Source organism: Delphinapterus leucas, chromosome 3 (genome assembly GCF_059928025.1).
Source record: "Delphinapterus leucas isolate spDelLeu-1000000601 "Yukka" chromosome 3, BTC_Dleu_Yukka2, whole genome shotgun sequence".
Taxonomy (NCBI): Eukaryota; Metazoa; Chordata; class Mammalia; order Artiodactyla; family Monodontidae; genus Delphinapterus; species Delphinapterus leucas.
The window spans coordinates 81,281,358-81,425,536 of record NC_143131.1 but is presented as its reverse complement, the minus strand read 5'-3'; the positions used below and the strand labels follow the sequence as shown (position 1 = coordinate 81,425,536).

General features: G+C 36.2%; 1 protein-coding gene across 11 annotated transcripts; it reads left to right on the top strand.

Annotated features, from left to right (window-relative positions):
* Positions 1–41,330: 41,330 nt before the first annotated feature.
* On the top strand, positions 41,331–129,944 carry CHD1 (chromodomain helicase DNA binding protein 1). 11 transcript variants are annotated; one of them, XR_002647177.2, is made up of 37 exons: positions 41,331–41,443; positions 43,507–43,704; positions 66,755–66,956; positions 67,995–68,102; positions 69,373–69,437; positions 71,371–71,520; positions 71,659–71,933; positions 73,296–73,521; positions 73,707–73,807; positions 74,234–74,412; positions 75,633–75,760; positions 76,443–76,659; positions 77,328–77,417; positions 78,296–78,486; positions 79,205–79,393; positions 80,702–80,864; positions 81,726–81,878; positions 83,573–83,644; positions 84,100–84,249; positions 86,803–86,951; positions 87,319–87,415; positions 87,535–87,630; positions 89,341–89,517; positions 92,021–92,181; positions 93,469–93,510; positions 94,204–94,334; positions 95,247–95,385; positions 95,609–95,759; positions 97,083–97,205; positions 98,201–98,329; positions 98,793–99,056; positions 99,398–99,538; positions 103,617–103,795; positions 111,131–111,227; positions 111,349–111,572; positions 112,194–112,245; positions 112,759–112,776. XR_002647177.2 is itself a non-coding variant. In XM_089909147.1 (37 exons), exons 2-37 carry the CDS (start codon positions 43,652–43,654, stop codon positions 126,108–126,110), a joined length of 5,118 nt encoding a protein of 1,705 aa, XP_089765273.1. In that variant the 5' UTR covers positions 41,331–41,443; positions 43,507–43,651; the 3' UTR covers positions 126,111–129,944. The 11 variants fall into 11 exon arrangements, 10 of the variants coding, with proteins under 10 accessions (XP_089765273.1, XP_089765272.1, XP_089765269.1 ...); XM_089909147.1 differs by lacking the exons at positions 111,349–111,572; positions 112,759–112,776 and adding exons at positions 116,509–116,588; positions 125,913–129,944; XM_089909146.1 differs by lacking the exons at positions 111,349–111,572; positions 112,759–112,776 and adding exons at positions 116,509–116,597; positions 125,913–129,944.
* Positions 129,945–144,179: the final 14,235 nt, after the last annotated feature.

Genomic DNA, 144,179 nt, shown 5'->3' with positions numbered 1-144,179 from the left:
AAACAAAATGAAAAGACAACCCACAGAATATTTACAAACAGAGCAAACAACAAGGGATTCATCTCCAAAATATGCAAACAGCTCATACAATTCAATATCAAAAAAACAAACAACCCAATCAAAAATGGGTAGAAGATCTAAATAGACATTTCTCCAAAGAAGACATACAAATGGCCAAAATGCACATGAAAAGATGCTCAACATCTCTAATTATTAGAGAAATGCAAATCAAAACTACAATGAGGTATCATCTCACACCAATCAGAATGGCCATCATCAAAAAGTCTACAAACAATAAATGCTGGAGAGGGTGTGGAGAAAAGGGAATCCTCCTACACTGTTGGTGCAAATGTAAATTGGTACAGCTACTATGGAGGACAGTATGGAAGTTCATTAGGAAACTAAAAATAGAGCTACCATATGACCCAGCAATCCCACTCCTGGGCATATGCCCTGAGAAAACTGTAATTCAAAAAGACATGTGCACCCCAATGTTCATTGCAGCACTATTTACAATAGCCAGGACATGGAAGCAATCTAAATGTCCACTGAGAGATGAAGGGATAAAGAAAATGTGGTACATATATACAATGGAATATTACTCAGCCATTAGAAAAGAATGAAATAATGCCATTTGCAGCAAAATGGATGGATCTAGAGATTATGATACTAAGTGAAGTCGGAGAAACACAAATATCATATGATGTCACTTATATGTGGAATCTAAACAATATGATACCAATGAACTTATTTATAAAACAGAAACAGACTCACAGACATAGAAAACAAACTTATGGTTACCAAAGGGGAAAGGTAGGGGGGAGGGATAAATTAAGAGTTTAGGATTAACATATACACACTACTATATATAAAATAGATAATGAACAAGGACCTACTGTATAGCACAGGGAACTCTACTCAATATTCTGCAATAACCTATATGGAAAAAGAATCTGAAAAAGATGGATATATATATATATATATGCATAAGTGAATCACTTCTGTACACCAGAAACTAGCACAACACTGTAAATCAACTATACTCCAAAATAAAATTAAAATTAAATAAAAACAAAAAGACGGTCATAGTGATTGGAAAATAGCTCTCATGTCCCAAACTAACTCCAACAACACAACTGCAGCCCTAAGAAGGCTTAGGAGAAGTGGCTTCTACCAACTCAAATTTAGGCCTCTGAAAGAAATGTCTTTTGCTTCTTTGATTCATGTTTCCTTATATTCATATTTTCTTGCCATTCACTTCATTCAATTAGTGAGATTTTTAATTTTTTTTTATTTTTATTTTTTCGGTACGCGGGCCCCTCACTGCTGTGGCCTCTCCCATTGCGGAGCACAGGCTCTGGACGCACAGGCTCAGCAGCCATGGCTCACGGGCCCAGCCGCTCCGCGGCATGTGGGATCCTCCCAGACCGGGGCACGAACCCATGTCCCCTGTATCGGCAGGCGGACTCTCAACCACTGTGCCACCAGGGAAGCCCAATTAGTGAGATTTTTGAGGTATAACTTTAGGGTATAGTTCGTAAAGAATGGTCTCTCAGCCTGCCTCTGATCCAGGCAAGAGAAATCCTTGGAGTCTTACAGGGTCCTGGCTGAATCATGAGCAGACTACATTGGGGTTGAAAGCCAAAGGACAACCCAATAACATGATTCAGAATTTGGAATTTGATCACCAACGTCTGGTGGAGTTAAGCTGACCAAAGTGAGTATATAACTAAGGTTTGGGAGGTAAGATCATTTGAGTATCTCAAACTTGAAGGACGGTTGCACTATTGATGGGTAAATCCCCACAAGAAGAGCAAAGCTACTGCAGCAGGAAAGAGCTAGTAAGTGGACCATGGTCATGGTGAAAATAAAGATTCATTTCTTAGGTAACAGGCTGATCTGAAGGGTGAGTTTCAATAGGTAAATTTCTGATTTAGCAATGCTAGTTACCTTGCTGGACTGCTCTGTGTTCTCCACTTTATTATCTGTTTTCCTCTTCATCCTATTCCACCCAGGGCAGAAGGAACAATATGTAACACCAGAGAAAATAGAGCAAATTCCCGCTGCAGCAGGAAAATAGGTGACAGAAAAGAATGTTTGCATCACTATGAGAAGGATAAGTTTAGCCAAAGCTATGTGATTTCAACACTGACAAAGGTGAGATTTGGGGAATGAGACATGGCTGAGATAAAACACTTCTTAATGAGCCCCTGCGTGTAGAGTGGTAGGATGTGCTTAGAGCAGCAGCACAAGCAAAAAAGTTGGGGTTCTGCTGGGATGAAAGCCGCTCACACAGGCCACCCTCAATTCAGGCCAAAATCGTGAGGCCAAAACAATGGAACCTTAGGGGACAATAAAAATAATTCAGAAAAAGGCAGAACATGAGGATCTCAGGAAAGGCCTGTCATGTGGTACATATATACAATGAAATACTACTCAGCAATAAAATGAACAAAATAATGCCATTTGCAGCAACATGGATGCAACTAGAGATTATCATACTAAGTGAAGTAAGTCAGAAAGAGAAAGACAAATACCATATGATATCACTTATAAGTGGAATCTAAAATATGGCACAAATGAACCTATCTACAAAATAGAAACAGACTTGCAGATATAGAGAACAGACTTGTGGTTGCCAAGGGGGAGGTGGGGAGGGAGAGGGATGGACTGGGAGCTTGAGGTTAGTAGATGCAAACTATTACATTTAGAATGGATAAACAATAAGGTCCTACTGCATAGCACAGGGAACTATATCCAATCTCCTGGGATAAACCATAATGGAAAAGAATATGAAAAAAGAATGTGTACATGTGTATAAATGGGTCACTTTGTTGTACAGCAGAAATTACCACAACATTGTAAATCAACTATACTTCAATTAAGAGAAAAAAAAAGAAGTTTGGAAAAGAGATGTGGCATGGTCTGACTTACACTTTCAAAGGATCTCTAGCTGCCTCGTTGAGCGCAGACTGGAGAGGAAAAGGGGTTTGGAGGGCAAATAGGGAGAATGCAGAGGATGAGTTCAGAGGCTATTGTAGTAATCCAGATAAAAGATCAAAAAGTTTTTAAAATAGTGAAAAGTTTTTGGAATTGGGATATCTTTTGAAGGTGAATTCTAAAAGAATTAATATTGGATTGAATGTGAGTATAGAAAAAAACAAGAATTAATGACTATTCCCAATTATAAATTCCTTATTGTAAAACAGCACTCCAAAAAATTAAATTCAGCAGTTAAATAAGAGCATCTTTAAAAATAACAATAACAACAATAGTAGCTGTATTAGTCAGGAGAATCTAGGTTATGTTACTATAAGAAAAAAAGAAAAATCTCAGATAAAAGTCAGTTTCTTCCTTTATGCAAAGTTTGTTGCAGGTTTAGGAACTGTTTTAGGGCAGCTGTGTTCCATAGACTTTCCAGTGATCTAGATTGCTTCAATGTGTTGGCTCTTTCATCTCAACTTGAGGCCTCCTCCATGACCAGCAGGAAAAGAAAGATAAAGAAATGTGAAAAAAAAAAAAAGGGGGGACTTCCCTGGCGGTCCAGTGGTTAAGATTCCATGCTTCCAGTGCAGGGGGCATGGGTTCAACCCCTGGTTGGGGAACTAAGATCTCACATGTCCTGCAGCCAAAAAAAAAGTGTGAATGGGCTTTTCCCTACCTCTGCCTAAAAGTGATATGCATCACTTCTGCTCACATTTCACTCACATATCTAGTGCCACAGCTCTACTCAACAGCAATGGAGCTGAGGAGTGGTCTTCCATGTATCAGGAAGGGGAAAAGAATGTATATTACTAAAAGCTAGCTTTGTCAACTACATTAGCTAACATTATATAGCATTTTCAATGTGACAGGCTATGTGTACTATGACCCACAAATAAAGACTCCCAGTGATATGTTCTCAATAGTTTCTACATCGATTGGAATAGCACAGCCTGGGCTCATTGTCCTAGACCCTAACAGAAATTATTTCTAATGCTTGGGAATCCACCATGACCAGGATTTAGAAATGCTCTGGGAAAATCCAATTATTCCCAGATATGTACATGCAATAAGGAAACAGGGATTATGTCTGCCAGTTTCCACCTTTATTTGTGAGTTACAGCATACTCTGGGGATAGGATTATGATACCTACTAAAGACAAGTCCACATAAACAAGCCATGGCTCTCAGCAGAGTCCATGCTTAGGCATAAACATTCATGAACTCTGTTCTTCCAGTGTTTGGATACCAAATTTCATGTCTTGGGAAATTGATGCTATGTCTGAAAAGATTAATTACCAAGGTGTCTGGAAGATAGCCCTACCCTGCGGCACCCTTCAACTTCATCACTGCTACTCCCTGCCGATAGCAGTTAACTTTTATACCTAGCAGGATTGAAAGAAGTCCAGGGCACCCAGCATGGCACCATATGCAATAAGGATTCCTATACCCAGGACTGAATTTAGGCCAAGAGTCTGTATTATGTTGCCTCTTATTTCCATCACATCACTCATTGCGGGCCAAAACACAAGTGTTCATCCAAAATACAAACCTAGAAGTCCAAAGGGCAGTTAAAACCACTTTTGACCCCCTAATATCTTTGAAGGGCATCCCTCTATATTAATTGTACCAGAGTCATGTTGCAACACTAAGTGGTAGTGGATAGGTTAATTCTGATCAACAATTTATCTTTTCTTCAAGGATGAGCTCAGCCTCAGACATTACAATCCTTTGGTTCTCCATGGTACACAAAAACATACTCAGTTCAAGTTCAGTTTCTGGAAAATATAAACTCACTGTAAAGATGGAGAGTTTTTATTATCTTAGGAACAAATGTGAGAATTATTTTTATAGAGAAAGAGCTATTTTTATTGGGAAAATACTTCTAAGCTGAGAGTTGGAGCTGAGGTCCTGAAGTCTGGGTATTAGCTGGCAGAAAACTTAAGAGGAAGGGAAAAGTAACTCTTGAAAAAGAAGCAGAGGAATTTGAGCTTCTAGGGAATATATCAGAGGGAGGAAGAAAAGTAAGCAAAGTTGATGTATAAAAGAGGGACGGGCCAGAAAGAGAAAATCCCTGTGGCATGTTATCTGAGAAAGAACTTAGGAAATCAATGATGTCATAAGCTTATGAACCATAGCATACAAACTATTCCTCCTTGTCCCCTGCAATAGCTCAAATGAAATCTATATTTCTCACTAACACTTCAGTGTGAGTTAATTTTTATGTGAAGGATCTGAGTCCTATATCTTGGATGAGACAAAATAACACAGGATTTTGTTTTCAGAATAAATACTATTCCTAGCTGTGTAGCTTCAAACTAACTTCCCATTATATTATTCTTTATGTACAATATCCATTAGGGAAAAAAAATGCTTCTAATGCTTCTTCCTTCTTAATGTCTCATGTATTATTCTTCTTTTCCTCTTTCTATTGACACATCCTAGTGGGCTAGGTACTGATACCTTTAGATCAGTATGACTAAAGTAGATTCTGAATTATTCTCTCTCTCTCTCTCTCTCTCTCTCTCTCTCTCTTTCTCTCTCTCTCAAAAACTCTATTATCTTCTGTGCATACTCGCCTTACTATTTTTCCTAAAATTATTCCATTAGATCATTCTTTTATTCAATAACCTGCTATTGTTGGCCAAAATATTGATAGTAATTTCTTCAATTATATCTTCCTCATTTTTGTAACCCCTACTCCTATACTAAATCATTTTTTTAAATTAATGGCTTCAGGGACTTCCCTGGCGGTCTAGTGGTTAAGACTTAGTGCTTCCACTGCAGGGGACACGGGTTCAATCCCTGGCCTGGGAACTAAGATCCTGCATGCCATGCAGTGGGGAAAAATAATAAAATGAAATGAAATGAAATGAAATAAAATAAAATAGAATAAAGGCTTCAAAATTATTCCAAGTGGGTGCTACAGGAGTACATAACAGAAAACAAGTAATACTACAAGGAAAAAGGAAAGCAAAGAAAAATAATATGTGATGAACTCTTACCATATCATCTTATGTATTCCCCCAACAGCCTGTGAGTTCGATATCATTTTTCTCATTTCACAGATGAGAAACTAAGGCTAAAAAGTTAAGTGATGACCAAGCATACACAGCTCGAAAGTGGCAAGTCAAGAGTTAATGACAAGTCTGACCTTTTTGCCTCTTTCTCTGGCCTCAGGTGGGTGCCATCTATGTTTTGAATCACGAGTACTGGTTTCACAGCTGGGAGAGAAGGGGGAATTCTATCATAGGCAGAGGAAACAGTATGAACAAATAGATACTCATATACATGGGACATTCAGGAAAATTAGAGTTGTCAACAATTGTTGTAGCACAGTTTCACCACCACTTCCATTGCCAGGTTGGGTAGGCAGAATGGAGAACCTGCCAGTGGTCTGGAGCAAGACTTGGGGTAGAAGGTAGAATCACTCACTAAACAGTTAGCCATGAGAGTATGTGTGTTACTAGAGGTATTCTAGATCAAGATGGAGCTATCTGCTGTCCCATCCTCAAAACTAACCACTATTCTAACTTCTAAAATTTAGTTTCTGAAGTTTATACTAATAGAATCATGCAGTTTTATTATTTGATGTCTGGTTTCTTTCAGTCAGCATATTTGTGAGATACATCCACACTGTTGTATATAGCTATAGAATCTGTTCACTTTCACTGCTGAATGGCATTCTATTTTATGACTATGCCACACACTATTTATTCATTTTTATTATTATTTTATTGGTAAGAACATTTAACAAGAGATCCACTCTCTTAACCAATTTTAAGTGGACAGTGTAGTATTGTTGACTATAAGTACAATGTTGTACAGCAGATCTCTAGAGCTTATTCATCTTACTTAACTGAAACTTTATGCCTGTTGATTAATAACTCCCATTTCCCCATTGGTAACTACCATTCCAACCTTTGACTTTATGAATTCTACTACTTAAGAAGCTTCATATAGGTGGAATCACTTCTATACCTGATTTATGTCATTTAGCATAATGTCCTCAAAATCCATCCATGTTGTCACATACTGCAGAATCTCCTTCTCTTTTTAAGGTTGAATAGTATTCATATATATATATATACCCACACACCATATTTTCTTTCTTTGGAATGACCTAAGGAAAAGCTGGCATGCATTCAGGGGCAGACTTGGTATGGGAGGCTGGGTTTGCAGCATACAAGGTCACCAGGGCACTGCTTCCACTGTGTACTCTGATTCCCTACCTGAAGCTGCAGGCCCTAGATGTGGAGCAGTGTGTATGTCAGACAGGCTTGGCATGAAGGAATTAAATATAGCATAGATGAGCAGGGATAAATATAGGAGGAAATACTAAAGGGTTGGTTAATTCAATGAATTATCTTAAAGAACCTTATCAGTTGTCCTCCAACAGGTGTAAGTGTAAATGTCTATAAGGTAGGGAGAACCGTCCAGTGTTTCCCATATGGCCTGACTGCCGTGATGTTTAGTATAGGCTTCTATGTACTTTATATTGCTCCTTGCATATTGGGAGAGTATATTACTCAGTTTTCCCATTTTTAAGAGTCAAACTGGCTTCTGAAAAAAGGAAGTGGAGAGAAATTTCTTTGTTTAATTGAAAAAATATCCTGAAGTTCATGATTTCAGGCATGACTACATCCAGGGACTCAAAAACAAAGTGGATCTCAGTCCTTCTCTCTCAATCTCTCTCTCTCTCTTAAGTTTGTGTATTTATTCCCAACAGCATATATTGAGGTAGTGTAACATACTGGTAGTAAACACAGGTTCTACACCCAGACTGCGTAGGTTGAAATTCAGCTTTACCATTGTCTGTAAAACTTAGGGCAAGACAGTTAGCTTCATTTACCTCATCTCTAGAGTGGGGATGAAAAATGTCAACCCTGTCTCTAAGAGCTATTGTAGGACTAAATGATTAAATGCATGGTTAATTAATACATAGTAATTGCTCAACAATTCTTGATTCTAACCATACCTTGATTCTCTTTTTCTTTGCATTAACTTCAATCTCAGATAAGCTCTCCTCAGACAGGCTCTCCACAAATGGTAACAAAATTGCTATCATCAGCTCAAGATTTTTATTATTAGGTTTAAATCTGTTGTAAAGGAAGTTTTGTACCCCAATTGCAACATATAGCTCAGAAATTATCTTCCTGTCTTCTATTGTGTAGTTATCCATGACCCAAGCACTGTGGCTAGGCTAATATGATTCTCTGACTGGATCACATAATCACTCCTGGATCAAATTGGTGGCACCAGTCCCAACCTAACAATGTGGATTGACAATAGAAGACAGGCAATGCCCTAAAAAAAAAAAAAGCTGATGCCTTTATTATAAGACAGGAGAATGTGCTGTTCTGGCTAAGCTAAAACAACAAATGTCCAAGAGCAGAGGGAATGCTGTAGGTTTCCTTGAGCCGCTCATCCAGGTATTAATCAGAGGCTTGTTAATGGAGGGGCAAAAAATGGGGAAGTAGGGATGGAAGCTGTGATGAAAATGAATGTTGTGATTAGCTGAATGGGTACAGCAATATACTCTCTGAAATTTCCACTGTAGTGGATTATTCCTTGGGCCTGTATGGTATGTATGTGGAAGTGATCTTCTATAAATGATCTTTTAGAACATGTTTGGTGAGTTAATTGTTCTAAGATGGTAGGTGTTGGACAAGTGGATATGAGGATTTAAAACTGTGAGCAGTGACAGCTGGAAGCATGAGGAGAAAAGGGCTCAATGGTAAGATATCAGTGCTAGGCAATTTTTCTTAAGTCATATGACAATGACAGGGGATTAGAGTTCAGTAAAGAGAATGAAGTCTGGAATTTTGGTGAGCGCATCTACCAAGACTGTGATGTGATCTTTGGAAAGATGCAAGTATTTTATGAAATCCATGGTGATGGTTTTTCATAGGGGCTAGGGACTTGGAGTGAATGAAGAAAGTCTTCCAGGATTTCCTGATCCCAAAGAAGTACATGACTGGGTGGTGCAATAGTGTAGGGCATTGTGTTGGAAGAGGGAGCATGTGAAATTTCTACGAGCAACATTGCAGGAGGACACAATTAAGATTCATGTTTATGTTTCCTCATTTGAAACATGGGGCAAGGTGTTTTTGTCTAGTTTAGGACCTGATCGGGGCTGTGTCTGGCTCACTACCAGACACTTAAAGGTATCATCTCCACTTGTTGTTTCTGCCTAATTATCTCAGTTATTGCCAATTGTGGCCAACTAGTGGTCTCATGGTTTGGGCCAGCTTCTCAGTCAGTGCTCTCTTGTGGTCCTCCTGATCTAAGCCATAAGCATGGGTCAGTTTCAGATCACCTGCTGCTGGAAGAACCTTAATTCTATATCCATACTGTCCAAAAGAGATGTGCTAACCTGTTCTATTAGGGTAGGTTGGATACTTCAAACACAGACTAGGAGATGGCCAGAAACCCCCCCATAATTCCCCAAAGGAGAACTGCCAGGTTATCTAAATAAAATTAACCATTCATCTATGCCTCATTAGCAAGAGAATAAAAATGTTGCTTTTGTAGATTCCATATTTATTTATTAAAAAATATTTATTGAGCACTTACTATGTGTCAGGAAACTTTTTAATAGCTGGGAATGTTTCTGTAAATGTAGCAGATAAAAATCACCGCCCTCATCTAGTGTACATGCTAGTAAGATAAGACAGACAGTAAACAAAATAAGCAAAACACAGGAAGAAAATGCCAAAATATCTGAGATTTGCTTTAAAATACAGTAGAAAAAAAGTAGTTGGAGTATAGGTTAAATAAAATTGGTAAAATATTGATAATTATTGAAGCTTGGTATTGGGAACATGGCATTCATTATACCATTCACACATGTGCGCATGCACACACACAATTGTTCATTTGTGATAAATGCTATATAAAAAAGTAAAGCAGAATAGGAGAATAAGTATTCGGGGTACAATTATAAACAGAGTGGTCAGGGAAGGCCTGCTGAAAGGTGATATTTGAACAAAGATCGTAAGGATAGGGTTACACATTTACTCACTACACTCAGATGTATGACAATGAGGCCTTTGCATTTTCTATAGCTTATCTGATCCTTCTTGTGAGACCCTACCATTTGGGGAAGCAAGGAAGAAAAAAATTTTAATTTAATGCAACCCAGGAAAATCTCACCCTAATCTACTTGTTGCCTCAAATGTGTAGGATGAGGCACACTGATAAGGCAATGTAGAGACACAAACTTCTACCATCTATAGTGAATGCAACCTTGTCACTTAATTATAACAGGTCTAAGGCACCCAAGTATATTCTAAGTATGCAAGTCTGTACATTTTTATGTCTAACCCAAGTTTATAATTTTTACTTTCTCATCTTTCTTGGACAACTTCCCTCCCCCTTACCCTCTCAAATGCTCCCTAGTTTTTCCTTAAGGAGACACTAACTAGACCACAGGTTTAACAATTCATTCATTTTCTTATTTTATTTTCTTATTAAAATGTTAGTATCAAGAAGAGGGGTTTGATTGCCCAGGCCATCAGGAGTAGGGTCTATACAGTGTAACATCAGTTACAGTCTGTCCTTCTTTTGGTCAAACTCCTGTGCTTATCATCATAAGAATGGAAACATTCTGCAGCTGCATCATCCTTATCTGTTTTTCTCAGTGTCTTGATGACCTCACAATTCTCTCTGAATTCAGGGACTCCATACATTCTGCTTTTTATAACCTACATTACTACAATTCCATTCTCCAATATAAGGTGTTTTCCCTCTGATCAATTCTACTCAACACCAGGAATTTGAACAATCCAGATCATCAGATTCTCTCCCTCAGCGCTGGCCCCCAACCCCATCATCCCCTCCAGAAGCCGACTTAACCTCTCTCCTTTTCTTGATTCTTTGAATCCTCCCTTTCGAAAAACCCTAGGCAAGTTCTTTTTTTTTTTAATGTATCATGAATAGTGGATTAAAAAGAAATGAAATTGTAATTTGTAATGGACATAGACTATATCAAAATGCACTGCAAGTAATAAAAGTAAGTTTTTTATGCAAAACCGTTGTTTCTGTAACATATATATATATACTAAATATTATACATATATGTGAACTGTGTCATAACACAATGTTTCCTATTATGGTTAGTGGTGCTTTGAAAGTCTGGTAGCTATCAGGCCTAGCTTTTGATATGTTAAATGTGAGTAAAAAAAAAGATTGGGAAAACCTTTTCACCCTCCAGGTTTGCAAGACAATTATCTTCCTAAAGAGGTCAGGAAAGTCAGCTTTTGAGTCTAAAGCTCATCTGTGTCTTTTTTGGTATAGCATCCTTTGTGTAATAGCCTTGGGCTCCTTTTGTGTAATAAGCCTCAAACCCAGGGGGAGGAAGGCTGCAAAGAAGCACTAAGTTGTATCAGTATAATATTATAAAATAAAATATCACCCTATTAAACATGCCAATTATAAGTCTTGGGTTTCCATATGGATTTGCAATTGCTTAAGTAAGAAAGGCAGTTTTGGGAATTCCAAGGCGGTCCATTGGTTAGGACTCCATGCTGGTCGGGGAACTAAGATCCCACAAGCTGCTCAGCATGGCCAAAAAAGAAAAAAGGCAGTTTTTCTTAGTGACCCCAAGACATATTTGTGGAGATGAAGCAGTGACGGCTTGCAGATCCCTTAGACAGCTGTGGGAGGAGCTGCTGATACCTGCAGGACAAGTAGTTTCTCTTTTTTTGTTTTGTTTTGTTTTGTTTTGTTTTTTGCAGTATGTGGGCCTCTCACTGTTGTGGCCTCTCCCGTTGCAGAGCACAGGCTCCGCAGGCTCAGCGGCCATGGCTCACGGGCCCAGCCGCTCCGCGGCATGTGGGATCCTCCCGGACTGGGGCACAAACCCGTGTCCCCTGCATCGGCAGGCGGACTCTCAACCACTGCGCTACCAGGGAAGCCCCAGTTTCTCTTTTTAAGCCAAGTGGGTATGTATAACTATTGTGGTCAGCATTCCCCTCCCTCATATCTGAGCTTCAACAGATGCACTTATCCCATTAGAATGTAAGGATTTTTGTTGACTGCTCTATCATTAGTAATCAGAATAGCATTTAGCATACAGTATGGGCTCAAAAAATATTTGTTGAAAAAATTGCTGATTTAAAGTGTATTTTTTGCATATATCTTTTAAAAGACTATGTTCCTAGAATCAACAGTTAGCAGCAAAATATCCATTGTCTCCACACAGGGACTGGGAATTAGGCTTGCCTGGGCTGCAGACCACTGGGCATGAGCATGACTATGGTGACTAAATTACCTGCAAAGGTCCAGAATAGAGAAAGCCAACTCACAGTCCCAAATTCAAGATTTAAGGGCCAGAACTTACACATAAATGCCAAGGTTAGGAAGTAGAAGAGATGGAGTGAGGGATCACAATATGTATAAGAAATGGACCAGAACCAAGGAAGTAGAGGCCAGAATGGTTTCTGCAAACACCAATGGGTAGTTTCTTTTATAGCCTACAGGTAAGTGGCATGGTGAGTAACACTGCTTAAGAGATGCAAGGTTGAAAGAGAAAATGGAGAATGATTAAAGAAATAAGATTAAAGAAATAAGATATGTAGGTATGGTTTGGGGCAATAAAAGAAAAAATAGTGAGGGCCTGAATAAAGCAGAGGGAAAAATAGATTTTAGATACTCTTCTGATTAGAATTTTCAAGACTCGGTGACCTGTACAATACAGGCAATATAGCCAAAATTTTATAATAACTACAAATGGAGTAAAACCTTTAAAAATTGTGAATCACTATATTTGTACATCTGTAACTTACATAATATCGTACAACTGTACTTCAATTAAAAAAAAAACTTGGTGACCAATTGTTAGTATGATATAAAGGAAGAATAACAATGATTAAGGTAATTTACTTGGGAAACTGGGAAGGTAGTGACTGTATAAAAAGAGATGGAGACTCTGTGAGGGAGCAGTTTTGTTCCTCCATAAACTCAGTACCTTTATGAGTTTAATTTTGAACATGATGAATTTGAAGTGCCTGTAGAAAATTCAAGTTGAGAGGTCAAAAAGACCTTTGGAAATTTTCATCTAGATCTCTGAAAAACGGTTAGAGTTGGCCAAAATAATCTTGAGAAAGAAGAACAGAGCTGAAGGTATCAGGCTCCCTGACTTTAGACTATACTACAAAGCTATAGTAATCAAGACAATATGATACTGGCACAAAAACAGAAATATAGATCAATGGAACAGGATAGAAAGCCCAGAGATAAAGCCACTCACATATGGTCAACTAATCTATGACAAAGGAGGCAAGGATATTCAATGCAGGAAAGACAGTCTCTTCAATAAGTGGTGCTGGGAAAACTGGACAGCTACGTGTAAAAGAATGAAATTAGAACACACCCTAACACCATATACAAAAATAAGCTCAAAATGGATTAAAGACCTAAATGTAAGACTGGAAACCATAAAAATCCTAGAAGAGAACATAGGCAGACACACTTTGACATATATCATAGCAATATTTTTTTTGACCTGTCTCCTAAGGCAAAGGAAACAAAAGCAAAAATAAATAAATGGGACCTAATTAAACCTAAAAGCTCCTGCTCAGCAAAGGAAACCACTGACAAAATGAAAATTCAACCTACTGAATGGCAGAAAATACTTGCAAATGAACTGAGTGATAAGGGGTTAACATCCAAAATATATAAACAGCTCATACAACTCAATAACAAAAAAAAAAACCCAATTAAAAAATGGGCAGAAGACTTGATAGGCATTTTTCTGAAGAAGATACATAGATGGCCAACAGGTACATGAAAAGGCCAACAGGTACATCAACATCACTAATGATCAGAGAAATGCAAATCAAAACCACAATGAGGTATCACCTCACACAAGTCAGAATTGCCATCATCAAAAAGTCTACAAATAGGGGCTTCCCTGGTGGCGCAGTGGTTGAGAGTCTGCCTGCCAATGCAGGGGGCACGGGTTTGATCCCTGGTTGGGGAACTAAGATCCTGCATGCTACGTGGCACAGCCAAAAAAAGTCTACAAATAATAAATGCTGGAGAGGGTGTGGAGAAAAGGGAACCCTCCTACACTGTTGGTGGGAATGTAAATTGGTGCAGCCACTATGGAGAACAGTATGGAGGTTCCTTAAAAAGATAAAAATAGAACTATCATATGACCCAGCAATCCCACTACTAGACATATATACAGAAAAGACAAAATCTCTCATTTGAAAAGATACATGCGCCTCAGTGTTCATAGCAGCACTATTTACAATAGCCAAGACATGGAAGCAACCTAAGTGTCCATCAACAGATGAATGGACAAAGAAGACGTGGTATGTATTTATACATATATAATGGAATATTACTCAGCCATAAAAAATGAAATTTTGCCATTTGCAGCAACATGGACAGACCTAGAGACTATCACACTGAGTGAAGTAAGTCAGACGGAGAAAGATAAATCTTATATGATACCACTTACATGTAGAATTTAAGAAAGAATACAAATGAATTTATTTACAGAACAGAAGCAGACTCACAGACATGGAAAATAAATTTGTGTTTACCAAATGGGATAGTGGTGGGGGGTGGGATAGGCAGGGGGGGAGGGATAACTTAGAAGTATGGGATTAATACATGCATACCACTATATATAAAATAGATAACCAACAAGAATTTACTGTAGAGCACAGGGAACTACATTCAATTTCTTGTAATAGACTATAATGAAAAAGAATCTGAAAAAAATATATATATGTGTGTGTGTGTGTGAGTGTATAACTGAATTGTTTTGCTGTATACCTGAAACTGATACAATATTGTAAATCACCTATACTTCAATTTAAAAAAATGAGAGAGTTAGTTAGACAATTACTAAGGACCCCTCATGTCTAAGAAAGGCAACCAATGTATAAACAATTCATCAGCAATGAGTTTAGATAGCATGAAGCACCTGTTACTGAAGCAAGTGTTTTTAAAGCAGAATTACAGGATTTTGCCTCTGAAATATATATAAGCTATAGAATTCTTGAAAGCAGTCTATGACTGCCCTCTTCTGTTAATTATATGGTGAAGATAACAAACCAAATACACAGTGCTTTATTTTTAACTAATTTATAAGATTCCTACCACCCCTCCTGACAAATACTCAGAAATGAGGAAATATGTTAAAATACTACATTCATGTGGGTTTGATTGTAAAATTTTACAGCGAATGAGAAAGCCCATGGCTATCATTGCATTAAGAAATTTACCCAAGAAAATAATATGCAACATGTTAGGCATCATGAATTCATGTCATTAAATATGTGTAATACTTACAAAGCATAAAAACGTTTTTATGCCAAAAAAGGAGCAGAGTTGATCTAGTCACAATTTTGCCTCTGAAAAGGCAGCAAAGAAATTTCTATTTTATATATGCTTGCCAAATCTCAAAGTTCAAGGATGTATCCCATGTATCTTTAATGTCTCCTGACAACTAATTGTGCTGTTTAGATATTTGATTTAAATTTCCTTCGTTTTTATCTTGTGTTATTTATTTGTTTTTTTGTTTTGGTTGTTGCTATTGTTTTATTCCAAGCATCAGAAATCAGCATTTTAAAACTGCAATGAATTATCTTACTTCTACATTCAAAATACAACTATTTTATTCATTCAACAACTTTAAAAAAAATTGAGGTATAACTCACATATCATAAAATTCACTCTTTAAAAGTGTACAATTCAGTGGTTTTTAGCCACAAGAGACAGCGACTATTTATTGAAGGCCTACTATGTACTAGGTTTCTGTTCAATTTGATATTCATGTACTAGAAGTCAGAATTTTCTAATTACAATATGAACATTTCATAGCTATGCCAGATAAACCAGGCAATGTTGGAATAATCATTGGTTCCTGACCAGAGATGAATTTAGCCAATGTGAAAAATAGAATAAGCTTCCGAAGTTAAAAACAATACAATGTGCAGAGTCAAGAACTGTTTCCCCTTTGCATAGCCTGGCCTGCTCGTGAGCATAGACTAAATCTCTGGTATTAGCTGAACAGATGAGGAATGATTTGTCACCAGGTAGAACAGGAGATCATAGAATTTTAGAACAGGGTGATGCCTTAGAGATAATTTATATCCTATATCTCCACTGTACAGATCAGGAAAGCAAAGACCATAAGAGAGTTAGTGTTCAGCTCAATTCTTACCTAATGCTTTCAGATTCTTACCTAATGCTTGTTCCTCTAGAATAGTTTGCAAACTATATTTCTCAGGGACCCAGGATTCTTGGAGAAACCTACAGGGCTTCTAGGATGATGGAGGGGTGGCTAAGTAGAAGAGCCTCTGCATCAATCCCTAACTTACTCTAACAGCTTTGACTTCATAAGATTCTAAGCAAGCTTTTGTTTTAAAATAGCTTCACTGCTAAAAAAAAAACACATTTAAAATTTTTGGCATTTGCTAAACTACTCCACAGTGTCCAGAGAAGGTACATACCTAGTACTGCACACACAGTTTAAATATCCTGCCTAGAAAATTGCTCAACACCACCTAAACACTAAACTGGTTTCTTAGTACATGGTATATGTTTTAGGAATTGCTCTTTTTTCATGCAAGAAGATTTTTTAAAATATATTGTCCATGTTTGAAAGCCCCCTGAAGAAAGCATTTTTCATTTACTGACCTCAAGTCCAGGTTCTGAAATTACAGAGAAAAAAACAACAACAAAAAACCCACACACGGGTAGATGACTATATTTATTAACTGAATGCAAATCTATCCACATTCAAAAATGTATTTCTGACTATAGTTTCTGTAAATTAATCTGAATTTAAAATAGAATAGCATCTTCCCTAGAGTACTTCATTTTTAAAAACAAAGTATTTTTAAAGTGTTTGAAGTCAAATTATGCCTAAAGACGTAATAAAGATGCTTTGCTAAAAAGTCTATTCAAATACATATTCTAGTACTAGCATAGTTCTACTACTAGGATAGCAAGTATTTGTTTATTTCCTAAGGCAACTGGCCTTCAAGGAGTATGAAAGGCTGACTTGGCACCTGGAGTACCCAACATGTGTACTAAGTGTCACCAAAATGTGTTGGAGTAAAAAGAGTGGGGTGTAGACACTCATTAGATCAAAGCTCTTTGAAAGTCATCTCAATAAATTTACTTCTGTAGAAACTTTAATGCTTTCTTGGGTCACTCACTATATTCTAGGGTTGCCACAGACTGGGTGGCTTAGACAAAAGAAATTTATTTTCTCAGCGTCCTGTGATGCTAGAAGCCTGAGATCAGGGTGTCAGCAGGGTAGACTTCTGAAGCCTCTCTCCTAGGCTTGCTGATGGCCGTCTTCTCCCCAACTCTTCACGTGGTCTTGCCTCTGTACCTGTTTCCAAATTTCTTCTTATAAGGACACCAGTTATATTGGAGTAGGGCCTACCCTAATGATCTCATTTTAACTGAATTACCTCTTTAAAGACCTTATCTCCAAATGCAGTCACATTCTGAGGTCCTGGGGGTTATGACTTCAATAAATGAATTTTGAGAAGACACAATTCAGTCCACAGTGCTCACCATGCAGCAATAAATGCTGCTGGTAAATGTTTAATAAGTGGCTCTCCAAAAAGAAAATGCCCTGAATTTTAGCATTTACTTATTTCTTTGGCAATAAGTCTCCTATTTCAGCCAATGTCAGGCTACCAATGTGATTCCTCTGAGTGCAGAGTTGGGAAGAGATAGGCGGCAGCACAGCATTTTATAGTATTTCTACCACAGAAATAATGCAGATGTAAAAAACTTAACAGAGGTCAGGAGTCAGCAAACTTTTCTGTATATGGCCAGGTACTAAGTGTTTTCGATTTGCTCAACTCTGTGTCGTAGCAAGAAAGCAGCCATAAACAATATGTAAATAGAAGGGCATGGCTATGTTCCAATGAAACTTCAGTTTGCAGTTGGCCTTTGCCCAATGATAAGAAGTTGGGGACATCTAGCATTCTCATTGTTTCTTCAGCAGCTTTCAACCAGCCTTCATGAAGGTCCATTTCCCCGATCAAGTTCTCCTGCTCCAGTTGCTGGTTCCCTCTGAACCTTCTCGGGCTAGATCAATAGGGCAGCCATGAAAGTGCACTTCGTCGATCTCCCTTCAAGATATAACTTTGCCATTCAGCTGCCATGAATGCTAATAACTGCCTCCATCTGCAGCAATTTTAAGATATGCTACAGACTTCCAGTTGAGGCCATCTCTTCCCTAGCAGCACTCAGCCAGTGACTGAGCATGTGATGGTACTAGGGTCGAGCCATTTCTGCCCACTGTAGGATTTCCATGACAGGCAATATTTGCTCCAGAGCTCCACATTGTGTTAACTGAGCTTTTGTCTTATCTGTAGCACAATCTGAAGATGTTTCCCATTCCTGCCTTCTCCCTCTTTTTCTTTTTTACAGTAGACTTCTTGCACTCCTAACTTCATGTAATCTTCTATTTCTTGGAACACCCAGAGTGACACAGTGGGTAAAAGGAGTAGTCCAGGAAAGCAGGCAGTAAGATAGGGGTTGGGCTAGATCAGAACTGTCCCACTATCAATGAACCTAATTCCATATGGTGTTTGGGGCACAGATAGTCCCTGGCAGAATGTGGTGGGCTGATTACTAAAACTCTTCACCAGTTATGACTTGGAAGATCATTCTGATATGGAGGAATGCCCTGGCTGGGGAAAAATGCAGGCAGTTCAAAACTTTGTGTATGTGTATGGAACAATGGATACAGGCTATTATTGGCTAGCCATTATTAACTTGCATTGAGGCCTACAGGAAGTTAATAAAAAACCTGAAAGCAGTTAACAAACAAGTGAAAACTCATTGCCAGATGGCTTCTTTAGTAGCTTCCAAAGAAGGCCTTATCTCTGGAAAAACAGAAAATTGAACACCAAACTTAGAACTTAATCGTCAAGATGCTTTAAAGGTCATTAAAGCCAAGGAGAGATAACTTGTTGGAAAACTTGGTACCCTGACACACAGAATGGGGACAGCTGGGTGGATGCCCCCAAAGATTCTGGGTCCTGAGACTCCTCTGAACACTCGGAGCCTGCAGAGGTCACCCACCTTCCTTATTAAAAGCTAGCACTCCCCCTAAGCAGAAAAGCCACTGCAGAGAGTGCTTCTGAGCAAGACAACAGAAGCCCTCTCAAAAAACTACCCCGCCTCCTCTCAGGGCTGCCACACCAACAACTAGTGGCAAATCACAGCATAACCCACATGGGAATGTGCTAGGTCTGATCTATACCCCAAAGAAACGGCAAGAATTAGTCAGCATACACTGGCAGGAAACAGGGGAGTATTTGGGACTGGATTTTGAGGGTGCTTGATCAAGAGAGCTAGAAGGTGAGACTGCATAAGGGTGAACTTATTGAGCTGGAGGCATTTTTGGAATATGGGATTTAATACCTTGACACTAGGGGATGGTGCCAACTTCCTGTTAGGATGTTTCCTAAAAGTCTGCACAAAGTAATAGTCTGTGCTGAGATGCTGAAATGCTCGAATCGCAGACAATGGAAAGTGGGATTAAAAAGCTGAGAGAAATGGGCAGGCTGGACTGAATATATTATGGGAGGCCAGAAGCCCACAGGGAAGATTATGTTCCATGGGAGGGGCCAGAGGGTACACACTTCACCAAGGTCATCAGGAGCGCCCTGCTAAGAGAGATAACTACCCTAAGAAGCTCAGTGACAGCTCACCTCTGAGGGTCAAGGTTCACAGTAGGAGATGCTATCACAGGCTTGGTGTATTAAATTGAAATGGAAATGATGGGGCCTAGAAGCATAGTAGATCCAGGAGGCAGAACTTAATGCCAAAAATCAGGACAGTCACAATTATAATAATGACTAGCAAAACTGGACTGACAGTTAAGGGAGCTTGACCTGGAACTAGTTGAGATGTTTTATAGAACCCAGTGTTACAAGGAGAAAAACTGATGGGCAGGCAACAAGAGTACTGCCTATCATTCATAACCAAAGAAAGCAAGACTGGATGAGGAGACTGAGGGTAGTTACTACAATAAGAGAATGTCATGATCTCTTGCCCAGTTCCCAGATCTGAGCCAACCCAGAACGTGCTGACTGTAGAAGTGGCCAGGTCCTGGAGGAAAGTACCCCACAACACTACAGCAAGTGTATATTGTAATAATTCTTCTAGTCCTTCCCTAAAGGCATCTAGGCCATTTTCTCAGATGACTGCATACCATACTGAGAAACAGGGAATATCCAGACAGTTCATGGAAAATCAGACACAGGGTCTGAGTTGACATTGATACTTAGAGATCTGGAGTATCATCATCTTGGCCTCCCCATTAAGGGTAGAAACATTCAGAGGCCAGGTAATAAATGTAGTCCTGGCTAAATCCTGGCTCACAGTGGGTACTGGGTCCATCAAAACAGCTAGTGGTCATTTCCTCAGTCCCTGAAGGTTACAATTGTGGTTGACACACTTGGCAGTTGGAGTAATCCCCACACTGGGTTTTAGCTCCTGAAGTAAGAGCTATCATAGTGGGGAAGGCCAAGCAGAAGTCTGGGAAACTTATACCCAGCCCACTTCAGACAAAATAAACCAAAAGCAACATATATTTTAGGTGAGGATGGTGGAGATCAGTGCCACTCAAAACTCACAAGGGTCGTCTGTGATGGTTAATTTTATGTGTCAACTTGAGTGGGTCACAGGGTGCCAAATATTTGGTTAAACATTCTGGGTGTGTTTATGAGGGTGTTTCTGAATGAGATTAACATTTGAATTGTTTGACTGAGCAAAATGCCCTCCCCAGTGTGGGTGAGCCTCATGCAATCTGTTGAAGGCCTGAATAGAGCAAAAAGGCTGAGTAAGGGAGAATTTGCTCTCTCTGCCAGACTGTCTTTGAACTGGGACATCAGTTTTCTCCTGCCTTCAGACCCAGACTCTAACTAGAACTTACACCACCAGCGCTCCTGGTTCTCAGGTCTTGGGACTTGGACTGGAACTATACCACGGGCTCTTCTGGGTCTCCAGCTTGCCAACTGCAGATCTTGGGACACCTCAGGCTATACAATTGCGTGAGCCAATTCCTTACAATAAATCTCTATTTATAGATATCCTATTGTTTCTGTTTCTCTGGAGATTCCTGACTAATATGGTCCCTATCATAGCTCTATTTGTTTTTAATAAATTTATTTATTTTTGGCTACGTTGGGTCTTTGTTGCTGTGTGCGGGCTTTCTCTAGTTGCGGCGAGTGGGGCTACTCTTCGTTGCGGTGCGCGGGCTTCTCATTGCGGTGGCTTCTCTTGTTGCAGAGCACGGGCTCTAGGCGCATGGGCTTCAGTAGGTGTGGCTCGCGGGCTCTAGAGCGCAGGCTCAGTAGTTGTGGTGCACGGGCTTTGTTGCTCCGCGGCATGTGGAATCTTCCCGGACCAGGGCTCTCAAACCCGTGTACCCTGCATTGGCAGCTGGATTCTTAACCACTGTGCCAGCAGGGAAGTCCCTATCATCTATTTAATTCACCTGTCTGTCTCCTACAAAAACTGGATGAATCTTGGAGAATGACCACAGACAACAGCAAGCCCAACCAAGTAGCAGCCCTAATTGTAGGTGGCAGCCTTGAATTGTCTTTACTCAAGCATATTAACATGGCTTCAGGTATACAGCATGTGAAAAAGCAAACTGAGCACAGAACGTTCTGAATGTTTATGCTATTTTCCTGTTTTTGTTTTTGTTGTTGTTTTTACAGTTGTTTCATCCACACCTCACTTATCTGAATATTTTTAGTCAGTTGCCTTTGGTTTTTAAAAAGCATTCCACAAAAATTTCATGGAAAGAACCGTTTGCCTTCTTAGTTCATCAGTTTACATAATTTTTTCAATTACATAATTGCAATAACAAGTATAAGTAGCAAAAATAGGCTTAAGAACAAAAACATAATCTCTTAAAATACACAACTCAACTTATAGGAGCAGAAATGTATGTGGTACTAGAGTAGTTTACCACCTGTAAGCATTTAGAAATTCAGCATTCCAGTGACAGCAGTGTGTTTTACAGATAGAAAGGAGAGGATCTGTTATTCATTCCAAGGAGTTAGAGTAGATTTAAAGATTAAGTGGAGCTCAGTTATGAGTGTGTTTACATTCAGAAAGGACAGGATTCTCATCTCTTTTTCCCTCCCCCCATGTGTGTGGGAGGAGCATGGAGGATAGTGGTAGGGGAATGTACTTTTGCTCTTTTTCAAGGCTAAAAAGATCTGATCTTATCATTTGCCTGCTTCCAAACCACCATCAGTCCCCAATGCCTTCCAGAAAAATAAACTCCTTAAAAGTAGTGTATCAGGCCCATCACCGGCTCAGACTCCCTATCATTTCAGGCATATTTCTACCTCATGCCATTTCCCCCCACCAACCTCCCTGTCATGCCAAACCAGAGAAGATCACGCTTTTTCACTTACTCATGACTTTGCTGCTCAGTCTAGAATGACTTTTTTCCTTCTTTTTAGGGTGACTTACATAATTTACTGTCCAAACTGGTACACATTTGAGAGTGAAAGGGGACATTAATCAGATGGGACATTGAGAAAACAGGTATGAACTGGGGTAGCCCTATGCAGACAGGTCTATGGTTCCCCTACTCATTATGGACCCACCAATTGCTTCATTCATGTGATCTCAGTGCCTAACGCTCAGCTTGTGCTCCAAAAAGCTTAGGTGAAATTGATTATATATTCTGTGACCTTCTCCTATTGCTGTTTTTATTTCCCTCTCCAACCTTGTTCACCACTAATACATACAGAAACTTGGTGTGAATGACAAAATGTGCCCTTTCTTCCTGGAAGCAAAATCCAGACTACACAGTGTGTGGACACAGGCTGGATTTCAGCCACCGCTTTCCCCTCATGTGGACACTTCTGTGTGTACTGAAAAAAATTACTCAATGTGTCTCCAACTATTTAGACTGTATAAAAATTAAGTGGTTGTGGAAGATACTGAAACACTCCACTAAAATATATGTCAGATGACACTTGAAATCTGGATGAGAAAAGACACAAAGTGAATTTGTAGTAGGAGTAGGAAAGTATCAAACATCTGAAATTTTATGTAGAGTGAACACGAGAGCACTGTGACCATCTACTGGGGAGTAATAAATTTGCTTTACATAGAAAAAGTTTTTTACAAGAGGAACATGGGCCATAATATTATGTAGGGAAAGTGTATTAACAATATCACCCTAAGAAAAAGAAAAGCTGATATTCTTACCAGTCAGAAACAGGCTATGATAACCATATATATAAAATGTCCATTTCATTTTAAGAAATCCTTCTTAATAAACAAGCATTCAGTACTTTTTCGGTTGTTCAACACTTTCGCAGCATAGTGCATACATTTAAAGATATTGGCCATTAGGCACTTAAACAAAGACATCTTCAAACTTCTTTATCCTTTTTAGATCTAGAACACCAAATATTTTAATCTTTAAACTGCCTTATTAAAGGAAATTCTCTGGTGGTCCAGTGGTTAGGACTCCACACTTTCACTGCCGAGGGCCTGGGTTCAGTCCCTAGTTCCCTGACAAGATCCCACAAGCCACACGGCAGGACCAAAAAAAAAAAAAAAAGTAATTAAATAATTTTTTAAATGGACTCAATTTAAAATTCTAAACTTCATCAGGTTCTTTTTGAAAAATCTAAATAATTAAGGTACATGCTTAAGAAATCAAATAGTTTTGTAAGGCGAACAATGAAAAAGAATAGCCTGGGGCTCATCTCCCTTCCTTCCATCTCTCGGCCCTGTTTCCAAAAAGAAAACACTTCAACTATTTAAAGTTATTTCTTCTGTTAGCAAGCTCCACTTTTCTAAATAATGCATATTAACATATATACATATAATTTACATATTTTAAATATCTCTTGACTTGTTAAGAGAGAGTTGGATTTTGTCAGTTAGGATGCCTCAATTTCTAGTAATCCCAATCCCACCTGGTTTAAGAAATTAAGAAATGCACTGATTTCCACAATTAGAAGCCCAGAGTTTGCAATGAACCTGAGTCAGCTTCATACAGTGGCTCTAGCTCCAGTTCTCTGTCATTTCCTCAGTTCTATTCTCCTCTGGGTGACATCCCATCCTTAGACTGCTTCTCCTGTGAGGGCAAAGACCTATAACACCTCCTGGTTTCACACTGACACACCCAAAATCCAGAGGAAGAAAGAGGTTCATTCTCTGATCTTTCACATTGGAATAAGGAAATCTCATTTTTTCTGAATTCCTAGACAGCTTTATACTACAAACTGGGTCACAGCTCATTCCTGAATTATCCCCTATGGCCTAAGGAATGTCATGAATTTTTTGGCTTACACCTGCCCGCCTATAAATTTATTAGAGTGGCATGGGGTATTGGATTACATGAGTCAATTAGGATTAATCAGGCCCACTTCTAAAGCTAAAGTACATGGCCACTATGCAGGGGGGAAAGGTGGAAGGGATGCTGAATGGCAATGCTGACTTCCACTGTGGGCATCTAGCACTCACACACCCCTCCCACCCCAACCACACTGAGAGAATTACATCATCATATTTATCTAAAACAGTAACAGTGTTAACTTTATCATGATCATGGAAAAGATGGCCATAGGGTACTAGGATTTTATTTCCTTTCTGTAGAACTTTTACACTTTACCTGTGACTTTTTAATTGCTTTTTAAAAAAAAAATCCTACAAAATTTACTTTCCACATATCCTTTACTTTTCCAAATGTTTCACTGTAGCAGTCTATCAAGGAGCTCACCTTCTTGGTAAGAAGGGGAGAAAGCAATGGGCAAGTAAGACAAGTAAAATGAAGTCATTGTAAATCATGATCATTACTATGAAGAAAACAAAGTAACTAGAGAAGTCACTGAGGAAGCCCCCTTTAGAGTATGTTGTTTAGAAGACCTCTGTAAGGAAGTGACATCTGGCCTGCGACCCAAAGGATAACGAATAGCCTGCATGAGAAGAGCTGAAAGAAGCATTCCACACCTAGAAACAACCAAAGCGAAAGCCAGTGAGTGGAAAACAATTTGTAAGGCATGAGGATAGAAAGGAGGCCAAGTAGCTGGAACATAATGAGTAGGGGGGAGAATGATGCGGGTAAGACTTTGGAGAGCTAGACTGAAGTGAGATCATGCAGGCTCTTGGAAGACCACGGAAAGGAGTTCGGCTTTTTCTGAAAGGGTGTTAAACAGTAGAGTGATATGATTTGCTTTATGTTTTTAAAAGACCCCTCTGGTTTCTATGTTGAGAGTGGATGGAAGGTAGGAGGCAAGGTAAGGCAGAAATGGAAGTATGAAAATCAAGCAGGGTACTACCACCACTCTCTTCCTCATAGCAATTCTACTGGACTGTACTTTTTGTCCTATAAATGCAGTTTTTAAAAAAGAGGGTTTTTTTTAACGTCTTTATTGGAGTATAATTGCTTTACAATGGTGTGTTAGTTTCTGCTTTATAACAAAGTGAATCAGCTATAAATATACATATATCCCCATATCTCCTCCTTCTTGCATCTCCCTCCCACCCTCCCTCTCCCACCCTCCCTCTCCCACCCCTCTAGGTGGTCACAAAGCACCGAGCTGATCTACCTGTGCTATGTGGCTGCTTCCCACTATTTTATGTTTGGTAGTGTATATAAGTCCATGCCACTCTCTCACTTTGTCCCAGCTTACCCTTCCCCCTCCCCGTGTCCTCAAGTCCATTCTCTACATCTGCACCTTTATTCCCGTCCTGCCCCCAGGTTCTTCAGAACTTTTTTTTTTTTTAGATTCCATATATATGTGTTAGCATACAGTATTTATTTTTCTCTTTCTGACTTACTTCACTCTGTATGACAGCCTCTGGGTCCATCCACCTCACTACAAATAACTCAATTTCGTTTCTTTTTAAGGCTGAGTAATATTCCATTGTATATATGTGCCACATCTTCTTTATCTATTCATCTGTCGATGGACACTTAGGTTGCTTCCATGTCCTGGCTATTGTAAACAGAGCTGCAATGAACATTGTGGTACATGACTCTTTTTGAATTATGGTTTTGAACAGTTTTGAAAATGTCTAATCAGCTTTATTTAATAATGTATTGTCACTTTAAATTAAATGTTAATTTTAACTATGAAGACCCATAGGACATCAAACTTAAACAAGGTACTCACATTTATTTTTCCTTCCGTTCAAATATGTCTATTTGTCTTGGCTAATTATTTCAGATGAATCACGCAGGCTCACTTCCTCTGAAAGTTTTGCTAGTGATACATATGAATTGATAGTTTCATGTAATTTTTACTTACATTTCTCTAATTAAAGTGATATTAACTGAACAGAGGAAAAAATAGGTGATCCATAGTTACAAATAATACTAATAACCCATAGAATCAAATTGATTTCTATTTTTTAAAAAAATAAAGCATTTATGCTTTATTATAATTGTTATACCAAGTCTCCAAATACTTCAAATTTCAGGTTGAAAAATTAAAATCTATGGAGAAGCTTCTAGCTAAATAAGCATTCTTACTTCCTGAAATTTGTCTTAACACAAAAATTAGTATAAATGCAAACAATTTTTAAAAATTAGTATGTGAGTGCTCATGCTACTGAAATCACATTAGATTCCTTGCTGTTCCATAAACATAATAAGCCCACTCTAGTCTATGGCTTTCTCTCACTATTCTACATGGTGGAATGCCCCTGCCCTTGCCCCTGAAATATATCTGCAAGTCTCTCTTCTTTACTTTATTCAGGTGTTGGCTCACATATCTATTACCTTTTCAGGGAAGCTCTCTGTGATTCTGTTTAAAATACCATCCCTATCTCTCTCTCTATATATATATATGTGTGTGTGTGTGTATATGTATATATATATATTTCATTTCTTTTCTTCATAGCACTTACCACTATTAGGTATAACATATGTTTATTTTCTGGCTCCCCTCACAGGAATATAAGCCCCAAACAATGCAGGGACTACTTTTGGTTGTTGTTGATTGCTGTATCTCAAACACTTAAAAAGTACAATACACAGATGTTCAACACATACTTGTTGAATAATAGTGTGTCCTTTTCAAATTAAGACCTATATTCTTAACATTAACTGAGTCTAGGCTGTCTTAAACTCATGATTCAACTATATCCTTTTCAAATGAAGACTTTCTTTGCTCCTGTATTATGAATCTCAGGGTTAGGATCTGGGGCCACTATTCTCCTTTCTCCAAGAATATATGCTCCCTTGAAGCTAATGTTATCAGCTCTACCACAGATCAGTCCTCTGTAGCTGTCCATTCTGGTTACTCTCTTATTTATTATCAACTTTAGTTCTTGGTTTACTATCATATTTTCCCTTTTCAAGACTATATACAGAGCTTCCCTGGTGGCGCAGTGGTTGAGAATCTACCTGCTAATGCAGGGGACACGGGTTCGAGCCTTGGTCTGGGAGGATCCCACATGGCGCGGAGCAACTAGGCCTGTGAGCCACAACTACTGAGCCTGCGCGTCTGGAGCCTGTGCTCCGCAACAAGAGAGGCCACCATAGTGAGAGGCCCGCGCACCACGATGAACAGTGGCCCCCGCTTGCCACAACTAGAGAAAGCTCTCGCACAGAAACGAAGACGCAACACAGCAAAAATAAATTAATAAACTCCTACCCCCAACATCTTCTTAAAAAAAAAAAAAAGACTATATACAGTCATTCCCAGTGACTTTCAAAAATATATGTAGATGGCCCATCCAACAGCACAGTCTCTTAATTCTTTTCTTTTTTAAAAAATTTATTATTTTTGGCTGCACTGGGTCTTCATTGCTGTGCGCGGGCTTTCTCTAGTTGCGGTGAGCAGGCTTCTCATTGCGGTGGCTTCTCTTGTTGCGGAGCACGGGCTCTAGGCGCACGGGCTTCAGTAGTTGTGGCTCATGGGCTTCAGCAGTTGTGGCACACGGGCTTAGTTGCTCTGCGGTATGTGGGATCTTCCCGGACCAGGGCTTGAACCAGTGTCCCCTGCATTGGCAGGCGGATTCTTAACCACTGCACCACCAGGGAAGCCCTTAATTCTTTTCTGTTTCACTGTTTGTTTTTTTGGTTTGGCTGTTTATCCCTAGCACTTCTTTTTGGTTTTCTTATGTTTTCCATCTCTCTGCTTACATTATCTTCCATGATGTCTACTTTATCCATTAGAGCCTTTAGGATACTAATAATAATTGTTTTAAATTCCCAGTCTGATAATTCCAATATTCTTGCCATGTCTGGGTCTGATGCTTTCTCTTTCTCTTCAAATTATGTTTTTTGCCTCTTGATATAACTGGTAATTTTCTTTATTGATAGCTAGATATGTTGTATCGGGTAAAAGAAACTGCTGGAAATGGTCTTCAGCAACGCAGCAGTGATGTGTGGGGACAGAGGAAGCATTCTCTAGTCCTATGATTAGGTCTCAGTCTTTTAGTGAGCCTATGCCTATGGACTGTGTACTTCACAAGTGTTCCTCAGTTTTCTTTCTGCCCTCTTGGGTGGGACAGGATGGCTAGAGTGGGCTGGAGTTGGGTATTTCCCTTCCCCTAGGTCAGTTAGGCTCTGATAATATCCCAGCAGATTGGGCTCTGGTTAACTAGTTCCCCCCCGAGAGCAGGCTTCCTTTAGAACAGAGTGCTCTTAGATATTTCAAAATGGGTCCTTTTCCCTTCCTCCTGCTGGAAGCCCAAGAAGATTTTTTTGTCAGATATTTACTGTGGGAACCTAGTCGAACTCCTAGAGGTAAACCTTATGATTTTGTCCTCCCTACCCGCCCATGACTGAGTCCCCTGAAGTTTTTAACTCTTAAGAGTTGTCTGCACTGGGCTTCCAGCAATTCATAATTATAGTTCAGATTTTCTTACCCTGGACTGGTTCCCACAGTAGTTTATGCTCACCTCTGCTTAGGTAAACTGTGACTCCCAATATTCTCCTGTCTCTCCAATCTCGGGGACAGAGGTTTGTCCTGTGTCCTCCCCCATCTTACGGATCCAAAAAGAGTTGTTGATTTTTCACTCAGTTAGGATGGAGCAGAAACTTGTAAGCTCCTTACACGCCGAACCAGAAACAACTTAATTCTCTAACTTTATCACCTCCAAAGACTATTACACAACCTAAACTCATATCTTAGACTAACCCCAGACCACGTAAGCCCTAATAACTGCACTACCTGTGAAATGTCAATTCTGGGCATCTTATTCAGTCCACCATGACTTTAGGTTGGCAATAAGTGTTTGGCCTCTTAGAGATGTCCAGTCCATTGACCCCCACCTCCCACCCTCACCCCACTACTTTTTAATTATCTGTATTTACTCCCACATTTACCCAGCTTGAATTTCATGGTTCATCATTATATTCATTCCTTTTTAAGCACAATCACCAACTCTCTCTGTTGAACTCACTTAACAAAATCCCAGACCTGCTTGAACTCAGTTTGGTTCCTTGTGCAGAGAACCAAGCAACTTAATAAAGAAACAATACAATTAGCTGACTGATTTTTTTTTGAAATTCATGACCACACACTGCAAATGAACACTCAAGACAACCTGGCAGTCCTACTATGCTTCCCTAGGAAGTTCATGTTCACATTCCCTGAGGTAAAAATGTCTTATTTTTTTCCTGCTTTGTCAAACTCCTTCACTCTACCCATTTTCAGCTGGTGATCCTACTCCATAATTCATTGTGAATACAGAAACCATCAGAGAGGATTTACTTCATTTTCATTCCGACAAATATTCACACCTCTCTGCATCTGTACTCACCTTCTCAGCCTCTTTTCTGTAAAAAATTGAGAGTGTCATTTTTCCTATCATGGGCAATTCTAACTCTTAACACCTATAGTTTCTTTTCTTCTCAGTATTTTGCTTCTTCAGTTACTCCATTTGTCTACTGCACTTCATCAAATTTTCATTCTCTGCTTATTATTCATGCAACATACATTAGTTATTATTCTGCCCACATACATTAGTATTTCCTACTTAAAAATCCTCCGACTTCCTCCATCTATCACTACACCTCTCTGAACTTTTCACAGCAAAGGTTACACATAAACACATTTACACATATATATATATACAATTTTTATAAGAAAATGATATTGAATATTTATAACAAAAAATAGCATTCTCTCCCCCACCCCTCTCCACTCCCAACTATCTTCAGCATTTTTAGCTCTTTGATGTCTCCACATTTCCAAATAATATGTTTGTATTGCTTTTTATCAGTTAACGTATTTAGATACTAATGAACGGCAAATGAGGACCTCAACTCAAATGTTGTTACTTTAACATCCCCAATTTATCTTGATTCCATCTTGTCTACATCTCTAAAGCTACTCCTCTAATCCTAACAGGCCATTATACACTAAAGTAGGTCCCTAAGTGGAGAGCTAGGGAGTGGAGAGCCACTCTTGCTACTACTATTATCCATTTTCTACACAGCAGCTAGAACAATCTTATGGAAGGCAAATCAGATTATGCAATTTTCTGGTGTAAAAACTTCCAGTGGCATCCTGCTGTGTTTGGAATTAAACCCCAAATGCTTTCCATAGCCCTCAAGGCTCTAGATCAAAGGAGGTTCCTTGGCCATCTCTTCAATCTCATGTCAACCCAGCTTCCCCCTTGCTATGCTTCAACTATATTTGTCACCTTCAGTTCTTCACACTTCACAAGCCCTTTCATACCTTAGGGTCTTTGCACTTGTTCTCCTTACTACTCTTCTTGTGGTTCTTGCCACAGTAGGCTCTACCTCACTCTTCCAGTTACAGCTCAAAGAGGCCTCCTCTGACCACCCCACTGCTCTTCCCATCTGAGTATGTCTCTCTCTACTCTCTCTGACATTACACTATCTATCTCTCCTTTATAGAGCCCATCCCAGCTTGTAAGCTTATTTCCTCATTAACCTCTCTTCTCCTCCTTCCCCAAACTAGAATGTCAATTCCAAGTAAGAAAAACCCTTGTCCATCTTAACACTATTTTGAATGTAACTAGCCCTAGGATAGGTATATAAAGCCCATACAAGAAATACTTGGATTAATTCTGCAATCTGTGGACTAAATATAAATTTAACTAGCTCGCTAAAGTATACATTGTACCCAGCAGGAGTGGGATAGTAAATAATGGCCCTTGAAATCTCATAAGGCATAAGTTAACTGACCACATTCCTAGTCAGTTATTAGAAAATCTGTCTATATCCAGTTTGGATTCTCTTGTACAGGGTCCTCCAGGGCCACTCTTGACAAGGGACACTAAGGTTCTTCATTTCGGGAAAGGGTACCCACTTCTAACTGGTGCAGATTCTTTTGTACTGGAAAACAGGAGGTGCTTGAGGGGTTGAGATAGTCTGTGGTCTGAGTCTACTTTGGGATTTTATGGCATGCAACTGCTGTACTGTGGAGGAGAGCCTGCTAATTTTCTTTTAGGCAGATTCCTTTTCCATTTAGCTAATGCTGAAGACTTTAGTGGGTCTGGTTTCTCCTTAAGTTGTCAATCTGGACTTGTTTCTTAGCAACAGTTGAGACTCTGTCCATCCCCGTTGTTCTCTGCTTTAGCCTCAAAGCAAACAAGAGAAAAAGTAGGCAAGGCAGTTTGCAGTTTGCCATTTAGTAATATTCCCAGACACATAACTACATTCCAATCCTAGTGGCTATTGATAAACAATGTGAAGGATCATCACACTTTTGTGAAGCATGAGAGGGGATGGGAAGTGGAAAATGTTTTGGAAGGAGCTGAGGAATTAGAGTCCTTAATATCATTTGTTCTTCCTTGAGAGTCCTATTCCTATTACTAAAATTTCACTTTCTGGTATTCAATGTCAAAACTTTAGTGTTAGAAACAGGTGGCAAAAAAAAAAATTATGTTGCCATTCAATGAGCCCCTTGAGTAATCTCTTGATCTAGTTGTACATTCTCAGCCCAAAGGCAAATTGGCTTCCAATAATTGCTAAATCGAATTTGCTAAATTTCGCACAACCCGTTCCAATCTACTTTCACCTAGGAACTCTTCAGAATTCCTCTCTTTTCCAACATACTTTTCAAAACTCCACACATACAAACCAATGCACTCAATATTTTTTATATTTGGCTACCAAGATCTCTGGGCCCTACCTCAGTGACTACATTAGTCTGAGTTCTGAGACAATATTGGAGAAAGCCTGGGTAAAAGATTCACTATTGCACAACAGAAGCTAACAGGTTCCCATCTTAAGGTAGGAAGGTCTTTATTACCCGCAGCCCCACCTCGATTCAGTCAGTTTTAGTTTCTCTGAGCTTTGTTATTTGTGTTCCCATTCATAGTCAAACTAGAGCAGGACACTTTCAGTTGCAATTGGCTGATCCACTTAGGCAAAGACATGAAATTTTATTATAAGAATAAATTATGATAAATAATTCAAAGATAGGGAGCAGACTACCCTTCTCAAGGGACTGAGCTCAGGAACTGGAAAGCTATCAGGAACCAAGGCAGCTATTATACATGTGTCTGATATGTCAGCACTTCATGAAAACACAGACTGGATTCAAACTGCCCAGGTTTTATTTTAGCTTCCAAAAAGAAAGAGAGAAAGAAAAGAAAAATATTTTAGCTTCAGCGCTTCAGCACGTATTTTTAGTCAAGCTTCTCAGTTTCCTTACCTGTAGATAACAGTACCAATCTCATAGTTATAACATAACACCAAGTGATACAGTAAATAATCTGATATTATTCTTGTTTTTGCAACACAACTCTGACTTTCCATGTGCTGCTTCCAAACAAAGTACCCTGGCCTAACTTTACGTTTCTCAGGAAAAGATCAGCTGTCTGATGAACTTTCCAATTTTAAACTATCAGAACAATCTGACTGGTCCAGATAGGGTTCAGTTGTTCATCCTGGCTAAAGCTAGGACAGTGTTCCTATGAAATCTTTCGCAAACCTAAATGAGGTAAAGCAAAGAAGCAATTACCTTAGGACACATCTTGCTAATGGATGCACAAAATAAATGGAGATAAAGCATTGATGCTCACAGACACAGTTCAAAGCATGATGGCTTGATGCTGAGAGGCTGAGTGTAGTTCCCAGGGAAGGAGCTTGGAAGTGCCACTCTTGCTGCTCAGGGCGCATGCCACCTGGTACAACGGCTCACTGCAAAACAAATGCTGAATGCTACTTTCGCTTTTCATCTTATTTTGTAAAAGCAAAAGTCCTCTTCAGATTTCTTTTGTTTAGTGAAAACAGGTACTAAGGTATGTTTTTCATAAAAGTGAAGTGGCATAAAGTGAACTTTTGAAAAGGGGATACCTATACATATATAGCTGCTGAGGCCCACCCTAAATGTCTCTGGATATTCCTCAGTGGTAGGGGATCATGAATCAAGGCTGAATTTTTTTTTAAGAATTTTTTTATACTTCTCCCAACTCACTGATATTCTATTCTTCCATAATCACAAACATAAGGTCCCAATTTAAGAACTTGCCCAAAGTCATACAGTAATAATGGATGAAGGTGTGGTTCAAAACTAGGTCTGACTCCAAATCCAAAATTTACTTTCACTATACAATGCACTAGAGTTGTTTTTATCTGTTGAGAACATGTTAGGTAGCCCACGCTTTATTTAACCAAGTCCTTAAGATACAAGATTTCAAGTAGTTCAAAATTAGGTTTCCTGATTTTTTTTCATAATTTTTAATTTTTAAAAATTGGGGTATGGCATATGTAAAGTTCACAAAATTTAAATGTCCAGCTTGATGAACTTTTTCATATGTATGCATTCATATAACAACCAATGAGATCAAGATCCAAAACATTTCCATCATTTCATAAGGCTCCCTTTTGCCCCTTCTAAGTCAATACCCATGCCCAGAGAGGTAACTACTATCTTGACTTCTATCATCATGAATTACTTTTTTTCTTGAATTTCATATAAATGGAATAATATTGGGTTGGCCAAAAAGTTTGTTCGAGTTTTTCCATCACATCTTATGGAAAAACCCAAACAAACTTTTTGGCCTACCCAATACAATATGAATTGGTTTTTGTCTATTTCACTCAGCAAATACCTATGAGATCCATCCATATTATTATGTGTAGCAGTTTATTCATTTTTATCACTGGGTAATATTCCATTGTAAGAATATATTTCACTTTGTTCCTATTTGAGTCCATAATGAATCAAACTACTATGGATATTTGTATACAAGACTTTTAGAAGACACCTGCACTCAATTTCTTGGATATACACTCAGGAGAGAAACTGCTGAATTACAGGCCTAAATTCAGCTGTAATGGATACTGTCTATCCATTTCCCAAAGTGACTGCAATCAATGTATACCCCCACCACAATAAGAGTTTCAGTTGCACTATATTTTTTAAACTAGGAAAATAATGTAACCAGTCTATTGTGCTAGTCACACTTCGTAGTTCTACAAATTTATTTTATTTGAGGCTCTTTTGTTGCTGGTTATAAGCAAGGCTAAGTTGTTAGGTGGAGCTAAGTTGTTAGGTAGATCCTCATTCATTAGCACTCTTACTAAACTGTAAGCCCCACCCGTTAAGACTTTACTAAAAAATACTACTTAGGGCTTCCCTGGTGACGCAGTGGTTGGGAGTCCACCTGCCGATGATGCAGGGGACGCGGGTTCATGCCCCGGTCTAGGAGGATCCCGCATCCCGCATGCCGTGGAGCGGCTGGGCCCGTGGGCCTTGGCCGCTGAGCCTGTGCGTCCGGAGCCTGTGCTCCGCAACGGGAGAGGCCACAGCAGTGAGAGGCCCACGGACTGCAAAAAAAAAACAAACTACTACTTAGCTTGCCATCCTATTTTATAGCAGGGTTTCTCAACAATGACATTATTGTCATTTTGGGTCAGATAATTCTTTGATGTGGGGGGTTGTCCAGTGCATTGTAGTATCTTTAGCAGTATCCCTGGCCTTTACCCACTGTATGTCAGCAGCTCCAACGCCCTTTCCCATTCATTGTGACTACCAAAAATGTTTCCATATTTTGTCAAATGTCCTGAGAGGCAAAATCTCCCCGTTAATAACCACCGTTTTCAAAATAAGTGACCTGGCCTCTCTCTACTTCATCTAAACTAAATGTTGAGTCAATGCAGTGTTAACATGATGATGTCCATAGTTTTTAAACGTCAGTGGCACATTAGAATCATCATTTAAAAAGCGTTTAAAGAATGCATATGCCCAGGCCCCTTCTCAGAACAATGGAATGGAATCCCTTGAAGTAGGGCTTCAGCATTTTTATCGTGAAGTTCCTCAGGTATTTCTAAATTTTGGCACAGTTCAGAACTACTTTCTTAACAGATTACTTTTCCCATGAATATATGCTTTAAAACAGATTTCTACCAAAAACTTTTCAAACGTTAGTAGAGCACGAGGCATGTATTTGGGGAGTAGAAGGCTCACAGAAACTCTCAAATCACAGCAATTAAATGGCCACCTATAGCCCATAACTATAAACAGTGGTTATCTAGTATTCAGTTCCTGATTGAAAAAAAAAATTCTATTTTTTTCCCCAAATTACTTTGAAATGTTCATGTATTTTCTTTTTGAATGATTATTACGTGGTAATCTTTCCAGCTAATTCTTGTAGCTAACTCATATTCACTCTCTCTCTCATAATGACATTTTCCATTGTCTTTGAAACACTCTAAATCTTTCACCTAAATAAAAATCCACAAAAGCCAGCAAAAAAAAAAAAATTCATATTCCCTCCCAAGTCAAAGTTAAATCACCTAAATGAGAAATTTAGGCTCAGATTCCACTTTTTCATTTATCACGTTCTACTCCAGTCTGGCTTCTAGCCCTATTATTCCAACAAAATAGTTCTTGCTAAGGTAACTGATGACCATCATGTTACTTAATCCAGTGGCTATTATTCAGGCCTTATTTCACCATAGCACTGGACACTATTCACCACTCCTTCCTTGAAGCACTCAGACCTTTGTCCTCTATTGCACAACACGCTTCTGACATCGCAACTCTTTATCCAGCTAATCTTCCTCTACCTAGCCAAAAATTAATTGAAGTTCTTCACTGTACAGTCCTAGGCTGTCTTCCAAGCCTATTTCACATACACTAAAGATTTTAATTTCCTCCTACACACTTAACAGTTTTTATTTTCAGTCTAGATCTCCCTTCTCAGGTCCAGACTTCTATCCAAAAGCTTCTTGGATGACTCAATGACATGAGAAACTCTAAACTAAATTCTAAACTAAATCTATCATCTTCACACCTACCCATTTCCAAACATATTACCATTCAGTTCCATTCCATTGTATGTACAGCTTCCCTCCTTCTCCTAACCCTGAATCCAACTGCATCAACAAATCCTATGGACATTTCCTTCCAAATCTACTCTCTCTACTTCCATACTACTACCCTGGTTCATTAAAGTTATTTCTAATCTTTTAGCCTCCTAATTCAAGAATTTTGTGTCGACTTTGACCCACCTTTAATCCATTTTTGGAATTTACAGTTAAAATTTTCAATTTGTAAATCTCATCATTACCACCCAATTTAAGATCTGTCAAAGGTTTCCCTTTATTCCAGGCAAAGAACCTACTTCTTTACCTGGCCTTTGGGCCCTGAATGGTCTGGTCACCATGCAGCTTCATCATCCTCAGTTGTTGCTCCAGCAGTACTGTACTTCTTTTACTCCCTTATAGAGTGACAATGTAACTTATCATCCAAACCAGAACACTTCTGAAAGTAAAAAAAGGCCTATCCTTGGCAAACTGGGATGTAAGTTGATATTATCTCTCTGGCCCCCGAATTTTTGCCATGTTGTTACCGTTTACCTGTTACGAAGCTCTTCACTTCCCTTTTATCTAATCCACGTTAAATTCTTAGTTCTCATGGTTTGCAAGGCAGAAATAGAGACACAGATGTAGCGTACAAACGTATGGACACCAAGGGGGGAAGCGGGGGTGGGGGGTGCGGTGGGATGAATTGGGAGATTGGGATTGACATGTATACACTGATGTGGATAAAATAGATAATAAGAACCTGCTGTATAAAAAAATAAAATTCAAAAAAAAATTCTCAGTTCTCAGATGTCACTTCCTTTAGGGAGACTTCTGGGACTAGGGTTCTGAACTGTGAATTCTCACGGCACTGTTTCTTCATACCATTTTTCTCAGTTATGATTTCCAAGTGTGACTGTTTCTTGCACTAGACTTTAACTCTTGAAAGTGTCTGTGTTTGCTCTATTATAACCCTCCCTCCCCCACCCCTGTAGAATGCCTGGTATGCAATGTATTGAATAAATGTGGATATAATGCAATGGGAAACAGAGTCTGCTCAAGGAGCTCACAATGTAATACGGAAACAAATGCTTTATTACAATGTAACGATATGCTGTATTTGCAGAATACAAAATTTCCTAAAAGGGAAATGAGAGAGCTGCATGACATGTCTCGTAGGGTTTTGGCACAATTTGTCAGTGTACTCAACAGCTATTGATTTACTTACATCTAAAATAAAATGATTCATAAGACAGATGGACTATATCCATTTACAGTGATACTGATAACATTCCCAAAGACCTGGAGAAATGTATGGCTGGAGTGTCAAGTGTCTGCTAGGAATGATGGGATGCAATGCTGGAATCATATTGTGAACAAAGTAATTAAAATATTATGTATGCAAATATATGTGGTACACTTAAACATATGTATTTGAAGCAGGGGAGTGATATCACTAGATTTCAAATCTGAAGGAAGCCTATAGGGTGACCTGGAGGGAAAGGTGTAGGGAATAGAACCTAAGTAAACAAAGTAGTGGGGATTAAGGAGAAAGGCTGAAGACAACATACATGAGGTAAAATGGACAGTAAACAAAGGATTTGGGGGAGAGGAAGGAATGATACATCATCAAGGCACCAATCTGATATTTTGAGGTTAGCTACTTAAACAACACTTTTCCCCATCTGCACACTTAATTTTTAAGTGAAATCTTTGTATCCACTTCAATACCTATTAGATTTTATACACAGTTGCTTCTTAGTATCATCTCTAAGAGCTTTACAGCTGAAATTTTACTTACTATGATTTAAGAATTTATCAGTAAAAATCTCCAAATACAGTGGCCATAAACAAGGTGGATGAGCTGTTGGTGGTTATCAGAACAATCTAGTTTTTCCAAACACTGCTTAGAACCTAGAAATTGTGCATTTCAGAAAGGGAGTGTTCAGCATGTGTAATTAGGAAAAACTTTCCAAGGTGACTGACTCCTGTCCCTGCCCAACACTGGGAACCACAGCTACTCTCCTATAATTTTTAAGATCAAGAAAATAGAAAATGTACAGTAAATTTTCACTATAAGGTGACTTGGGATTTCATGGGTTCTGTTTATAGCAGACTTTGTAAATTTAAGTATCATATCTGGAGGACTCTTTCTCTGTTTGGCAAAAACCCGGGAAATGATGTCATAGATTGAGATTCTAGAGTATTTTAATACTGTCCTGATCTTTTTAGCAGCTTTTTGTATACAAATCCTCTAGGCAACAAGAACATAATTATGGAATTAAAATACTATCTTGGCATCCAAAATGTTAACAGAAAAGCAAGAGTTGTTACTGTCTTTATGCTGCACATCTCACAATTCTGGGTAAGCGGTTTTCAATCTATTCCCACCTAAGGATACCCATTGGTAACTAGTCCTAGTAGAGCATGTCAGAATTAAGAACCTATAAAGTGCTGTCCCAGATTTTGTAAAAGTAATATTCTTTCCAAAGAATATGAAATTTCCCAAATGGAAAATCAGATAGTAATAAAGACCTCCTGGTTGATGTTAATTTTCAGGGATTTTTGCTATTCATGTGTTCAGATTATTTACTGTTTGTCTATTGTTTTCAGTAGACTTTTCAAAACATAGACATACAGTTTGTTTAAACGAAGTGAAACTGAGAATTTACCTATGCAGATAAAATATGGTCAAAAAATATTTTTGTCTTATTTATCAACTGACTTTTAAAAAACTGAACTGGTAAGATTTTTCAATTTTCCACTTACCTTGTATTTCTCCACAGTCTCAATAGTCATTCTAAAATCCTGTGAAGTCATAAAGTATATTATAATTTTACCAGAAATATAAGTCTCCAAGGTTCAATATATTATTACAAATTTGGCAAGGTTTTTTTTTGTCTGCAAAACAAGTGTCTCAAAACTATACATAGCATATCACATCCAAACAGCAACTCAGTTTAAAAAGGTGCTTTCAAAAAACATATAAAACAGATTAAGTCAATACAGTAATCATTTTTTGGTGAGGTAACAAAATGCAATATGGTTATAATTGAAGACTTTATTATCTGAATCACACTTCTGATTACAAAATTCTTTACCTGCCATGTTTTCCTCGGGTTTTTATTTTTTACTTACCACTCTAGTAATCCAAGAAATAAATTAGTCCGAGGAACAGGAAGTTCCTATTATCAAGGCACCTTATCATAATTTTATAAAGCACAGTATTAAAAATTAGCACTTAGTTTCTAAGGACTTCAGAGATGAATATTTGAAAGATCTTTTTATTCCTCACAACCCAGAATTATAGCTATTTAATAACTAGGATAAAAAAAGAGGCTGAGCATAGATCATTTTGCAAACTATGGTGGTGTTTCATTTTGTTTCACTATTCATTGACCACAGACATACTCATTTTTTTCGAGAGACTGTGTCTACCTGTTTGCCTTCCCCTACTCCCCAAGGGTGAGTATACCTTTCCATATAATAAATACATATTTGGTGTTATGTTTGGAGATCTTTTTGAGGGCTCGGAACAAACTGTTTAAACAGACAGTAGACTAAAACTTGAATATTTCCCACATGTGAAAATAATTATTTTGGGAATGAAGCTACCGCATTCAAACTCATTTGACTTGGAAGGCAGTCCTTTACATCAGATCAAATAACTGAAGAATGGGATTAGAAAGTTTCAGAAATTATCATTAACCTGGGCTGACTCAAGACTGATCTGTGGACGAGAAAAATAATGAAGTGTAAAATAATTCTGATTTAAAAAAATGGTTTAAAGGAGAGAAGCGGAACACTCTCGTGCTTGAAAAGATAGTGTTTCTTTGGACAGATCTAAAAGGTTGTAACTGAGGCCCGCAGTTACAGTTATGAAAGAAACCATCAACTAAGTTGCAGTACGCTAACCTGCGACAGTTACTAACGTCTCTCGCGTTGCATTTTTTGTAGTGATTTGGCACCGCACCCTCCACCAGCCCTTCAGGAAGCGACCTGGAAACGTTCTACACGTTTTATTCCTGAACCGGGCACGGGCTACCCACAAATGAGTCAAGAAGGGTCACAGGGTGTCAACAACTCGGTCTCTGTTTTCTCTCCGCCTCCTCAGGTGCCCGGCTCGCACCTCCCTTAGGGAGCCTTTGTCTCAGGTCGCCTAAGCGTAGGAGGCGGCGGGAGGTGACCACAGTGGCCCAACAGTTGGGTTCCCAGGCTGCCTGGTGTGACGCAGCATTCCCCTCCCCGCCTCTCCAGACAGGCGCTCAGACCCGGCGCGGGGCCGAGGCCTGGGCTACCGACCCCACGTTCGACCCCGCCCCCTCGGCTTATCCAACACAGCCCTTCCGCGGCTCCCCAAGCCCCATCAGTCTTCAATATCTCCCCACCCCTCTGTTTCCCTAGTTCCTTCTCGGGCTCTCGGTTGTGACGTCCTTACGCAACCGTCCCGAGTGACACTAGCGTCCATACCCGCAAGGAGCGAGCCTGCAGCTCCCACTTCCCGGAATTCAACTCCGGGCCGCTAAGGGAGGGAACCCGAGCAAGACTCAACGGCCCACCACGGTAGCCAGAGTCCGGCAGCCTCTGCGCGGCCGGCGTGCGCGTTCCCATCAGTGCGCGTGCGCGCGCTCGCCCTCCGCCCCGACACAGCACCAATCGTCTTCTTCCTACGCCCCACGACTCCAAAACGTAGCCCCTCCCACTGTCCGCGCGCCAGTTGGTGGAGTTCGGCGTGCGCGCGCCCGCCTCGCGCCCAGTGGGGAAGGGGAGTGAGCCGAACAGCTTACGTCGCGCGGGAGGCGGAGGCAACGGCTATCTCTGTGGCGGCGGCGGCGGCGGCGGCGGCGGAGGCGCCTACGACGGAGACGGTTGCGCTAGCTCTCTCGGCGTCATGGCGGCTGCCGGGAGCCGATAAGCGGCGGGAGCGGGGGCGCGCGCGCGGCCGCGGTGAAGACGACGACTCGTTACTTCTTGCTTTTGCTGACCTCGCCGTTGGTGCTTTAATAATGAATTGATTGTTGGATCCGCTCCGCAGGGGATAGCGCATTGGAGCCGCGGGCCGGGGCTTCCCCTTCTCCTCCGCGTCCTTCCCCTTCCCTCTCGCCCTCACGGACTCCTGCTTACCCCGAAACCCCCGGAGCCCGAGGACTCTTGGCGGCGGAGACCGCGGGCCCGGGCACAGGGGAGGCCGCCGATCGAGTGGGCTCTCTCCGCCCCGCGAAGCCTGCACGCCCGCCGGTAAGAAGGGGGTCGGCGGGCGGGTCTGGATGTGGCGGGGAGGACGGGAGCTGGCCAGGCGGAGGGCGGGGGCGGCGCGGTGCCCGGGCGGCGGCCCAGCGGCCGGGCGCCGGGCATAGGCCGGGGCGGTCTGAGAGGGCCGGCGGCGGCGGATGGACTCGCCGCTCAGGGGGCGTGTGAGTGGCGAGAGCAGGCCGGCGCCGAAGACCGCATCCTCTCTTCGGACGGGCGTGCAGCTGGCGGTCGAGACCGGGCTTCCTCGGCCTGGGGCAGGCCGGGCCGCGAGGGGAAAGCTGCGAGAAGCTGGCTATGCGCTTGGCCGGTGCGTGGGTCCCGCCGCCACCCGGGCTCCCAGCACGTGGGGAACGGCGGGGAGGGGGAGGGGGCAGCAGCCCGGGCGAGCCCAGGAGGGCGCGGGGTGGGTCTGTAGGAAGTTTGAGGCGGGAAGGGAGACTCCGGGACCGAGATGGAGGCCCTGGGAGGGATGGGAGTGGGGGGGTGCGTCCGGGTGGCAGGCTGATTGGAGCGAAGCTGCGACGGACGGGGGAGGAAGGTTTCCAACCTCCTTTCGAGAACCGCTTGAAAACTTAGCAGGAGGAAAGCAACTGATAAAAGACGGGGCAAAGAAAAGGCGAATTGAAGAGGTTTAACGATTTAGGAAAGAATCATTGTTAAGACGAGTGAAAGGCAGGAGAGAGCTGCGGGTGCTTGGAGCTTCAGAACTTACGGTTGTAAGAAGGGGCTCAGAAAGAGGACTTAACTCTGAGAAGGAAAATGAGGAGGAGAAAGGAAGTTACAAAGTACAGAGAAAGCCATTTTGAGGGGCGAAAGGGAGGTGAAAAGGAAAGAACGAAAAGAGGAGTGAACTTTCTCAATGAAGAGAGACTTTCGGGAGAGGCAGTTTGTTAGAGTACCTAGATTTTTAAGATCTAATTGTTTAATAGTTAATCTCTTTGGCTAGTTGGAATTAATATTTAACATTAGGAATAAATGTTGCGTGAAATAATATTTAGATAACAATTCTTGCTAAGTCTACTGGACTGCAGTTTCTGGATTATTAAAATCCCGATCTAGATGCAGAGTTTGCTATGATTAAGTTGGCAGCAGCCTATTTCCCCTCTCTTTTTTTGTGGAATGGAAATAATCGTAGGAGTAAATTCTCTTTGCTGAGGTCGGAGGACAGCTCTGCTCTCAGTCGTCTGTCTCGGTACTTTCTGGCTGGGGAAGGATCTGACGTCTCCTTCCCCCGCTTCTTCCTCTCCCTCCCCTGCCAGAGATCTCCTTTGTTTATTAGTGGGTGGCTTGTAGGTGACTCTCCAGTGTTGTGCTGATATGTTGAAAGGTGGAAATGTTGTATCTTGGTCCATGATTTCTGCCCCAAACCCCCTACTTAAAAGATCATAGTGTATGTATATTCTGTTACCTTTTTCCCCCGGAGGAATCTCTGCATGTCCAAACTGGATATATATACTGTATTACTTAAACTTAAAACTGCGCTATCGGTTTACCTGTGAAAGGACACATTTATTTTGACCTGTACATTTTTTTGGCTAAGATTATATGATACACTTTTACTCTCCTGTTCTCATGTGAGCATTTTCAACACTTCCCCTCGCTCTGGTATACGAAGTCCTTCGTGATAGGAATTAGTGCTTGGTTAAGGTAACCTTTTTCCCCCTTATTTCATTTGTTTGGCCAAGTATCTAATAAGACTATTTTCTATTCTTGGAACGTATGTATATGTTATATACTACCATTTCGCTTTAGTTTTTTGTCTATAATGTGTGGTATATACACACGGTTGCAATTAGTCTAAAAGTTCTATCACTCCACAAATATTTTAATTTTTTCTGTCAAAAATAAGCAGCGGTGTGCTAAATTCTAGTAAGTAGTCAAGAATGTAGTTAATAGAAGCCTAGGTATTTTGAGAAAAAGACCCCTACCCCTTCCTTACCACCTCTAATCTAGTTGGCCTAGATAGATTTGTATAAGTTCCAAATAGACTTATTTATCTCTTTGTCTACCAGGAAATTTTCTCACTTTCTTAATTTTTTTTTTTTTAGGTGAGTCAAAGGGTCCCAGGAAACCTGTGAATGTTGAAGAAAATTCATCTGTGAATTTTTGATATTCAAAGAGGAGTCAGTATTTATATTCATCTTTTAAACTGGGAAGATTTATATTTTATTTTAAAACTTCTTGATATTTACAATGAATGGACACAGTGATGAAGAAAGTGTTAGAAACAGTAGTGGAGAGTCAAGGTAAGTACTTTATTATCAAGTTTTTATTATGAAAACAGTTGAAAACTTATGTGACTCTTTTTAGTTTTTCTAATAGGTGGCAGAGTTTTCAGATTCAGATTCACTGTTAGCTCTCCAAACATTGAAAAGTTTCTAATAAATAAAGCTTTGTTGAAAATACAGAATTTAATTATTTTTTTCCATTGAGATGCACAAAGAGAAATTTAAATATAGAAAGTTTGGGATACTTAAATCTCTTTGGAGGTCTATATTGTTTGGGTTAATAATTGAAACTAGAGCAAGTAAAGGAAGACATTTAAATTGATTTGACTGTTACTGCACTCTCCAAATAAAGGCAATAAGAATTTCTTTACTCATTTTTTCTGGCATTTTGTCTTCTATACCTGTGCTGTCCAGTGTAGTAGTCAGTAGCCACATGTGGCTATTTAAATTTAAATTAGTTAAAATTACAAAATATTCAAAATTCAGTACTTAGTCACATTAGACACATTTCAGGTGCTGAACAGTCACATGTAGCTAGTGGCTACCGTGATGAATAGAGAAAAATTGAAAACATTTCTATCATGGCAAAAGTTCTTTTGGACACTGCTGATCTGGACATTTGTTAGAGTATTGCTGCAACACTTTTTTCCCCCATTACCTTTTCAAATTTGAGTTTTAATTATATATGACTGAGTTAAGAGTTCTTACGTGGGCCATGTCTTTGCAAAGAAGATATGGTTTATGGGAGTAAGCCATGTTAAGCTATTTTAATGTGTAAGAAACCTCTTCAAATACAAAGACTTTTAAATTCTTCTGTAGCCCCCCAGTTTTAAGTTACCAGCCACGTTAATAATGCAATCCCATGTAGTTACATATGCTTATCATTATATGCTTATCATATAGAGAGGTCAGGAATATGGACACTGGGGTCAGACTGCCTGATTACTTACCCAGTTGTACTTATTAGCTGTGTGAATTAGGGCAAATTTTTTAACCTCTGAGACTTAGATTTTTGTATTTATAAAATGGGGATTATAGTATTATTTATCTTATTTAAAGTTGAGGATTAAATGAAATGCTACCCATAAAGGTCTTAAAATAGTTCCTGCTATAATGAGCACTCTATATTATTATAATTAGCATCATATTTTATATAACCTAGAATATTACATAACTGAAACATTAATTACAGTGATGGAGAAATGTGAAGGACAAGGAACAGGAAAGTTTTGGCAGTTAAGAGGGCTTCAGGAAAATGTTGGATAGAAAATGAAGCAGTGGAATATGTATTTGACCTGAGGCTTGGGATTTTCTGGTTATGCTAGGTATACTTTATCAGTTTCACAGGCAGACTGTTTGGATAACAAGAACATCATAGAAAACAAGGAGTAGTTATGGGAAGCAGAATGATTTAGTAGAACAAGTATTGGTCTAGGAGTTACAAAACCTGAGTTGACCTGTCTCTGCACTAACTTGTTCTCTGAATGACTTCTGAACTGTAAAATAAGGAGAGTTGAATTAAATGATTTTGAAGTTTCATCCTACTACTTAATATACAAAGTATTTAACAACAGAGTTTAACTGGAAACGCCAAAGTTGAAGGGCTAAACTAGAAGACCTTTGAATTTCAGCTTTGATTCCAATCTCTACAGGTATATTGACTGGAGTAAGTTAATAGGAGAGTCACATTGTCCACATTCTCTTGTTCATTGGTGAACAGTGAAATGGTTAATAGGTAGAAATATCTAGGGGAAACGCAGGAGCCTAACTACCCACGAAATAGGAAATAAGATTCTTGAGAGTAAATCTTCTGGTTGAGCATGTAGAGAGATCACATGCTGTTATATTCTGACCCCTTACCTTTTCCAGTAATCTTTTACGTATTTTGCTGCCATATGTAAAGCAAAGGGGGAGTCTTAAATCAAATTTGATATAGTAGAGATGAAAAAAAATTAAACCCTGTGAAATCAAATTTACTTGAATCTTTTACAATGCATACTCATTTTAAATAAATGCAATGTATATTCTCTAATTATTCTGAGTCATTATTTCTACCATATAGGTTTTATGTACTTCTTAGAATTGTGGCTGTCAGGTTATCTAGTTCTTGCAACTGCCTTCGTGTTTATCTGAAGAAGGGAGACCTGCTTCTGTTTTCCTTTCATTTTCTTCCTTTCTGCTGTTACGCTGTCCTTTTCCTTTGCTCTACCGTAGTTACTAAGCCTCAGTACCCCCATACCAGAAGCTTTCATAACAAGGCAGTACAGAGAAGGGAGATTGTGCCTAGTTAAAAGAGTGAGGTGAACTTTATAGATACAGGGATTTTCTTGCAAAAACCAAAAGTCACCATAACTATGAATATTAATATAGAGTGATGAGGGGAGAAATATGCTTTTTTTTTAAATAAAGCACACATCTTTTTTTTAATTAATTTTTTTTTTTTTTTTTTTTTTTTTTGGCTGTGTTGAATCTTTGTTGGCTTTCTCTAGTTGCAGCAAGCGGGGGCTACTCTTTCTTGCAGTGCGTAGGCTTTTCACAGCGGTGGCTTCTCTTGTTGCGGAGCACGGGCTCCAGGCGCCCGGGCTTCAGTAGTTGTGGCACATGGGCTCAGTAGTTGTGGCTAGCTTGCTCTAGAGCGTGGGCTCAGTAGTTGTGGTGCACAGGCTTAGTTGCTCCGTGGCATATGGGATCTTCCTGGGCCAGGGATTGAACCCGTGTCCCCTGCATTGGCAGGTGGATTCTTAACCACTGGGCCCCCAGGGAAGCCCTATGCTTGTTTTTAAAATTGATATGTGCTGTAGAATTTGATTGTTATTGGCTAGAACTTTTACATGTATTTTTGCTTCAGATTTCCTTTTTTTCCTTCATGGAAATTTATGAAACGAAGTAGAATTAAGCAAGAAGTCATTTGGCATTTTTAGTTGGTATGATTAGCTTTCTACTCAAAAGTGTCTGTTTTGCTTCTTTTGATGTGAAAACCTTTCCATAACCATTGACAGAAAGGAAGAAGAATACACAGGAGAATGTCTCTTTGGCTATGTTATAACTGACAATTTTGAAACTTATTTACTAAGAAACGTGTGTCAGGATGCACCTGTACCTCAGTTTCAAGTTAGCACAGAGTTTATTATATAACTGAAGTTAAGCTTTCTGAAGATACTATTGGAAGATTTCAAAGCATCAGTTCCCAGCTCTCTAGATTTCTGTTGTTAATTGTAATGAAGTTTTTCAAAGCCTGGTTAGACATTTTTTATTTTAAAGTTAACTTGAATGATGATTTGCTCCAGAAATAGATTTGTGGGTAAAGACCATAAATACATGGTTACATTTTACTAATTTTTGTACGATTGATAAATGCTTAATACTCAGAAGTAATTTCTCTGCTTGCCTGTAGATTAAATTTTCAATAATGTAAATTTGCCCACGTAAATTTGAGAATTTATTTTAATTGTTTAGTCTATATAGTATGCTTATGAAAAATTATCACAGAGTGAAGGAAATTTTGGTGATGTGTTATGACAGTCTTACCTACTTAGAATTGATCTAGAGCTGGCAACTGAGCTATATTGACCTGATTCTAAAAGAATTTTTTTAAAAAATTATTTATTTATTTATTTGGCTGCATTGGGTCTTAGTTGCGGTACGCGGGATCTTCATTGCGGCGCGAGGGCTTCTCTGGTTGTGACATGTGGGCTCTAGAGTGCATGGACTCAGTAGTTCTGGCACAGGCTCTCTAGTTGTGGTGCACGGGCTCAGTAGTTGTGGCACACAGGCTTAGTTGCCCTGCAGCATGTGGGACCCTAATTCCCTGACACGTATCGAACCCATGTCCCCTGCCCTGGAAGGTGGACTGTTAACCACTGGACCACCAGGGAAGTCCCTAAAAGAATTCTTTTCCTTGATACATTTTAGCTTTTTATAGCATTAACAGTGCTTGACCTAATATACTTATAAATATGTTTTAAATATATATGTGTGTAAATTTTATATTTACTTAGAGGAGCTCTGTTGCAATTAAATTTCCTTGGCTTACTGAAAATATTTTAATTGTTTTAAGCTTCAAGAATCTTTGGGTCTCAACTTTTGAAGTGTTTTGAGTAGGCAGTGAGTAGGAAATATGATCAATGGAAATGTTCTAAATGAAAATCTCATTTTTAGAAATTCAGAGTCACTTAAACACTTTTTAAAGGCTTTGAGAAAAAAGCCAGATAGTCGAAATGACCTGTTAAATTTAAGGAACACCAAATCAAAGTTAATTTGAAGACAGGGCTGCATATTTCACCATATATCTGTTAGTATCCTATCAAAGACTTCTATGATATACCATTTTTGGAAACATTGCTTTTATGTATACACATACCAGCAAGATTTCTTGCCATCAAAATCAGTTTCTTTTAATAAATGAATTTGAACATTTTTTAAAGGCAATAGAATGGTATTTCCTGAGCTTACTTTGATGTTATCTCAGAGTTTTCTAAATTAATTAATTAATTTTTATTTTTGGCTGCATTGGGTCTTCGTTGCTGCTCACGGGCTTTCTCTAGTTGCGGTGAGCAGGGGCTACTCTTCATTGTGGTGCGCGGGCTTCTCATTGCGGTGTCTTCTCTTGTTGCGGAGCACAGGCTATAGGCGTGCAGGCTTCAGTAGTTGTGGCGCATGGGCTCAGTAGTTGTGGTGCGTGGGCTCTAGAGTGCAGGCTTAACAGTTGTGGTGCACGGGCTTAGTTGCTCCGTGGCACGTGGGATCTTCCCAGACCAGGGATCGAACCCATGTCCTGTGCGTTGGCAGGCGGATTCTTAACCACTGCGCCACCAGGGAAGTCCTCAGAGTGTTTTTTAAAAGGTTCAATTCTTAAATTTCAAAAGTTGAATGTGAAGAAGCATTTTAAGGAAGACAGGAAAATGTGAAATCACAAAGCCAGAATGGCTAGAAATCATTGAGTTAAAGAAACTGGTTTTTAAAATTAACTGTGATGTCATTAATTGTAGGAAAGTATGACTGTTTTACATCTCATTTTTTTGTTAATCCCTATTTCTTGATTCAGTATGTACTTTCTTCATCTTTTCCTACTAGTTTTTTCTTTCCTCAAATATCTTGTACATGCTACTGAATCTCAGATCATTTATTAAGATCATTTTTTATGCTTTGAAAACTCAATAAACTGTTAATCAGGAGCTTTGGTAATAGGTTACTCTCTCCAAACCTAATTCACAGAATTAAAATTTTCCCGGGACTTCTGAAAATTGTGGTTAATCTAGATTACTGCAATGTATTTAGACTAATTTTTAATTGGTAAAGATAAGAGAATTGTATGTGATTTGACTTTCAAAGACATTATTTTTATCTTCACAGGCATGAGATAATGGGGCAAATATTAATGTGTAGTTGCCCCTTTTTTATACTGGTTAAGTCATTGCTTATTTAAGATATTGATGACTTGCGGGTTATAGCTGGTACAGTTCTGTGTTTAAAAATACAAGTATTTGTGGCGAAGACATAAAGTTTGGTGGAGAAAACTTTTTTTTGTATTTTTTATGAAAAATTTTAAAACATTACAGAAGTAGAAAAGTTATAGCTCCAGTTGTGGTACTTGGTGTAGCAGCATTGGCATCACATGGGAGCTTGTTTGTAATGTTCAACCTTGGACCTTACCCCAGATCTCCTGACTCAGAATCTTCTTTCTAACAAGATTCCCAAGTGATATGTATTCATAATAAATTCATATGCATTATATATGAAGCTGTTTGCATGGAGTCATTCACCACCTTGCTACTTGTTGTTATTGATGTTATTATACATGCTTTTTATTTTCTGGGAACCCCCCAGAGAACTGTGTCATAGGCCATGCAAGCAAGAAGTTGGGTACGTTTCATTTCTCAGTAATAATGGCAACCAGTAATTATTGAGCTCTTACTCTGACTGAGCCATGGTGTACATGGTGCATTACATTAATTTATTGTAGCTATTCCTTCCAAAATTCCTGTGATGTATTTAGTACTGTGTTTACCATTCTCCAGGAGGGGAAACCAGATTTATAGCCTTTTTAAACGTCTTAAAAAATACCAAACAACTATTAACCAAATTTCAGATTTTACTTGGATTTTATTGTTTTTCCATTAATGCCCTCTTTCTATTCCAGGATTCAGTCCAGGGTACCATGTTGCATTCAGTTGTTAACTCTCCCCAGTGTCCTCTGATCTGTGAGAGTTTCTAAGTCTTTCCTTAATTTCTTTAACAGTCTTGAGAAGTACTGGCGAGGTATCCTATGAAACATCCCCCAATTTGGATTTGTCTGATTTTTTTTGCTAGGATAAACTAGGGTTATCAGTTACCAGTTTTTAGAAAGAGCATCACAGAGATGAAGTGCTCTACTGGTCACATCATATGGGGAGCAGAATATCCACTTGACATTACTGATGATGTTAACCTTTATCATTTGACCAAGGTAGTATTTGCCAGGTTTCTCCACTATAAAGTTACTGTTTTTCTCTTTCCATAGTGTATTCTTTGGAAGTAAGTCACTATGTCTAGCCCACTCTCAAGGGATGTGTGTGGTGGCATGGGTGGGAATTAAGTTCTGTCTCCTGCTGGGAGGGAGTAACTACATAATATTAAATGGAATTCTTCTATAAAGAAATAACTTCTCCCTCATTAATTCTGTCATTCACTTATATAAGCACGGACTTATTATGTATATTTTATTCTTTGGGTTATAATCCAGTAGGTTAATTTTATTGTTCAAATTGTTTTAGCCTTGCCCATTGGGAACGCTTTCAAGTTGGCTTCTGTGTTCTTTTTACACCCTCCCATTCTTTTGCCCTAGAATCAACCATTTCTCCAAAGAGCCCTGGCTGGTTTCTTTTATTGGAGAAAAGGGTAATTAGAAACCAAGATTTGGGTGCTGGGTTGCTACTCAGGTGTCACTGCTTCGAAGTCCTCTCAGTAGACAGAGTAGACAGAGTTATATCAATCTATAGATGTTTATATATACTAAACCATGTGTATCTATAGTTGTTTCTGTGTCTGTCCATCTGTGTGCATTTTTTAAAATTTTATTTATTTGTTTGTTTATTTTTGGCTGCGTTGGGTCCTCGTTGCTGCACGCGGGCTCTCTTTAGCTGCGGTGAGCAGGGGCTACTCTTCGTTGTGGTGCGCAGGCTTCTCATTGTGGTGCACGAGCTCTAGGCACGCGGGCGTCAGTAGTTGCGGCTCATAGGCTCAGTAGTTGTGGCTCGTGGGCTCTACAGCACAGGCTCAGTAGTTATGGCTCACGGGCTTAGTTGCTCCATGGCTTGTGGGATCTTCCCGGACCAGGGCTCGAACCCATGTCCCCTGCATTGGCAGGCAGATTCTTAACCACTGTGCCACCAGGGAAGCCCCCATCTGTGTGCATATTAGGGTAAACATGAATTAGTACTGTTGTCTCCAATTCTAATCCTATACTACAGGATTCATCCTAATCTTCCTTTCTTGTACCTTCATAACTTCCATCTCTAATAGAGAGAAACTTGGCTCCCACCATCTGCCATCCACCATGCATGTACTCCAACCTCAGTATACAAGTAAAGTAGTTTCAGAATTTTTAGACTATACTCCCAGAAGAAACAGATTTACCAACTAAAATACAGTGTCTATGTACAGTGTACAGTTCCTATTATATTTAGCCTTATGGTTTCTAGTCAGAACACTGATTTCCAAAGTTACTTGAGGTAGCTTTCTTCCCCTCATCCCCTTCAGTGTGGTTATGTCATAAGTTTGTAATAGTTAGATTCATATATCAGTTTGCATTCTATCCTGGGATCCTCAGTCACATGGGTTTATGTTTTAAACTTGCATATATTACATTTACTCTGTGATATACAGTTTCATGGGTTTTGACAAATGCATAGAATCATTTATCCTCCACCCCAGTACTGTACAGAATGATTACTTTACCCTAAAAGTTGCCCTCTGTGTCCCAGATCTACTGAATCAGAATTTTCATTTTAACAAAATTCCCACGGAAATGTATAGGCATATTAAATTTATATGAATATATATGAAACTATTTACCTGGAGTCATTCAGTATCTTGCCATGTTTTGAAATTATAAATTAAGTTGCAGAAAGATTATTTTGATCTAGAGGTGATAATGGAATAGCCAAGTTTAAGTACACAATCAAGTGACTATGCTCAAACTCATGGGGTTGTATAGGCATTCAGGTGAGGTGAAAGAAAATGGAATTGGGCAAATTACTGGAGTGAGGTAATGGGCTATATGGGAAGTCTTCATGGAGTTTTTGAACTTTTGTAATCTTAATGATCAGAAATGATGTGGTTTGGAAAGAAAAGAAGAACAAATGGTGTATATTGAGAAACATGATGGAGAGGAAGGTTTTCACAGGATTCATAGTCCCCCAGTAAAAGAAGTACAAGTTCCCTAGTGCAGAGAATGTGTTGGACATCTTAGTTTAGCAGTTCTTTACCCTGAGGTTTGTTTAGTGTCATACTGAAATTTTGGATGGTTTAGTCCCAGGTGGAGGAAGGAGGAAAAAAGGAAGCATAGCTGAATAAACACTACGTGTATTAAGAGATACCCATGGGAGAGTATATTACCCATGTAAATGGACTGGTCAGACCCACTGGTTTCAGAGAGAGACTCTAGGAATCTCTTGTACCAGAATCAAGTTCTTGTGTATTAATGACGGAGAAAATTGCTGTTTATAATTAGGAGTATATTATCTGTCATTGTGATATGAGGTGACTGCTAAGAATTCAACTTTAAATAAATGTTAAACTGAATTTGAAAGTTGCTTTGGTGTGGATAGATTGAGATTTCAGTTATTGAGGTTAAAATACAGAGACACACAAAGTTCTGGCTAAACAGTACTGGCTTATGGGATCCACTGTCTACAGTATCTATCAGAGCTGTGGCATAAGGCACAAAAATAGTGGGGAGCACTTTTCTCAATGAAAACCATTTTCATTAGCTGTTTCACATCTCACTGCTTTTAGAAATACAGTTCTCTGTCCTCAGATAGTTATTTAGATGATTGAGCAACTACTATGTAATGAATATCATAAGATGCTAAAATTTGAGATTATTCTCTAAAACTTAAAATCAAGAAAGAGACCTAAACCTTTAATGTCTGAGTATCAGGTGGGTATGGTAAATACAGAGAGATACAGTCTGCAGCAGTTCAAAGGTAGGAGACAAGGAAATTTGATCATAAGACAGATGGTTAATCTCTGTATCAAACCCAATATCAGAATGAAATTTTGTGCTTTTTTTTGTTTGTTTTTGAGAGACCATTTAAAACCTCGGGTAGCCTTAAATTTTACGCATGTTAAAAGTCCTTGCAGTGTGGCTTTTATGGTGGTGAGGTGTTTTGACAGGCTTAGGCAAAAAGCAAAGAATAATTTTTTATACTGAGGAAAAATGATGTTAGAAGGCAATACATTATGCTGAAGAGTTTATATGTAAAGGATTGGGGCCATTGGAAAAGAGTGGAGTTAGTCTAAATTCCCTCAAAGAAGGCTGTTCTTGTTTTTGTGCTTGAGGTAGATTATAATATGATGATTGCCATCTGATGCAAATACTATAGTATTTCCAGTTCTAAATTACTAAATCCTGAATTACATTAATAAAAGGAAGAAGTTTGATCTGAAAGGAAATTTTATAAGAAAAGAATTACAATTAGGGGTACATGAGAGCTGAAAATGTAAATAATCTCCTTATTCCAGTTTTAGCATGTATTTTATACCAAAGGTTTGACCTAGTGTACAGTAGTTTATCTCAGTCATACTGTACTACATTGATCATTTCACTTTTTTTTTTCAGTAAATGACACGGTAGATGCAGGTTCTTATGTGCAGCACACTGTCATGGGTATCTGCAGACTGTGATGAATACCAAATTACAAATAATTTTGTTAGAAAGTAAAATATATAGCGCTGGGAACTTTGTTTTCTTGTGAGAGTATTCATTAAAGTAATTTAAAAGCATATAAGTATTTAAAAAACCTTTTTAAAAAAGCAAATTAATCAAATGATTAATCTTTTAAAGATTGAACTTTTAAATGTAGACATTTATTTTATTCTTTGTGCTCATTTTAAAATTATGGATAATTTCAAACATATGCAAAAGTAGTGACAATAATAAAGTGAACCCTCGTGTATATGTCATCTAGTTTCAACATATTTCATCTCATGGTCAATCTAGTTTAATCTGTAAATCCTACCTACTACTCCTCCCCTCAATTACTTTGTGGATTGTTTTGAAACATTATATAATTTCTACATGTGTTAGACTTCCGCATGATAGGTAATACTAATGGGGAAAAAATATAAACGTTAAGTTTTGCCTACTTGTTATAATTATAAATAATAGAATTAGAGGGTTTTATCATATCATTGATATTATAACAAATTTCATACATGTTTTATGAAACTTGTTAAGTAACTTTGAAGTGTATGTATACGTAGTCCTTATTTCTCATCTGATTCCCTGAATGCTTATTAGAGAAACTTTTGAGTTTACTGCCTTTACCTCAGATTCAGCATGACTAAACCCAGTCATCTTTGAAATTAGTCTTGCTAAATGTTACCTTTCTTAGCACCTATTTCTAGCAGTTTTATTCTCATTTATTCAGTTAGAGACTTTAAGAATAATACTGTACTTTAAGAAGTTTATGATAGAATTTTGCATTGGATTGGTAATTTAGAATGCTAAAAGGAGCTGTTGTGTGTGTTCTTTAGTTCCTAACAAAGGCAGTAACTGGTTTTCAGACCCATGAGGATGAATACTTTCCAGATTTTCTCAAACCTTTGATAGTTATTTTATAGCCTGTAGTGAAAGATAAGGATAACAAATTTTAATACAGTGTAATTTTATAGAATTTGAAGGTGATCTGATCTTAGTTATCATCTAGCTGAACCCTTCTCATTTTCTAAGTGACTGCTTCTATGCTAATATATTTTAAATAGTGAGTTGCAACACCTTAGAGGACCATAACTGAATTTTTTTTAATGAAAGAGAATAATGTAAACTAATAGTGTTCCTTTTGTAGAGTATTACTTCATCAAACTTTTGTTACGTTACATGTGTGCATGTGTATACTACATCATGATATAAAATGTATTTATTAATTAAGTCATCCAAAAAGTTTAAAAGCCATTGCCTTTGACCACTAATTTGTTTTTTTTTTTAATTGTAAGTACTCAGTACCTGCTAATTTCCATATTGTTTCTCTAGCCCTGTTGAAGTGGATAATGGTCTATAAAAATAACTAAAGGCCCCAAGTTAATGAATTCCAGGATGTAGTTAGAAGAGAGATACATGTATAAGCATAATTTGTAATATTGTGAAGGAATTATTAGTAACATATGAGCAAAATATTGTGAACACATGGGCTGGAACAATGACCTGTCCCTAGAGAAATTGGAGAAAGTTACATGAAGGATAGGATATTTTTGAGTAATCTTAAAGAGTGAGAAGTTTTATCAGTTGCCTCAGAGAAGAAGTGTTTTCTAGAGGGAAAGTGTGGGGAATACACCAATACCCAGCTCTAAAATTACTCCCTCCATGAAGCCTTGTGCCTAATTTCATTTGCCCTACCTCCGGTTCCTCAATCAACAGCAGATCCATCCTTATGTCTTTTTTTCCTTTTTTTTTTATCATCATCCTTATATCTTTGATTCTCACAAGTTTTACTTTTCCCATGGCATTTTGTCCCTGCTAGAAACTCTTGTTCAATACTTGTTAGTTGAAGAGATGAGCAAACAAATTCAAATTACATATGTATAAAACTTGTTATTTCAAAAGTGTTTATTGCAAAAACATTATTATAGCATATCAGTTAGAGAACCAATTAAGGTGCCATATATACTAGAGTCCAATACTTACTTCTTTTCATTATCAGGTAAGTGAGCTCTACCTCTTGAGGTTATCCAGGTACTCTGGCTAGTAGGACAGCTTTGTTATCTGTAACATGTGGCTTCTATTGCTCCAGTGGTTGCCATCTTCAGTCAACAGGAAGAAAATGGGAATGGGGAGGATTTAAGGCAAGCCAGTTAATGTTTAAGGTGAAGATGTAGAAATTTCACATCACTTCTAGCCATAATCCATTGGCCAAAACCTGTTCACATGGCCACACCTAGCTGAAAGAGATGCTGGGAAATCTAATCTTTAGCTAGGTTGGCATGTGCCATTTAAAACTGGAGTGCCAGTTATGTAATACCAAGGGGCAAGCACAGTGGATACTGGGTGAGTGGGGAGGGGCAAGTAGACAACATTCATATGGCACAACATCAAGGGATATTAAAAATAAATCACTCCTATCATCCTAAGAAATTAGTGGCTTTCATTTTTCTGAATTTTCTTTCAATTCTTCATAATATTAGTGTTTGTTTTCTTCACTTAGCCTTCTCTGAACCTCAGCTTGTTTATTTATTATATGAAAATGAAAGGATTAGATGAGAACCCAGTGTTTGGCACATAGCACTAGTTAGTAATCACCAAGTCTTCCTTTTTTTATTAGTTTGTTTTGAAATTGTTAGTATTTCTACAGGTTTTATGCATAGACATTTTATATATTTATACTTATGACAGTCCAAAGAACACCTAACGCAAATTTTGAAGTAATGATTCTGATCTTGAACTCAGGAGAAAAAAATCAGTTTTTAAAATTCTAATAGCTATTAATATTGAGCTCCTAGTATATGTCAGATAATATGCTTTACATTTTTTTAAATCTTCACAGTAATCCTTAAGTATGTTTATTATTTCCATGTGGTAGAAACCTGAGGCTTATCTAATGGGTGTAAATATATACATATAATGAGACAAAAGGGCTAGGAGGGGAGGAGAAAATAAGTCAGTTGAATTTCAGAACACCATCAAGTTAGTCCCGAATTTCCCCACAAATGTCTGTCAAAAAATTCTTTCAAAAACTCCCTCAAAGAAGTCCTTTTGAATGGTATTGACAATTAAGCAGTAGTTAAGGAGGAAGGGAGCAAGGCGTAAAGTGAGAATTTAGTGCAATATGCTTGTTCTTTAGAACAGTAAATACAGTTCTTTGATTGCAAATACAGTTCTATTTATTGTAATATAATGAATAAGTTATTACTGTAATTGTCAGGCACACAAGCCTCTATTATAATAAAATCAGTTTACCTTTTATCAATGTATCCTATAACTTCTCTTCCCCTCCTCCTCTCCAGAGTCTAATTCATCTAAATTCTACCAGTTTAAAAAAAGGAAAGAAAAATTACGGAAATGTGATATATTAGAAAGAAAATCTTTACATATTAGGAAGTAAAGAAGTAAACAAATGGATATGTTTTTAAAATGAAATCGTCGATTTAAGCCTTTGATAAAGGTAGTCTAACTTACATATGATGTTTAAATACACAGTGTTTTTTTCTTCTTCGTTAGTGCTACTGTTTTGAGATGTTCCTTTCATTCCTCCTCAGTACTTCTACACCCACTTCAGTATTACTTTCTTTTGACTTTTCAATCTATTCCAAGATTTATCAGGGCCAGTTTCTTCTGTTGGCAATCTGGTGGTAAGGAAAGCAGCTGTCCGTTGCTACCACTTTCTTAGAAGGTCATTATTTTATTCATTCTTTCTTTATGTTCCATTGCAGGCTAGTTTCCAATTCCTGTGATAAAAAAGCATGTTTTTCCTGTAACATAGAAGAATCTTTGTTTATTCACTTGAGAGTACATCATTTTCAAGTACTCAGTATAGGTAGTAGTGTTTTCTTTAGTTCAAAGGACTGATAAGAGTGGAAAGTTGAGTATAGAGAAAGGAGGTCTTGCAATTCTGTTATAGGCTGGGCTGAGCTAACATAGACTCTCACTCTGAAGCACTTCCTACCCACAAACACGTGAAAATGCTAAATAATATAGAGCAAAGGAGAAAAAAGTAGATGTGCAGCTGAACTTTAGAGAAAACTTTGATGTGCCAGGAACAGAACGGAACTCAAAGTCAGAGCAGTAAGCTCTGAGCAAACAGGACAACGTAGGATATTTGGAAGGGGCCCCAGGGTGCTGGGATTGGGACTGGAACTTAGTATTTGACTACAGAATTAAGTCTCCTTAAAGCTGGGACCTTAGAAGGGTTGTCTTCTCTGAAAACAGTTTATGAAGTCTCCCTATATGTGCCTTCAAGGACATTTTTTCGTGGTGAGGATAAAATGGAATTCGTTTTACCAAAATATTTTGAAAGCTATAAAGAGATATTAAAAATTTTGTCTTAATTGGAGTATAAATGAGAAAAGGAGCCATAAGGGCCAAACAGATAACATAAATGAATGAAGCTGTCCAGGTATAAGACATTTGTTTAGGGGAGGCGACTGGTGAATTGGAGGTCATATCCTTCATCAAAAGGAACCAGTGCTACTTAGATATAGACAATTGTGACCATGTGGGAAGTGGACCTGGTGTTTTCAGATCGTCTGATTATTCAAAATAAAAAAAAAGGAAGAAAAAATTTCTTCTTAAAATTATTTTCTCCAAAACAGTTTTAAGTTAGATGACTTGGAAGAAGAAAAAACCCAAAAGAGAAAAGTAGAGGCAGAGAAGCCAGGAGTAAGAACAAGAAAATTTCTGTGGAAGATTTAGGCTTATGGTGTTTTTGAATAAAAGTAATGAGGAGGTAGTATTAGCCATTTATTAATTCACAAATATATTTTCAGAATATGTCAGGTAGAGTGCTAGAAAGTAGGGATACAGTTGTTAAGTAAAACACCCCTGTGCTCATACTAGTTTATTTTAAGCATACACTAAGTGCCAGATACCATGCTAGATGTCTAATGTAGTCTGGGGGAAGAGGTCTAGAACTAGGGAAGAAGGTGGGATGAAGATTAACAAGTTTTCCAGGTAGGGAGAATTGCTTTATACCAAGGCTGTGAGGTGAGAAAGCATGGCAAATTCAAGGGCTAAAGGAGGTTAGTGAGACTAGGGTGCAGAATAGAGACATTTAAGATAAATTGGAGAGGTAGGCAGAGATCAGATTTTAGTCATTTTATCCCAAGAACAAAAGTGAGTCATTAAAACTCAAGGTACTAGCTTCACCAGAGGCTATGAGATGGGGCCAAGGCATATGTAATTGAAAACTTGGAGAGGGATGGTCATCTTGATGTTTGTTAGAATTTGAAAAGCATTTCTCAGAGCCAATCCATACATACAGAATCATAACATTTTAGTTATGTGGAACTCATGAGGAAGTAAACCATTGATGATAGCTGCACTAAAGCTCCTAAAAACTTAACTTGAATAAAACAATTTAAAAATGGATTTAATGTCTTACTGAACAGAATATTAATTTTTCATGGTCACTCAGGTTATTAAGAACATTCACTTACCATAACCTTGGGAATATTGGAAAAGAATATTGGCTTTTATACTAAAAGAACCTTGCAAATGTGAATTTTGAGTACTTTTCCTACTGTCAGACAGCTGGAAATTTTGAAGGCAAATCAGAAGGGCCAAAAAAGGGAGCATCTCCTAGCTGAGTCAGCCCGGTTGAGTAGCCTTCTGGGAAGTACAACCCAACATTTCTGCTTATGTTTCATTTGTCAGAACTTTTAGCTAATAGCCATACTTTAGCTGCAAGGAGTTTTTGCTGTACACTTTTTTATACTTTGTAGACCATAACATTGGGATTTCTGTTACTAAGGAAAAGAAGACATGCTGAGTTGGGTGACCAGCAGTTTCTGAGGCAGCTGTTGTATACAGGTGGTCTTTAATTTCCCTTCCTTAGTGTTTTTATCTTTCCATATCTCTTAAGGAAAAGTTTTATGCAGTTCTTATATTTTTACCTATTCAGCTTGGCCATTTTATTGGCTGAATATTAGATATTTTATTTTTCATGCCACTGAATGTTTACTTACTTGCCTGTTTCATATGCATTTGACTTCTGCAGCTTTAAAATTTCCTCATCTTTGTACCTTTTACTACTTGAATATGAGATACCACAATATTGAATATTAGTGACACAATCTTGTGGTATTGGAAAAAGTTATTTTTGTTTATTAACATTTCAATTTTGAATTAATTTCAAATTACAGAAAAGTTGTAAGAATTTCAAATTACAGAAAAGTTGCAAGAATAGTTCCTGTAATATGCTTCTGCCTGGATGCACTGATTTTTAGCTTTTTGCCACATTTCCCTTTTATTCTTTCTTTTTATACATATATGTTTATATACATGATATTTATGTAATATGTATTTATTTTTCCTGAATAATTTGAGAGCAGGTTGCAAAAATCATATCCATTTATGCTTTTAAAACTTCAGTATATATATTTTTAAGAACCAAGGAATTCCCTTATATAAGCCCTGTATAGTTATTATATTCAGGAAAATTTACATTAATATAATACTTTAATCTTTATTCTGTATTCCAGTTTGGTCAATCATCCCAGTCATCTTTCAGTACAGGGTTCAGTCTAAAATTGGATTTGGCTGTCATGTCTCTTTAATCTCCTTTAATCTGAAACAATTTCTCTTTCTTTGTCTTTCATGACATTAGCATTTTGAAGGCTATAGGCTAGTTATTTTATAGAATATATTTCTCAATTTAGGTTTGTCTTATGTTTACTTATGATTTGATGCAATTTATACATCCCCTGCACTCTGCATCCCCTGGCTGGAGGACTGTGTGAGTGATGATATGTCTTTCACAAAGGTATCAAATCTGGAGGCTCATAATGTCTGTCTGTCCCTATTGGTGATATTAGTTTTGATCACCAGGACAGGGTGATATCTGGTTTTTCCACTGTAGTTTCTAATTTATCCATTAATACAGCTAATAAGCAATTTGTGAGAAGATACTTTGAGACTGTGTAAATATCTTACTCATCAAACTCCCCCCTAGATTTAGCATCTTTTGATGATTTTTGCCTGAACCAGTGTTTTCTATGATGATTGCAAAATGGTAATTTTCTAACACTGCCACTCTGTCCACATTTACCAGTTGGCATTCAGAATTCTTTCAGCCTGTCATCTGCCATCTGTCTGTCTGTCTTTCTACCTACCTACCTATCATAAGCATGGACTTGAGGATTCCTGTTTTATTTACTAGGTAATAATCCTTTACTGTCTGTTTTGATGCTCAAATCAGATTGAGCTGATGGAAGCCCCTTCAAGTTGGCTCCCATATCCTGTTTTTTCTTCTTTTCTCTTTAGTATTTTGCTTTTTGGCACAGCAAGCTTGTTTAGGTTCATCTGGTGCCTTCCCTGTCCCAGCCTTAGAATCTGCCATTTCTCAAAGGACTTCTAGTTTACTTAAGTGTGGATTTGTATTTAGCAATCAAGACCTGGGTGCTAGGTGATTGTAAATTTAAAATTTCAAAGGGGATATATTTACATTGGTTGATAAATAGCAAATAAGAAGATACACTGCCATAAATACAAAAAAGATATGCAGAGGGTCATTTTTTTGTATCATTGTTTGTGGTATCAAAAGACTGGTTCATCTTTGAGGGACAGGTTGAAACTATGGTGTATCTACAAAATGGAGTATATGCAGTTGCATAAAGGAAAGGGGACTGTATCCCTACACTGCTATGGAATGACCTCCAGGATACAATGTGTGTATAATATGACATTTATATAAGATTGTAAATACGTTAATGATCATTTGTGAAAAGGGAATATAAATATACTCTTATTCATAATTGCTTATATTGAAAAAGGGAAAATAAGTGAAAAACTTAAAAAAATAATTTCTGAAGGGGGAGAGAGGTCATGGTGTAGAGGAGACAAGGATGGAAGCTGGATTTTGATGATAACTTTGGTAGCTCAGGTTGGATCCAAGTAAATAATAAAGCAACATTAGATCAAAGTGAATAAAAAGCAGTTCCTAAAAATGAAAAAAAAGCAAATGACCCTAATTAAACAAAATTAGTGACCATACAGAAATTTGGTGATCAAAACTAATATCACTAATAAAATATCACTATTTTAGTTGGCTTCAAAGCAGTAATTTGATAGTAGGGGTGAGTATTCCTGAAGTCCAAGAAGAATTGTGAAGAAATCTTAACTTAGTTAAGACGTCTTAACTAAAAGTTAAGACGTCTTAACTTTTAGTTAACATTGTTAATCAATGTTATTGCTATTTTGAAACTGTTATGTATATTCTAAGATAAAGCAAATAATTTTATTAGTGTCATTTGGAACCAAGAAACTCAACCCAAGTGATGGTATAATATAAAATCAGAGAAGTAAAAAACCTACAAATTTGACTTGGAATTACAGTGTAAACTCTTAATTCATTGTCTCTAAAAATACACGTATCCTAGCTCATCTTATTAAAAAAAAAATCTTAAAAACAATGACCAATCCAGTAGTAATAGGCTCACCTAGTACTCAGATTGCAGTTTAATTTCCAGCTTAAACAGAAGCAGGGCTTTTTGATGAAATGCCTGAGTTACAGTCTGAGGCAAGAAATATATAAGATAAGCGTGGTTCATCTCATCAGACCAGAAAGTGAGGAAGCTATCAAAGACGACTTGAGGTCTTGTGAAAAGGATTCAGGAAGTAGTAAAGGGTTTCCTGTTCGCTAAAGAGGGGACAATTTGGGCATTAACAATGATAATGGATTGTTAAAACTCATCAAATACCTTCAAATGCATGAGTTCATAATGAGACTTAGAAAATTACTGGTCTACTTACTTTGAAAGGATGCTAACATTTTGAAAGCTGGAAAAGAAGGAAAAGAAATGCAAGTGCATTTCCTGTATGAACTGTACCTCAAAGTTAACAAATATGGTGAGGGAAATTTTCTCCTTATAGAAGAAGTATTCCACCTACTAGTGAAGAAATGATATAATGGGTAAATAAAGAATGATATAATATCACCATTTTACTGCCTCTAAATAAATAGTGGATGAATTCCCTGTAGGGGTTATGAGGAACTGTATAATGGAAGGATAAGGCTGAAAATAACCTGTACACACAGATCAAACAACCTCATACAAAAAGAGACAACCAAACATTGTTTTTTCTAATAGAAGTCCACAACAACTCTTAAAATACATTCTTGCCAAGAAGAACTGAATTTAAATCTGAGCCTCTAGATCAAACAGTTTACAAGAAATACAAGGGACAGAAAAATCTGTGAAATAATACCACAGAGATGCAGTCAGTAAAATCTGGAAAGCAGGAAATGTCTGCAGGAAAAACTGCCCAACTTATTCTACAAAATAAATTGCAAGGGGAAAAAAAAAGGAGAGGGAACTGTCAGGTTAATGAAAGAGACTTTAAATACGTGATTCATTTGCAGTATATGAACTGTGTTTGGATTTGCAGTCCATGAAGAAACAAAATCAACTAAAGAGATAAACTAAACTGGATATTTAATACTATTTAATAATAATATCATATTTAACATTAAGGAATAAGTGATTTTGTTTTAACAATGATACTCATTTTGTGGATGTTTTAAAATAGGAGTTTTTTTGTTTGTTTTTACATATGAGTACTAAAGTATTTATGGATGAAATTTTAACATGTTTGAGATTGTGTGTTTGTGGGAAGCTGGATTCTTTGAAACAAGATTGGTATGAGTTGTTAATTGCGAAGCTGGTTGTTAGATAAATGGTAATTCATTATATTACTCTCTTGTTTATATTTGAAATTGAGCATAGAAACAAGCTTGAAAAGAAACTTTAATTTGAATTGCTATTTTATGTTTAAATGTTGTATTTCTACTTAATTTACCCTAAGAAAACTATAATTTTATCAAAGTACCCATAAACATGATGGTGGGTTTTTTTTTTTTGGTAAATTGAGAAAGATGAGGAAAAGAATTCAGTGTTTTTAATAATCTACCACCTTATTACTGTTGGGCTAGTGAGGTTTAATATAAGTAATAACTCTTAAGTGGTATACAGATACTTATGTTGTATTAAAAAATCAGTGCTATTGATTACTACCTAAATAAATAAAATGTTAATTGGAGCTTAGAAATATTTTTTATAGTCAAACTCGATTTGTGAATTTTATGTAAGACGTTGTATCCATGTATATCTTTGATTTGTTTGCTTATGACATTTATCCACCCACCAAACATATATTGAGCCCTTCATTTAGTGCTCAGCATACAAAGAACAAGTAAGAATTCCAGGAACATATGGTAGAATACCAAAGGTAGGATACCAAAAAACAAAAGAAAACAGAAAACTACAGTGATTATTATATGATGTGTGTACGGGCAAGATCGTAATAGGTACAGGATGCTGTGGGAATGCTGAGTTAAGCCTGATTTAATGTTCAGGTGATTTAATGTTGGAGTCAAGAGAGATTTGATGGAGAAGTACCCATGAAGTGAGGCTCAAGTAGAAATTATATAGTGGGGAAAAAAAAGGGAAGTAATTATGCAAAAGCAGGAAGTGGGAAGAGAAACTAGCTCTCAGAGAATTACAAGTAGTTTGCTATCACTAAAACTAAGGGTTTATGTGGGAAAGTGGCTGGAGATAGGTTGGCAGAGACAAATTCCTGCACCTCATAGGTGTTTGACCTTTGTTACAGAAACACTGAAAACTTCTCAAGTTAGGCCATGTTTAATTTTTATTCTAGAAAGAGCATTATGAGCAGTGGCTGTCTAGAAAGAGCATATGCAGCAGTGGGCTGAAATAGAATTACTTCATTAGGGAGAGGCTTTTCACCTATTTTCGCTCAGAATTTTATGTCTGAATATAGATTCCCCCCCCCGCCCCCGAACCTATATATATTTTCTCTCAATTGTTAGGATTTCCTTTTAAAATAAATTATGTAAAGCATTTACATGGTTCAGAAACTGACAACTCATTTCAATCCTTGTTCCCTCTACTTTCTTCTTCCCCTCCCTTTGTAGGTAACCATTTTTAATTTAATTGTTTTATGCTGCCATTATTGCTTTTTTCAGAAGCATAAGCAACTATGCGTAAGCATTTCCCCCTTCATATACAAAGGAAGCATACTATAAACACTTTTGTATCTTGCTCTTTTTACCTAACTATATCCTGTAGTTCATTCTATGGAAGTATATAAAACATTCCTTACTAATTCTTTGTCTATTCTTAATCCTGCTATAAACAACTAAATAAAATAAATACTTTATACTTTTAATACCTAAGGTGAAGACATTCTAATAATAAACATATGCCTTTAGAGTAGTCTAGGCTCAGGCTGTTAGCTTATCTCCAGCCAACTTTTGCCTAGAGTATGAAAGGAAGATTCCTACATTCACTTAAGAATTTTGATTTATTAACAAGGAATTTTGACTAGCTACTTCATGACTAATCAAGATATAATTAACAATATAGGCTCATGATAGTTCCCAAATTCAGTCATCCGTCCATTTACTTTTCAGGTATTTACTGAGCGCCCACCTGTGTAAGGTATGCTGGGAAAAATAAACAGTACCCTCAAGAAGCTTGTAAGCAGTTAAAATGATACCCCTCTGCTTAATTCTTCTTTCCTAAGGGATTAGTTCATCTTCACTTTCTTTAAATGTTCCCCGATTACTGTACCTGACTTGTTTGTATCTTCAGTGTTGCGCATGCTCCTAGTTCAGTTATCTTAAATATGCCCAGAGTGGTATTTATTGGTTGACATGACTGTCTCTCCATAACAGGTTAGAAGTTCTTTTAATGGTAAGGACTTTGTCTCATCTCAGTCTTCCCAGTGCCTAACGAATGAAAGTTCTCAGTAAGGTTTATTGAATAATTGAAAAACGTCTCTTGCCTAGTGGGTTAAAGGAAAAATAAAATTGTGTCAGGAAAAATATCTTCTCTGATATTCTTGTTGAAATTTCAAGGGATCCAAGTAAAATACAGTATGGTAAATTTTGTTTTTGTTTTTTAATTAAAAGACACTATGCTGTTCTTGAACCAGGTGTCTAGAGGGTAGAAATTGTGGTAGAAATGTAGAAAAACATATTCCACTAGATTCCCAGATTTTAAAAATAGGCATATGTTTGTTCACACCTTAAGCATTTTAATTTATATCTAACTTTTGGAATCAAAAGTCTTCTTGAAAACTTTTATGTCTGTGTTTCCATGTAGAAACTTCTCGCTCTCGAAAAGGAGAAATTACTTTTAGAAAGGGATTACTTTTTGATATTGCAGCATTTTCTTAGAGTAATACCTCCATCTGGTGGTATTTCTGAAAATTACAGCAAGAGAACCTGAAGCTTGAGTTTTGCTGTGTGTTGGTGTATATTACCGGTTGTTTCTCATGAAGCCAGATGAAATTACATCAAAAGCTGAGTCTACCATGTATTTCAAAAATTTAATGCCCTGGTTTTCAACAATTTCAAATGGAAACACCAAGTGAACAAATGGCCTTTTGGATAATAGTAAGTTATACAATCATTTATTTAGTACAGACCATCTCTAGACTACTTTGGACTGAAAATAAGTACTGGAGAATGAGATATTCTCATTGAACTATTAATTGCTTTCACATGTGTGTGTATAGAGGCTAGGAAAGATTTGAGAATTTTCTATTTCAGATTTATTACTAAGGAACCATAAAAGATTCAATAATTTTCTCAGAGAAGCAATTACTGATCTTATTTTTTAGTAAATTGTATTTTATCATAGTTTAGTGGTAATAATTTACATTCCCCTGAGATGATAGAACATAAAATGTAAACTTGAAAACAAGTTGAAACTGTAAATTAATTTGTTTTCTACCTTTTGCTATAAGAATTTTTAACACATTTAACCTTTTCTTCACAGAATTCATTCTTTATGTTTACTACATCAAATAGCCTTTTAAAGATAGGGACTGCGGCTTAAACTTTTTGTTTTCCCAACTTTCTAGCCCAGGATTCTGTACTTGGTAGGTTTTGTTCATTATCTTGGAGGAAGATTGTGATCTGATTGCTTGTGTTTTATCCCAAACTGTACTAAATCTATCTAGTATGTCAGTTATTACCAGAGATTAACATTAATTCCTTTTCTATTTGTTTGGTTATAGACAGTTGACATATGAACTAAACAAGGTTTAATGATCTGGGGCTTTTTGCTGAGTTAAGAAAAACTAAATTTTTTAATGAATTTTGTTTGAAATCTGTTTATTTTCTAATTGTAGCCAGTCGGATGATGATTCTGGGTCAGCGTCAGGCTCTGGATCTGGTTCAAGTTCTGGAAGCAGTAGTGATGGAAGCAGTAGCCAGTCAGGTAGCAGTGACTCTGATTCTGGATCCGAATCGGGCAGTCAGTCAGAGTCTGAGTCAGACAATTCCCGAGAAAATAAAGTTCAAGCAAAACCACCGAAAGTTGATGGAGCTGAGGTAATAAATAAACTATCCAATGAAAGGTAGATTTCTTGTATTACTTTGGGAAAATTTATAGCTTTAGTTTAGAGCATTCTTAATCTAGCTTTTAGAAAATGTTGATTTCAAATATTAAAATACACTTTAAGTGATTCTCAAGCTTGTGGTTCAGTATCTGTGGACTGATTGGCTTGGAAGAGAAGCAGTCTGTAACTATATGAACACATACAAAACTTTGTAACTATACAAAACTTTGTAACACATATAAAAATGAACACATACAAAACTTTCTCTTTTTGAGGCAGAAATTGTTGCATAAACATTGATTGTCTCATGGATAAAACTGTAAGGCTTTGTGAGGTCTTTTTGTTAATCTACAGTGTGATCTCTACTTTCAAGGTCTTCAGAGGAGATACTTTATTGCTAATAGGAGACTTTAATAGAACTCTGCTTCCTTGAAGATACATGGTAGAATCGGCTAAGGGCCATTCTGTTTAAAAAAGGCTATTACAAGATTTACTAAAACTTGTCTATATCTCAGAATAGTATACAGTAGTGTTACTTAGAATACCAGTCATGATAAGATGCTTGGGCCAGAATATACATACAGCTTCCTTCATTCAGGAAGTCTTGCTACCAAAAACAAACAAAAACAAAAAGTCAGTTGAACTAAAACTGTGCTTAGTTGATTTGCATTCTGACTCAAGCTCTTCATCTTCACCTCACACCAATTAAAAAAAATAGCAGCCGCACTTTGAGTAGCACTGGTGTCATATATTATCACATCTTTTTTGAAAATAATAGTCTTAATACCAAAGAACATATTGATTGATTGTGAAACTCAAAACACCATAAATTATTTATATACAACTAAAGCTCAGCATTTTATTTTAATTATATTGCAGTAATATTGTATTATGTATAATGTGAGTAAGAAAAATAGTCTTAATTTATTATTTGGAGGCAGTGAAAATGTTGGTACTACTTTTCAATAAATTAACCTTTTTCCAGTTTTCTCAAAACTTTGTTCTTCACTTGTTTATATTTCTATTATAGTTTTGGAAATCTAGCCCTAGTATTCTGGCTGTTCAGAGATCTGCAATGCTCAAGAAGCAGCAGCAGCAGCAGCAACATCAAGCTTCATCTAATAGTGGATCAGAAGAGGTGAGTTTTCATTGTGAAAACTCTTATCTGAAAAGTAGACATGATATGTAATCATTTAGGTAGCTATTTATGAAATTACTAGAAACAGTAAGGGTTTTAAAAGGATAGGAAAATAACTAAATTTAAATATGTGTATCAATAGCCTTGAAATGTAGACATATTTTTATCCAAATTTCCTCTTGTTTCTAAAGCAAACAACAGAAATTTGTGTGCATTTGTTCATCACAGCAAAACTAGAATAAACTAAATATGAATACTAGGAAAATACACATACACAAACACACACATGTATGCACTCATCTATGAAGAAATACCATATTGTTACGTCATATTTGTACAGAACATTAATAAGAGAATTCTCAACATGTTTTTAAAAGAATAGCCTGCAACTGTAAACAATGTAGTTCCTGTGTGCACATGAGCACACATGCAGGTATGTTTGCACAAAGACATTCAGGAAGAACTGTAGGTTTCCCCAACTATCCGAAAGTAGAGTGTTCCTTTCCTAATCCAAATGGTGTAAAGCAAAGAAGCTATTTCCTTAGGACACATCTTGCTAACTGTTATGCAGAATAAACGGAGATAAAGCACAGATGCTCACAGACACAGTTCAGAATTATGGCAGCTAGTGCTGAGATGCAGAGTGTAGTTCCCAGGGAAGGAGCTGGAGGTGCTGTTCTCGCTGCTCCGCGTCCTTGCTGCCTCTATAACAGCTCTCTGCAAAACAAATGCTGAACACTGTTTTTGCTTTTTGCCGGTTTTTGTAAAAGTAAAAATTCTCTTTGGATTTTTTTCAGTTAGTGAAAACAGGTACCAATGAAGGTTTTTTGTAAAAGTGAAGTGGTAGAAATTGAACTTTCAAAGAGTGGGGGATATTTGTATATCAAAAGCTGCCTGATGAGGAAGAAAAATATTAAATGAAAGTTTGACATACCAACAATTAGGATTCCGTTTTGAGGCCATACTAGGCAACAGTAATAGTCTCCAGAGCCAGTAGATTATAAGATTTTATACAAAATGCTGGCATTGTGATGTTTACCTAATTACACTGGCTGTTACATATTTGCAATAAAAATGTTATTAATTACTTTATGTGCTAATTAATGGTATAAACATAACATGGAAAAAAAGAGCCTTTATTATTAAAGTGAATGTTAATAAAAAGTAATAAAAGTAGTAAAGTAATAAAAAGTTAATAAAAGTAATAAAAATGTATTATGGTTAAATTCTAATCATTAATAACATTAACTTTATATATTTTTCTCTACAGGATTCTTCTAGCAGTGAAGATTCTGATGACTCATCGAGTGAGGTCAAAAGGAAAAAGCATAAAGAGTATGCTGTTTTGTTCAACTGATTACTTTTATATCAAGAAAATCCTAATGATTTTGTATTTCTTCCTTTATGAACAATTGTTGCCAAAAGTGAACTTCTTGGTTCATGGCATTTTATTAGGTTAATTTAAACCATTAATTTTTAACTTTTATCTTTCTGTGACAACCTGAGTTTTTTGTACCATTTGTTTATCTCCTATAACCCCTCTCCCCTATATATTTTTAAACTTCAAAGATCTTCTTAGTCACAATATCAGAAAATCTTGATAACTTGAGAAACCTATATAGGAGTGTAGGGACCAACAGATGATAGATTTTAGGTGATTCTGATGTTAATAGCTATCCTTACTATTTATCTGCACATGAAATTTATTTCTTCTGTAGAACTCATTTAGAAACTCACTGTAATTTCTTAAAGATCTTGACCCAGGAAGTGTTAAGAGTACCTCAGATCTCAGTTCCGATATTTTAGATGGTCTGAGTTTTTTTTCCCCTCGTTTCTCATTGTTCCATTGTCTTGTCTCTTATTTTTCTCTTTGTCTTGGGTATTCTGCACTTTCACTTTGGTGCATCCAGCTTTGGATTTGTTACTTATTTATCCCACTTTATGCACTTTATTTTATGCTTCTTTAATGTGAAGATTCATGAGTTTTACTAGTTTCTGTAAATTCAGTCATTGTATCTCTAGGCATTTTCTCTTTCCCATTCTGTAAATCTTCTGTTTCTACAGTTAATAGATATATATTGTATCTGTCTTACTGGATCATATCTATTGTATATATTTGTTGGATCATTCATCCTATCCATGAATCTTACTGTATCATGTTTTTTATCCTTTTATTGCTATGCTACTTTCTGGCTGATTTCTTCATATCTGCCTTCTGTTTTACTAAGTGTATTTTCAACTACTGTGCCTCATCAACTGTAACTCTTCCACTGAGTTAGTAATTTCTGAACTTAGCATGGGTGCAAGCAAAGAATATTTTAAAACAAAAGTAATTTGGGATGATGGATAGATTTGGTTGGATATAAAAATCATAATATTTATTATAAAAATGTAAAACGGAGACTTCCATATATCCTGGCTATTGCTATTGTCTACTGTGCAAACTCTGAAAAAAATCTCAAGATAAAAAAATTAGCTTCTCTATTATGTTTTTTATCATAAACCAAATTTTATCATGTGTGCTTGCTTTTGTAACCCTTAACACAGTCATAATTGATGCAAGCCATGCAGAGCAATGGAGTATAGCACAGCAGCTGTGAGACAGGATGTAGTGTATATGTAAGAATTTAATGTGTATCTTTCATTTGAAGTTTATATTATAGCAGAATATTAACAATATGTCCAATATTTTTTTCTTTACATGTTAATTGGGATTAAATAGACTAAAAATAGTAATAAAGTTAAGGTAATAATTGAATGTTGGTTAAGATGGAATTTTTTGTTTGTTTTTGCATTTTCTGATACCTTATTTTAAGCTTCTTAATGAATGTGTTGTATTTTAAAAATCATTTTTGAAGAGTATGTTTTTAAAAGTCACAATCTCCAGAAAATTAAAGGGATTAGAATCTCTTTTTGAAATGGCAAGTATAATAATTATACAAGGTTTTCAAAATTAAACACTGTGACTCTTCAAATTAACATACTGTGTTTTCATCTACACTAATAATCAAAATAGATCCACTTAATTTGCCTTTCATTGAGGTATCACTAAATAATTAACAGAAAACTATGGAGTTGGAGAAATCTATGAAGAATATTTTCTAGCATTTTTCTTATTCTATAGACATTTGAATATTTTTATAATGGTGAAAGCAATATTTTTGATATCAGCTGGAATGTAATTTAGCCTGATTATTTTTATATCTTATCAGACATAATTTGCAATATGATAAGTATGAATAACATCCTTTATATATTTTACATACAGTGAAGATTGGCAGATGTCTGGGTCAGGATCTCCATCTCAGTCTGGTTCAGATTCAGAATCTGAAGAAGAAAGAGATAAAAGTAGTTGTGATGAAACAGAATCTGATTATGAGCCAAAAAACAAAGTTAAAAGTAGAAAACCTCAAAATAGGTAAGTATAGTATGTTCTTGGTTTGATTCTGAAAATTGTTGGTTATAGAAGGTATTCGTTGTTTTTCTCACAGTTTCTCAAATCTTGTTTTTATGCCAGTATTTCTGTAAAACACCTCTCTCCCCTGGTCTTCACTAGATCTAAGTCAAAAAATGGAAAAAAGATTATTGGACAAAAAAAGAGACAGATTGATTCATCTGAGGAGGAGGAGGAGGATGAAGAAGACTATGATAATGATAAAAGAAGCTCTCGTCGACAAGCAACTGTCAATATTAGCTATAAGGAAGACGAAGAAATGAAAACAGATTCTGATGACCTACTTGAAGTCTGTGGAGAGGATGTTCCTCAACCCGAGGAAGAGGAATTTGAAACAATAGAACGGTTTATGGATTGTCGGATTGGGAGAAAAGGAGGTATTTTTTAAAAAAACATTTATTTTTTGGTTGTTTCAGTAATATTTACTAGAGTAAAGTATTTCTTGAAGATTTTTCAACTTTGAAAGCCAAGAGGGTGGATTTTTTTCTTATTTGCTATAAAATATACTTTGCTTAGCCTGAATATTTTCTTCCCAGGAAGTATCCATTTGATCTCATCATACGTTGCGGATATTAGGGAATTTTTAACCTGTGCGTTTGAGTTTTTCTGTTACCATGCCTAAATAAATGGTTGTTTTTAAAGTATTTTCAATTTGACATATGGTTTGGTTTAAAACTTCTTTCTTCTATCTCAAATACGTAAGTTACTTTTTAATTACCTTGACGTACATTTTTTTCCTTTCAGTTTTTTTAAGACATAATTGACAATGCAGCACTGTATAAGTTTCAAGGTGGGCAGTATAATTACTTGACTTACATATATTGTGAAATGATCACCATAATAAGTTTTGTTAACATCTGTCATCTCAATATAGATAGAATTTTTAATAAAATTTCCCTTGTAATGAGAACTTTTAGAATCTACTCTCTTAGCAGCTTTCAGGTATACCATACAGGAGTGCTTATTATAGTCATTATGTTGTACATTACATACCCAGTACTTATTTATCTTATAATTGGAAGTTTGTACTTTTTGACCACCTTCATCATACTTGCCCTACCTCTGGTAACTATGAATCTGATCTCTCATTTTATGAATTCTTCCCTTTTCTCCCTCCCTTTTCCATATATGTGTGATCACACAGCATGTCTTTCTTTGACTTATTTCATTTAGCGTGATGCCTTCAAGGTCCATCCATGTTGTCACAAATAGCAGATTTCCTCCTTTTATATGGCTGAATAGTATTCCATTGTATATGTACATGTATATGTATGTATCACGTTTTTTTTAATCCAGTTATTTGTCAATGGACACTTACGCTCTTTCCAAAGTGTCTTAGCTATTATAAGTAATGCTACAGTGAACATGGGGGTGCAGATATCTTTTCCACGTAGTGATTTTGGAAATGTAGTTTTTAAAGATGATTTTTAGTTATTTTAATTTCCAATTATTAATGTTTCAGTCGTCAGTTATCATATATTGCTGTATGATCTCATGTGAGCTGCTGTCTTTTTGACCTTTTTTTTCTAATTTTAAAACCGAGGGGATTAAATTAGATAATCTTTCTGTTCTAGAATTCAGAGTTTCTTTTATAAATGTATAATATAATTTCCCATAAATTCTTACACCCTGTTTTTTATTTAAAAGAGCATATATTTTTCTATTTATATTCTTGAATTTTGAGTTGAAATGCTTCTATAACAGAATTATATGGAATGTATTGTGCTTTTTTTTTTCAGCTACTGGTGCTACTACAACCATCTATGCAGTTGAAGCAGATGGTGACCCAAATGCAGGATTTGAAAAAAACAAGGAACCAGGAGAGATCCAGTATTTAATTAAATGGAAAGGATGGTCACATATCCACAATACTTGGGAGACAGAAGAAACCCTTAAGCAGCAGAATGTTAGAGGAATGAAAAAATTAGATAATTATAAGAAAAAAGATCAGGAAACAAAAAGATGGTATGTTTTATCTTAGAGTTAAAAATTAATGATGCTTAACTTTATTTCTTTTTCAGTTTCTTCATTATTCAAACTGATTCACATGATGAGTGGCAAAATGGGAGATTTTGTGCTACAGATGGTGTTTGGGGGATGGGTTATTGGGGGAGATTTTTAAGTCTGTTCTTGGATTAATAATCTTTCAGGTTGAAAAATGCTTCTCCAGAAGATGTGGAATATTATAATTGCCAGCAAGAACTTACAGATGATCTCCATAAGCAGTATCAAATAGTGGAGCGAATAATTGGTTAGTAATAAATGATTCTAATTAAACATTTATCTTTCCATGCTTGAAGTCATCTGAAAAAAATCTTAAACTTACTGCTTACACATCAAATACAGTAGCTTGCTCTTACTGTAATAATAGGGGCTTCCCTGGTGGTGCAGTGGTTGAGAGTCCGCCTGCCAATGCAGGGGACACGGGTTCGTGCCCTGGTCCGGGAAGATCCCACATGCCGTGGAGTGGCTGGGCCCGTGAGCCATGGCCGCTGAGCCTGCGCAACGGGAGGGGCCACAACAGAGAGAGGCCCGCGTACCACAAAAAAAAAAAAAAAAAAAATAGAGCATCGTAAATCAGATGGCTTATTTTTACTTGTATGGTTTTTAACCAAGAATTATTCCTTGGATAAGATTCAGTGTAAAAAGTAAAATAAATACCTGATTTATCTCACAGCTCATTCAAATCAAAAGTCAGCTGCTGGCTATCCTGATTATTATTGCAAATGGCAGGGCCTTCCATACTCAGAGTGCAGCTGGGAAGATGGAGCTCTCATTTCCAAAAAGTTTCAGGCGTGCATAGATGAGTATTTCAGCAGGAATCAGTCAAAAACTACTCCTTTTAAAGACTGCAAAGTAAGTATTGTTTGCCATTTTTAATTATTGAAAATATATTTATGCATCATAAATATTACAAGCCTACATAGAGAGTTGGATCCTGATTTCACATAGGCTAAAGGAGAGAACTGCTTGGATGGTAGGTCTTACAGGAAATGATGTTCCTGTAATTGCTATTCCATCTTACATGTGGCACTGTCTTTTAGCCTTGTTGAGTGAATCTGTATCAGAAAGATAATAAATTGGTGGTGGTAGTTGTGGGGAGTGGGTTAGGGAGATCAAAAAGGGAAAATTCCTTGGAAACTAGATGTATATGCTTGATTTAAAAGGTAGTGAAGGACTTCCCTGGTGGCGCAGTGGTTAAGAATCCGCCTGCCAATGCAGGGGACACAGGTTCGAGCCCTGGACCAGGAAGATCCCACATGCCACGGAGCAGCTAAGCCCATGCGCCACAACTACTGAGCCTGTGCTCTAGAGCCCGCGAGCCACAACTGCTGAGCCCACCTGCCACAACTACTGAAGTCTGTGTGCCTAGAGCCCGCGCTCCACAACAAGAGAAGCCACCGCAATGAGAAGCCCGTGCACCGCAATGAAGAGTAGCCCCCGCTTGCCACAAGTAGAGAAAGCCCACACACAGCAATGAAGACCCAATGCAGCCATAAATAAATAAATTTATTTATTTATTAAAAAGTAGTGAATATTTTCCATGATGGTAGGAAAAGAGGGATGTCCCCATAAGAAAGTATCCAGGACTACCTTGCCTAATATAATATCTTTGTACTTAAAATTACTATTAGTAATAGTTTGGGGTCTGTACTACTAGAATTTGTTTTCTTATTACAAGATGGAATTAAATTCATAATGGTAATTTAGAAATCAGAAATCAAATGGGAAGTTAAACCAGTTTTATGGTTTATTTCTAGGTCAGTGCTGGAGCAATGGTTAAATGAATGAGTTTAATATAGCTTTTGCTTGTGAAACATGTGAGACCCAAGTATTTCAGTAAGAACTTATCTATCATTTTATTCACAAAAGAGAGCAAAATATTTTACTGTACATTGTTACAGTAATAGAAAACAGTCTTCTTTGACTGAATCCTCAGATATATTTTGAGTCATGGAATTTCTGGGCTTGAAATGAAATTTTAAAATTTATGGTAAAAGATAAAAGATCTTCATCTTTTAATATGATTTCTTATGTTTAAGAATTCTTCATATTAACATTTATTTCTACTAAAGGTTTTAAAACAAAGGCCAAGATTTGTAGCCCTGAAGAAGCAGCCATCCTATATTGGAGGACATGAGGGATTAGAATTAAGAGATTATCAACTGAATGGTTTAAATTGGCTTGCTCACTCTTGGTGCAAGTAAGTATATTTTGAATTGTCTATTGTAGAGGGTAAAAATTTTACAAATACAGGGTTTGGAAAAGATTTCTACCAACGTAAAGAATAAGACCCTTTGGTGTTTATATGCAGGTCTTTGAATTTCCAATTATATAAACAGTACTTATTACATATTAAGAAGAAAGAACCTTTTGATCGTTGCAGCATTTAAATAAGTTTTTATTGAAATTGAAATCAGAATATGTATACGTTCTGTTTCACAGTAGCCCTGGACTATTTCTCTTCCAGTTATTTTTAATATCCATTTAGGCCTCTATTTTTTTTTCCTCTCTCCCATGTCCCCTGCTCTGTTCTTGGCAATAGAGGTGACTGAGGTGCAATTTTTTAAAAAAACTACCATAGCTGTAGTTTTATCTGGGCTCTACCACTTGTGATGGGTTGTGTTCTTGTCTACATATCTAATTATAGGTAATGCTGTTAATCTTTTAGCTGCTTCTGGTCTAAAATGATAAACTCTTCTCTTACACTATTATAATGGCCTTGACATTTATTATTTATAGTTAATATAAGTGGCATATTATACATAATACTCTCAGATTCATCTTATTTAACTTCATATAAACTTGTACATGGATTATGTAAAAAGGTTTCTTGTAAATTTGAATCTTTATTGCATACATGATTTTTGTTTTTAACTTTGTAGAGGAAATAGTTGCATACTCGCTGATGAAATGGGCCTTGGAAAAACAATACAGACGATCTCATTTCTGAACTATTTGTTTCATGAACACCAATTATATGGACCTTTTCTATTAGTAGTACCACTCTCCACTCTCACTTCCTGGCAAAGGGAGATTCAAACATGGGCTTCTCAAATGAATGCTGTGGTTTATTTAGGTGACATCAACAGCAGAAACATGGTAAGTTGTTTTGTCACAAATTTAGAAATTTAGACAAACTTGTCTTTGAGGACACATCTTGATTTGTCTTTATAAAGTCTTAAGTTTCTAGCATTAAGCTTGCCACACAGTAAGATTCAATACGTGTTTGATTGGCTTAATAAAAATTAATTTTTGGTTTAGTGTTACTTTATATATATTTTTTCCTGCCTTATTGAAAGTTTCAAATATACATGAAAGCCTACAGAAGAGTATAATAAATTACCATGTGCATAGGTCCAACTTCACAATTTTAACTCTTGCCAGATTTGTTTCATCTGTACCTCTACATGGTACTTTCCCCACAGTTATTGTGAAGCAAACCCAGACATAATATTTCATCCTCAAAAAAAAAAAAAATCACTTGTGTTTCGTCAAATGAGAACTTCCTTCAGTAAAAAGTGTATATTAAAAATGTGTCTTTTTTTATAGAAGGTTTTGATATGCTGGAGTATTTATATTTTATTTATGATAAGTAAGATCAATGTAGCTTGTTGGACTATATAAAGAATAGTTAAAATTATTTTATTACCTAAACATATAGACATAGTTTTTTGTGTATTTTGAATGGATTTTATTTTAGATATTCAAGTAACAGTATACTTTTTTTTACTGTTTGTCTTAAAATTGTCTTTGAAATTTCTTGATAGATAAGAACTCATGAATGGATGCATCCCCAGACCAAACGGTTAAAGTTTAATATACTGTTAACAACTTATGAAATCTTATTGAAGGATAAGGTGTGTATTATCTGTGTTTCTCTGTTTGGTATACATCAGTTTTTCCTTTACCATATGTTGTGGATAGGATGAGAAGATAACTTAAATCAAGGGTCAGCAAATTAAAGCCTGTGAGTCAAATCTGGCTTATCTGTTTATTTTTTTATGATCCTTGAAGTAAGAATGATTTTTACATTTTTAAAGTGTTGTAAAAACAAGCCAAAGAATATGAAACTAGTTTGTTGTAGTGTCTGTTGATTTGTGAAGTCTTTAAAGAGGAGGAAGATACTTAACAGGATTACGCTACCACTAGGTAAATGCTTTATACCTATTATTTAATTCTTCATAATTATTTTATAATATATTGCTGTCCCTATTGTGAAGAAAAGTCAAGTCTCAAGGAAGTTAATGAACTTGTCTAAGGTCATGCAACTATTAAGTAGCAGAATCAGGTTTGTCTCTGTTTTAAGTCGGAGACCCACGTTTATATTATTGGAGATATACAATTCATAAAAATTATACAGTAAATTATAACTACACTTGGAGTAAGACACTGTTCCAAATTTATTTTCTCCAAATTAACATTAATAGAGGTTTCTACTGGGCTTAGGCTTAAAAATCTTCTGTAAAATTTTTAAATGATACTATAGTTTTATTTTCAATATGTAAGCTGGTAAAAAAAACTTTCATTTTATTATATTATACTTTGTTTTTCTAATGGCTCAATTAGTCATGGAAGGAACTTTATTTTGCATGTTGAGTTACTTGATTTGAAGATTCCAATAAATCTTAGAATAATACATAATTTTTATCTGAATATTAGATATAGGTTTGTTTTAAATTTGCCCGTTTTAATGTTTCTCTCGAAATATTAACTATGTTTTTCTGTTCATTTTAAGGCATTCCTTGGAGGCCTAAATTGGGCATTTATAGGTGTAGATGAAGCACATCGATTAAAGAATGATGATTCTCTTCTGTATAAAACTTTAATAGATTTTAAGTCCAATCACCGTCTCCTTATCACTGGAACTCCTCTGCAAAACTCCCTCAAAGAGCTCTGGTCTTTGCTACATTTCATTATGCCAGAAAAGTAAGATAAATTGAGATACACAATGTTACTGTTAGTTTTGTATGCTAAGTTTAGCAGGAAAATAATTAGTGTAGGTAATAAGGTCAGAAGGAGGTTTTATTGTCCCAAACATTGGACCAGGGATTATTAAGAAGAATAGAAATGGAAATGGGATGGAATGTTTCATGTTTGAAATAATACTTTAATTTTCCAATTTTGTAAATAAGCTTGAGCCTCATATAATAAATTACAACAGTTGATTTTGCCTGGGTTCAAAATATACCTTGCTTAAAAAATGGAAATAGTATCATTCTTAGTACTTAACAGTAGCAGTAACAACAGTAACAAGGTGCTCTTAGAAAATTCCATTTTCTAAATGAGGGAAACCAGAATAAGTAAGGGTAAACAACTCGTCCAAGTTCACATACATATTTTCTTTGAATAGATTCAGAACTTTCTTTGAGAAATATTTTACTGATAATTACTCCCGTATTTGAAAATATTTCATCTTTATTTAACTCAAGGAAAGTCAAAAATTATTTATAAAACAACTCCTTATATTTTACCTCTATATAGATATACAATAGATTTCTTGGAAAGATAGTTATTAGAAGTGATTAATTTTAGCTAATTTTTTTTTTCTAAAAATCTGTACTTTGTTTACATCTGACTATCCTGAAAAATCTCAAATGCAATTTGACTTCTTTTAGTGATTCTTCCATTTGCTTAAATTTTTAAGGTTTTCTTCCTGGGAAGATTTTGAAGAAGAACACGGCAAAGGCAGAGAATATGGTTATGCAAGCCTCCACAAGGAGCTTGAGCCATTTCTGTTACGCAGGGTTAAGAAAGATGTGGAAAAATCTCTTCCTGCCAAGGTTGAGCAGATTTTAAGAATGGAAATGAGTGCTTTACAGAAACAATACTACAAGTAAGCTGTAAACAGAGCACATGTTCTGAACATTTAATTGTATATAATCCCTGTCCTTGTCTCATCCAGGTGCCCTCCAGCCCCATTTGGGTCTTAGAGCAGTAACAATTCTTGAATTTTAGAATGGGTTTATTCATTGGAATATTGATTGAGGCAGAGATTTAATGGCATGTCCAAGATCATGGGTGACATAAGACTAAATAATTCATCTTATAACACATCATTAATTGTTTTTCTCTATTTCGTACTGTTACATTATGGAGGGTTTCTTTTTAAGTGTTAGGATTGCCATGATACCAAGGCATTATTATGTAATTATGATGATTATATAATTGACAGAAGTAGAAGCCAGAAAAACAAACTTAGAACAAAATTTTAGGCCTCCCCTGCTTTTCGAAGAATGTTAATAATCATATTTTGTATAAATTATGTATGTTGGATCTATATAGTAACACTTCAAAGAATCAAAAAGAAATGTGTCCTAATATCTGTTTAAACATTTAATTGCATAAAATCCACTGCTACATGCATTTGAATTCTCACAAACATATTTTATGACAAATCTGTGTCATCCACTTAAAAAATACATTTATTATATAAATGTCACATTTTTATTATGGAAAATTTCAAACATACGCAGAATAGGGTAATATATTAAACTCCATCACTCAGCTTGGTTTTCAGCTCATAGCCAGTCTTATTTTATCTCTAGCCACCCCCACTTCCCCTATTTTCTGTCATTTTGAGGCAAATCAGATGTAATTGTTTCAAGTCCCTTCGAAGACTAACTTTGTAAAAAGGAAGAAAATAAAAGATATTAGTCAAGTTAGATCATGGTGAGAGGAAATGTTATGTATAATTTGCAGTAATAAAGTAATCACTTACCATTTTTCTCTAAGTCGCATGTGTATTGTGTAACTGTAATTTAGAGAAGGCAGTGGGGCTAAACCAGATATCCTCATGACGTATTAGGTACCCAGTGTAATTTGTAGGAAGGTTAAGATAGATAATACAGTTGACCATTTTAAAAATAAATTTTGGGGGTAAGGGATTAATATACTATATTCACTATGTTATGTTAAGCCTTTACTTTGTGTAGTTAATGGTTCGGATAACAAATTATGTGTTCTCATGAGTCTTATGAATGAGGTTCAGTAGTCTTGTGAACAGAGTTTGGTCCATTGTATATGCAGTTGAACTTCTTAATGGTGCAGTTTTGCTTTGGTACTTAATTGATTTTTTATGGTTTTAGAATTCATCCTGATAATTGTTCTGCTACATCATTTTCATAATCATTTTTCTAAACAGATGGATATTAACTAGGAATTACAAAGCCCTCAGCAAAGGTTCCAAGGGCAGTACCTCAGGCTTTTTGAATATTATGATGGAGCTAAAGAAATGTTGTAACCATTGCTACCTCATTAAACCACCAGATAATAATGAATTCTATAATAAACAGGAGGCCTTACAAGTAAGAATTTTAAAATTTTATAACTTTGTGGTAAAGCAAAATTCTAGAAAGGTTTATTTCAGTTTTAACTGAAAATGGCACAGTGCTTTAATATATTGGCTAGAAGTTCTCTTTGGTTAATGGTATATTTAAATAATGGTGCTGCTTATTTTTTAGTCTTTATAAAAAGATTTTAAAATTATAATTTATCCATTTAATCATTTTGATCATTTTTCTAAAAACAGATCTCTCTAACCGTGGGCTGTCGCACTTTATCCAGCAAAAACCGCTTAGTGTATTTTTCATTGTGGAAAAAATTCACTAATAGTGATTGTGCTGAATTCGTGACATGGCAAATGGTAGTCTTAAGAAGGGCATCTGGACCTTAGATCTTACCTTTCCTATCACTTCCGGAAGACAAATGAAGAGTGTGAAGAAGGCACAATTGTCATCCAGCCATAGTAGTGCTTTGAAGTGCTATCAGTGACTTATATATATAAATTAGAATACATTTTCGCACTCTTTCAAGACCTTTGATTACTTAGTTGTTGCTTCTTTCAGTGTATTGTTTTTCAGCTAAGATTTTTGGAGAAATGGTGTAATAACTGGCAAATAGAGTGAAACACTGCTTTTGTTTTTTTGCCTCCAGAAAATACAGCAAAAACCTAGGTGCTAAATGGCAAGGAAGATTTAGCTTAAGTCATAGAGCAAATTGATAAAGCTTCTAGAAAATTTCAAAAACTGAAATAAACTATTTCCAACATTATGAAAATTTTAAATCTCAATTTAAAATAATTAAAGAAACAGGTGTGGGGCATTTATTTAATTTGATATAGTTCTTTTAACGCGTCATAACAGTTGTAATTTATTGTTTCCTTATAGCACTTAATCCGTAGTAGCGGAAAATTAATTCTTCTTGACAAACTGTTAATTCGCCTAAGAGAGCGAGGCAATAGAGTTCTTATTTTTTCTCAAATGGTGCGGATGTTAGATATACTTGCAGAATATTTGAAGTATCGTCAATTCCCCTTTCAAGTAAGCATTTCATTTTGCCTTTTTGGTTGATTTAAATTTCATCTAATTCCTGGGCGTGTTCTACAAAATTACCTTTGAAATTCTTTTGTAAATGAAGAATAGATTTTATATAAATCATACTCTGTTTAAGAAAATAGATCTGTTAAAAAAATTTTTGTCATTCTTTTTTTTTTTCTTCTTGACCTTATAGCAAAGCAGTCTTTCTTTTAAGTTTGTATTCCTCTCCTGTGTTCAAATTCTAAGGGGCAGCCTTATGTATTAGGCTTTAGTCTTAGGAAGGATAAGAGAGAGCAGTTCTTGTGAATGTTGCCAGGACTGTTGCAGATTCTGAAGATTATGAGCTCATAGTTATTCTAATGCATAGTTTGCTGAGTAAAACTTACATGACTTTAGAAAATATACCAAAGACCAAAATGGGCTTATATTCCGTCTATTCAATATTTATTTTGAAATTCATTCAATATAATTACAGCTAATATGAATGAGTGTTTAATATTAGAGTCAGTCTTAGCACTTTACTTTAGTCCTTAGAGCAATTTTATGAACAGTACCTGGAACATAGCGAACACATAGCATATACAGCTAATAAATGATGTATATTTAGTACAGGCAGTAAAATAGAAGTAGAATTATAATGATGAACCTCAATACACATAATCCCTGCTCTATTGGAGCTTACAATCTGGTGTGGGAGATAGCCATTAAGTAGGTAATTACAAATGTAATGTTACAACTCTGGTAAGTGCTATGAAGAGCAGGTGTTGGGTGATATAAACTTGATTGAGATACATGTAGTCATTTAGGGGAAAAAGTAGAAAGAATGAAAGGTTTTACTAATTGTAATTTTTAGTGAAAAAGAAACATAATACTTTAAAAACTTTTTTGATGTTGGACATTCTTGTTTAGGTAATATTTAGTAAACACTCAATATGTCAGACACTGTGCTAAGTGTTTTACTATGTTCTCTAAATGAATCCTCTGTATGAAGGAAATACACTACTTCCTATGTCCATTTAATGAGAAGGAAACTTACAAGGAGAAAAAGGCAAATTACTTGCCCAAGGCACCCATGAATACTCAGTATACTCAAATGTGGGCTATTCATCTAGAGCCATGGTGCCCCAAATCAGTGATTCTCATACTTTAAAACAGAGGGCTTTTGTTGGATCCCTCTCTCACAGTTTTTGATTCAGTAGGTCTGAAATGGGTCTCAGTAATTTGCATTTCTAAGTTCTCAGGCGACGTCAGTGTGTTGGTCCATAACCACACTGGACTGTTTTTTAAACTGTGGGCTGTAACCCATTAATGGATCTGGGAATCAGTTTAATGGGTTGTACCAACTTTTTTTTTTTTTAATCATAAAATAGTGAGGGTATATCACAGTACATTGTGTCATGAAACTTGCTTTGGGCATATAGCTGTATACTTCATTCACATGTAAAATGTATTCTTACGGTGGGTCTCAGGTAAAATGACAGCCAGTGCTATTATTTACTCTTAGCGAAAGTAGTTCCAGTGGTTAAGAGCACAGATTCTGGAGACAGAATTCCTGGGTGTTGCTTTCCTACCTATAAGTACCTTCTAATGTTAGCAAAAGCGATGCTGCATTTTCATACTTAATTTCATAATTGATTTTAATTCCTTTTTAAAGTTTTGATTCTGTTACAATGCAGTATTTTAATGTTTTATTCCAGAGATTAGATGGATCAATAAAAGGAGAGCTGAGGAAACAAGCTCTAGATCATTTTAATGCTGAAGGATCAGAGGTATGAATGCTTTCAAAATTGTAAATAAATTGTTTTAGTCATTATTTTAGTCATACATAACTTGTAGTTTTTTATTGGTGGTAGCCAGTTTCGATTTGCAAGTAAGCTTTTTAAATCAGTATTCTATGTTAAATCTGAGAAATTTTACCCTTTCGTATCAATACTATTACAATATAGGACAGTTAGATTTGCTTCAAAATAAATTAGCCCACTTTGATTTAGAATTCTTTTTGAATTGTTTATTATTCCCATATATATATTTGTATTTTGGAGTCTTGTTGATTGGTTTTGCTAGATGTTTATATATTTTATTAGTAATTTTTAAAACTACCTTTCAGTTTTATTGGTAAAATACTTATTAAATTCAGAAATTCAATTGTAAAATTCTCACATTGATTATTCACAGTCCCAGTTTAGAAAAATTTAAAATTGTGCCTATTTGTAATTCCTTACAGGATTTCTGCTTTTTGCTTTCCACAAGAGCTGGAGGTTTAGGAATTAACTTAGCTTCAGCTGACACTGTTGTTATATTTGATTCTGATTGGAATCCACAAAATGATCTTCAGGCACAGGCTAGAGCTCATCGAATTGGGCAAAAGAAACAGGTATTTTTTTATTCTCCTTATTTTACTCTTCTATTTTTATTTTTTTAAAGTTTTTTAAAAATAAATTTATTTTATTTATTTACTTTTGGCTGTGTTGGGTCTTCGTTGCTGCACACAGGCTTTCTCTAGTTGTGGCAAGCGGGGGCTACACTTCATTGCGGTGCGCGGGCTTCTCATTGCGGTGGCTTCTCTTGCTGCGGAGCACAGGCTCTAGGCACACGGGCTTCAGTAGTTGTGGCTCGCAGGCTCTAGAGCACAGGCTCGGTAGTTGTGATGCACGGTCTTAGTTGCTCCGTGGCATGTGGGATCTTCCCGGACCAGCGATTGAACCCGTTTCCCCTGCGGTGGCAGGTGGATTCTAGCACCATCAGGGAAGCCCTATTTTCCTCTTTATGATCAGTGTTTAGAAGTGATTTTGGTTTACCCTTCTGGTAAGATTGTTGGAACAGTCATATTGCTATTGAACAGATAGGGTACTGAGGAACTCAAATTTACCAGAATCACCTGGAAATTCTGACAGAACTGAGAAAACTATGCCTAAATAAGATCATGCACTCTCTTTTGATCATAATTCAGTTTACAGCTATAGAATACAATGTTCTTCATTCAGTATATAAACTTTAAAATGTCTTCATATACTTATTTTAACTATTGAAAGAGTTTTGCTTAGTACCTTGCTTCCTTTTTGTTAGGCTGTGTTTTATCCATGTGCTCACAAGATTATCCATGTGCTCACAAGATTCTCCATGCAAAAAAGCCATTCTGATAAGTTTTGTACAACTGTCTGGCACAGTTGTAATAGCCCTTGAGAAAAACCATCTGTCATCCTTTTGATGTCTTGGTCCTTGTACTTTTAATTCATTTACCTCCATCTACAATAGTGTTCTCAGACTTCTTCAAAGTAGGAGATATGAGCAAGTAGCACAAAAAGGCACGTTTTATTTACTTTTAAACATTCATATTTTCTACTGAAAAATAAATCCATAATATAAAAGGAAAAAACTGTTTTACTCATATAATTCTTATAAGAGAGAGGGAAACTTGAAGTAGGGATAACAACATGCCAAGACAAATTGTAGACTGTCAAAGATGAGAAAGTGAGGAAATAGGGTATTCTCACAGGTGAGCTAGGCCTAATGTATATGTGAAAAGACAGCATATTCCTGTATTATGAATGAGATGGAGAAAAGTGATTAATTGCACTGAACAGATACCTCCTATATTGAAATCCTCAACACATGGCTAGACTAAACATTCCACTTATACTACTTAAAGACCTTGGCTACCACATTTTCTAATACAGGATAGAAAATAGAGGATACATATTAGGAAAAGAACCAGTAAGACAAGATACTATAGAAAGCTGTGTGGTAGAACTCTGGGATGAATACCTAAATAAGATCACAAAATAATGCAATACAGATTTCTTAACCATTGTGTTAACAAAAATTTTTAAACATAGGTATATATATGAAATATATTTTTATTATTAATGAGATAAATTCTTTACTATTTCATTATTGGTGACATATAAGATTCCTGTGCTTCATGTACTTGCTATTTTAGTAGTAGTTGGTTCTAAATCTGATCAAAGGAGTCTAAGATCTCCTTTTAAATATTTGCATGCAGCAACTACAAACTGAGTAGTTGTAGGTTACTAATACAGATGAGTTTTATTGGTGACCCAATACTATAAATATTTAGAAATAACTTTTGATAAAAATGCAAATAATACAATATACAGTTATCTACTGATTTATACAGTAGTGCCAATCCTGAAAAAATTAGTGTGTATTGTAACTTTGTAAAAACGCTTCATGTTTATATTAAAATAGTTATAATTTAGATTCATGATAATTTAGAACGGTTTTTAAAAATCATTTGGAAGACTCAAAAGGCACAGGATAATTTTTCATTGAGCTAAAATGTCCAGTTTAATGAAGAATGCCTGGTATCCCAGGTCCCTGTGCTCTAAATGCTGGTAAGCGCACCTAATCACTGAAAACTAAAAATGTTTCCATAAATTTTCAAAATATCCCTATATGGTGGTATTGTTTGATATAGAACCACTGACTTTGAGAAGTAGGGCAGAATTACTACACATCAATTTTTGTCTCTTTTGGAAAACAACTTCTTTTTTTTTAATGGCAGGGCTTAATCATTAACTTGGCAAGTGATTTGTGGAATTTTGGATTATTGGAATGATGAAACATTAATCAGAATTAAGGGAACTGGTATAAGGTTGTCATAAGTTTATTACCATTCCCCCTCCTTCCCAGCTAAAAGATAATTTAAAAATTACTGTCATTCCTTTAAAAAAAGAAAATGAAGCAAATAAAGTCTATTAACCAAAATGTAAGAAGGAAGGACATACTCTCAGTCTTTAAACTGAAGAAACTTAGTTTTATATTTTTTAATTTTCATATTGCTTTTGACCAGTGAAAATTTCATGTCAGATGAACATCAGCCTGTGTACCAATATTTGGGCATTTAACATTAGCAAAACGAGTTCTTTTTACTGCACTTTAAGTTTCATCGTGTGTATCTTTACAGGTGAACATTTATCGTCTAGTTACAAAGGGATCAGTTGAAGAGGATATTCTTGAAAGGGCCAAAAAGAAGATGGTTTTAGATCATCTTGTGATTCAAAGAATGGACACAACTGGGAAGACAGTATTACACACGGGTTCTGCTCCCTCAAGGTAGTTACTTTACTTAAAAAAAAAGTCCTTTTAGAATCATACTATACTCATTTTTCTGAAATGTTACATAGTGTAAACAGGTCATTGAAGTACTATATTTAGTGTTATTTTTTTAAAGCACTGAGCTAATTTCTAGTCAATGGCATACATTCAGTACATGGTTTCACCACTCTAGTTTTGTAATCTTGGGGGAAAACCCTAAGCTTTAAGTTCTTTAGTTTTAAAATAAGTATACTAGTAATGCTTCACTTATCTATGTCATATTAACTGTTGTAAAGGTGACTATGTCAATAACTCATAGAAGTGCTATGTAAATATTAAATTTGTGACTGTTAGTGTTAAGTATTTTTGTTTGTCCTGATTTTAGTTCTACTCCTTTCAATAAAGAAGAGTTATCAGCCATTTTAAAGTTTGGTGCTGAGGAACTTTTTAAGGAGCCCGAGGGAGAAGAACAAGAGCCCCAGGTAAAACAAACAAAAACAAACTTGTCTCAAAGTGTGTCATTTTTTAAGCTATAAATGTAAAGTATATTTATTTTAAAACATAAAGCATATTTAAAATAAAGATTTCTTTCTTATTTTAGGAAATGGATATAGATGAAATCTTGAAGAGGGCTGAAACTCATGAAAATGAACCAGGACCTTTAACTGTAGGAGATGAATTACTTTCTCAGTTCAAGGTAGTTTTCTTTTTTAATTTTTCTTTATAATTATATAAATTGATAAGGGATGATATTTTTTTGTCATTTAGTGTTTTATTCATCTTTTCTTTCTTTAAGCAGGATCAGCATGATAATCTAAAAAATGTTAAAAACATCTTTGTCTTAAAATTTGCTATGGTGTATAAAAATTTTTCTTTCTTATTCTGACAAACCAGTAGTGACCTGATTTGAAAGGGACCAAATCATTTATGAACAGTTACGTTTTCATGACTGAAGACTTTAGCTAATCTTTATTGGAGCAATTTTTGACATCAGATTAGTTTAAGCATTATCACAACTAAGAAAACTCAAGTTTTCAAGTTTGACTCAAATCAGTCAGACAAAGTAAGCAAAGTAAGCAGTAACACTGACAAATACCCCTGGTTAGGTGAGGGCTAAAAGGTTGCAAGGAGTCCTAAAGTCAACCAGCCTCATAAAGTGTGTGCCAGTTGTTTAGCATAAAGAAGCAGCTTCCTCTATATCCTAGCCATTTCCTACAACCTGAGGTTTTTAAGGGTCAATTAATGTCATTCATTCATTTCACACATATTTATTGTGCACCTGCAATGTGCCACACACAGACACAGCAGTGAATAGAAACTTTTGCAATTTTAATGGATCACCCTGCCTGCAATGCAGAGGATCATTCTGGCTGCGGTGCAGAGGATTTACTGTAGTGGGCAAGAATTGAAGCAGGAAGAAAAGTTAGAAGACTATTTCAGTAATCCTGGTGAGAGGTAAAGTTTTCTGGAACCGGCACTCACTCTGGGTATTGTCTAATGAGCTTTTGTTTTTTTAAACACTGTTATAGTATTTGCTTTTAATTTGACTAATTGGCAATTTGAAAAAGTCACTGATAACGTTAACTTGAATAAATACAGATTATGTTTATACCAGTGAGTTGCTACTCATACACAGCTGGCTTTAAGGCTGTCATCAACATTTAGATAGCATACATGAGAGAATAAGCACTGTATTTTCAGCCCCATTCCTTGTATAGCATGAGCATAGTTTTCTTGTCTTTTCAGTTATCTGTAAGCTTTAATGTACTAGTATTGGCAGTTAGCTTTAATGAGTGCTTTCTGTGTACCAGACTCTGCACAGTTCTTTAGATGCATTATCTTACTTAATCCTCACAAAAGTTAGTGAGCTCTTACTAGCCCCCTATTTTGAGAGTTGAATAAACTAGGGCTTAGGGAACCTAAATAAATTTATCTGTGGTCTCAGAGCTCCTTGTGTCTTGTCGTTAGCTCTTTAGGTACTTCGTTTATGATCATAAAAATAAGAATTTCGGGTTGTTCTATAGCACTTTGTAGTTAATGGACTGGTGTGGTAATTTCTGCAGAAGGTGATTTAGCATATTATTCTGTAAATTACTTTGTTGTTACTCTGTTAACTTCCTCTAATTCTGTTATTAGTAATAGTTTTGTTGATAAGCAAGGCAAAAGAGAATCATTCCTGGAAGAGAAATCTTAGAAGTCATTTGGTTTGATCTACTTTGACCTCATGAAGAAATAAACTTAGCAGTCATATTTGGTTTAACCCATAGTCATATTCATTACCCTGAGGCTATTTAAGTTATATTATCTTATTCTGGTGTACCTCTTCCTTCCCGCTAAAAAAGAAAAATATAATTTATTGATGAGTTCTTCTTTAATCTTATTCTGCTAAAATTCTGGAATTTATCAGGTTGCCAACTTTTCAAATATGGATGAGGATGACATTGAGTTGGAACCTGAAAGAAATTCAAAGAATTGGGAAGAAATCATTCCTGAAGATCAAAGAAGACGATTAGAAGAGGAAGAAAGACAAAAGGAACTTGAAGAAATTTATATGCTCCCCAGAATGAGAAACTGTGCAAAACAGGTGACTTTTTAATTTAAAAGATATTTCTGTATTGTAAGAGTATTTACATCTGGACTGTCTTTTTTTGTTTAGAGAAATATTGATTCTTAGCTTTTTTTTTTTTTTCCTAGTAATGATTTCATCTGATTTAATAATGCCTGTCTCATAAAGTGAGTTGGAAAGTGTTCCCTCCTCTTCTATTTTTGGGAAGAGTTTGTGCAGGATAGGTTATTATTTTCTCGTTAAGTGTTAGGCAGCGTTAGGGAAACAGTCTAGGCCTTTAAGTGTCTAAAGGTGTAAGCTTGGATCATTAAATCAAGACTTTCCTTTTCTAATATTAGCATTTAATGCTGCAAGTTTCCCACTAAGCACTGCCTTTTCTGAATCTCCTAAATTCTGATTTTTGTTGTGTTCTCATTTTCATTTATTTCAAAATATTTTCCTATATCTTCTGTGACTTCCTGTGTGACCCATAGGGTTTTTTTAGAAGTGTGTTGTTTAATTTTCAAATATTTGGGAGATTTGTCAAGTATCTGCTATTGATTTCTAGTTTAATTCTTTTATGGTCAGAGAGCATACCTTGTGTGATTTGAATTTTTAGAAATTTGTTGGTGTTTATTTTATGGCCTAAATGAACAAAATGGTAGATTTTTAAATAATGGTAGCAGCGCCATGCCAAGCTATATTGGGTCCTGTGGCAAAAGGAAAAACTTTAATGTTAGAACTCTTTGCGTTAACTTGTTTTTAGACTACTGTTGCATTACAAGATTGTTTGTCCTGATTACTGAATTTTTTGGTATCCCCTTAAATTTTGAGTCTGAGGGAAATGAGGAACCCACCCTACCCTAATCCTTGCCCTGCTAGTTTTTTGTTTTCTTTTCCTACAACCATATTAGGTCTTCTTCTGTGTCCTCGGTTCAGTAGGTGAGAAGGGTCTGGCCAGGCTTTCTGCCTGTCCCCTCAAAGGTGACTACTCTCTTTCTCTAGGCCTTAACCGTGAAGGAAAGTTTCTGTAATCTCCAGCCCTGTTTCCAGTCTGTCTCATGAGCAGCTGGTGGAGGTTTGTGGAGAAGCACCTGAGAGTGGGTACAGGTTCTCCCTGTGTCTTTGGTTCCCAGGGATCCTCTGCTCTCATGGTAGCTCACACTCAGTCTTTAGCAAATGTTAGCTGACTTTCCTCTTTCCTGCTTGAATGGTACTTGATGTCTGCCATTCATGCTCTTCACAAGTGAGCCAGTGTCCAAGTTCCATCTCTTCTTATAATCTGCTTTATTTCCTTATATTTTAGACTACTAGATTGCCTTGTGATTTTGATGTATGTAATAAAAGTTATGATTTTGTAGATTACATTTGTTGTTCGGGCAGGAGCAGCCTACCGACTTTTACATCCCAGGCAGAAATGGAGGCCAGTAATTTGTGTTTGGCCTGAGAGTAATTGTTTGTGTAGTTTCTTGTTTGTGTTTATTTCTGCAAACCCCTTAGTGGTTTCTTTTTATAGTGCAAGGGAAGCACAGCATTATATTAGATCTAGTGAAAGGATGGGAGAAGGTTAGAACAAATAAGAACTAAATACCATCATTGACTTTCAATTAGCTTTCAGCATATTAGGGATTCAGAATATGTACTGAGGCTTTGGAAGAACTCCAAAGACTTGCAGGAAGAATGTCTGTCCACTCAGAGATATCATAGTAATAATATTATTATAGTATATAGTATACATAATTCTAGTATTTTTTTAATACATATCATTTGCCAGGTTTAATTGGAGTCATTAATTTGGGACTTGCTTTCTTCCTTTTGACAGTGTATAATGAATGTTAGTCATTCTACAAAATTTTTAATGGCTTCTCAGCTTTCTGTTGTGTAGATTATTTGTCTGATCTTTTTTTTGATGAACATTTAGATTGTTTGCAATTTTTTTTTATATGGTAAAAATGACTTGGCCAGTGTTCCTTTACATTTCTGATATCAAGAAAAATGCCTAGTAGGGATGTTGCTGGGTCAGCAGAATGATAAATTTTAAGACGTTTGATACAATATTGCCAAACTGCCCTCTGTCCCAGTTTAAATACACACCAGAGGTGTTTGACTGTTATTCTATACCAGTACCAGTATTGGCTATTATTGCTTAGTTAGTATTGGTCAAGTTGATGGATTAAAGAAAGAATTACATTTCATTGTAACTTTAATTCACATTTTAAGAAATATACCAATGAGGTTGTATAATTCTGTGTTTATGTTATTTGATTAATTGCTTTTTAATAACCTTTCATATATTTTTACAAAAGGACAATGGATATTTTCCTGCTGATTTATGAGAATGTTTTAAGTGTTAAGGCTCTTAATAACTCTTTGTCATTAATGTGCTATATTTTTTCTGTTTTGTTTGCTTTTTAATTTTGTTTATAGAATATTTTTGATACATATTTGTTAATTTTGTCAATCTTTTATAATGTTTTCTTTGCCCTTAACATAGAAGCCTGCTTTACCTAAACTTGGGCAAAATTTTATTTTCAAATTCCAGATTAGTTTCAATGGAAGTGAAGGGAGGCGCAGTAGAAGTAGGAGATACTCTGGATCTGATAGTGATTCAGTCTCAGAACGGAAAAGGCCAAAGAAACGTGGAAGACCACGAACTATCCCTCGGGAAAATATTAAAGGATTTAGTGATGCAGAAATTCGGCGGTAAGATGACATAAGACCATTTTTACTTCAACTTGCTTTTAGTAGGGGGTGAAATTAAAACAAATTCCATAAATTTTAAAGATTAAGATGAAAGTTTTAGAGGAGGCAAATATATGATAATTGTGTAGGGATTGGGTGGTTCTGCTTTTGGTTGTTCTTTATAACTATGGGTAAAAAATGAGTTTGGCATTAATCTTTGCTGTGTTATTTATTGGTACTCTATTTAGACTGCTAAATTATTTTGGTTTTATTAATGTGGTTCAGAATAATAGCCCTTTTGAATAATGAATGTATATTTCAGTACATTAGATTATTTATTAAAAATTCTGACTGTATTTATGACTCCCAACATTACTCTTTACATGGGAGTAATTTAGTTCCATATTTTTCTAGTTTTTTACACGGAGGTGATTGGTTTTTTGAAACTCACCATGTTAAAAGTGTTTCTGATATGTTCAAATAGGAGTTGAGGTAAGATTGGCCAGGCAGGATAAATTGTAGTTTTCTTTCAAAATATGTTTGTTCATATATACAGATTTATTTAAGGGGAATGGGATAGCAGCTTACTTTGTTTATGTAATATTTTTGCATATGAAATTTGTGAAAGGTTGTTCGTTGTTGTATTTTGAGAGTTTGTTGTTTCTTTCAAGCCGTTGTAACTCTTTTCTTTTAAATCATAGACCTGACTGATAAAGTTCTTCCTCATTTTTTTCTACCAGAAAACTAAATATATTGTTAGATTTTGTTTAGGGTACTTTTATGACCACCTGATTTGTTGGACTTTCTGTCTCTAGTTGAAGAGGCATTTCAACTTCTACTTTTCCTGGATATTTTCCCTCATCCATCAACCACTTGGGTAGCTTTGTTCTTAAGTAATATTTATTTTTCCATTGTTGGTATAATACCATACATCTGAATTAAAGCTATATTCAGTAAACTTTTATCTACACTTGAAATGTGAGGAGGTGTAATGTGATTGATAATTCTGGAGACACTTCCTCTGGTAGAGCCTTGAACCTTTTTTGTCTTGTGAAAAAAATAATTTCTAAAATAAAATTTAGCTTCTGTTTTATTTATATTGGTTTCTAAACATCATCCTGGGTGTTAAAAAATATATCTTGTCTTACTTGGTTTATCTTAATGTTTTGATTTAGAATAGTTTATTCATTTTTGTTAGTAACAGTGCCTTGAACTTTTACACTAACAAGTATTATTTCTATATATTTATATCTATTTTTTAACGAATAGTGAAGCCCACATTTAAATCAAACAATTATTTTCTGTTAGGTTTATCAAGAGTTACAAGAAATTTGGTGGCCCTCTGGAAAGGTAAATACATCTGTCATTCTCAATAGAATTATAGAATGTATCACATGCTGTCAGCTTTATTTATACTATTGTTAAATTTGCTGTAAAAGGTTTTTATAAAGTTAACCTGTAGAAAGCAAATTTCGGATAGATTTTTGAAAGCTTTTTGTACTATCCTTAATCCTTTCTAGTGTTTAAAGTTTTATCTACAAATGAAGTTTTCTATAAAATACATGGCCTGTAAAACATTTGCATTTTTATAATTGTAAGCTACTTTTCAAATGCTTTTTCTTACCTTTTCATCACAAGCTTATAAAATAGCAGATTCATCTGTAGAGAAGCTAAGTTGCTAACCTAGCCTCTGACTTAAAGACCAATTTTGTTTAATGGTTATTCTCAATAACCGCTATAACCACTATCTTAATTATAGAGTGGCAGAGACTAAAATTGGTTTAATTCTGTTTTTCTCCCCAAAACTCCATCTTAAAATAGAAATATTTTCTGTTTTATTTTGAGATGACTTGCATGAAGTTACAATGAAATACTTACATAATTATTTTAGATGATGAAAAAGATGTTTTGAACATTTATTATTCATATTTTCTCAGTGTATAGTAATTAAAAAATTATAGAACTTTACTCTTATAATATCTGTCTTAAATGGCTCCATTTTATTCTGCATATTTACCTGAAAATTGTATTATTTTATTATAGATTAGATGCAATTGCTCGAGATGCTGAATTAGTTGATAAGTCAGAGACAGACCTCAGACGACTAGGAGAATTGGTACATAATGGTTGCATTAAAGCTTTAAAGGACAATTCTTCAGGAACAGAACGAACAGGTAATACTAAAATGAAAGTGATTTAAAGAGAGGTCAATGGAAGTTTCAAAATATGCTTTTATTGAGTTAGTTAGGTATTATATCTTAAGTTACCTATTCATTAGTCTTAAAAGATGCTTTATAAAACAAAGCAAGGCCATTTCTGGTTAAGAGAAAATGGGCAGCAGAATTGTATTATTGAAGGCAGTAGAATCCATTTGCCTGGTATATTTTCTGGCTGGGAGGTAACATCAGGAATTATTGTTAGTTGTACTATATTTTTAGTATAGATGAGATATTATAAGTATACACATGTGATAATGGTTTTAGCATAGTTACTTTCTACTTATTTTGTAATTCATCTATCTAAATAAAAATAGATAAGATTCAGTAATTATATGTACTGAAAAAAATCATACTGGAACTCTTATTTAGAAAGGCTGACATATTAATAGATTGATGTATCTTATGCATTTGCTAAAGGACATGAAATGCTTTTTGTGAATCTTCATGTGCTATATTATAATCAGTAGTATGTACTGAAAAATCTCGAGTGAAATTTAGGGTTTGCCAGCAAGCCTCCCCTTAACACAAATAAGTAATACTTTAAAATATAGGTAGGGGCTTCCCTGGTGGCACAGTGGTTGAGAGTCCGCCTGCCGATGCAGGGCACACGGATTCGTGCCCCGGTCCGGGAAGATCCCACGTGCTGTGGAGCGGCTAGGCCCATGAGCCATGGCCACTGAGCCTGCGCTCCGCAACGGGAGAGGCCACAACAGTGAGAGGCCCGCGTACCGCAAAAAATAAATAAATAAATAAATAAAATAAAATATAGGTAAATAGTACTTATTTATATAAGTAATAACATATTTTGCTTTGCGTTTCGTAGTATATATTTTATACTTTTTAATATTCTTTTCCAAATAAATTAAGGTGGTAGACTTGGAAAAGTAAAGGGTCCAACATTCCGAATATCAGGAGTACAAGTGAATGCCAAGCTAGTCATCTCCCATGAAGAAGAATTAATACCGTTGCACAAATCCATTCCTTCAGACCCAGAAGAAAGAAAGCAGTGAGTTGTTTACTTTTACCATTGTAAAATATTTGTTGTTATTCAATAATTTGGATATGAATGTATGTTAAAAATGTTTTTTATGCCATTGGCCAATTTGAATGTTTTTAAAAATAAAATAAAGCATAGTATTTAGAAGTTGTAATGACTCATATATGGTTTTCAAAATTAATTTTTAATAAGGCAATTATAACTTGACAGTGGCTGTTAACTTTAATGATAGGTATATCATCCCATGCCACACGAAGGCAGCTCATTTTGATATAGACTGGGGCAAAGAAGATGATTCCAATTTGTTAATTGGTATCTACGAATATGGATATGGAAGCTGGGAAATGATTAAAATGGATCCTGACCTCAGTCTGACACACAAGGTACTTAAATATTTCTTGATTCTGTTGACCACTGATGTTAAATTGAATTTTTTGCTTTCAAATTATGTTAGAAATAAGCTCAACTGGGAGTCAAGAAACCATGGCTCTAGTTAGCTGTGTGACCTTGGCTTCTTTGGAATCTGGTTTTCATGAAGGGATTGAATTTAAATGATCTCTAGATTCTGCTTTACCTCTGAAATGACATTTTTGTTATTAAGGCATAGGTATATTTTTCTTCATAGTATCAGGTTAAAAGTAAACCTGTCATTCAGTCATTATGTTATTCAAAAGCAAAAAAGGATTGTTTTTTATGTGTGTGTGTTTATATATTTTTTTAAAATAACAAATAGTGTTTAGGAGTTTTGGTGATTTGATGCCACCACACTAGTTATTATAATCATTTCTTTGCCTAGAATGGAAAACATTGGAAGCATTGCCCTATGCTTATCATTTATCTTTTTATATTCTACTTCTTCATGGACAAGTGGGAACCTTCAGATATTTGTCATTTGCTACTGTGAAACAAAATTAGTTTATGTTTTCATTGTAAGAGTTTCCTCACAGTACATGCTTTGGGTCATCTTCTACATGAACTATACTTTTTTTTTTAATTAATTTTTTATTTTTGGCTGTGTTGGGTCTTCGTTGCTGCGCGCAGGTTTTCTCTAGTTGCGGCGAGCGGGGGCTACTCTTCATTGTGGTGCGTGGGCTTCTCATTGTGGTGGCTTCTCTTGTTGCGGAGCACGGGTTCTAGGCACACAGGCTTCAGTAGTTGTGGTACGCAGGCTCAATAGTTGCGGTGCACGAGCTTAGTTGCTCCGCAGCATGTGGGATCTTCCTGGACCAGGGATCAAAACCTATGTCCCCTGCACTGGCAGGCGGATTTTTAACGACTGCGCTACCCTGGAAGTCCTGATAGATGATACTTTATATTCTAGGAATTTTTGTATACTTTATACTTAAAATATACTGTTGAGAAGGAAGGAAATCTAAGAATACTATGATGTTTAATAACACTGAATGCCAATACACCATTATATATTTGAAAGAAATTTCTAACCTCATACTGTGTAGTCTCATTTTGAATAGAGGGATATTTTTCTCATGTATTTAGAATTCATTCCCAGATAAATTGAATCTTTGTGGCATAGCTATAAAAAATGTATTTTGCATTTTAAGCTGTTTATTCCTACAGATTTTAAGAGTTGTAACTTGTTAGTGAATTATACATAGTTTTTAAATGAGCAACCCTTTTTTAAACAATGATTATTATTTCTCATGTTATTTATTAAAGACAAGATGAAAAAATTAATTGCTTTTCAGATTCTTCCAGATGATCCTGATAAAAAACCACAAGCAAAACAGTTACAGACACGTGCGGACTACCTCATCAAATTACTTAGTAAAGATCTTGCAAGAAAAGAAGCTCAGAGGCTTTCTGGTGCAGTAAGTTAACATATGCTTAAGAGCAGTTTACTTTTGAATAAGATAAATCTAGTTTTCTGATCACCCTAGACACCCGTGGTTAGCATGGGCTCATCAGTATGTTTATCTGTAATTTAGCTATATTGAATATGGTAATATTTTGATCTCAGCATTCGTGTTAAAACTCTAGTGAGTCCTATCTTTCAGAATGGGATCTGTTTTTTCCTAGTATTTAGAAAGAGAGTGGGAGCAACTTTTGGAGTGGAGTGGAGTGCTTTTTGAGAGGACAGGCTTCCATTATTGTTTCATTTGGAGACATAGGGCAGCTTAAGGAATAGCATTAAAGATCACCAAGCTTATTTATGAGGGCATTTCACGAAAGAAGGAAAAAGACACTAAAACAGAGGTGATTGGAAACTAAAGCAACCCTTGAAAGTTTACCTGTGACCACAGTGTCAATAACTACCTGTGTACTATTAAAAATAATTTCTGGGCTTCCCTGGTGGCGCAGTGGTTGAGAGTCCGCCTGCCAATGCAGGGGACACGGGTTCGTGCCCCCGTCCGGGAAGATCCCACATGCCGCAGAGTGGCTAGGCCCGTGAGCCATGGCCGCTGAGCCTGCACGTCCGGAGCCTGTGCTCCGCAACGGGAGAGGCCACAACAGTGAGAGGCCCGCGTACCGCAAAACAAACAAAAAATTTCTAAGGCTATCTCTGGTGACATTGGATTTAGTTGAAGATAATAATAATTTAGGAAGGTGAACAACCCTCCTATTTCTTTCTTTTTTTTTAAGAAATAATTACAGTTGGTTAGCATTTATTCACATTAATTTGTACTTGATTCATTAAGTTATATCACTTTTGTTGATAATAACTTCCTAAGATTGGTGTAGCTTAGTGCCAGCAGATTAAGGATTGGGTTGGAGTGTGTGTTCTTTAGCTTTATAGATGTGGTATTTAAGATTTTTTTTTAATGGAATCTGTGGGGTTGGTTAGAATAAAAATAATTATTTTTAGGGAGGTTCAAAAAGGAGGAAAGTAAGAGCTAAGAAGAATAAAGCAATGAAGTCAATAAAAATGAAAGAGGAAATAAAGAGCGATTCTTCTCCCCTGCCCTCAGAAAAGTCTGATGAAGATGATGATAAGGTAAGAATGTGTTTTAGAAAAGCAACCTGTTATATAGAAAGGGAACATGGCATATTTTTAGTATGCTTTACATTTGAAGTTTGAAGTAAGGCTTGAAATTTTACTTTTAGATACTGAAGTTCTTTTTTATAGTTTGCTATGTAGTCTCATTTACAGAACAGAATTTCTACCCATCCAATAGAATATTATATTTCACTACAGGGATAGAGCAAAGGTCCTTCCTTTTCAAACATTTGCCATTTGAAGACATTCTGTCTCCTTTAATTTTGTTATGAATTTTGAATGGGATTGGCTTACCTTAATTTTTATAGGAAGGTAAATATTGCATGCGTCATTACTAATGGGATTCTGAGTTACTTCTCTCAGAATCCACATACATGCAATCCGTAGTCATGCAAAGAAAAGAAATTAGTCTTTGTCAAGATTTGGTTAGTAATACATTGGCCATACTTGCACTTTTCAGGATGAGATCACTTCTGTGAAACATCCAAATAAAAAAGTTAAAACAGAAAGAGACAGTGAAGAAAAACCTGAGCCAGATGTTTGTATAAAGAAGGAACCAGAAGAAAAGAGGGAAGCGAAAGAAAAGGAAAATAAAAGAGAACTTAAAAGGGAGATAAAAGAAAAAGAGGATAAGAAAGATATAAAGGAAAAAGATTTTAAAGAGAAAAGAGAAAACAAAGTAAAAGAAGCTATACAGAAAGAAAAAGACATAAAGGAAGAAAAGGTATGCAAATCATAATATAAAATTTAGAAAGTGACACAACAGCGTATTTACAGTTTAGGAGAATAAATTGTCAGCCCAATTAGTCTCAATAACTGAGTTCTTTAAAAATGCATATGGGTATCTAGTAGAGGAGAAGAACAGGTTTGAATCCTTTTTTAGATGCCTTACCTAATAAATAATGTTACAGAATAGCTTTATTTTTGGTTTCCCCAAATAAAATGGGGGAAAGATCAAATAGATAAGAATGTTAAATGTGAGTAAACTTTATAGAATAAAATGGGACCATAATTCTTCTGGAAGTGTTAATCATTTTTGCCTTTGTTGTTGTGTTTTTTCATCAGTTGAGTGAATCCAAGTCTGATAGCAAGGAAAGATCTAAGAAATCTTCAGTGTCGGATGCTCCAGTTCATATCACTGCAAGTGGTGAACCAGTTCCCATATCTGAAGAATCTGAAGAGCTAGATCAGAAGACATTCAGCATAGTAAGTAGTAAAGTTTCTGGTTATTAGGAATAATTCATATAACATTTTATTTAATTTATATTCATCTTTTAAAACTTTAACTTTAGAAATGTGTTTGAATTTGATAGCATTGCAGTTCAAGCTGACAAAAGCAATAGATTTAAATTTTGAAAGGTATCCTAAATTTAGAATCAACCTAGAAAAACTTCTTCATAAATTAAAGATTTTAAGAAGAGGTATTTAGGGAATAAACTTTTTTTCCTCCAACTTTAGAATTTTAAACTTTTCAATTCCTGAGCCTATTATCCATATAACAGTGGATATATCTACAGTGAAGGACCCTTCTTTTCTAATCTTTTACAGACCAGTGTTTTTAGAAAATAAAATAAAAATGAAATTAGGAAAAAAAGAATATAAAATATAAGCCCTGGTGTTGTATTACTAGATTCAGTAGGTATAAATTTGCACTGTCAAACTGATATAAAGGTTTCTAAAATTTCTGTACCTATCCTGCTTTGGACTAACACAGGTTCATAGACCACACTTTGAGGAATACTGGTCTAAAATATTACTGGTTTTACATGCTACCATGCTTTTATATTCATCAGAGTCAGGGAGATCTGTCTTGGCCTTTCTCCAAAGGGTTTATTTGCTGTATATATTCAGGAACGCAAATAATCTTATGGGTGTAATCTTAAGTCAGTTTTATCACTGATACTAATCAAATCCTATACTTGAAAGATGGAAATTTTCACCTTCTAAAATTATATTTGTGTTTGACCTACTACGTCCTTTTAGATCCCCAGCTCATCTTCATGTCCCATTTTCTCCTACTGTGTACTCTGACTAGATGATATTAAGACTGAGAACGCATTTATTCATTTCCTACTGATTCCATTACATGCCCTAATATAGTTCCAGATATGCTCTTTAAATAACATAGTTCCTGCCACAATTTTCTTGTCCTCCTCACTTTTGGCTGTTTACATCCCTCTAATCTCTGAGAATATTGGGGACATTCCCAAGTAAGCTGTTGCAGCTCCTGTCTTCCATCTTACTTACTTGAATGAACATATATCTTATCTCTTGACTTTCATTTTTATCTTTTCTCCAGGTTCACATGTTGTGATTCCTTAGCAACTTTTAAGGCTAACCTTTCTATTTATGGCCTAGATCTTAATCTAGCCTCTCTATCCATTTTCTATTGTTTTTGTTTTTGTTTTTTACCCCCTCTGTATTGGGTGGGAATGGGTGATGGTGTGCTTTTGCTTTTCTGAGGTGAAAACACTGAACTCTTCTGAACTGCTTCCCCTACACTATGTGCTCCATTACTGAGGTAAGTGAAATTGCACCTCTTGCCTCTTCTTTGCCCACATTTCCTCCTTAGCCATCTGACTTGTTCATATAACCAATGAAATGGAAAGTTTTCTTTTGTGCCCAGTGCATGAATTTCTTCTTCATTAACCTTCATAAATGATTTAAAATCTCTTGTATTATGGAAAGGAATAATGGAATAGTTTTAAACATGGACTCCAGATTTTCTGAGCTTGTATGATTAAGATTTTCTTGGGGGCTTCCCTGGTGGCATAGTGGTTGAGATTCCGCCTGCCAATGCAGGGGACGCAGGTTCGTGCCCTGGCCTGGGAGGATCCCACATGCCGCGGAGCGGCTGGGCCCGTGGGCCATGGCCGCTGAGCCTGCACGTCTGGAGCCTGTGCTCTGCATCTGGAGAGGCCACGGCAGTGAGATGCCTGCGTACGGCAAAAAAAAAAAAATTTCTTGGTATATACATTTTATTGTATTCAGGAATAGCTCTGATTATTAAGCAATTCACTGGTCTTTTCTCAGTCTTCATTTTCCTTGACATCTTTGCCTCATTTAGCATCTCTTGATTTTCTTGTGTCTTATTGATCTGTCTTCCTAGATAGCAGTATAATTTAGCAGTCAAGAAAGTGTTTGAGGTCAAAACTGGGTTTCACAGATGTCATTTCATTCTAAGCTTCAATTTCTTTTTCTATAAAATAGAGTGAATGGTATTGCAAAGGTCTGTTGTCAGAATCAAATTTAAAGCAATGAACACACAGCCTCTGGTACCTAATAAGTGCTTTATAAACATTAGTTATCATTGCTCCAGTTCCCATCTTCAGGCCTTGACCTTAGCATAGATTTTAGTCATCAATTCCTCTCTTTTTCCTCCACTCACATTCAATGAGTAAATCATATTGGCTCTAACACACTGGTTCAAGCCACAGCCATCTCTTTCCTAGATTATTTCAATAGCTTCATAGCTGTTCTCACTGCTTTCACCCTTCCCATCTCACCCTATACCCTTTTCATACCCCGGTTTGTACTCCACACAGCAGCCCAGACTGACAATAACTGTTACAGGGATAATAAAGTCACCCCTTGTTACTTTTCTGTTTAAAACCCTTGAATGGCTTTCCCTCTCATTCAGGATAAAAGATTCATAACAATAGTCTAAAAGATACAGCATATGGTTTACTCCCATCATCTCCTGCTGTTTGCCTGACTCACTTGGTTCCAGCGACACTGGAATTCATACTGTTCCCTTGAACATGTCAGACAAGTTATAGGACATTTTTACTTGCTCTTCCCTCTGCTTGAAATGGCTTACTCCTTCATTTTCTTTAGATACCTGCTCAAGCATCACACTTCTCTGAAAGCTTAAGTAAGGTAGAAAGCTCCCTGTTCTTTCTTGCTTATTTATTTTTTTATCATGGTTGTCACCATCTTAAACACTATGTCTTGTTTACTTATTGGCTTTATTCTCCTACTAGACTACAGGTTCCATAAGAGCAGGGTCTCCGTTTTATTTACCACTCTGTTTTCTGGGTCTAGAACAACGCCTAGAATATAGTATGTATTCAGCCTACATATGTTGAATAAATAATTTTCTAGCAGAATATAAACTAGAAAATTGAACAAGAAACAGAAAATGTAGAGAACAAATATGAGTAACACTAAAAATTAGAAAGGAAATTAAAATTTTCCCTTTTTTAAAGAAGACATTAGGCTTGGCTGAGTTCTAATTTTAACTAAAGAATAAATGATTCCAGTGTTAAATTATCCCTGACAAAAGATGGAAAGTTTCCCAACTGATTTGGAGAAATAGGTCAATAAAACAGAGTAAAGTACTCATAAACAAATTTGCACATATAATATAGACACTTAATTGATAATAAGAAAGGCCCTTCACAGCAGTGATGTAAATAAATGGTGGCATTGGGTCAACTAAATATATTGTCTGTAGTTGATCCATCCTTACATTCCCCAAACTAACCCAACTTGCTACTCATGGATATAATTACTATAAAGTTGTTTTTGCATTTGTATACAATAAAATTTATCTGCAGTTTGCTTTTTTAGTAATATTTTAATTCTGGTTTTGGTATAAGGTTAACAGTTTTTATTACACAAATTGGACTTTACTGAATGGTACAGTTTGGGTGTGTTGTCCTTTTACTAGCATGCTAGTGCTCTGTAGGCCAAGGAAGAGGTTGGTTTCCATCAACTACCCCCACGTCCCTGACTGCCCAAATATGATAGAAGCAAAATTCATCATTAGCTACTTTGGCCCCAAGAATAGACAGTTTATACTTTTAGCTATATTGATGTTAATAGCTTTGCCAATATATTATATAAAGATTATTATTTATGTATTTATATATAAAAATAGCTTTGCCAATATATAAAGATCTTTACATTTTATTCTGTATTATAGTCAATACATAATATTGTTATACTCTGAAATATTTTGTTATCTTTTAACATTAAGTCTGTTTAGAATGGTGTTCTACAGTGTAAAAAGTAACCATTTTTATAAAAAGTAAGTAAAATCCAAGGCTTTTACTTAGACAAAGACTGATTTTAAATGATAATGGAAAGCCTTGCTTTCTGAATAAAGTCTGAAGGAGAAATGCTTGATGTTTAAGAGCTGTGAGGTGAGATTTAATGCTCGTTTTAGCATTAGACAATGCTATATTTACTCAGGTAAGTAAGTATGATTGAAAGAAGTAGATCTTTGTTGAATTCATGGTTTTAATACATGTATTTGTGTTCTTATTTTCCTGTTTTAAAGTGTAAAGAAAGAATGAGGCCTGTCAAAGCAGCTTTGAAGCAACTTGATAGGCCCGAGAAAGGCCTTTCAGAAAGAGAACAACTGGAACATACTAGACAGTGCTTAATAAAAATTGGAGACCATATCACGGAATGTCTGAAAGAGTATACAAATCCTGAACAAATCAAGCAGTGGAGAAAGTAAGTGATGTATTTTTCAGGAAGTGTTAAATTTGTAATTTTGTAACCATCTATTTGTCTCTTGTATTTCAATTTTTTTTTCTACTTTTGAAGTTTAGGTAACAAAAAGTTTAAAAAGGTAACCTGAGGATGATTGCTTTCACTTTTTCCTTTAACTTTAAAGCTTTTTATAAATAAGTGATTACTTAATTGTGCATCATGATAAACCACAGGTAGCATCTCTGCCTTTAAATAAATAGTGAAAGGCATTTCATTAAAATTCAAATTTTATTTTTAAAAATCTCCACAATTTACCAAATTATTCTCAGTAATATCTTCAGAGGTTGGTGTACCAATTTGTTACATAAATTTAGCAATTCATCTTCTAAGTATGACTAAAGCCTTGTAAAACTCAATGTCCTCAAGCAATGTAAAATGCAGACTTCTGTTTTCCTCTTCATCTTAGAAGTGGCAGCAATTTGATTGATTTTAAAATTACAGTTGGTTTTAAAATTATAAATCTGAACTGCTATAATATGATACTAATCACTTAATGATTACCAAATCCAGGACACTGTTAAGCCAGACTACTAGACAGGATAGGAGAAAAATAAAATGAGCATAAACCAGTCATTGACATCTGTTTATTAGCCTTCTGATTTCTTTGCTACATGTAGTGCAGCTACACATCAAAACAAAAAATTTAATGACACATTTCTGGAGGAGGCATGATGATTACACAAAAGTTAAAAAAAAAATTTCTATCCATGTCCCTTTTCTTCTTAAATTCAGCCAGGACCCCCATTTTAGAAAGAGGAGATAGAAGTTGATCGTGATCGCTAGGCTTTTGAAAACAAGTGAAACTGAGCTCATGTCTAAAGAAACTGAAACCATTCACAGACATGAAGAAGAGCCTAAAGTCATGTGCCTATAATGACATGGAATGATCACTGGAGTTGGCATCACAAGACATGCATGCTTAGTTCCATCCTGGCTAATTTTTGGCTTTGTGACCTTAAACAGTTACCAATATTATCATCTGTAAAAAGATAAGGCACTGCATATTTTTCAGTTACTGAAGGATAATGATAAGATATATTATGCAGAATGAGAGGCAATAATTCTCAAGTACTATTCATAGTGTCTAGTTGAATCTTTTATTTATGGTTGGAATATATATACACCGGAGCTTAGTGCTTTCCTTAAATACCATAAAATAGAATTACTCCATCCTTCTCAAGCTCTTAACTCATACAGGGACCCCTAAAGTACAGAACCACAGGACATGGACATGAATACAATAGAGTTTAATTATATATACTAGGATTAAATGAGAAGATAGCGGAATTCCTCTATCTTTTTATATTCAAGATCCAAAGTTAAATAAATGTTCTCTGTCAGTGGCTCACAGACATATTCTTGATTGTTGCTTGTCTGTGATAAAATTAGGGAAAAAGGAAATGCAGTGAGTTATTTTTAAAGCTAAATTTAGTTAATTTAAAGGATTATATTAAAGTTATTTTCTACTTTTTAGTGTAAAGGAGCTTATTTTCTCTCTGACAAAACTTGTGTACTACATACCAGTTTTTAAACCTTAATAAGAGTTTAGATTTTTGAGGTTGTGAAGAAGGCAGAATATCTATTTTACCTGCTTTCTAGATTAGAAATAAGCAGCATCTCATTGAAATTACATGTCGACTAATACAACTGGATGTTATTTCAGGTTTAGGTTGTTATTAGGAAATGGGGGAGGGGGGTAAAAAACCTTTAAAAGAAGAGAGACCAAATAGCCAGGAGACATTTTTCTTTGTGTTCGCCCTTACCTACCAAGGTTTTTTTTTTTGTTTTTTTTTTTGTGGTACGCGGGCCTCTCCCGTTGTGGAGCACAGGCTCCGGACGCGCAGGCTCAGCAGCCATGGCTCACGGGCCTAGCCACTCCGCGGCATGTGGCATCTTCCCGGATCAGGGCACGAACCCGTGTCCCTTGCATCGGCAGGCAGACTCTCAATCACTGCACCACCAGGGCAGCCCTCTCCCAAGGTTTTATTCCTCTTTTTACCCAGCTGGGCAAATTAGCTTTTGTTTTTCTCCCAATCTACCTTGATTTCATATTCCTTGGTACTTATTCCTGCTGCCACTGTCTCTGGTTATACCAGATTCCTTTAAATGGGAAAGGAGAACAGAAAGACCCCAATTGAAAAATATTTCAAAAGCAAATTAGTTTTTGCTCTGGTCTGAGTGCTGTCTTTAGAGAAAGATTGGGGAAAAATGTAGAAGCAAGGGAGAGTCCCTTGTGTTAAGGTTGAACTTCTGACCACCCTGCTCTACTCCACTCCAACCCACAGAACACAGCTACAATTACTGATTCTACAAAAGGAAGGAAGATCAAGACCTTACCTGTAATTTTAAAGATAGGGACTTCACCCATAATTATACAGCAGTTGACGTTAAGCAAATTTTTACAGTAACCATAATTATCTGCTTTATTTCTTGCTTATAAATGTTTATATATAAATATTTTGGCCAAATAGTTGGTGAAGAAATGCAACACTAGTTTTTATTTAAAAATCACTTACAATCAAGTGATAACCATAATAATGTATATTTGTGTTTCGTTTGTATATCAGAGTACTTTCATATGCGTCATTCTAATTGATCCTTTTAAAAATGCTGTATTTAGGAAATCTTAATAGTTAATACTTCCATTTTTACAGAAGAAAAAAATGGACTCAGGTGAACAGCTTTGTAGGGCTGGGACTGGGGTAATGGCCAAGGAGGCGCATAGGGCATGAACTTTAACAGCAAGGCGCTCACTCTTACGCTAGTTCCAGGTCTGGAGTTTTGCCCAAGATCACACATTTCAGCAGGTGATATAATTAGGACCAGAATCTAATTTCAACTAGGTTTTTTCTAGGGAAAAAAGTATTCTTAAAAAGAAATTTAATTACTAACAAAAACACAGTTTATTAATTCCTACCTCTTTACTCTTTTGAGTTAACTGTAGAATGTAGATAGTCTAGAGATAGTCTATAAATTCATTTAAAGGCGATGAATTTTCTCAGCTGCTGTGGATTTCACTTCACTCAGGTATCATTTAATTAATTTTCTCTAAGTTTGCTTATAACTTTTATTTCAAGGTTAATGTCATACCTATAGTGAAAGTTTTAATATCATCTGGGGACCACTGCCCTAACACAGTATTCTTAACAATTTAAAGACATACTGATTTTTTTAGCCTTTTGTTGTAGTAACAAAATGAAAACCAGATTACACTCATTTATCTTTAATAAATAACTCAAGTATTTTATAAATTAATAGAACCCCATGAACATTAGTCATAATTTTAACTTCATTTATTTTTAAACAGGACCAAATTTGCATTTTACTTTATTGTTATTAAAATATAGTTGACTTACACTATTAATTTCAGGTGTATAACCTAGTGATTTGTAAATATACAGAGTTGTTGTATTTATTGACTATATTCCCTGTGCTGTACGTTACATCACTGTGACTTATTTATTTTCTTACTGGTAGTTTGTACCTCTTAATCCCCTTTACCTATTTTGCCCATGCACCTATGCACCTTCCCTCTGGCAAGCACTAGTTTGTTCTCTGTATCCGTGAGTCTGTTTCTGTTTGTTACATGTTCATTTGTTTTGTTTTTTTAGATTCCACCTATAAGTGAAATATATAGTATTTGTCTTTGTCTGGCACATTTCATTTAGCATAATACCCTCTGGGTCCATCCATGTTGTTGCAAATGGCGAGATTTTATTCTTTTTTATGGCAGTGTAATATTTGTGTGTGTGTGTGTGTGTGTGTGAAAGAAAGAGAGAGAGAGAGAGAGATCCACTTCTTTATCCATTCATCTATGGTTGGACACTTAGGTTGCTTCCATGTCTTGGCTATAGTAAAAAATAATGCTACAGTGAACATGGGGGTGCATATATCTTTCCGAATTAGTGTTTTTATTTCCTTCAGAAAAGTACGGAGGAGTGGAATTGCTGGATCATATGGTAGCTCTATTTTTAATTTTTTGAGGAACCTCCATGCTGTTTTCCATAGTGGCTGCACCAATTTACATTTCCAGCAACCGTGCATGAGGGCTCCATGTCCTCCACATCCTGGTCAACACTTGTTTTTCCTTTTTTATGATAGCCATTCTGACAGGTGTGAAGTGATATATCTCATTTTGGTTCTGATTTGCATTTCCCTGATGTTGAGCATCTTTTCATGTGCCTGTCAGCCATTTGTATGTCTTCTTTAGAAAAATACCTACTCAGGTCCTCTGCCCATTTTTAATCAGCGTTTTGATACTTTAATTTTTAAATAAGCTATTCTAATTTAATGTCAAACAATGGATAATAATAGGATTTGGCTAATTAAGTTAGATGTAAATTACAAGGATTTTACTATATTTAGGAATGATTTAATTTTCCCAACTGCTATCTGATAAACTTTTATCAAATTTGTTGAAAGAATTATTTTTCATGACTCAGTATTAGCTATTTCTTCATTCTTTCATTTCACTGATAATTGATTACCGAGAGTAGTATAATCTAAAGAGTGTTTCAAAAGAAAAAAACTAAATAATATTGACTCCAGTTAATGATATGCATGCTGAAGCATTTAGGGGGGAGATATACTAACACCTATTTTTCTTTGAAATGTATCAAACAAAAACTAGAGGGATTGACAGAGGGATGGACATAATGGAATCATATGTGATAAAGCAAGCACAGTAAAATGCTAATTAGAGAATCTAGGTATTAGGTATATGGTTGATCATTGTAAAGTTCTTTTATCTTGATGTATGAAAATTTTCATGATGTTGAAAATTAAGAAACAAAATAGTCTGTGCATATGTATTGTGAAAATGTCCCATTAGTTTAAAATAGCCTGCTAATATTAGTCTTTATAACTTGATAAGCCTGTTAATATGCCATAATATATGAAGTATCACTATAGAAGCAAATTTTGAGAGTATTACACACATATATGCACATTAAATATAAGGGTTTGGGTGACTGCTCTTTAAACTGCAGTACAATTTTATAGTCTAGTTTTTGTAAAATTATAGATCAAAATATTGATGAGGAATAGGTATCATCATATACACAGTTAAGCAAAGAGCTGTCACAAACTAAATTATAAATGATAATTTATAATTAATAAAACAAAAAGGAAAGAAAACACTTGAGAAAGCCACAACTGTCTTAACAACACTGGTAAGAATTCTTTTAGAAAATCACCAGATATCCATCTCTGTATGCACATACGCTGGGATAATTTTGCAATTATTGTATGACTCACAGGTTTCTGATTTCCAAAATTTACTAACACTTAGGAGTTTACTAGCAAGCAGCTCTTCACACATATCAATGTCCAAAATCAAAAGGCTGGGAATTACTCATCTTAGTGGAAAGAGAATTAGGAGCCAGAGCCCTGCCTTCTAGCCTTACCTAGCTATATGAATGTAGGCAAGTCACTTAGCCTCATTACCCCATTTGTTCATTTATTTGAAAAATTGTCTGCTACATTGGCTGTGCCTACCTAAAGGCTGGTTATTTGTGGAATTAAGTAATAGAAAAGAGCTTTGAAAATATAAAAACTGTATAAAGTACCTAGCCAGACACAGGTTAGGTACTTTATACAGTTATCTCATTCAAGCCTTTGTAACAATGTATGTTTTGTAGTCATAGGCAATTGATGCTTGGTATTTGAGAGAAATATGTCTCAGCTGTTTAGAAATCCCCAAATTGGGACTTCCCTTGTGGTCCAGTGGTAAAGAATCCGCCTTACAATGCAGGGGTTGCAGGTTCGATCCCTGGTCAGGGAACTAAGATCCCATATGCTGTGGGGCAACTAAGCCCGCACACCACAACTACTGAGCTCGCGCACCTCAACTAGACAGCCTGCATGCCGCAAACTACAGAGCCCACGCACTCTGGAACCCGCGCACCGCAAATACAGAGCCCATGCACCCTGGAGCCTGCACACCACAACTAGAGAAGAGAAAACCCACATGCCGCAACGAAAGATCCCACGTGCCACAACTAAGACCTGACGCAACCATAAATAAACAAATAAATCTTAAAAAAAAAAATCCCCCAATTAAGTGCTTCTGTATAACTTTATTTCTCCCATAAAAAAGAATAAGAATAGTTATTTTCTAGCTAAGAATTTTTGCTTCCTTATGCCTTGTTTCTTCCATTAATATCCTGAGAGATGGCTTTCTTTTGGGAAGTCATTATTCACACACACAGAGTTTTATTATTTTTAAAAAAATCACTTAAAATCGATTGCTTGGGGCTCCCCTGGTGGCGCAGTGGTTGAGAGTCCACCTGCCGATGCAGGGGACACCAGTTCATGCCCCGGTCTGGGAAGATCCCACATGTCGCAGAGCAGCTGGGCCCGTGAGCCATGGCCGCTGAGCCTGCGCGTCCGGAGCCTGTGCTCCGCAACGGGAGAGGCCACAGCGGTGAGAGGCCCGTGTATCGCAAAAAAAAAAAAAAAAATCTATTGCTTGACTCAGCAAAGATGTTGATATTGGGTAGTCCACTAAACCTCCATCATTGGCTAATTAGTAATTTCTTTCCTCTGTTTATATAAGCAAGATTCAAAATCTTTAACATACCTACTGTAAAGCTAGTGGTTCAAGAAAAAATTGTAAATATATGAAGCTGTTACTTTTTCAGTGATGGCAGATAGACTTCAACTCAAGTGTCACTGATTATTAGTGCCTCTGAGGAAGCTGTGTTGAGAAGGATTCAGAGACTGCATCTGAATTTATCATGAAGGAGTACCATGATCAATTACTGACCCCAGCCTTGGGATGGGAAGAGAGACCTAAAGATACAATACTGTCCTTGGTTTATAGTGTCTGATCATGTTACTCTCATGATGATTACATCACAATTATAAAATGACAGTTGCTTTTTAATGCATTATTCAGGACCTTTCATTCACAGGCTTAATCCATATTATCTGATGGTATCTTTACTCAAACTATTAACATAGTTTATCCCTTTTGTATCTAATCTGAACCACAGTATGAGTCCCTTCCTGATTTGTAAGTTTACTTCCCTTTGGTTTCAAATTAGGATTGATTACTACTTTTCAAATCCAAAGATTGTAAAATGAAGGAATTTGAAAGAGAAGTAAAAGTTAACAATGTCCAGTTTTATTTGGAATCTTATCCATATATGAAGTTTAAAAAAAAATGCTAGAAATAATCTCCTGAGACCTTGTTCCATAGAGGGCTAAGATGTGTGTATTTCTGTGTAGAGGGAAGGGATTTCATTAAAAAGCTAAATATTTTCCACCAGACTAACTTGCCTTTTCTTCTTCTAGAAACCTGTGGATTTTTGTATCTAAGTTTACTGAGTTTGATGCAAGAAAATTACATAAATTATATAAGCATGCTATTAAAAAACGGCAGGAATCTCAGGTAAATGAATGCATCATTTTTTCTTTATGTTATTGAAACATTTTTCCTTACAGAAGAATTCAGTTAATAAATGTAGAAGGAATAAAGGAAATAGAAAATCTCACAATAAAATTTGTTGCAGGTAAGATCCTCCAAGGGAAGCTAAAATGAGTGGGCAAGAAAACAAGATATTGGCATAGTCTAAAAGTATCTCCTCCAAGATGTTTATTGATTACAAAGAGAAAAATAATAGCTCTGTAGAGGAGAAACCTGCCTCACACCACCTTAAACAAGCAATCAAAGTTAATGTCACCAGTAATAAGACATACTGACATCATGAACCCCCTGCACTGTGTACTGAAAAAGGTACATCACTTCTGTGGAATTCCTGGCAAAAAAGTATCACTTCAATCCAATCATGAGAAAATATCAGATAAACCCCAATTGAGAAATACTCTATGAAATAGCTATCTAGTATTCTTCAAAAGTGTCAAGGTCATGGAAGACAAGAAAAACCTAAAGAGCTGTCCCAGTTTGGAGGAAACTAAGAAGACATGAAAACTGAGTGTAATGGAGTACCAGATTGGATTCTGGAGGAAAAGGATCTCAGTGGAAAAATATGAAATCTGAATAAAGTCTGTAGTTCAGTTAATAGTATTGTACCAGTATTAATTATTTAGTTTTGATCATTATACCATGGTTATATAAGATATTAACAGTAGGAGAATCTGGTAAAAAGCATATGGGGACCCTCAGTACTATTTTTGCATCTTTTCTGTAAGTCTAAAATTATTTCAAAGTCAAACTTTTTAAAAAGTCATGGGACAAATAGTTTATACTTTTAAAAAATATCTGCAAATATTACATTTATACATTCTAATATCTTAAGTGAGAACTTCTTTTAGCATAAGGGTTTTCTGTATCCTGTTTTTTATAAGGGTGTTTGAAGCCACTTAAAAGATTCTTACCTATGTGCATTTATTTTAGCAAAATAATGACCAGAACAGCAACTTGAATACTCAAGTGATTAGAAATCCAGGTAAGTAAGTCTTGCTAATTGTTTTGGAAAGTAAATTTTAAAATTGGGGTTTTTTTTTGGCGGGGGGTGTTTTAGATGATATATACCCATGTTATTATATTGTATCTAGTATCTTAATAATCCTTTTTAGCTTATTATTAACTTTCCCATAAATAAACCTATTACCAGTTTCTAGAAAATTATAGAATAATTGTTGAACATATTTTTTAAAAAACATTGTTTGGAATAATAATGTATTCTTTCTGTGTAAGAGTCACAAAAATATATTCTGAGAAGGAAAAGGGCCTTATACTTTTCGGTTGTGATTGTTCACATTTCAGATTAAAGTAACCTATTTCTAAGCCTTAGTGTGGCTTTTGTAAAGCCATTTCTAAATGCTGTAACTGCCTGTATTTGAGAACTGGTTTTGTTAGTTGGAGTTGAAAAGTTCTTATAATCTAGCAGTGAAGTTACTTTTGTTTACCATGTATTTTTTTAAGTCATTAACAAAAGTTGGACACTTCTATCTAACAGATGTGGAAAGATTAAAAGAGAATACAAATCATGATGATAGCAGCAGGGACAGTTACTCATCTGATAGGCACTTATCTCAATATCATGATCATCATAAAGACCGACATCAGGGAGATTCTTATAAAAAGAGTGACTCTAGGAAAAGACCCTATTCTTCTTTTAGTAATGGTAAAGATCATCGTGATTGGGATCACTACAAGCAAGACAGCAGGTAAACTTGACAGTTTTAAAATTTTGCTTATTGATGTCTTCTTTATTTTATTTGTTGTATTTGACTTTATCAGCCAATTCAGTCTTCAGGTAATCAAAATAAGTCTTACGTAAGGTAAATGTTTTGTTTGTAAATAAGAAAAACTGAAATATAGTTCTTTTGGTTAAGAGCTGAATTTCTCTATAAAAATGGATTTTTAATTATAAATTTAAGATCAAAGTATACAATAAGAAAAAGTTTAGTGTAGGGAGTTCTGTAAGTCATGGGATTCATTATTGCTGGTTTTGGAGAATATTGGCTCAAATACTCTTCAAAATGTAGTAAGTAAGGTAAAATAAAAGATTGATGGACTGTGGCTGAAGTGAGGTGGTGGTGAATTCTACATTCTATTCCATTAAAAAAAACTAACATTTATGTGAATAATTAATTTATGTGAAAACAATTCATTGAGGTTAAACTTAAAGCAATCTGAGATAGTCCTGAAATCAGGAAGTTTTCTCCATATATTATTATTTTTTTGAAGTCTTTAAGTAGTAAACAACTGGAATATAATAACAATATATTTTACTCCTTTGTTGGTAAGGGAATATTTTCATTATAGTGATCATTACTGTAAGCCAAACAAAAATACTGAGAAGAGTAAAAGTAAAGATCAGAAATAAGGAAATGAGTAGGTTTTTTTGTATTTTAGTTGTGCTCACTGCAGTAATTTCTGAGAAACACAGCCACATTATAAACATGTCAATTGTATAATGGCTCTTAAAATTGGAAAAAGGCACACAATGAAAAGGAAAAGCCATATTTGTTGTGGTAAATGTTTGTAATTTCACAGACTTACATAACAATTTATATTGTTTATAATAAGGACCTTTTGTGAACCAAAAACCATTAAATTTTGTTTGGTGTATTTTATTTGAAAAGGCAAACATTTTAGAGATTACTTTTCATTAAACTGCCATAATTTTTTTTAGCCAACTGCCGCATTTATGTATGGAGTAAATTTCACAATGACATATATCAAGTCTTACTATATTTATGTAATCAAATTAAGGAAGCTTTTAATAGGCATCACCAACCAATAAAAATTCTCTTTTACAAATTTATTTCATAGACTGTTTTAGAGGCTTTTATTTTTTTTCCTGCTTACAGGTTCATAAAAGGCTCTGATTTCAGGGGTATTTTAGATTCATGTAGTTATCTTAATTCCAACTTTCAGGTAGTTAAGATGTATTAATACAAATGATGCATAGAATAAAATGTAGCAACTAATCTAAAATGAGCTTGAGAAATTAGATGCTACCTGAATTGCTTTGTATGGTTTCACTTTAGTTTAATGAATGGAATAGTTTTTCCAAAGGCAGGCAGAGATATTTCCAGTGATTTTTAAGCTCACTTATAAAGTTTTGTGATGAAACACTGAATTTGTATAAATTAAAAGTATGCTTTAAAGCAATTTTGTTTTATTTTTAATAAGATTTTATTTGGAAACATTTAATTAGCATTATTAATTTAACTAAAATTCCTAATTTCTCTTTTGTTAGATACTATAGTGATAGAGAGAAACACAGAAAACTGGATGATCACAGGAGTAGAGACCACAGGTCAAATTTGGAAGGAAGTTTAAAAGACAGAACTCATTCTGATCATCGTTCTCATTCAGATCATCGGTTGCATTCAGACCATCGGTCAAGTTCTGAATATACACACCATAAATCTTCCAGGGATTATAGGTATCACTCAGATTGGCAGTTGGACCATAGAGCTTCCAGTAGTGGCTCTAGATCACCACTAGATCAGAGGTCTCCTTATGGCTCCAGATCTCCATTTGAACACTCAATTGAACACAGAAGTACACCTGAGCATACCTGGAGTAGTCGGAAAACATAACAAAAACTGATAGTGTCTTTCTGGACTTTTCTTTTAGCCATATATCATAAACCAACACAGTAATTGCCTTACATGACTTGAAAGATATAAACAGATCTTCTATCAGTAGCAGTATTGTTACTTCTTTCCAGGATGCAAGGTCTATTATCCCAACAGAAGAGAAAATATTTTTATATTTAAGGATTATGCTGCACTGTACTACAAATATTGTAGTACTTTTTCTTTTCTTTTTTAAAGAAATGGAAAATGTTTACTATTACAGGGACCTCAACACTGCCCTTCCATATAGGCTGGATAAAACTGTTTTTAAGTCAGTGGTTTTAGACTGACATCCATTTAAATTATGTTTGTATATGAACTTTACTCTGACCTGTGATCTTGTTTCAGGAAGGAATGAAAGAGAGTTCTTTTCTTAATAAAGAAAACACACTCAAGGACTTTATTCACTTTCCAAAGCTACTTGTTTACATGTACACTGCGACCACCTTGCCGCTTTTCATCACAAGCTTGAATATTTAAATTCTGTACTTATATCTGTAAAATAGCCAGGAATTTCCTGTTTGTGATCTATTATTATGCCTTTTTACACACACAAACAATGGCTGTAAATTACTGTAAATGGATTAAATGAGCTTTCCTTACTTCCTTCCCCTTCTCAGGCTTTTTTTGACTGTTCCTTTCCCTACCAACTCAGGCCTTCTTATCATTTAAAAATATATATATCAGTGTAATAACACTTTTTAATGATTTGTGTTGATGGAATCATTGTTTAGAATGTAAAAAAATGGGGAAAGGGGCCACTTAATTCCATTAGTCCTTTTTATATTGACTATTTTATTAGATACATGTTATTTCTTTCCTTTCCCTTTTTTAGTCAATATTGTGTAACAAAATGGTGAGATGATAATGTAAAATCTAAACTGCATGCTCTGGAAACAGTTTTTTCAGATGCATTTGGTTTAAAAGGGTAGGTGTATGAACACTTTCAGAATCCAAATGGCCAAAAGTTATTGTAAATCCATTTGTTTTCCTTTTCATGTGGGCAATAATGTCAAATGTGCTATGCAGCCAGGTAACATTTTAGATAAACTTGATTGACTTTTAATAAAAACTGTTACAATGCACACTGATTGTATATAAAAACCTTATATATTACAAATTAAATTTAAGAAAAAGGATATGTGGGCTCCTGTAATTTTCTGCTGCATTCTTATTCCCTCAAGCACTTAACTTTTTTTTTTTAAGTAGTAACATTTAGCTTATAGAAAAGGATATTTTGATAAGCAGTTGAATATTGTTAATGTGTAGCACTATAATTAAATCTATTTTGAAGAATATATGGATCTATGAAGTAAAATTTAGATCATAGAAATCTGTTGGACTCGATTTTCTGCAGATATTATTTTAGAATGCCTTATATTTATTTACAGATTTTTTTATTTTGTTATATTCAGTGGGAATTTTTTAATCATGTGGCGTACCTTCTTGGATGTGTGCTGTGATCTAACAAATTTGAACCTTAACTGACAAATATAAGTATATTGATATATTCCTATAATATTCTTAAATGTATCTGTTGATTAGCTGTGGGAGTGATGTACAGAAATTTGTCCATAGATATATTTTTTAATATTTTCCTTTTATCCAATTAGGTCTAAAATTTACACTACGTGTACAAAACAGAGCTTCTTTATCCCCCCCGCCCCAGAGTTACCCTGAATGTCTTTTCCTGGTATGTCAGGTAACAAGAGAAATAACTCAAATTTTTAAACATCTGATTATAATTAAATATAAAAGTGATAAAACAGTTTAGTGCTGGTACACATTTTTTAAGCTTTTTCACTTTTTTCCACTATTAGTATAAATGATTTATTCTATAAGATCGCATTAATAAAAAATTATAATGCTTAATAAAATCATAATATTAACATAGCAAACAGATCAGGGTTGGCATTTTTAATTCATCACTTTGTAGCTGGGACATTTGCATTATATCCTATTGTGAAAATTTCATAAAACAGTATTACATTTTTGAGACAATGGAATGGGCTCTAACTTTCTTAATAATGCTACGTTTAGTTGAATATTTCAGTCAACTAATAGCTGAGTTGAATGAAAAATCTAAAACTGTATGTAACATTTATTAATTGATGGAAAATATGTTCATTAAAGAATCAGCAATTATGTAGAAAAGGAACAAGGCATAAATTTTTTAAGACACATGAAGAAGAACATTAGTACATACATATAACAGGAAAAATTCTCCATAAAATATGCTTAATTTTTGTCTTTTTACATGCTCATTCTGATCTGCCATTTTTATCCATTTGTGTTTAATTTTTCGAGAATGAGAGATTATGCATAGTACTGTACCAATTAACCCTCCACCTTAATAATATACAATAAATGATTCTTACTAAAAGCAATGGCCTGTTTGCGTATAAAGAAAATATTCTTTGCTTAGGGTATGTTAGATAATTTTCAGACTGGGAAGCTGTGGAAAATGAGGGTGAATGATTCATTCATTAACTTCACAGTGAGTGGGCTTAATAAAATTAGAACCTTAAAGTTGCATAAAACATAGATTACATATGTAATTTCCCTTTTGTGATCTTTTTTGAGGTTAAGTAATGAAAGTTTTGTGTAGATTATAGGCTGGTTTACACAGATTTCATTTCCTTGAAATTTATCAAGAGTATGCACAAAGGGTAAATGGCATAATTCTGTCTTTGCACCACATTACTGTTTCTGACTAGAAAATGATCATTGGACTATAGATAACTCTATGAGGGTTTTTAAGGTGGGGGAATTTGAAAAAGCAACTAATCATTAAAACATAGGATTTTTTCCCTAGAATTTCCCAGCTTCATCTGAAAGTTAAATGTAAACTGCTTAATATGGCTTAACTGTTAAAATTTTGAGTAGTTCATTACTTAGCAAATAATGCAAAAAAATATTTTTAAATGTTTCTGAATTGATACATTCAAGCATATTAACATAGATACCTCTATCAAACAAGATTATTTACATTGAAGACTCAATTCAAAAATACAAACAAAACCTATTACATATTATTGCAGCACTTTATGCAAGATTGATGGATGGAACATGTTTAAAAGGAAGCAACTAGGCAATAGTGCAACAACAAAAATATCGAGACAGTGTCAAAACTTCTGTGTTAAATTCTTAAGGCATTTACTTTAGACATTTAAAAGAAAATAATTCAACTGAAATTACATTTTCTCCTGGAAATGACTATATATTGATAGTGATTTTGCAGAATGCTTTACGCTAATTTTGTTTCTTTTTTCTTTTTTTTAGCACCTACCTAATAGGTAGATTTTATTACAGAAAATCTTTGGATTCTTTATAAAGAAAGACCTACATTTAGGAAATAGTACCTATGTTAAATAATGAAAGATGAGATTACTTGGTAAAGTAGAATTTAAAAAATAGTTTTCAGATTTTTTTCAAGTATGTATACAAGTTCTCCAGTGGGGCTTCATGTGCCAGATTTTCTATTGTAAAAGGCCATTAGCCATCTTGTCCTTCAGTTAAAAAAAACCCCAGAAAACCCAACCTTTACTTGAAATGGGATTGGTAGTTCAAACTCCCAAATGAAGGAGATGCCTAATTTAATTCCAAATTCTATTCTACATTTGAGTTTTGATCTAAATATTAAATTGAAGAGGTATAAACAGTTTCAAGAAGCTCCCTAGCTTATAATGATTCTATTAAATGAGCTAAGGATAATCGATTGTATTGATGACATACATACTTCACATGCAGAAATGTGGGTTGCATTGTAATTTCATTATTGTAGGCTGCCATTAGGTTTCCAGTCTGTAGAATGAGCTATGGAATTGAATTGGCACTTACTGCTTTATTCTCTGTTTACTTTCAAAACCTTTGCTTTGTCTCTGGTGTTGTGCAGTTTCACTGTGCTAAGTCTAGGTGTGGTTTTATTATTTATTTGCTCACGTCTTGCCTCTTGCCCAGTTCTTTTTACTTTTTGGAATTCCTATGGTATTGCTAGCGTACAACTTTCGAATTTCTTTTCTCTGTCTCAACAGCTTTACTGTTTTTCCTTCTCCTTCCATTTCTGTGCTGAGTATCGTCAGCTTCAACCACTCCCCCCATGAAGTCATCTCCACTTAGATATCTAATAGATACCTAATTTTAAAATAATAAAACTTGGGCTTCCCTGGTGGCGCAGTGGTTGAGAGTCCGCCTGCTGATGCAGGGGACACAGATTCGTGCCCCGGTCCGGGAAGATCCCACATGCCGCGGAGCGGCTGGGCCTGTGAGCCATGGCTGCTGAGCCTGCGCGTCTGGAGCCTGTGCTCCGCAACGGGAGAGGCCACAACAGTGAGAGGCCCTCATACCGCAAAAAAAATTTTTTTTTAATAAAACTTGATTCAACTCTTCTCCATTACTGACAGTTAAAAAAAAAAAAAGAAAAAAACCAACTTCCAAATGTTCCATAATTTTTGATAAATGGACTCGGCATTCACAGCTCACTAATCTATGACACTTTCCCCCTAGCTATTTCTGTTTGTTTTGCCTCACTCACGTTACTTCCATTGTTTTTAGAATACACCCGAGAACACTCTTGGGTCTTTGGATTGTTGTTTCCTCTATTAAGAATATTTTTATCCCTGATTTGCAGAAAACTTGTTCCCTCACCTAATTCAGATCTCAGCTCAAATGTCATCTGAGGTCTCCAAATTAGTATTCTGCCCTTATTTTTACATTCCTTATCTTGCTTTCTCTTCTAATGCTTAACCATTACTTGACTTTATTATTATTATTTTCATTTGTCATTGTCTCTTCACTAGAATGTAGTTCCAGTAGGGTAGGGCCTTTATTTTGTTCATTGATGTATCCCCAGCACCTAAAACAGTGCCTCACATATCTGTTTTTTTCATTATTTTGATGTCTCCCAGAAATGCTGTGTTCCGTAAATGGCTAGTATTACCAAACTTTTCTTTCTTGTCATTGTTACGTGATCTGTTAGTATTATTGGAAACTTTTGTATGCCTTATCAGCACCTCTATTACGAGAGTCTGTTTACTATCTTCCAGTTCTTAAACCTGACAAATCACCTGAGACACTTGAGAAATAGAGAAACAACTAAGTGTCATTTCCATAAATTAAACTTGGCAGAGAAGGGCCCAAGTAGTATTTATAGGGATTTTAATATTTATTGACTTGAATAATAGAGGTTAACTCCACTGTTATAAATAATATGCATGTGCTTACATATAAATGAAAAATTGGTTTCTGTTATTTATGGCTACTTAAGAAATTTAATGATACTTTGTGAAAAGATATTCAGAGATGTGGTATGTAGTAGGAAAATATAAAACATTTTGATTTGTCTATTTTATCTTTTGAGAGGAAATATGTTTTTAGATGGCATGCCACTGTCTTTTCCTACTCACAAGTAAAGAACATGACTTGTAAAGACACTATAATGCAAGAGAAATAGGTTGCATTTGCAATATTTCTCAAGTGAAATAGCAAAAATCCCCTCCTTTTTATTACTGAGTAGCATTTCTCGTATTGGATGTACTACAGTTTGTTTCTAACCATTCACCAACTGGGTTTCCAGTCTTTGGGTTATGAATAAAGATGCTATAAACATTTCATGTAAGGGTCTCTGGATAGACATATTCTCATTTTTCTCTGGTAAATACCTTGGAGTGTGATTGCTGGGTGGTATGGTAAATCATGTTTTACTTTATAAAAATCTGCCAAACCATTTTCCAAAGTGGATGTACCATTTTATGTTCCCACCAGATATAGATGAGAGTTCTTATTACTCTACTCATGTGAGCATTTAGCATTTTAGCCATTCTGATAAGCATGCAGTGGTAACTTAATTTGCATTTCCCTAGTGACCAGTGATAACATCTTTTAGAGTATTTATTTGCCATCCTTATCTCTTTGGTAAAGTATCTGTTCACATTTTTTCCAACTTTATAAAACAGGATTGTTGATACAAGTCATCCATCAGATAAGCTGCAAAGATTTTCTCCTACTCTATGGCTTGTGTTTTCATTTTTTTAACAGTCTTCTGAAATGCAGAATTTAAAAAATTTTGATAAAGTCCAGTTTATCCATTTTTTTCTCTTACGATTCATTCTTTGTGTGTAGAAATCTTTGCCTAATGTGAGGTCACAAAGATTTTTTTCTCCTATGATTTCTTCTAGAAGGATTATACTTTTAGGAACTGCTTTTAAGTCTGTGATTCATTTCAAGTTGATTTTTGTATGTAGTATGAGATATGGATCAAAACTGCATGTTGGGGTGGGGTTTTCGTAGTTTGTTTTTGGAATATGTATATCCCATTTTTCCAGCACCATTTATTGAAAAGACTGTCCTCTTCCACTGAATTTTTATTTCACCTTGTTGAAAATCAGATGTCCATATACCTGTGGGTCTGTTTCTGGGCTCCCTATTCTGGCCTATTTATATTTCTGCCCTTATGCTAACACCACACTATCTTGATTACTGTACTTTATAATAAATCATGAAATCAAGTGGTATGAATTCTAAATTTTGTTCCTTTTCAAGATTGTTTTGGCATTCTAAATTCCTTTGCTTTTTCACATACATTTTAGGATTAACTTCTCAATTTCTACCAAAAAGCCTGCTGGGATCTTTATTGAGATTATATTAAATCTATAATCAATTTGGAGAATATTGACAATTTAACAATATTGAGGCTTCTGACTTATGAACCCAGTATATATGTCCATTGTTAGGTCTTTAATTTCATCACATGCTGTGGTTTTTCAGTGTACAAATCTTACACATATATTGTTAAATTTACCCCTTAGTAGTTCATATTTTTCTACTATTATGTTTTTTTAAATTTCAATTTTTAGGTGTTCAGTGTTTTTTGGATTTGACCTTTATTTTGTGACCTTGCTATACTCACTAATTAGTTCTAATTCCAGATTCTTTGAGATTTTCTACGTAGATAAACACATCTTCTGTGAAAAGAAAAAAATTGTATCTTCACAATCTTGATGCCTTTTCTTCTTCCCTTAATGTCCTTTCAATGACCTCTAGTATAATGTTGGTAAAAATAGGCATCTTTACCTTATTCCCATCTGGGTTGGAAAAGGTAAGAATTCAGTCTTTCACCGCTGAGTATGGTATGAGCCATAGGTTTTTTTGTATATGACCTTTGTCATGTTAAGGAAGTTCCCTTCTAATCTTAGTTTTTGGAGTATTAAAAGAAAAATATTTGGTTTTTATTCTTAAAATAACCTTAAGTACTTTTTCATGGGATATGTGCACCTGTTGTACAACTTCTCAGATCATGGAATCAGACTGGAGACAGCCACCCTTATCACCTGTTTCATACTGATTTTCTCCCAGTACTTGTTTATCAAAGAAACCATCAAAAAACAGTTTTGCAATGTAATGGGATATAATGATGAAACTGAACCATCTCAAGCTGGTAGTTAATGTTGTTTTGGGCCAATAGATATTTGTCACTGTGTTTCCCTTGAAAATTTAGAATTTCCTGAAGCATCCCTGTGTTTTTGCTGCATTTGCAAACCACAGCAGTAGCCCACACACAGTCTTTAAGAATTCATTCAAACTGAACTGATTTCTTCTTACCTGCTTTACAAAACTCTCTCTTCCTGTCATAATATGTCAAATATAGTATACAGTTAATGTATATTAGCTCCTCTTGGAGAGTCTTGCCATTCTTTATAATTCAGCTCACTTGGTTGCCTGGTGACCTCTGCTTTCTAATGGGTTCAAGAAAAACTATGTTTTTTTTTTTTTTTTTTTTTTTAGATTAACCATCTTTTTTCTTGTTAGGACAGGAGGAATGTTCTCTTGGAGCTATTTACATCCTGAGAAGAGAAGCTCTCAAATGAGAGTTTTTTTGAGTCAACTTTACTGGGGTGTAATATATGTACAATAAGTTGCATGCTCTGTAAGTGCACAGTTCGGTGAGGTTTGAGAAATATATAACATACTCATGACAGAATATTTTCGTCACTCCAAAAGTTTTCATTGCCCCTTTCCAGTCAATCTCCATACTTAAACGGTAGCCCAGGAAACTAATTACTGGTCTGCTTTAAAATACTACATATTAGATTTGTCTAACAAGTTTAATATGTAAATTAGTAAAAATCATACAGTGTATGCACTTTGTCTTTTCCTCCACATAGTGTTTTTGAGATTAGTTCATGTTGTTGCATATATCCGTGGTTCGTTCCTTTTTATGACTTTGTAAAATTCCATTGTATGGATATACTGCTCACCTCACAAATGGGTTTCCAGTGTTTAGCTAATATGAATAAAACTTCTTTGAACATTCCTTTACAAGTTGTTTTTTGCATATGTTTTTATTTCTTGGGTAAATACCTTGGAAAAGAGTTGGTAAGTCATATGGCAAGTACTTAATGAGCTTTTAGAGAAACTACCAAACTTACATAAAACAGCTGTGTCACTTTGCAATGTATGAAAGTTCCAGTTGTTCTGCATCCTTGTCAGCATGAGCTATTGTCAAGTTTTTTTAAGCTATTGTAATAGTTGTGTAATGCAGTCATATTATGGTTTTAATTTGCATTTTATTGATAACTGATGATATTGATCTCTTTTCATGTGCTTTTTGGCCATTTGTATGTCTTATGTAAAGTACCTGCCAAATCTTTTGCCTATTTTGTAGTTTGTTTTCTTGCTAGTGAGTTGTAAGCTTTTTTATCTGTTGTAGTTTTAAAGACATTTTATTTTTTAGAGCAGTGTTAGGTTAACAAAATGGAGCAGAAGCTACAGAGATTTCCCGTATACCTTCTGCTCCCACACATGTATAGTGTCTCCCATTATCAACATCCTCCATAAGCACTTTTAATATATATTATGAACACCAGTTCTTTATCAGATATGTATATTGTAAATATTTCCTCCAAATCTATGATCTGCCTTTTTTTTCCCTAACTAATTTGCAAAGAAGTTTTAAATCTTTACGAAGTCCATTTTCTAATTTTTTTCCTTAATATTTTATACATTTTGTATCCCATGTAAGAAATCTTTGTCTAACCTAAAATCTCAAAGATTTTTTTTTTTCTAGAAGAGTTTTCGCTGTTCTATTAGATCATTGTTTCAGTTCAAGTTAGTTTTTTCTGTGCAATGTGAAGAGTTGAGATTCATTTTTTTCCCTCCATATGGATGTCCAGTTTCTGTAGCATCATTTATTGAACAGAGTAACCTTTTCTCATTGAATTTTTTGACTCCTTTATAAAAAAAAAAATTGACCACGTGTGTGTCTATTTCTGGACATTCTCTTCTTTTCTATTGACTATATATCTAATATCCCTGAGCCAAAATAAAATGATCTTGATGACTGTAGCTTTATAAATAATTCTTGAAGTCAGGTACTAAGAGTAGTACTCCAACTTTGTACATTTTCCAAATTGTTTTGGCTACTCTAGGTCCTTTGTATTTCTTTATACATTTAGTCAGCTTGTAAATTTCTACCAAAAAAATCTTCTTAGGATTTTATTGAAATTGTGTTGAATCTACAGATAAATTTGGAGAGACTTGGCATCTTAATAAAACACTGAATCTTCTAGTTTACAAACATGCTTTATCTCTCCAATTATTTATGTATTTAATTTCTCTCGGCAGTGTTTTTTCAGTTGTCGGTGAATTGGATTTACATTTATTTTGTTAAAGTTATCTCTACAAATTTAGTATTTTTTTTTAGATGACTTTTGATAGGGTTTTTTTTTTTTTTTTTTTTTTGGCTGCGTCAGATCTTACTTGCAGCACGCGGGATCTTCGTTGAGGTGTGCAGGCTTCTCTCTAGTTGTGGCGTGTGGGTTTTCTCTAGTTGTGGCGCACAGGCTCCAGGGCACGTGGGCTCTGTAGTTGTGGTGCGGGGGTTCCAGAGCGCGTGGGCTCTGTAGTTTGCGGCATGCGGGCTCTAGTTGAGGTGCGCCTGAGCTCAGTAGTTGCCGTGCGCGGGCTTAGTTGCCCCGCAGCATGTGGGATCTTAGTTCCCTGACCAGGGATGGAACCCACATCCCCTGCATTGTAAGGCGGATTCTTTACCACTGAACCAGCAGGGAAGTCCCAAATTTAGTATTTTGGATGCTATTGTAAGTACTTTATTTCAATTACCAATTTTTGGATTCTAGTGTATAGTTATACTGTTGATTTTTGTGTTGACCTTGCATCCTGCCAATGTGCTAAACTATTAATTCCAGTAGATTGCAGGGGAGGGGGAGGATAATTTCCTTAGGTCTTTCTATGTACATGATCCTGTTTGCAAATAAAAAGAGCTTTAATTCCTTCATTCCTAACTGTATACTTTTTTCCTTTCCTTACCACCAGTACAGTGTTGATATGGGAGAGGGGTTGGGAGTGGACATCCTTGGCTTATCCCTTATCTCAGCATTTGTCTTGCTCTGTTAAGTATGATCATAGCTGTAAGTTTTTTATAGATGCCTTTTATCAGGCTTAGTAAGTTAACCTCTTCTTGGTTTGTGGAGACATTTTATCATGTCTGTTGAGATGTGTTCTTTGTTCTTTCTTATTAATATGAAGTACATTGGTTTTTAAATGTCAGACCAACCTGGCATTCCTCAGATAAGCCCTATTTTATCAAGGTGTACTTCTCCATATACTGTTGGATTCAACTTGCTAATATTTTGTTTAAAATTTTACATCTACATTCATGGTGCTATTTGTCAGTAGTTTTGTTGTATTATTTTACAACTTTTTTTTTCTAGTTTGAGTAGGATAACGCTGATCTTGTAGGTTGAGGTGAGAAGTATATTCCTTTTCTCTTTTTTTTTTGAGCTATTAATGTTTATTTGGGATCAAAAATAAAGGGCAAAAATTGTGAAAATAAGACATAGTCAAAGTGACAAAGTTCAGACTCCCAGAAAAAAAGTATCTTTTCCCATGGTAGAAAATCTGGAAAATGGAAAATACAAAGAAGAGTAAAAAAAATTCCAGCACTGTCCCCACTGTCTATAGGTAACCACTGTTAATTTTTTTTTTTTTTTTTTTTTTGCAGTACGCGGGCCTCTCACTGTTGTGGCCTCTCCCGTTGCGGAGCACAGGCTCCGGACGCGCAGGCCCAGCGGCCATGGCTCACGGGCCCAGCCGCTCCGCGGCATGTAGGATCCTCCCAGACCAGGGCACGAACCCGCGTCCCCTGCATCGGCAGGCGGACTCTCAACCACTGCACCACCAGGGAAGCCCACACTGTTAATATTTTTTAAAATATTTTAAATATAATGTTTAAAATATTGTGGTCACACATGTATGTGTATTTATATGTTTGATGTGTATGTGTATTAATTTATAGCCTGCTTTTCACTTAATAATGTGATATTACAATGTGATATAACAGCAATATGATATAAAATGGGTTTTATATATATTTTAGTAACTGCATAACACAAATTTGTTTAACCAGTCCCCACTGTTGGGCATATAGACTCTATTTTTCCTTATTATAAATAAAACTTTAAGAAATATACCTGGCACATCACTATTTCCTTACTATAACTTTTTAGAAGTGGAATTTGTGGGTCTTAAGATTTGGGGCAAATATTTCCAAATTGCCTTTCTGAGAGATCATTTTCCACTCCCACCAGCAGATCCCTGTTTCCTTTTTTGATGACTGAAAATAGTGAAGGTGAAAATTTTTAAAAATATGTTGGCTAATTTTTTAATTGCTCATTTTGATTTTGAATACTTTGTCATTTTCTTACAGGTTTATAAGGGATCTTACATATTAGGGGTATTAACCATTTGTCATTTTGTTTATGGTGTTGTGTAATTTTTAGTTTTTTAAAAATTGAATTATAGTTGCTGTACAATATTGTATAAGTTACAGGTGTACAATATAGTGATTTAAAATTTTAAAGGTTATACACCGTTTATAGTTAATATGGGTTATATTCCTTGTGTTATACAATGTATCCTTGTAGCTTATTTCACATCTAATAGTTTGTACCTCTTAATCCCCTACCCCTGTATTGCCCCCCCTCTTCCCACTGGTAACCACTAGTTTGTTCCCTGTATCTGTGAATCTGCTTCTTTTTTGTTTTATTCACTAGTTTGTTGTATTTTTTAGATTCCACATATAAGTGATATCATACAGTATTTGTCTTTCTCTGACTTATTTCACTTAGCATAATGCACCCCAAGTCCAACCATATATATACACCACAACCTCTTTATCCATTCATCTGTTGATGGACACTTAGGTTGCATCTATATCTTGGCAATTACAGTTTACAAATATTGTTGCTATGAGCATTGGGGTATACATATCTTTTCAAATTAATGTCTTTGTTTTCTTTCAGATCTATACCCAGGAGTGGAATTGCTGGGTTATATAGTAGTTCTATCTTTAGTTTTTTGAGAAATCTTCCTACTGTTTTCCACAGTGGCTGCACCAATTTACATTCCCATCTGTAGTGTACAAGGGTTCCCTTTTCTCCACGTTCTCACCAACATTTGCTGTTTGTGTTCTTTTTGATGATAGCCATTCTGACAGATGTGAGGTGGTATCTCAGTGTGATTTTGATTTGCATTTCCCTGATGATTAGCAATGTTGAGCAACTTTTCATGTGCCTGTTAGCCATCTGCATTTCCTCTTTAGAAAAATGTCTATTCAATTCTTCTGCCCAATTTTTAATTGGGTTGTTTGTTTTTTTGATGTCGAGTTGTATGAGCTGTTTATATATGCTGGATATTAATCCCTTACCAGTCATATCATTTGCAAATATTTTCTCCCATTCAGTAGGTTGTATTTTCATTTTGTTGATGGTTTCTTTTGCTGTGCCTTTTCTCTGTTTTCTAAAACAGTTTGTGTAGGCATATTATTTCTTCTTTAAATGTTTGATAGAACTTTACCAGTGAAGCCATATGGACTGGTTTTAGTAGATATAGGACTATTCAGATTTTCTACTTTTTCAGTTTTGACAATTTGTGTCTTTCAAGGAATTTGTACATTTTCTCTAAGTTGTAAATTTTTTGGCCTATAGTTATTATCTTTTAAATGTCTGTAGGATTTGCAGTAATGTTTTCCTTTTCTTTTGTTCCTGATATTAATCAGGAACATTGTAGCTTCTTTTCTTCTTCAGTCTAGCTAGAGGTTTACCATTTTTGCTGCTCTTTAAAAAATAAAAATCAGCTTTTGGTTTTATTGATTTATTTTATTGCTTCTGTCTTTAAAAAAATAGATTTTGTTTTATAGAGCCATTTTAGTTTCACAGCAAAACTGATTGGAGGGTATAGAGATTTCCCATATACTCCCTACCCCTACATATGCAGTCTCCCCTACTACCAAAATCCCTCACCAGAGTGGTAAATTTGTTATAATCAATGAACTTATATTGACACATCTGTTATCACCCAAGGTCCATAGTTCACATTAGGGTTCACTCTTGGTTGTTTACATTCTATGGGTTTTGACAAATGTATAATAAAATGTATCCACCATTATAATATACAGAATAGTTTCACTGCCCTAAAAATACCCTATGCTCTGCCTACTCATCCCTTCCTCCCCTCAACCCCTGGCAACCACAGATCCTTTTACTCTGTCCTTAATTTCGCCATCTCTAGAGTATTATACAGTTGGAATCTTATGGATGTAGACTTTTCACATTGGCTTCTTTCACTTTGTAATATACATTTAAGTTTCCTCCATCTTTTCATGACTTGATAATTTTTTGTTTGTTTTTCGTACTGAAGTATAATCCATTTTCTAGATGTAACAGTTTACTTATCCCTTGATAGATCAAAGGACATCTTGATTGCTTCCAAGTTTGGGCAATTATGAATGAAGCATTCATATAAACATTCATGTGCAGGTTTTGGTGTGGACCTAAGTTTCAACTCATTTGAGTAAATACCAAAGAGATTGCATAGTAAGAGTATGTTTAGCTTTGTAAGAAACTACCAGGCGGTCTTCCAAAGTGGCTACCATTTTGTATTCTCAGCAGCAATGAATGAGAGTTCCTGCTGCTTTACATCCTTTCCAGCATTTGGCGGCGTCAGTGTTTTGGATTTTGGTCACGCTAATAAGTGTGTAGTAATATCTCATCATTATTTTTATTTGCAATTCCTTAATGATACATGATGATGAACGTCTTTCCATATGTTATTTTTTTAATTCTCATTTTTGTTTTGCATTTCTCTGGATTAGCAGTGAATTTGAGCATCCTCTTCACATATCTTCATATATCTCATATTCATTTACGTTTCTTCCGTGAATTGCCTGATCATATATTTTAACCATTTTTTTCTATTGCTTTTCTTTTCTCTTGTTGATTCTTAATTCCTTTGGGATGCCAGAAAATTAGTCCCTTATTGGTTTAAAATATTGTAAATATCACCTCCCAATTTATTATCATTAACTTTTTCATGGTATTTTTTAGTGAATAAAAATTCTTAATGATAATCAAGTCCATTATCTTTTCCTTGCCTTATGGTTTATACTTTTGGTACAAAAGTCCTTTATCTGCACATTGGTCACAAAATGTTTTCCTACATTATCGTCTATTCACTTTTTATAGTTTTAGATTTCACATTTAAGTTTCTAATTCATTTAGAAGCTACTTTGTTCATAGTTTTAGGTGAGAATATAGGTTTACTTTTCTCCATATTGTGAACCAGTTCCTCTAACACTATTAGGTAACAGTCCTTCCTATTCCCATTGATCCGTGGTGTAAACTTTGCGATATACCAAGTTCCTACATATACATGGCATGAGTCTAAGTTTGTGCTTCCTATTTTTTTTGCATCATTCACTTGTCTGACCACTTTATTATATCACAGAAGTGTTATTATGTAGTAGGGCAAATCTACCCTCTTTGCTGTTCTCAAAGCTGATGTGGTCACATATGTATCTTTAAGCAATATATATTTTCTTTGCATATTGTCTATTTATTTGGGACTAAATGTTTCTAATTAATTTGTACAAATAAAAATGTGTAAGGAAAGATGTGTGATACAATTGATGTAAAATTTCTCTGGCTGGATTTATGTTTTTTGGTCTATGCAAATAAAACAAAATAGTTAATACTTCTTTTAATGATAGGCTTACACTATATTTATGCCAGTGTCAGAGGAGTTAGTAGAAGTATTTTTATGTTTTAAATTGTTTTATTCTATACTCCCTAAATATTTTGGAATGAAATATATGGATACATCTAAGGGTTTTTATTTATATAGAATCAGAGTCAGAGATTAATCTTAGAATTTGCTTCATGTGTTTCAATTAATAAATAAGAGACACAAAGAGGTCAACTGACCTGCCCAAGTGGATACAGGCTAATTAATTGTGAAATCAGTAGTAAATACATACTTCTTGGCTTTGCCTTTTATATAGTTCTGAACGTATCTATGATTTATTTGCCACTGAGACTTTAGTTTGACTATAACATAGAAAAACATGTTCGGCAAAATAGGTTTTTCAGATATTAAATAATATCTTTTTTACATTTACTTTGTTCCCACATGACCTTCATTATGGGGTTAAATCTTCTGTGTGGGGACAACAGTACTTTTGATAAATTTGGGCAAAATTAAGACTAGAGGATGGAAGTTTGGTAGAAGTTTCTTGCCATCAGAGCAAGGAATATATGTCTGTAAAAGCAAGTGCTTTCAGAATATATATTCTTACTATCTGCATATTCACCAAGTTTAGTGGTGATAAATGCTCTTATTTATAACTTCTAATTGAAATAGTAGGGTGCCTGAGCAGGTGCAAGTATTTTTCAAAACAGATACTACTAAAAGGCTCTGGTAAGGATGCATGTTAATATTTAAATGTTCTTTCCAAAGGCCATCTTATTAGATTACAAAAAGTAACACAATGATATTATTGACTCTTTCTTTCATAAGAGACAGGCAAGTTTTGATGACTTTGTAATGTGTCACCTTGGCTAGGCTACATTACATTCCCCTAAATTCCTTTACCTGTTTGTTGCCAGTTAGGGTGGGCCACAAGGGATATTTCTGTGGGGGATTTGGAGAGCAGAGGTGAAGAAGCAGCCATATGTGTGTTAGACATCTTGTTGCTTATCTGCTGGCTCACCTAGGGTGAGGAAGTGGCCAGGACTGCACCCCTGGAGTCTGCCACCCCTGGAGTTAGTGTCTCTGTCTCCTTGACTTAATGAAGGGCCCTGGTTCCCACAGGACACTCATTCCATTAAGGTGAGAGGCAACAAGAATGGACACATTTGTCAGACTGTTCTCATGGGCTCTAGCTCATGCTTGTGAGTTTGAGATTGTTTTTGCTCTTCCTCATTTTATATTCATTTTCCCTTCCCAACTGTCTGCTATGTGGACTTCAAGCTACAGCATCAGATGCAAAGTCAACAACCTTATAGAGACTACTTAACCAGCTCTCACAATCAATAAGGTCAAATCCTTGTACCAAATCCCCTTTTTTTTTTGCGGTACGCAGGCCTCTCACTGTTGTGGCGTCTCCCGTTGCGGAGCACAGGCTCCGGACGTGCAGGCTCAGCGGCCATGGCTCACGGGCCTAGCCGCTCCGCGGCATGTGGGATCTTCCAGGACCAGGGCACAAACCCGTGTCCCCTGCATCGGCAGGCGGACTCTCAACCACTGCGCCACCAGGGAAGCCCCAAATCCCCTTATTTTATCTATCTACCTACCTATTCATCATTCATCCATCCATCCATCATCTACCTCCTAGTCATTCTTCTTTTCTAATTAAACTCTGACTGATATATTTTTCATTTATTCACACGAGTCTGATTAAAATGTACTTCTAACCTGCATTCATTTAATACAGCACATGTATATTTTACAAAATTAGATTTCGTTTTGGGTTTGAACCTAGACCAATGACTTTTTTTCCTTATTCTTGAATTATCAGAAACATTTGACACAGTTGATCCTTACCTTGATTCGAAGGCTCTGACTGTAATTCATGTATTAATTTGCACTTTTGGCTGCAAATACAATAACAGAAAATCTTACTCGACTGATTTAAAAACGCTGGGGAGAAGTTACCTCCCATAGTTCTGAAATATTTTGTCTCTAGGGTAAACAACAATTTAGTGACGTGATCAAGAGCCAAGATTCCTTCCACTTTCTACTCTGCCATCCTTGAGCTAGTTTCCTTCATTGCTACAAGGTTGTTGCAGCAGTTCAGAGGCACAACAACCACAGGAGAAGGGGACCTCCCTCTTCACATGTGTTTTTTATTGGTAGCAAATATATCTTTCCTGGCAGTCTCCACAGCAGGTTTCCCCTCATAATGCATTGGCCAGGCTTGTGTATATGTATACATGTATGTGTATGTGTATATATGTATGTGTATGTGCCTAAATCAATCTACGGCAAGAGGAGTGGAGCATGATGATCAGCATAGATCACTTAGAATTTAGCCCTGGAGCTGGCAGTAGCTCACCATTCCCTGAGTGAAGTACGGCAACATGGAATAAACTGGAACTTGGACAGCAAAAATGAAAGAGCAAAAATGTTCCTGAGAGGCAAACAATAGTGCCTGCTACATAGTGCATGTTTTATCTCCCTTATCTCAGACCTCTTTCCCTGTTTGAAATCCATAAAAATGTACAAAGCTCTCCTTTTTCTCTTGACACATTCTCCCTTGGCAATCCCATCGACTTTCCTATCTTTAAGTACTATGTTTCAGAGCATGGTTTCCACAGCATTGTAATGGTGACCTCTCCCAAACTCTAGAGTGCTGTTTTTAGAAGCCCATGGGATATTTTCATCTAGCTATGTCACCAACAAAGCCCATTAACAGTTCCTGGGAAATGAAAATAGAATCTGCACTTAGTCTAGTTTCACTTGCTCATAGGGTGCTGTGTGTAGAAGCTTTGCACTCAGTGCTTCAGACTGGAGTTTCTAGTGCAAAATGGTTACATGCATTTCAGCTCAGTGGGCCGTGTGCACAAGCACTGCACAGGACACTTCAAGATGGCAGCAGCTTACTGTGTGAAGAACCTGGCACTTTGATCTGGAGTGCTGGGAGCAGCACACCTGTGCCTGACAAAGATACCACAGAAAAAGAAAATTACAGGCCAATATCACTGATGAAAATAGATGCAAAAATCCTCAACAAAACACTAGCAAACCGAATCCAACAATACATTAAAAGGGTCATACACCATGGTCAAGTAAGATTTATCCCAGGGATGCAAGGATTTTTCAATATCCGCAAATCAGTGTGATGCACCACATTAACAAATTGAAGAATAGAAAACATATGATCATCTCAATAGATGCAGAAAAATCTTCTGACAAAATTCAACACCCATTTATGATAAAACCTCTCCAGAAAGTGGGCATAGAGGGAAACTACCTCAATGCAACAAAGGCCATATATGACAAACCACAGCTGACATCATACTCAATGGTGAAAAGCTGAAATCATTTCCTCTAAGATCAGGAACAAGACAAGGATGTCCACTCTCCCCACTTCTATTCAACATAGTTTTGGAAGTCCTAGACATGGCAATCAGAGAAGAAAAAGAAATAAAAGAAATATAAATTGGAAAAGAAGTAAAACTGTTACTGTTCACAGATGACATGATACTATACATAGAAAACCCTAAAGATTCCACCAGAAAACTACTGGAGCTAGTCAATGAATTTGGTAAAGTTGCAGGATAAAAAAATTAATACACAGAAATCTCTTGCATTCAAATACACTAACAACAAAAGATCAGAAAGAGAAATCAAACAATCCCATTTACCTTCGCATCAAAAAGAATAAAATACCTAAGAATAAACCTACCTAAGGAAACAAAAGACCTGAAAGCTATATGATGCTGATGAAAGAAACTGAAGATGACACAAACAGATGGAAAGATATACCATATTCTTGGATTGGAAGAATCAATATTGTCAAAATGACTATACTACCCAAGGCAATCTACAGATTCAATTCAATCACTATCAAATTACTAATGACATTTTTCACAGAACTAGAACAAAACATTTTGTAATTTTTATGGAACACAAAAGACCCCAAATAGCCAAATCAGTCTTAAGAAAAATGGAGCTGGAGGAATCAGACTCCCTGACTTCAAACTATAGTATAAAGCTACAGTAATCAAAACAGTATGATACTGGCACAAAGACAGACTTGTACATCAATGAAACAGGAAAGAAAGCCCAGAAATAAACCCACACACCTATGGTCAATTAATCTATGACAAAAAAGCCAAGCGTATACAATGGAGAAAAGACAGTCTCTTCAAAGAGTGATGCTGGGAAAACTGAACAGCTACATGTAATAGAATGAAATTAGAATATTCTCTAACACCATACACAAAAATAAACTCAAAATGGATTAAAGACCTAAATGTAAGACTGGATACTATAAAACTCTTAAAGGAAAACATGGGCAGAACGCTCTTTGACATAAATTGCAGCAATATCTTTTTAGATCCACCTAGAGTAATGAAAATAAAAACAAAAATAAACAAATGGGACCTAATTAAACTTAAAATCTTTTGCACAGCCAAGGAAAACATAAACAAAATGAAAAGACAACACAGAGAATGGGAGAAAATATTTGCAAAGGATGCTACTGACAAGGGATTAATCTCCAAAGTATACAAACAGCTCATGTAGCTCAATCTCAAATAAAACAGAACCCAATCAAACAGGCAGAAGATCTAAATAGATGTTTCTCCAAAGAAGACATACAGATAGCCAAAAAGCACATGAAAATATGCTCAACACCACTAATTATTAGAGAAATGCAACTCAAAACTACAATGATGTATCCCCTCATGCCAGTCAGAATGACCATCATCAAAAAAGTCTACAAACAATAAATACTGGAGAAGGTGTGGAGAAAAGGGAACCCTCCTACACTGTTGGTGGGAATGTAAATTGGTACAACCACTATGGAGAACACTTTGGAGGTTCCTTAAAAAACTAAAAATATTGGATTTCCCTGGTGGCGCAGTGGTTAAGAATCTGTCTGCCAATGCAGGGGATATGGGTTCGATCCCTGGACCAGGAGGATCCCTCATGCTGCAGAGCAACTAAGCCTGGGCACCACAACTACTGAGCCCGCAAGCCCCAACTACTGAAGCCTGCGTGCCTAGAGCCCGTGCTCCACAACAAGAGAAGCCACCACAATGAGAAGCCTGTGCACCGCGACAAAGAGTAGCCCCGGTCACCACAACTGGAGAAAGCCCACGTGCAGCAATGAAGACCCAACACAGCCAAAAATAATTAGAAAAAAAAAAAACCCTAAAAATAGAGCTACCATATGATCCAGCAATCTCACTCCTGGGCATATATCTGGAGAAAACCATAATTTGAAAAGATAGTTGTACCCCAGTGTTCATTGCAGTACTGTTTACAATAGCCCAGACATGGAAGCAACATAAGTACCCACTGACAGACGAATGGATAAAGCAGATGTGGTATGTATATACAACAGAATATTACTCAGCCATAAAAAATGAAATAATGCCATTGGCAGCAACATGGATGGACCTAGAGATTATCATACTAAGTGAAGTAAGTCAGAGAAAGTCAAATATCATATGACATCACTTATATGTGGAATCTAAAAAAATGATACAAATGAACTTATTTACCAAACAGAAACAGACTCACAGATATAGAAAACAAACTTATGGTTACCAAAGGGGAAACACAGAGGGGAGGGATAAATTAGGAGTTTAGGATTAACATATACCCACTACTATATATAAAATAGATGATCAACAAGGATTTACTGTATAGCACAGAAAACTCTACTCAATATTCTGTAATAACGTTTATAGGAAAAAAATCTGAAAAAGAATATATATATATATATGTATAACTGAATCACTGCTGTATGTTTGAAACCAACACAACATTGTAAATCAACTATATTCCAATATAAAATTAAAAAAAATTAAAAAACAAATAAAGTGCAAGATGTCAGAGGAAAAAAACAATAAGAAAAAGAAAAAGCAATTACTAGAGACCCCTGCCCTGGCCCTCCCAGATTTAACTAAACCCTTTGACCTTAACTAAACCCTTCATGAGAGATGGGGAATCGCCCTTTGGGCATCAGCTCAAAAACTGGGACCCCTTGCTCAGGTGATTGCTTATTCCTCTAAACAGTTAGATCAAACTGCTGAGGGATGGCCTCCTTGCCTAGGGGCAGTAGCAGCTACTACAACTCTGCTAAAGAAGGCTGAAAAGTTAACGTTTGGCCAGCCAGTCACTCTATGGACCCCACACCACATTCAGGCTTTAGTAAATTCTAAGGGAACAGAGGGGCTATGCCCTGGAAGGTCGATTCAAGTTCAGGCTATGCTTTTAGACAACCCAGTGGCTAGCACAGAAACCTGTCACATGCTAAAATCTGCCAGCCTTCTACCCACAGAAACGGCATCCCTGGAGCATGACTGTATAGAAACCATAGACACAATCTATTGCAGTCACCCCAACCTAGAAGGTTAGGAAGTGAGCCTCTCCTAAACACTGAAGAGGAATGGTTCACAGACAGGAGTGATTTTATGAGAGAGAGCGAAAGGTTGGTGGGATACACAGTGACCTCCCAGACTCAAGTCATAGAGGCAAGAAGCCTACCCCCAGGGACTTCTGCCCAAAGGCTGAGCTGATAGCCCTCACCTGGGCCGTAGAGCTCAGGACAGGGAAGATCTTAAATGTTTACAGATTCCCGGAAGACATATGCCATCCTACATGCACACAGAGCTATTTTTTTTTAAAAAGGGGGTGTGCTTACTGCATAGAATAAGCAGGTGAAACATGGGTTAAACATATTGAGACTCCTAGATGCAGTACAGCTTCCAAAAAACGTGGCAGTGATTCATTGTAGGGGTCACCAAAAGGAGATGCAGAGACAAGAAAGGGAAACAAGAAAGTGGACGCAACTGCCAAAAGGGTGGCCCTAGAACCACTAACTTGGCAACTACCTTTTATACCTCGAAGGCCAGATCCATCCAATTACTCCCCAATCTACACAAAGGAAGAATTAGACAAAGCCCGTTAATGGGGCTTCAACAAAAATCTAGGAAGCCATGTGTGGCTAGTTAATGATCATGAGCAATACTTCTCCCAAACTGCAGCTTGTCAAGCCATCAGGGAGGCTCATCAAGGAACTGACTATGGGAGGGAAGCCCTACATAATTGATTAGTGGAGCTCATGGTAACTCCTGGCATGAAAAGTATAATCAGTTGAATAGTCGAGACATGTCCCATATGCACAGTAAACAACACAAATACCAGACCACCTTCCCCCTTCCCCGCCCCCCCCCCCCCCGAGGAGGCTCCCAGATAAGGCCCTTTCAGCCAGAGTGGCATACCCTGGGGAAGACTGGCAGACTGATTTCACTGTCAGGTATTTCAGACTACTGGAAAAAGCAACTTGACTAGCAGAAACGAGTCAGCCGAATTTGGCCAAACGAATGTGGAGCAACGTAAAACAGATCCTCCCTGGCATCATTTGGTTTTTACTTTTCCTGGGCCCCTAATGACCATGATTCTCTTGCTAATACTTGGGCCATGCATCCTAAGTTGTCTGGTGTCCTTCATCTTCAAAAGTTTTATGAAAGGGAGCAGAAGCCTATGGGGCCTTTCTGGGACAGACGCCCCCTCTGCCCCATGTCCTTCACCTGCCTCTTGTTTGTAGAAAATCTTTAGCCTCCTAGGCCTTCCCTGAGTTCCAAAGAATAAATTTAATCAGAGAAGTGAGAAAATACAGAAACAAAGGAAAAGAACAAAGCAAGACAAAATAATAACACTTTAGCCATTAAACAAAGTCAAGGACCCTTAGTTCCTCCTCAAGGGCCATAGGTAACATTCTGAGCCAATTCCTTGAGCCGTTTCACAGATACTAAAAGCCCGATCAGGTAGAAGATGTTAACTGCGTACCGCCCACAAGCACGTAAACCCCAGACCGGTTGGAACCAGCAGGTTGATGATGTTGATTCCCAAAATACCATCCTGTTACCTCACTACCGACCAATCAGAAGAACATCTATGAGCTGATCGTGCACCGTGCAACCTTCTCCCTCACGCTTTAAAAACTAAGGACACCTGAAAGCCATCAGGGAGTTCAGGTCTTTTTACCATTAGCCACCAGTACTTGCTTGGCCTTGCATTAAACACTGCGCTTCTCTTCAACACAACCCGAGGTGGGTAGTTTAGCTTTACTGCACAAGGGCGAGCAAACCAAGTTTGGTTCAGTAACAGAATCTATAAAACTCCAAATCCTGGTCACTCAGGAATGCAAACAGTCAGGGCTAAGGCTTGGTGACCATCAAACGCATCTAAAGGCACCGGGGAGAAGCTCATCTCCTCCATCCAGGGTTATGACAACACACAGACTCAGCAAGAAGCAGTTTCAGAAGATGGAGCTGCACCCCTCAGCGCCCCTCAAGAAAGAGGAGCAGGACAAAAGACAGAGGACGGATTTGTCATCAGCAAAGCCCGTTAACAATTCCCAGGAAATAAACATGGAGTCTGGGTAATAAAATAAAGTCTAACCTTTTTTTCTTCTTTTTCCTTCGTGCGTCATATAATTTCACTTGCTCAAAGGATGGCGTGCAGAGCCTCCTACCCGCAGCTTCAGACTGGAGCTCCTAGTGCCAAATGGCTGTGCCTGACACCACAGCTCAGCGGAGCGCGGGCACAGGCCTCTGCCACCAGGAGCCAGAGCAGCTCAGCTGCCCCCAGCCCTCGAGAACTCCGCCCCTCCCCGCTGAGGAGATCCCAGTGAAGCAGCTCCTTCACAGCTGTGCCCCTTTTGCTGTGGACCAGAACCCTACAGAGCAGCCCCGCCCACGGGCTTTGGAGAGCACGTGTGCTAGAGAGCTTGCTTGTTCTTTGACCAAAGCATAAAGCTTTCCTTTACTTCTGACCTGAACTGGATCTTGTTCTGTTGACGGGAGCAACAATGGGCAGAAAGACCCCTTGTAGGGAGCTGACTTGGGAGGGTCATAACAGGTGTCTTCTAGCACCCCGAACTGTTTAATTTAGCATCACATTTTCCTTCCTCACACCGTGTCTCCACACCTCAGTTCCTGCATAACTTATTTTCTAGTCAGTAGAATTCTAGTTAAATTATGGATCTACTCTAACTATAAATGATGTGAAAATAAGACACACAGACAAAAACAAAACACCACCTCATCTTTATTTCTTCAGTCATTTTAGCATTTGGATAAGTATTTTATATTTAGAATGGAATTCAAGATAGTCTTTTGCTATCCTGGAAAGAAGGGAGCAAGAGAAAGGTTTACTAGTGACTAGTTGCTGTCAGAAAGTGAGGTCAGATTCCTTCCTACTCTTTTCCTTGGGCTTCTCATCTCTTTGCTCCGTTACAATGAACCTTTCTTATATATAGGGTATCTTTTGAAACTGTCACCTCTTCTCTTACTCCAAGAATGCAGAGGGTTCCAAAGTATCTTTCCTACTTTAATTCTAGCTATAAAATGTCAATAATGATAGAAGAGATTGAAATTAAATTATGTAACTAATAATATTAATTGTATTTATTTGAATTGATGACACAATAAATAGTAATGAACACATGCTAATATTTTAATATTATTGTTGGCCAATCTCTACTTGAGCATGCATAACTGCTTATAAGTTTGAGATTCTCTGGTAATCCTAAATATAATACATCTGGGTCACTTCTGCCCATACCTTGTGCTCTAAACCTGCTCGCCAGCCATAGGGGAGACCCCTATGGCCAAGCTTGTTCTTTGTGACTGTGTCAGTCAGCGTTTTCCAGAGAAACACTATAGATTTTTCTCTCTCTCTCAGAGATCGATTTAGTTTAAGGCATTGGCTCATGTGAATGCAGGGCATGGTGAGTCTAAAATTCTTATGGCAAGCCCACAGCCTGGAAAGTGAGTCAGTGTTTCTATGTTGCAGAGTCTGGAGGCAAAAGCCTTTTTTTTTTTTTTTTTTTTTCAAAACCTCAGTCTTTGCTCTTAAGGCTACAGCAGATTAAATGAGCCCACCCACATAATGGGGATGGGGGGAAGGGTCATCGGCTTTACTCAAAGGCTACTGATTTAAATGTTAATCACATCTAAAAAATACCTCCACAGCAACATCTAGACTGATGTTCGAGCAAACAACTGTGTACTGTAGCCTAGCAAAGTTGATGCATAAAATTAACCATCACCATGACCCTGCCACTCCTTGGCCATGGCTAATTGGGAAAAGATGCACACTTTAAGCAGGACTAATCAAGTTTCTCTCATTGGAATTTATTATGAAGGACTTAGGGACTCTTGTGGGTCTTTGTTGATCCCTTGACCTAGAAAGGTGTATATATCGGTCATCTTTAAAGGAGCATAAGCACGAAGCAGACATGCAGAGAGAAGCAAAAACAAGAGACCATGCACATTCAGAGCAGCCTAGTGAATTATCTTATGGGGCTTGGCTGTACTTCCTCCTCTTATTGTGTGAGATAATATTAGATTTTTTCCAAACAAATTTTTTTCTATTTAAGTTACTTTGACTGAGTTTATATTCTTTACCACAAAGTCATCCCTACGATGCCATTTTCACATACCATATTTTTTCTCATTCATGTGGTCAACTGTCAAAAGTTGTTGAGTCACTTAAGAACAGAGAGGTTTTTTTTTTAACTGGATTTGGTAACAGAGAATTAAATTTCTTACCTTGACAAGTCTCAGCCAAGTGGAAGGATATTACTGCAAGTGAAGTAGATTGAAGAAAGCATGTGAGGTGAGGAAATAGAAACTGTGACGCACAGACATTTTCAAGAAGTTCAGTGGTGAAGGGGAACAGAGAAATAGGTCATTGTCTACAGGGTTATGTGGAATCGAGGAAGATTTTTTAGGGGCGGAGGTTGTTTGAAAGAGAAGGAGATACTTGAGGATATTTTTCATTTGTGGAAATGACCCAGTAGAAAGAAAAAAACATGATGCAGAGGAGAGGGGATAATTGCAAGGATCAAGCCTTTATAAAGGTGGGAGTTTATGAAGAGTTTCAGAGCACAGGGGAAGGAGTTACTGTCCATAGTAGAAGAACTGTGAGTGGCACATGGGTGTGATTGCTCACAGGCTGGTAATTTTAGAGGCTGTATCTATTTTCTCAGTATAAACCAAGTTCAATCATCTGAGAAATGGAGAAGGGGGAGGAAGTTTAATAAAGATGAAAAATGGTGAATTATGTCTCTTAAAGGGAAAGAAATATTTAAGCAAGATACATATAATGGCACTGCTGTAACTAACTAAATAAAAATGACCAAGATACCCCAACAAGTGACTCCCTGTGACTATATTTCTTATCCCTCAAATGGTCAAACCTGCTTATCTTTCAAATGTATAAAATAGGAATAAGTTCAGTTGGTTGCTCTTATTGAGCACCTTACCTATGTGTTTTTAGTTTTCCATGGCACCTACGAGGCCGGTAGTTTAACCGTTTTCCTGTTGTGGAAACTGATCAAGAGAAGTTAATTCTCCCAAGATCACAGCTAGTGATGTCTGGGGATAAAATTCAGATATAGTTCTTTCAAATTTCATTATGCCCCACTCTTTCCACTATGCCACACTTTCTCCATTATGTTCATCCCAGTTACTGACATCCTCAAGGCATGGAGCCCCTGGGGGCAGATAAGGGCAAGGAGGGAGGATGCTACAGGGAGAGCTAAACGAAGGTAAAGCTCCACAATTGCACGGAGAAAAACCCGAATCTAAACGCTGATTTTACATTCAGCTGATGGAGTGTCTGTATCATGTCTAGAGACTCTTTTTTTCTCTTTTTTTTAAATAATAAGTTTATCTATTTATTTATTTATTTTTGGCTGCGTTGGGTCTTCGTTGCTTTGCGCGGGCTTTCTCTAGTTGCGGCGAGCGGGGGCTACTCTTCGTTGCGGTGCACAGGCTTCTCTTTCGGTGGCTTCTCTTGTTGCGGAGCACGGGCTCTAGGCGCGCGGGCTTCAGTAGTTGTGGCTCGCAGGCTCTAGAGCTCAGGCTCAGTAGCTGTGGCACACGGGCTTAGCTGTTCCGTGGCATGTGGGAAACTTCCTGGACCAGGGCTCGAACCCGTGTCCCCTGCATTGGCAGGCGGATTCTTAACCACTGTGTCACCAGGGAAGTCCCCATGTCTGGGGACTCTTGAGTACTGTCTGGATATCTCTGGAAAGCAAAAATCTGCTTGCTTGGTCAATGCCAAATTACAGTTATTAAAGGTGGACAAGCTGATTTTTTTTATCCATTGGAGGTCAAATCCTAAATTTCAAAATCCTGTCACTATATCCACATTTCATAAAAACTGTGATTATGTGTGAAATGTAGTCATCTCTACAACAAATTGCTATTTTTTCAATGCAGCAAAAAGGAAATGGAATTCTGTTTCCAAAATGCCACAGGTCCAAATCTGTACTTCATGTGTTCCAACCTCTGTAACCACCAGAGGGCAGTATGAATCCACCCATTAAAAGGAACCATAGAAAAGACAGGTGTTCTGTAAAATTTTTGCTCTGAGATTCTTAAAAATAATTTTTAAAATTATGAATCCCTCCAAAAAGTTTAAGTCATATCTAAAAAATTTCAAAATAAGGACATAATTTTTGTATGTTATAATAAAGGATATAATTTCTGGTATATTTTGAAATATTTATATTTTAAAATAAAATTTATATCACCTTTTCCATATATCCAAAGGAAACTAAATACTATGGCCAACTTGATACCCATCACCATCCATTCAAAAATAAAATGGTGGATGTAGTGGAGGGAGGACCCCAGGTGGTTCCCCCCTACCCCTGCCCTACCTGGCCTCATCCTTGTATTTTACTAATTAAGCAATCTCTTGTTTTTTAACCCCTAAAAAATATACATGGAAAAAGCTTTCTTAAGCAATTGGAAAATTTGCATTTTTCTATTTTCTTCTTAACTTGTATATAAATTCCACTTTCATTACATCACATATACTTGTAGGGTTTTTTTGGATCACCCTCTCACACTTTCCTGCAACAAAAATACATACATAAATCGAAATATAGTTTTTAAAAACTTCAAGTGACAATAATTATTACAGATATTACTAATATACAATTAATCACAACAGCATACATGTATTATAAACATTGATATAGAATTATTAAACCTGAAAAGTAAAATTGTATTTTAAATGTAGATATTAATGAGGTGGATGAGGATATATTTATTTTAGAACAAGACAGGATTCAGCATCAATTTTATTTTTATTATGCTGACAGACTCGATCATATCAATAAGTAGATGGAAATGGAAGTAGTTTTGTTCAGGCAATGTCACAAAGTTATTTGAACCCCTCCCAGGTTACATGCTGAAAGTCACATAGTGATTGATCATCAGAAATGTTTTAATGATCTAATAGTTGACGACTGGATTAGATCTTCCCATTTTGTGCTAAGAAATAATTGAAAACTATTTGATTTGCATAATGATTGTTACCCATTCATTAGAGTCATTCACTTGCTTAAGCAATATTTTGAATTGTCCCCTGGCTTGATGCTCCAGACGTTTTTCAAATCAGAGCATTGTTCCATGGGAAGACTAGGGATGGTTGAGGGATATGCATTTCAGGTGTTAATTGGGAGAAGGCTGGTTATGAAGAGGGAGCAGGCAAGGAAAACAGCATGATCTTCAACTTCAGGGATGGCTTCAGGCAGAACAGTTCTAAGAAATATTACCTATGAAACAAGAGGATCTGGAAATCACATACACATATGCCTTAGAAAGTCTTCATGTGCTTCAGTTGGAAGATTATTGTCCTAACTAACTTAAAACAAAATAAAAACACAGAACTTCTCTCACTTCCGGACTTTTGAAATCAATTGAGTTGAGAACATGTGATGAAAAGTGAGAAGTACGCATGCCCCAAAATCTGATTTTAATCTAAGTAAACATATTATTTTAAGGTCCAATGAAGAAATTTCTTTCTCCAAATCAATGTGCTTATTAGTCTATACCTTCTTCTAATTCTTGTTCTTATCATCATAGATATGCTTTTGTATTCTGCATTTTAACTGTTTGAAATATACTTTTTATTGAAATTAAAAATACTCATGATCTAAAGATAGAGATACCTCCACAAAGCTTTTATGAAAAAGAACAGTCCTGGGTCTTAATCACCTCACCACAGCATTGTTTACCTCCCTTTTTAACGCTCTTGCCCCGTCTTATGATCGTAACCGACATATACCAAAATACAATGTGGGTATTGCTGCTTTTCTGTCTTACAGTTTTAGGCATTAACTATTATAACTTTCCATTATGAAAGATGAGGATTCAGTTCAATTTCACCTCCA

What these genes read in the sequence shown, in the direction of transcription:
- CHD1 (XM_022592219.3), top strand. Translation starts at nt 43,652, where the DNA reads ATGAATGGACACAGTGATGAAGAAAGTGTTAGAAACAGTAGTGGAGAG. An exon ending in CGAAAGTTGATGGAGCTGAG is followed by an intron (nt 66,957 to 67,994) that starts GTAATAAATAAA and finishes TTTCTATTATAG; the next exon opens with TTTTGGAAATCTAGCCCTAG. An exon ending in GAATTGGGCAAAAGAAACAG is followed by an intron (nt 84,250 to 86,802) that starts GTATTTTTTTAT and finishes GTATCTTTACAG; the next exon opens with GTGAACATTTATCGTCTAGT.